The following is a 125,824-nucleotide window of genomic DNA, read 5'->3' on the forward strand; positions in this document are numbered from 1 at the left end:
CCATCCTCACAGCAAGCCTCCACCGTACTTGCACCACGCAAGCCGCCACACTCCACTAGGTTGACACCGCACAAAACAGCCACTCCCAACGTTTTTCGACCAACCGCTACATACCTTTTGCACCAACCACCGTATACCACCACCACACCCAGACCACCACGAGCCCCCCACTGCCGGAAGCAACCACCCAACACCGCAAATCAAGAGCAATGGAAGCAACCATGGATGAGCCTCGTTGTTTCACGGCCAAAGAAGCCCGCGTCCCAGCATGATTAATCACTGCACCACCCTCGCTCCTCCATTGCTGCACCGCCTCCTTGGCTTCGGACCAGCCCACGTTGCCCAGCAAGAGATCCAAGCCGATGCCACCGTAAACAGCCAACAGAAATGCCCCTGCTTTATAATTCTGAAACAAAGCACCTCCAAGCCACGTGAATCTGCACCGAACACCACCATGTCGAGCATCTACCACCTAGTTGAGCACCCCTTGAACCACCGTGTACTGCCCATCGGTCGCGCCACCCATATTCCACTATGAACGCTACACCAGTGCGTATGCCTCGACCACGCACCATTCAAACGTGAAGCCCACCAGCACCATCGGCTCGACCCCCTTGGACCACCAGCCATTGCTCCACGCCAGAAAACAGCCACCCTCCACCACCACACCGCTGCTCCGTGTAAGAGAAAATAGCCCTGCCCAATTAGTGTTGAATATTATATGGTTTTATTATTTATGATGAATTCCCATAATTAAATTATGGGAAACATGGGTTATTTAAGGTATTTAGGGTTTAATGAAGATAGGACGGACCATTGGGACAGTGAAATTACGAGGATTTTAGGTTTTAAATAAATATAAGTTATTTAAGTGTTTCGAGTTTTAATTACAAAGTACCTATTTAATTAGAAATTGGTATAAGTTGCGTGCCTATTTTATAGGTAATTGCCTTTGCTCCAGAAATATTGGATTAGCAATACGAGGTAAATAATATGATCTTATCCTTACACGTATGTACAGTAAATAACATGTCTTTTATAAAAGTATTACATACGTATTCCGCTAATTAGAAGTCCCTTTTTACGTATCAAGTTATGATGAAAGTGATTTTTTAATGTCGTGTTAATATGTGTGACATGCATCATGATATGTTTTCATTTATGATTATGATAAACTATGTCATTATGTATTCTAGATACATCTTGGTAACAAAGATAAAAAACAAGTTATGAAAGAAGCTTTAAGAATGGGCATAAGAGATGTTTGGTACCAATGTAATTATAGGTGGATGTGCAAGCCACAGACCTACGCATAATCCACCATAGTATGTTATGATAAGTTAAGACATTCCCCTTGTGGCCACAGGCAGTGAAACCTGTGCACAACCTTAAACAAGGGGGTTCAGGTGTGTTGGCCATTTAAGAAAGAAAGACAAGTTTAATGAGTTATGGATAATACATGTTACATGTTTATGTTAGTATAAGTGTAAGTATTAAGTATGCACGTCTTTCAAGAAAACCTTATTGAGTAATCGACTCTTTTTTTGTGTATATGTTTATGTTTTAACCACTCCAGGTGATGATCTTTGTGAGGATAGAGTTGCAAAACAAACTTGATTCAGAATGACGAAACAGAGGCCTAGGTCATGTATAGAGTTTTTAAATTATGATTTTTACAGTACAAAATTTTGAGAAATTTTAATAAGTTCTTCTGCATACGCTCTTTTATATTTTCAGTATTTTAATCAAGAATGACTACTTATTATATGGAATCTTTTATACCTACTGCTTCATTAAAAAAAAAAAAAAATACTAACCCCTAAGAGTTGGCTCAAGTGGTAAAGGCCTTGGTCTTGGTGATATGCTCCCTCCAGATCTAAGATTCGAATCTTCTTGGGTGCAAACAATTTTTAGGGCCATAGGACTGGAGGTATTTCCCCTTGAACTAATCGAGATGCACTTATAGGAAACTCCTTGTCGAGAGCATGTGGACCCCTGAGATTAGTTGTGACTAAGTTCTTGGACACACGGTGCCCAAAAAAAAAAAACTATAGACAATGTTAGTAGCACTCTGGTTCCCTTAGATTTCTAAAAGTGACGTTATTCTTAACTCTAGGGAGACGAGATGTTACAGGCATTCTAATACAACCACCATGGACATGAAGCACTCCATTTTATTTGACACAATCCATTAACGATTTCAAATAGAACATTTTAAGAAAACTGGTTGAATCCTTGGATCTATGAAACTAAAGAATGTCGAAAACATGTTATATTTGTCAACATCTTATTCTTCTTCTTCTTTTTTAAATGCAAGTTGTATCTCCCATTAAAAAAAAAAAAAAAAAAAAAGCAAGTTACGTCTTACATTGCTCTTATTGGGGGGGAGGGGGGGCATTGTTTGTAACAAGTTAGACGTCCATGATTTTCTATTTTTTGTTGTAAACTGTAGTTAGGTACTTCTCATGTATACTCTATGTGTACTTGAGCTTTGTCTACTTTTTTTTTTATTGGTATTGGATGTCCAGGAACAACGTTCCGACTAATTCTGGAAGTGCACAGACTTTGCTTACTTTTATGAATAAGACTTCTTGATTACCTATCAAAAAAAAAATGTGAGTTGCATCGTGTGCATTAATCTTAGTTACAGTCTATGTCTATAAAAGATCACAAATATAGCACTGTTCATACGGGCCAGGTTTTTTCCTGGCCTGTCCGAAACCCGAAAAATCGGATTCTGGTTCCGGGTTCCAGCCAGGATCAAAACGGATCCGAAACCCAGATTGTAATACCCGGACCAACAAGGTCCGGGTACGGATTATTTCAACCCACTTATCTCTCTCTCTACTCTCTCACTCTCTCGTTGCGCTGCGGTAGATGCAGAAACTCTAGCCGCTGCCATCGAATCACCGCATCTCCTTTGCCGTCGCCGCATCTCCTTCGCCGTCAACCTTTGCTCTAGGTCATTATTCAGGTAAACCCCCCCCCCCCCCCCCCCGGCGCGACAACTTCGACTCACCTCTCTCTCTCTGTCTCTCGCTCTCTCTCTCTCTCGTTGCGCTGCGGCAAAAGTAGAAACCCTACGTCCCTAGCTGCGGCCATCGTGATCCCGTTGCCGTATCTCCTTCGCCGTCGCCGCATCTGTTTGCCGTTGAGATGGGTCGTGCAGTGGTGGATGGATGCTTTGACCATCTGTTTGCTGGTGGCCATGTGGTTTTTGGAATGTTTGGAAACTTTTTTTTTTTTTTTTAAATTTGTATTGGGTATCGACTTGTTTATGGATTCGTTGATTATCTATTTTAATGAATCTATTTGGTTGTCAGGAAAGTTGAAGGAAAAATGCCCAAATTTGTTTACTTCGCCCTTTTCACTCTCTGTATGTATTGTTTGGTTGTTGGGAAAGTTGAAGCTCTCTGTATGTACTGTTTGGTTGTTGGGAAAGTTGAAGGAAAAAAGTCCAAATTTGTTAACTTCGTCCTTTTCACTCTCTGTATGTACTCATCCATGCTCTGATTGAGTCCAAGAGAAATTTCCAAACACCACAGTTTGAGTCCAATGCATCTAGAATTCTTGATGGTCAAGTCGATGGCTTTTGAGCTTAAAAGGCCTTGTTTGCATGAATAATTAGGGGATGAAAAAAAAAATTTCCCGGGTACAACCCGGAACTAGGATTTCCGGGTTTTAAAAATCCGGATCCATCCGGGTTTCGGCCCGGTTATGACCCGGAATAACCCGGTCCGGGTTCCGGTCCGGGTATACCCGGAATGTTCAAGTTTTGCACATTTTTTTTTAAATTATTATTAAAAAAAATATTTTTTTTATATGAATATCATGTTTATCCACCTTTTTCTAAATAAAAAAACACGAAACTTACCGTCTGCAAGTATATTTCTCATACATACTACCCTTTTGTCTTTTGCCATCCTAGATCGATGCAATTATTTACTTTGACTTGATCTATTGTTGAAGATTCTGAAATTTAAAATTTCAAAAAAAATTGATAAAATTGAGTCCTATACATAAAACACAAAGTTTTAATACACAAAGACACACACACACATATATATATAAATAGATCAATCTAAAAATGTGTTAGCATAGAAAATAAAACAGTAGGTATTATAAATTAAAAACCAATAATAAATTAATGAATAGATTGAAACCTAAAAATAAAAATTGCATTTCTTAAAATGAAAACAATATTAATCCAACAACTATTATTTATTTTTATGAATTTTTGGACAAAATAAGATCAAGATAATGGCTATTTTCTCAAATAATATTATTTAGGTATAATCATAATATTTTTAAACCTAAAAATAAATCGAAAAAACATTTAACATTTTTATGAATTATTGTAATTAAAGGGCTTTTATCGAGGTGAGTAACAACATCTCGCGTGTTGGACAAGCAAATAGTGCTCACTCACATGAGAGAAAAAAATCAAACTTAAGACGAGTATAAGTGCTAGCATCCAAAGCGAGCAAAGAGTGTTCACCCTAAATCAAGAAACAACATTTCGCATTGGGTGAGCAAAGAGCAACAATGCTCACGCAAATGACCATCGCGTATGGGTGAACCATTTCTTCAAAAGTGAAATTAAGAGATAGACCCTAAAGGCGAGCACCAAGTGGGCAGAGAGGAAAGGGAGATTGCTCACCTTCAGGAGAAAAGAAATTCTGCAAGTATAAATGCTGGCACTCGAAGTGAGCAAAGAGTGCTCGTTTTGGTCGAGAGAATAATGCTCGCAACTTGGGTTGAGCACCTTAAAAAGCAACATTGCTTTCCCCAAGGTGAGCACATGTCAAACACACACGTCAATCCAACCACAACAACTTAATGATAGCTATTTTAATGGGTTTTTTTTTATCACTATATTCGTTTTTCTTGTACTATCTCAAGTTTCGAAACTTGAGAAGCAAGAGATGCAGCTAGACTTGGTGGTATTCATGTTAGAGAGGTGGTTTGTCATCATCCATATGGACTAAGAAATTCGCACATGTAGAGAGGGAGAGGGGGAGAGAGAGAGAGAGAGAGAGAGATGAGATGAGATGAGATGAGGGGAAAAGTAAACAATGGCTTTATTTCGAACAATTTGGAATATTGTGGAGAGAAAATATCTCATAATTGAGAAAGTTGATAATTTTATGGAACGAAAAAAGAAAAAGAAGAATACAAAGAGAAGCATCATAAATATAATAGTAGAATAGACGATTTTGAAAGGAACAATAAAAAAGCAATATAAAGGTTCAAGAAATAAGGAAACGAGGTCCTCGAATGTAGGACAAGCAAAATGACCTAAAAATGTCTCTAATGCATATCTTTCGTTGCACAACTAGGGTTATTTTATGCAATCACTACATGTTTTTTCATATTGGACAAAGATAATCATGCAATTTCAAGTTTGCTACCAACATTAGTCATAGGGATACCATAAGGCAAAACAAAACACACGACATTTATAGAGATACCAACGTTTCCCCTCAAAATACAATCCAACTCATCACAGACCTCAACGCTAAAAATGTAATATATTCATCAAATACAAATCAGCATTCATGAAAGGTAGCCACTTTTTATAATAAAGGTAGATGTGTATATATATATATATATATATACACACATGCACATTTTGTATAAGATGGTGATCACAAACAGTCTAATAAATAAAAGTCATGAAAAGTAGCGAGTACATATAACTAGAGGGATAACTGCGTATAGGGCTACAAATAAACTATAATATTCGACAAGCCACTCAAGATCTGCTCAGTCAAACTCAAGTTCGGTTTGATTCATTTATCAAATAAGTTGTTCGTGACCATAAAATTACGATCGATCATTAAATAATATAATTCGAATAAAACTCGGCTTGACTAGAATAAGTTTGTATAAAGTCAAATAATTTAGTATCTAACATTTCTTAGAGTATTGTCTCTATATTTATAATGAGAATATTTATAACATTTAAATAGATTAGAGAAAACGCCGAGAAAAAAAAAAAAAGATTAGAGAAACTATATTCCTAATACTAAATATGCTATTGAATCATTATAAAGTATATATAAATTTTATAAAAATATTAATAAAAATTTATTTATTTTTATTAAAATTTGTAGATAAAATTATAAAATAAAATATAAATAATTTATTTTATTTAAACGAGGCAGTTTAGAAGCTCGATGCTCATTGCTGATTGCTCAAAAAAAGCATGGGTAGACTTTGCCCACATTTCGTCAGAACTACTCTTTTCTACCCGTAACTACCCCTAACTACAGAGAGAAAAAGGAGATGATACGCCAGCCAGAGTACCCAACCCGAAACACGACCGTCGTCCACCACCGCATATGTACAACTGGCAATACCTTCGAGAGACAAAACGATTACTTCAGAAAACAAAAACAAAGTAAAAAGAAATCCTTAAATTTAAAATTAAAAACATAATCATAGCTGTAACAATCAATAATGCCACGACGATTAAGCAAAGCATTTGGGCAGTAAAAAAACTCATTAAGCAAAGCAAAACATTTTAATCATTTCAATTTATCACATCTAATTATTATAATTTTTTTAAATTTTTACATAAAATATAATAAATAATTTAATTTTTTTAATTTAAAAATAATAATAATATTAAAAAATAATATTATAATAATATTTTATTTAATTTTTATCTCATCTCAACTCGCTATCGAAACTTCACTTAAAGCATCCATTATCAGTTTCACCTCAGATTCTATGAAATGTTTTGCTACCATGTACGTACGCTCCCAGTAGTAAATTCAAATTAAGATTTATTTATTTATTTTACGTTCGACATTATTTAAGAAATAAAAAATTTTATATACTATATTACTATTTTATTTCATTTTTTATGTAAGATATAACATATTTATTACTATTAGATAATCTTTTATTGAATATTTTTTATCATCTAATGGTGATAAATGTATCAAATTTTTTATAATAAGATAAAAATAAAAAGAGAGTGTAGTGTATACTACTCTTATAAGAAAACACCATTATCATAGTTTGGTTTATAGTGCGGGTTAATGACTCACAAACCAATATTAGGCTAATTAGATTAAATTTTGTAAGGAGAATATTTTTTTTTTTTTTTACTAAATATGACCATTAAAAAATGTAATCGTTAAAAAAAATTGGAATTATAAATAGTAGGAAGAGAATAACTGTTAAGAACACTTTAAAAATTGAATTACCGAAAACAAAGAATATTTGCATACCGTCGTAATGGAAAATTATAGAGGGTGATGTAATGTGTCTTGAAATGGCACAGAGATATTGCACAAGTTTTTTCTTCTTTTACTTTTATTTGGTGAATAAGAGAAAGAGAAATAGAGTAATTTAAATTGTCTGATTCACATGACTAGTTAAGATAGAAACTCTTTGATGGAACTAAAGAGAGGTTATTAAAATATCCAAATTTATAAATGAAGAAAAGATGACATATGAGTTTGCTTGTTTGTAAACTTGAGATGTCAATTCATCACTTATTGACACATAGTAAGATTAATTATAATTATAAGACAATTAAAATAGTAATCTTTTTTAATCGTGAAACTGTGTTGATGTGTTAAAATATAAATTTATAATAAAACTTTTATTTATATATATTCATTTATTGAGAAGAAAAATAATTTTTAAAAAAAGAGCTAGGAGTTAGATAGGAAGGAGCATCCCAGGTTGGATTCCCCCAAAATTATATTGCTCTATGACCGATTCAATCGAATACGCAGGCTATCCCGGTATTTCCTTTATTTAGCCTGTGTGGTCAACTTGTCCAACTTCTCACCAGTCACGACCGGTTCTTCCGGTGGGAAGTAATACTACTCAATCCTTTCTTGCCCAAACAACCAATGGCATGGCGCCCATGTTCTTGTCAGTAACATATTGCACAAACGCTATTGCACCACCTTCTCGATTAAACCAAAACATATACTCGCTCCAAATCCACGTACTTTTTATATTATTTTTATTAGATCATAAGCATAATTAAATAAATACTATTATTTAAAAACTTTTATGTTATATAATTCAGGTGATATAATTTAATTTATAAAGTATAAATTTTAAAATTTAATTAAATTATATTAATGTGATGTGAATATTAAGCTCCATTTGTTTTTAGAAATGAAATTAAATGACATAAATTAAAATTAAAGTTAAAAGTTAAATAAAATATTGTTTGAATATTTTTTTTTAATATTATTTTTATTTTAAGATTTAAAAAAGTTGAATTATTTATTGTATTTAGTGTGAGAATTTAAAAAAATTATAACAATTAAATGAGATGAGATGATATGAATTAAGATGAATTGTAAAAACAAATGAGATCAAGATGAAGTTTAGATAGTAAGTTGAGATGAATTAAAATAAAAGTTAAAAGTGAAATAAAATATTGCTAATATATTATATTTTCATATTATTATTATTTTAAGATTTATATAAATAATATTATTTATTATATTTTATATAAAATTTTAAAAAAATTATAATAATTAACTAAGATAATATAAGATGAATTAAGATAAACTCCAATCGGAATCTAAACATTTCTCAAGCCTAAAAAATTAAAAAACAGGGGTTTATCAATCGAATGAAGCGCGTACATTTTCTGGTCAATTTCTAAGATAATAAATATATTTTTTCCAATATAATAATTCTTATTTGTTCAACAATCAGTCAATTTACCTGAATGTGTTCTGGAATTTCATAGAGGTAAACATTCCCCGTTGTAATATTTTTTTTCATTAAGACTTTATATTCTTCTATATTATGCACAAGATTGATTAAAAATAAAAAAACAGTCAGTTAATTTATACAATCGATAAATTTAGAAAATATAAAATATCATTTACATATATATTCTTAAGTAATGATATATCCATAACATTTTGTACAATATATTATATAATAATATGTTAAATAAATGATATTTTTATAAAACATCTTATAAAAATAACATAATTTTATAAAAATATCTTTCATTTAATATATTATTGTACAATATATTGAACAAAATGTTATGGATAAATCATTTTCCTATATTCTTACGCTGTTTGCTATCTCGACTCTCGTCCTAGAAGTTTAGAAGTACCATAACATTTTGTAAAAAAAAAAAGAGTAATAATATACTTATAACATTTTGTATAATATATTGTATAACAATATATTAAATGAAAAATATTTTTATAAAATATCTTATAAAAATATCATTCATTTAATAGAAATCATTTTCTCAAAAAATAAACAAAAAAAAGAGAAGTACGATAGCACCCTGAACTTCCCTCGTAGCCTCCTCTCTCTCTCTTTCTAGTTCCAATCTATCTGGCCGTCCTTTAACGCGTTCACTCACGCGTATACTTTGTCGTTTCTCTGCAGGGGTTCCCATATATATACACACCTCTCACCTCCCCTCAAATGGCAGATGCAGGAAAGTCTCAGCAAATTCTCACTCCTTCCCTCCCTGCTTCTTTCTCTGCATCTCTACCTTCCTTCCTCTACAATCCGAATCTTGTATTTTCTTTTTCTTTTAAAATAAAACAACTTCTAATATTCTTTTAGAAGAAAATACATAATACTTCCTTCATACGATCAAAATGCCTTCCTTGGAGGACGAACTGTTCCCATCAACGCCGGGAAAGTTCAAGATCGAGCGCGCCCACACCATGAACCGTCAGTTCCACCGGTGTTTCGCCTCCACCAGCACTATGTTCTTGTGGGCCCTCTTCTTGATTGCCCTCACCGCCTCCTATTTGAGTTTCCAGAGTTTCGTCGATTCTGGTAGTCGATACTTGTCCGCCTCCTGGGGCGGTATCCAGTGGGAGAAGCAGGTCCGTAATTCCGCCCAGATCCATCGATCTGGCGGCATGTCCGTCCTCGTTACCGGCGCCGCTGGTTTCGTCGGTTCCCACGTCTCCCTCGCCTTAAAGAGACGCGGAGACGGCGTCGTTGGACTCGATAACTTCAACAACTACTACGACCCCTCGTTAAAGAAGGCCCGGAATTCCCTCCTCAACACCCACGGTATCTTCGTAATCGACGGTGACGTGAACGACGCCAGACTCCTGGACAAGCTCTTGGACGTGGTGGCTTTCACGCACGTGATGCATTTAGCGGCTCAGGCCGGTGTAAGGTACGCCATGGAAAACCCTCAATCCTACGTCCACAGCAACATCGCGGGGCTCGTTACGCTTCTCGAGGCGTGCAAGTCCGCGAATCCCCAGCCAGCGATCGTCTGGGCCTCCTCGAGCTCCGTGTACGGACTCAACGAGAAGGTGCCGTTCTCGGAGTCGGATCGGACAGACCGGCCAGCGAGTCTCTACGCTGCCACGAAGAAAGCGGGCGAGGAAATCACCCATACTTACAACCACATTTACGGCCTCTCCATTACCGGAGTGAGGTTTTTCACGGTGTACGGACCATGGGGGAGACCCGATATGGCTTACTTCTCGTTTACGCGGAATATTCTTCAGGGAAAACCGATTACTATATACCGTGGCAAGAACAGGGTGGACTTGGCCCGAGACTTCACTTACATTGACGATATCGTGAAGGGTTGTTTGGGATCGTTGGATACGGCCGGGAAGAGCACCGGGTCGGGCGGGAAGAAGCGGGGGGCTGCTCCTTACCGGATTTACAATCTGGGAAACACATCGCCGGTGACGGTGCCGACACTGGTGAGCATCCTGGAGAGGCATTTGAAGAGGAAGGCGAAGAGGAACGTAGTGGACATGCCCGGTAACGGAGACGTACCGTACACTCACGCGAACATAAGCTCGGCTCGAAGTGAGATCGGGTACAAGCCGACAACCGATTTGCAAACGGGGTTGAAGAAGTTCGTTAGGTGGTACCTTTCGTATTACGGATACAATCACGGAAAACCTGTAAATTGAAATTTTGTTTTCTTTTATTTTTGAATCGAGAAAAATAAAAATATAAAAAAAAAGGAAAATAGAAGAGCATATCCGGTAAAGGGGAAAAAAAAGACAGACGAAGAAAATTCATAATTTACTTTTCTTTAACTATGTTGTTGGGGGTGGCCAGGAGTTGTTGTATTTTTTCTTTAAAGAAAGTTTGTATAAAGAAATTATTTATTGCTTATCTTTTTATTTTCATAATATATGAAATAAATAAATAGCCCCTAGGACGACGGTGATAATAGACAGGTAACCGATGCATGTAGTTACAGCAGGCATTGAATCCGGCTGAATCTCGGGGTCAGAGTCCTATCATCCTATCAGATCCTGTACAGATCCAGCTGTAAAAGACACTGAAATACGGTTGCTGGCCGACAATGAATTGAGTGAGATTTTTCACTTGAAAGAAAAAAATAAAAAAAAGAAAGATGATTGCTGTAAAATAATATTATTGATTGATAAATCTATTTAAGATGATATTGGATTAGTTATAAGTTAAATTTAATAAAAATTTAATTATTAAATTATAAAATATATTATATTAGAATAATTATATTTCATACAGTTATAGTAATTTATATAGTAATTTTTAAATTTAAAATATTATTTATTTATTAAATCTATTTTATATCATTTATTTTTTATTAACGTTTTTTTAATTTTTATTTTTAATCTATAATTTAATTAGAATATAATTATTAATTAATATATAATATTATGAATAATAAAATATGATAAATCAAAAAATTTCATAATTAAAAAAATTAAAATATTTTTAAAATTATTAATTACTCGTAAATAAATAGATAATTCAATATAGAGATATAATGTGAATAGTCAAAGTTAAATTTATTTTTTATTATTTTATTGTCATATAATAAAAAAATGACTATTTCAATGTAGAGACTTTTCCGATTAGTAGGGTATGAGATTTTGTTACTTGGTTACGGTTAACTTTGTCATCTGTCGTGGACAGAGTTGTGCTATCTCTTAGACTTAAGTTTTTAGAGATATGAAGTTTGGAGTAGACCATGTCAATCACGAAAGTATGCTAGCAAGCTATTAATATTTGTAATTGATTTATTTTTAAGCTAACTTTGTATGTTCTCTATTAATTAATGAAATGTGGTATGTTATTATATATAAAAAAATCGTAACTGTATCTGATTAAGGTTGCGTTTGGATGTTGAATTGAATTGAGTTGAGATTATAAAATATTGTTAGAATATTATTTTTTTAAATTAAATTATTTATTATATTTTATATTAAAATTTAAAAAAAATGTAATTATAAATTGAGATGCGTTTAGAACCAAACGAAATCTAAATTTATTTATTTGTTTAGTTTCAGCTAACAAACAATGATTAAAATTGGCAGCTTTCTCTATTTGCAGCAAAGCAAATTAGTAAAGTGGGACAAGAATCCAATGAATTTTAACGCCTATTGTTCCACCGACATAATCTGCGATGGAATTGTCTCCCGTTACTTAAATAAATATATTAAGAATAAAGTGGTAAATGAGAGATATTTTTATAAAATTATGTTATTTTTATAAGATGTTTTATAAAAATATTTTTTATTTAATATATTATTATTATATATTATATTGTATAAAATATTGTGGATAAATCATTTTCTATATATTAATATCACCAATCTGTTCACTTTTTTTGCTGAATATTTTTTTCGGCTGAATCACGACTCTGTTAACTACAAATGGAACATGGATGGACATTTTAGAGCCGAACAATCAAATCTTTTGTTTCTGATTAATACTTTAAATTGCACCGGTCGCCAACCGATTTTCACCCAAGGAGATAGGTTTGGTGTAAGATGAGTATTTTGTATTTGATTTAAAAGTTTAAAATATTATATTTTAATATTATTATTATTTTAAAATTTAAAAAAGTTGAATTGAAATTTAAAAAAATTAAATTCTTTATTATATTTTAGGTATGAATTTGAAAAAAATGTAGCATTTCTCTCTTGTTTTTCTTTATGAAACCTTTTCTCGTTAGTCTATGAATCTTCACGATTGTTTTAATTATCAAAACCAAAATATATTTAATTTGACTTTGAAAAGTCAATTGTTTTTCTTAAAGTTTTAGAATTTTCTATCAATAGTTTGTTTAAACATTAATAGTAATATTAGTTTATTAATACGATATTACTTATCTTTATATATTAAATTATATATTTAAATAAGATATTGTTTATCTTTATATATTAAATCATATATTTACATATATAAAATGGTATAAGGATATTTTTACTCATTTCATAAGGATATTTTTACACATTTTGATATAATTTGTTCATTTGATTTGGGTTAGAAAAATAAACTAGCCAAGCCGAAAAGCTCAAAACCGAATCACACATGTGAAATCGGACTGAAATAAAATAAAAAAAAAAAATCAAAAGTTTCAAATTTCTAAATAAATTGGTATGTATTGATTTTCAAAACTTGAAAATCAATTTAGATCAATTTAATTCTAAAATATGTCTAAAGCCAACGAGCATTTTCAATGGATTAGTCAAAACTAAATGACACTATTGATGAATGTGAATAATTTAACTTTTTGATATTTCATTCATATAAGTTTTTACATTGAAATGACTATTTTTTTATTATATAACAATAAAATAATATAAGATGAATTTAATTTTGACTATTCACATCAAATCCTCACATTGAATTATCTATTTATTCATTATATAGTAATGTGTAACTAATAATTAAAAAATATTTAATTTTTTTAATTATTAATTTATTTAATTTTATCATATTTTGCTAAATTTTTAGCTACTATATGTTAATTAGTAATCATATTTTAATTAAATTTTGAATTAAAAAATTATATTTTTTCAATTATCATTTAATGCTAGTTATCATTCCAAAAAATAAAAAGTAATTAAATAACAAAAAAGCCAAATCTAGAAAGCCCCAAAAAGAAAAAAGAAAAAAATTCCAAAGTCTCGATCTCTTCAATTCGGGAGCTCCAAATGATGGGCGATTTCAATTTGGCTCTCGTAATCTTTGCCATAGTCGTGTGCCTCATCTTCATCTTCATCTTCAATGTCTACCTTATCGTCAACTACCAGCATCCCGATGACGCAAATCAGGCATATTTTCTCAAATTCGTCGTTGTTTTGAGTACCTATAGGGCTTCAAATGCTCAAATTATATTATAAAATTTTTCGAGGAAATCTCTTTAATTATTTTTTTGTCTTTTTTGGTGCGATGTTGGTATATGCACGCGGAGTATTGGTAAGGGTTTCTGGTTTTTTTAAGAGGGAATGAAGAAGTAGTTGATGAGAGAAATAAGAAAGATAAATAAATAATAAAATATATATTTAATATATCTACAGTAACTAATAAATTTAGAAATGATTTTTGTGTTCAACTAAAGTCTAAATATTTAACTTTTAACCAATCTATTGTAATGATATTTTAGTGTCTAATAGTTAAATATGTGATCGACTTAACTTTTGACTAATCTATTGATAATGCTCTAAACCGAATCGTCACTCCTAATTACTTTACATTTGACTTCAAAATTTATTTGTATAGCTAGTATACCGAATGGAACCTTTGACTTCAACGCCTAATACAAATTTACAAATTTTTTAACGTCTAATTTGGACAGTGTTCGAGAAGAGATGAAATTTAAAAATTAAATAAAATATTATTTTTATTTTAAATTTAAAAAAATTAAATTATTTATTAAAAAAAAGAGATAAATAAAACAGAAAAAAGAAAAGAAAAAAAAGGAAGCAGCAGCAGTAGCATAATGGTAAGCGGAGGGAGGGTGTCATCGCTATTCGCTGCTCTTCCCGATGCTTTCTCTCTCTTTGCTAATTAGATTCAAATCCCTCACACTTCACTACTCTCCCTCACCTTCTACCTCTTTTACGCTTTTTCGCATGGCCACTACCAGGGCTTCCTTCTCCTCCTCTTCCTCGTCTTCTTCATCCTGTTCCGTCCCCGCCGGTGATGGTGTCAGCCCTCCCTCGACTGGCGTCACAGCTCCTTCCTCTGCCATCGATTTTCTCTCTCTCTGCCACTGCCTCAAGGTAAATCCTGCGATTGTAAAAATTAGTATTTTTTCTTTTCTGTTTAGTTATTCCTCTATTTTTTAATCGGACTGTTTGGTGGCTGAGAACATGTTGGAGAAAACGATTTAAACAAAGTTACGCTCTGTTTGGGCTCTGGCAAACCCCTAACCAAAGGACAGAAGGGAATATTAACTTTGAATCTCGTCTCCGATAAACTCACCTTAGGTCATTGGCAATGGCCTAGTCCAAATTTTGGCTAGAATTTCAAGTTTTGGCTAGCATTACCATTTGTTCAGGTGAATCCACGTTGGACTAGTTACGTTAAAGTTAAAATAATAATATAATATTATATATTTTAATAATATTTTACAAAATATTTTGTAATATTTTGCAAATACACTTTATATATTAATTAATAATTTAAAATTTTTACTTCAAATAAGGTAGAAAATAGAATTATATATTAACTAATAATTTAATTTTAATTTCATAATTTAATTTTGATTAATGAAATAGAATAATGTAGAAAATAACGGACTATTTATCAAAATTGAAATGGATAATATAGACTTTAAAATAATTGTATAATATAATGGTTATTGAAAATGATTAAAATATTACTTTGGTGAGTGAATAGTGTCTAGCCAAATACGACTATAAGGAGCTTAATTTACTGTAGCTCATATGTTGAGCTTTAGTTTACTTATAAAAAAAAAAAAATGTTGAGCTTTAGTAGTTTGGCTAGTCCAATATAGAGGATTTTACTCGGCCTTGGCCAAAGTATGAAGATGCATTGGTATTTGGTATTTGGCTAGCATTGGATTAGCTATCTCAAAGTCAAAATTGAGCTAATATGTGACTTTTTGGCTTTTGACTAATTATTCAAAACTTGAACTCCACGTTCGATTAGCCATCTCATTCTCTGTAATAATAAAATAATTATTATTTTTTAAATATATTTTTAATACAATTTTTAATTTGTTTAAATACTTTTTTATTTTTATTTTCATAATCTCCAACACTTCCAAACAAACTCCAACAATTATTTTCACAACTATCCCCAACAAGCATTTCTAGTTGAGTAACAAATTGTGCTACTACTACTATCATTTCAGCACTACCACATATTGTTCACAATCCAATAATCTATACTTTCAGCAGTACCACTATTGTTGCCCAAAATTTACAAATCAAATAAAATCACATGTACAAATAGACTACTCAAGACAACTACAAATCAAATCACAAGCTTTACGAAGAGAGAAAAAGAACATGCAAGGACATAGTTGCTGTCCAAACTTTATACAAATTATCACAAAATGTTGTTGCCCACTTATAACAGCAGCTCATAGTTGCTGCCCATGTATTATCACAAAATACACTGAAGCATATAGTTGCTGCCCAAAATTTACACAAAAACAAGAAGCTCCTTTCACATATAGTTGTTGCCCGCATTATCACAAAATATAACAACAGCAGTACCCATACTTACAACCCAAAATATAACAACAGCAGTACATGTATTTACAGCCCAAAATACAACTCTTCCTCTGCACATAGTGGCTGCCGAGCCACATGTATTTCCAGCACATGTTGGATGCAAATAGGCTAATGTAACTAGTTGCTGCTGTAAATAGGCTAGTGTAACTTGCTGCTGAAAACCAAAAACAGTTTCACTCCCAAACGTTGGATGCAAACTCATGCACATCAGACTGTTAGATTAACCAAAATATATATATATTTTTTTGATAAGTAAGAAATTTTATTGATTGAATGAAACTAGGCAATGCCCATGTACACAGGAAGTATACAAAAGAGACTCCTAATTACATTCTAGAAAGCTGAAAAGAAAACAAGAACTCATGAACATTCCCTCCCTTTAGTACAATTGCAGCCAACCATTGAACTAAAGAAAACACAAAAAAATTCCATAATTCCCCCACACTCCTCTCCTTGTTGTTGAAGCATTCTAGATTAACCAAAATATAAAGACCTTGCATGCTGTCAGATTCACTTTTGTACGGACGTGTGATGGATGTAAGCAGGAAGTGAAGATATTAGTGCAGAAAATTGAAGGTGTGCACAGATTCTATCTAAATTGCTCAGTAATGGAAACAAAGACAGTAATGACATTTACATTGGGTTTTCAAACACATTGGGGCTATAAACAAAACCAAAAACTCATTAGTTGCTGCTGAAATAGGCTAATGTAACTAGGTTCTTTGAATGAAAACTAAAAACCAAAAACTTGCTGCTGTAAATAGGCTAACATAAAGTCATGCAAAGTGGAGAATGGGTCGGGGTCTTTTGACGTTTGGTATTATCTTTCCTTACTGATACCGTTGGAATCTTTTAACTTTCCTTTATTTTTCTTGAATTTTTTTGTAACAAACAAGCCTAATTTTGTTTTGTCCATACTATAGAGTATTATATCTAACACTTTCCTGGGTGTTATAGAGGGTCAACTTGTTCGTACTTCTCTCCCAACAAATTTCCCACCAACACAAACCTCAGGTCCATTACTCTGTTTCAGCCATGGACCATGACCCTTCTTTAATTCCCACCAACCCACTAACTCCAAATTTCACCAAATACTGCCGTCAAGCTCAACCTAGACCTAGATTCACCCAAATTTCACTCACGAATTTCATTCAAATTTCACACATGGACAGGGGATGAGCTGGAGAGAAAAAGCACATTTTTTAAAGAAGAAATGTGTGAGGAAGAAGAAATGTAAAGACCCATTTTTTAATAGCAAATACCTGATCCAACTGGGAGAGAGAGAAAAGGTGGGATCAGAGAGAGAGAGTGGAGATGGTGGTGTGGTGGCGCCTTCAAGACCAAACGAAACCGTCGTGTGTGGGCAGTGGTGATGTTCAATCTGATCTGTTGCTTGAAATGAGGGCAGAGAAAGGGCTCCGTTGAAGGAATGCCGGTGACAGAGGTGATACTGGTTTAGTTGGAGTTGAACCGGCAATGATGGATGAGGATACTGCCGGGGGAGCTAATGGTGGCGACCGGTGTGGGGGAAGAAAAGGGAAAGATGAAATTTCTGATGCGTGGGAAAGAAACTGAATTGGAGAGAGAGACAGAGAGAGGAGAAATGCATGGGAAAGAAACAAAGTGGAGAGAGGAGAAGTGGGTTTGGTGAGAAATATTCATTAAAAAATAAGAGGACCAAGCTACAGTTTACTTGATATTTTTTGAAGAATGACTATAGATAAAAATTTGGATGAAGTTGTTATGGCTAATCCAATGCCAGCGGATTTACCCACAAATTCGTCATATTTGACTGAGCACTGGCATTTGGCTAAGCCAATGCCGGTGCTCTTACTAAGAGATTCGTATATTTTCTTGCATTTTACTGGCAGCGAAAAAGAGGATAGCTGTCACGTTTACTTCCTTCCACTTGATTGAACAAGATTGAAACAAGAAAATGCAAGAAAGAAAACTTCAAGAAAGAGAAACCAAGAATGTAATTGTCATTTCTTGGAAGAGATTTTCGAGTAATCTCTGAACTCTATTTAGTTCATCATCCACCAGAATGAATCTCATTTACATGGATTTCGAGCTTTATACACATCAGAGACTACTATCAGAAAAATGCAACTTTTTATTACAACTAATCAATATGCCTAGTTTCATTAAACCAAACTATTGCTTCTCAGCCTTATCAAAACGCACCACTTCATTAAAGTCGCAACATATTGTTTTATTCCCCTGCAAAACGCCCCGCTTCATTAAAGACATAACACACCATTTTACCCTTATCATCAGTCCTCCCTTTTTCATAACATCAACCCAGACCTCTCCCTTCTCAGAATAGCCCTTACATTCCCTTCCCCTTTAAGGCCCTTGACCCCAAGGCCCTTACAATTCCCCCTTTAAAGGATCTTGCCCATAAGGTGTGGGTAAAGATTCCTCAGCTTCCACCAAGACTCCCAAGAGCTGTCCTCTATTGGTGCCCCCACCCTTTTGATCAACACTTCAGTAGATGCATGATTCCCAACCTTTCTCATCTTTCTTTCCAAAATCGATTCTGGCTCAGGTTGAATCTGTCTTTGTGCATCAAGTGGAGGTAATGTTGGTAATGGAGTAATGTTTCGTCCTAATTTCTTCTTCAAACAAGACACTTGAAAAACTGTGTATTTTGGAGCTGGTTGGTAAATTCAGTTTATAGACCACTTACCCTATTCTTGCCACTACTTGAAAGGGACCATAGAATCTTGGGGCTATCTTCATGTTATGGTGCATAGAAGCTGTTTCTGCCTGTAAAGTTGAAGCCTAAAAAAGACCCCTCTCCCACCTCAAAACTTCTTTCTGTTATCTTCCTCTAAGCAAACATTTTCATTCTTTGCTGGGCCTTATGCAAATTCTCTTTTAATAGTGATAGAAGCTGCTCCCTCGACCTCAGCTGCTGATCCACTGCAACATTAGCAGTTGTCCCTGGGATGTAAGTTAGCAGCTTGGGTGGGGTACCCATAAAGTGCCTCAAAGGGGGACAGTCCTATGGAAGTGTGACATGTGGTGTTATAGTACCATTTTTTCATAGGAATCTACATACTCCACTCCTTTGGTTTATCACTATTGTAGCACCTCAAATAGCCCTCAAGATACTTGTTCAATGCTTCAGTTTGGCCATCAGATTGAGGGTGATATGCTGAAGTGAAATCCAATGGGGTACCTTGTAAGCGAACCTGCAGCATCTTGATACCACAAACTGTGGGCCCAAACCTCACCTGCAAGGCCTTCACTAATAAATCCCATCTTGTGAATTCCACAATCAATAGCATCTTAATACCACACAAGAGCCTTCCATATGGTAAGAAGCCATCAAAAGCCTCCAACTCACTAATGTTTGATGGAATTCAAAGTATTGAGTGGCTTTGAAAATACACCTAGTAGGATTATTTCCATCAAAGTGGGGAAATTCAAGCCTAACTCCCCTTGGCAAGAATCCCCTCTCCTCGTTATTCATTACTCTAGGCCCACGAGACCTCTCCTTGGAAGGAGAAATTTGCTGACTTTCAATTAATGTTCGTTCTAATCATGTTAGCGAGTTGATCTAACATGTTGGTAATTCCATGAATTCCATGATGATGCTCATCCAACTGCTTCAACTGCTTCTTGCTGCCTTTGTCATCCTTCTTGGTGTAGCTTCAAATCTGCTGCACTCCCGCCTTCTGCCATGAGAGAATGGGCCTCTCCGATACCAATTGTCACGGGTTTACTTCCTTCCATTTGATTGAACAAGATTGAAACAAGAAAATGCAAGAAAGAAAACTTAAGAAAGAGAAACCAAGAATGTATTTGTCATTTCTTGGAAGAGATTTTCGAGTAATCTCCGAACTCCATTTAGTTCATCATCCACCAGAATGAATCTCATTTACATGGATTTCAAGCTTTATACACACCAAAGACTACCATCAGTAAAATGCAATGTTTTATTACAACTAATCAATACATGTTGTTTCATTAAACCAAACCATTGCTTCTCAGCCTTATGAAAATGCATCGCTTCATTAAAGCTGCAACGTATCGTTTTATCCCACCGCTACTGTCGTTCATTCCTCTGCAAAACGCACTGCTTCATTAAAGACGTAACACACCGTTTTGCCCTCCTGTTAATGCCGTTATTCTTCCCTTTTTCATAACATCAACCCAGACCTCTCCCTTCTCAGAATACCCCTTACAATAGCGTTAATTTCATATCTGTCGAAAATTTATTCTTCTTTTCTCAGATTACCAGCAACGAAACAGATGGTTGATTTTGTTTTGTTTTTGTTTTTTTTTTTTTTGTTTGTTTGGTTTTGTTTTTTTTGTTTTGTTTGGTTTTGTTTTTTCGAATCGTTTGCTATATGACGTCTTTAAAATCTGAATTAGAAAACTAAAAGAACTGGATGGGTACGGAGGGAAATTAAGGATCCAGAGTCCATAGCTGATCACATGTATCGAATGGGATTGATGGCTCTCATTGCCTCGGATATTCCTGGTGTTGATCGCGACAAGTTACGTTCTCTCCTACTTTAACCTGTTGAGCTTTTCATGTATTTGTCGTTCATTTTTGTCATTGTAATGCGGTGATCGCCTTTTATTTTATTTTTTCCCTTTTTCTGAGAGTGCTTCAATCTTAATTTCTAGGTGTATAAAAATGGCAATTGTTCATGATATTGCAGAAGGTTAGCTATTTTCCTTAATTAATTTCATGTTCTATCATACATGTTTTGTCACGGAAAAGTTATAGTTTCTCTTCAATAGAAATATATATTCACGTGTGGCAATGCAATTAATTGAATGGAAATTGGCGATAATTTTAAAGGGGAATGTGTTACAAATAGGGTTAATTGCAATATCATAACCTGTGTTTTCACATTTCTGCAATTTGAGGCCTTGATTTTCAACTTTCGCAAAATTGATACCTGAACTTCAAGAAACTTGCTATTAGATACCTCCGTCAATTTGTCGCTTAGAATTAAAAGTGATGAAGATTACCATTTTGTTGTTTCCAGAAAAATAAAAGCAAAATTACAAATGAAGCACCCCGCCCGCCCCCCCACCCCGACGGGCGGCTGGAAAGAAAAACAAAAGATGAGTAGCTCCAGCTCTCACTGAGCCACCTACAAAAATCTTAGTGATAATTTTTTATGTGATTTACTATCTGGTGTACTTCTGTTTTCCATTTCTTGTCTTGTAATTTAGTTACCTTGTAACTAAAGAAAATTGGAATCATCAATGAATTACTTTTTCTTTTCATATTTTTTGGTGGGGTACCACTTTCGACTCCTTACATATACTTCATGCATGTTATTTAGTCCCTTCCATGTGCTCATAAACACACTCCCCCCCCCCCCCCCCCCCCCCCCCCCCCCCCCCCCCCCCCCCCCCCCAAAAAAAAAAAAAAAAAAGATCGATGATTTCGAAGTATTATAAAGATTCTTCTTTAGCTACTTGGAACACGTACCCAACTCTTGAAGAAATAATGCAAACTCGAAATATTTTAGTGGAAGATGCAGTTTGGGTAGCTTAAAAATTTCAGAGTTGAGTATTGAATGAACTTTGCTTGAGCTTGAGTTAAGCTCACCATGTATGTTTCAAACTCTGAGCTTGTTCAAAATTCAATTAGTTTAAATGCAAAGTGAATTTTATAGGCTTTGTAGCTCATGATATAGATCTTGTGCTGTTCTTTAATACATTGTCTCAGTTAATAGCTACCGGTTGTTTTTACCTTATATTTCTTTTTTTCTTTTTATCAGTAAAATGAAACAAAACCTTATATTTCTAAAAACAAAAGTTGTTTCTGCCTTGTACAAATTGTGTGGATAGCCATTGTTGGGGACATTACCCCTTCAGATGGGATTTCGAAGGCAGAGAAGAGTCGACGAGAACGGGAAGCATTAGACCACATGTGCAAATTACTTGGTGGAGGATCAAGAGGTACCTGACTTTACACAGTAATTTACTGTGTGTACCGTGTTGTTGTAAATGCTACAAAATTGAATTTGGTATTCCTCCACATCAAACGATTAAACGTTTGACAAATCTTGCTTGCTTAATATATTCTATAAACTGCAGCCCAGGAAATAGGTGAGTTGTGGTCGGAATATGAGGAGAATTCTTCACCAGAAGCTAAAGTTGTTAAGGACCTTGACAAGGTATATGTGTCTTTTATCTAATAGTTTATCGTTGGAACTACTTTATTTGACTTTTAGTTCTAATTCCCTTTTTCTTTAAGTTATTCAGTTTCAGTTTGTTTTGTTTTCTATTAAACTGGTTTGTGGAATTGGGAAATTCTGTGCTCCACTATGAGAAGTTGCTTCCATAATGTAGCAGTCGGACCATTTTTTTTTCCTGTACTGCATTCTAGGTTTCAGTTGAAGCCCATTATAAATGTAATTACTGATATTTCGTTTTGGAATAGTGGTCCTATAGTAAGATATAAACTAAATGGAGATGTATTATTGGACTTGCCAAAAATAGACGAGAGAGAGAAAAAGAAAGCGGCCAATAAGCCCATATAGTAATGACAGCACACTTTAAAGGTAGCTTCGAAATTGGTGTTGATTGAAGTATGCACTGACAGATGATGAATCATGTTTTTACTTGAAAATGTGTTTCTTTCTGATTGGTTAATCCATACACCAGATAAACTGATTATGTAAATTCATTGTTCCATCCAGGTGGAGATGGTACTTCAAGCCTTGGAATATGAAAATGGTAGGAATTTCTCACGTTTATATTCTCTTTAAAAATTTTTAAAATTGCATGCTTGCAGTATTATTAATTCTTTTGTTTAGTTAAAGCATCTTAAGTATGGAAAATTAGTATTTTAAATGATGTTTGGGAGTTGGCCTGAAAAATAGGCTGCTGGCCGCTTCCTCTTTAAGGAGGGTACATTTTGGAAATTTAAGAGTAGTCATCCTATGTGGGTGATGATCAAATTAAATTGTGTTTTTCTTTCCAACTTAGCAGACAATATTTTAAGCGAATAACAGTTTTGAAACTTAACATGGCAACTGAAACTGTTTTGGGCTTTATGCAGAGCAAGGGAAGGATTTGGAGGAGTTTTTCCAGTCTACCGCTGGTACAAATGTCTATTACATAATTCTTTTTGGAAAATTCTATACACCATACAACTATCTCACTTTCATCCTACTAAATATGATGTGACACATTTATCACCATTAAATGATCATTTATTGCATGCTTCTTTATCATGTAATAGTGATGAATGTGCTACATACTACTTAGTACGATTAAAATAGGATGAGAGTGTGGTGTATAGTATTACTCATTTCCTTTTCTCTGTTGCTAACTGAAGAGCAAAAAATATCTAGAATTGGTTAATTGTTACTCAAACCCACCGAGAAGATAATAGAAAACCAGCTTTCCAGGTGTCTTTTAAATCTCATTGTCTTTCTTCGCTAAATGAAATAATAAGCCACGCACGTGGTTACTCTGTAAAAAGTGAGGGCCCTGTTAAAAAAAGAGGGGAGAGAGGATAGCTAAATGCACCCTTGATTGAAGAATGTGTGATTTTTATATTTCTCACTTGTGTGTATATATTTTCTTATGCTTTCTAGGCAATGGAAGTTATATTTCAAAATGTTCTTCTATATTGCTCTAATACCAAGCATAACGGTTGCTGGTTAACCTATCCGTAGGAAAGTTTCAGACTGAAATGGGCAAAGCCTGGGCGTTGGAAATAACATCGAGAAGGAGTAAACGAGGTTGATTTCAATCTGAAGTCTTGAATATGATTTTGTGACTTGTCATGTCCAAGCTTTGGCAGACTTCACAGGGTTAGTTCTGAAATCTCATGACTGTAATATCCTGATTTTTCTGACTACTTTCAATAAAAACTTCGAACTCAAGTACAGATTTTGTATTTTGTATTTGAGTCTTTGCTAGAGCCACCGAAAAAGTGGCCCGAAGAAGTGTCCGAATGGTGTATTTTACTTTGTTATTTATTTATTTTTTTTCATTTAATTTTTTAATCATCATAAACATTTTTAAAAAAAATAAAAAATGAGAAATGCTTGGGATCCTGAAAGTGGGTCCTGAACATTTCTTCCGAAAGGTTTTTATTTTTATTTTTTTTACTTAATGATTAAAGAAATGTTTTTTAATGATGTGAATTTTTTATATTTTTTGAAAATGTTTATGATGATTAAAAAAATACATGAAAGAAAAGAAAAAAGAAAAACTGAAATGCACTATTAGGGACATCTTTCAGGACAATTTTTCAGTGGCTGTAGTGCCAATCATAAAAAATTCATAACATCATTAAAGCACACTTCCTTAATCAAGAGTCATTAGGGACCCAAAGCATTTTTCTTTGTATTTTCAATATCATCTGTTATCTGCTTAGATAATGAGTAGAGTAGAGAGAGAGAGAGAGAGAACAGTTCAAATGATAAATGAGAAGGCAACAAAAGGGAGGAAAGAAAAATAATGAATAAGATATTAGGATTAATTCAATCGGTCAAAAGGGAAGGACAAAATGGTGTATAGCTCCGCTTTTGATAGACATTGTCATCGGGAAATCATGTGCCTAAGCCATTCACAAATTTTGAACAAATTAACTTCCACTAAACTCGAAAACCTGATAAAACTTCATTCAAATCCAATTCCCAACGGAGTCACAATAATTGTCTACAATCCACTGATGACAAGAAAAAGATGAAATGGAAAAAAAGCCCGCCTTTTCCAACAAATAATCCTGGTCTTACTAGCGGGTGGTGATGCCCTCAAATAGCTTGTTTAACTTCTTGGTCCTCAACCTCTCAGCATAAACCTCACGTCCTTGGCATTCGTACCTGTACACACACGCACACAAGGAAAAGGATAAAAAAGAAAAAGAAAAAGAAAAAATAGGCACTAAAATCAGCTAATCATTCATTAGCTCCCAACTACATACACCACAAGAACCTGTAAATGTTCACCTAGGTGGCAAGGATATTAAAGGGCTTAAGCTTTGGGCGAGTTTAATAGCTTCAATCTCCGAGTTAGCTATCCCACTGAAGTAGAAATACCGACCACATGTGGAACGATCTTCAAAAGCTCGAATATGAACGTCGACAAGAAACTTCACGTCAACGAATGGCAGAACTCTAAGCCGCTTCTGTTTGAAAATTTGTTACTTTTCTCATATAACCTTATCCAAGTTTATTCTTTTCATGCAACTGAAAAAATATTGGAACATACATCATTAACTTGAAGATATGACATTGTTGACTCGGGAATAATCGGGATTCTGTTGAGTGACCCGATGTCCAAGAATCAGTCCTGCATTTATGGTAACCGTGTTGGGCATGCGATCCATGGCGGAGCCCAAGCAGCCTGCTCTAAGTAGTGGTGAATTCGGTCCGATTCGGTTGGTTCCAAGGGAATTTTGTAGACCGGGTCAATGATTTTCCCACCTTGGACCTTACCGAAATGGCATACGGACCAGATCAGACCGTTGCCAGTCAGTCTAGTCTGGTTCATTCGGTCTGACCCTTACCCCATTGGGTCACCTTTCCAATTTTGGCCAAATTGACTTTACTAGTAAAGTTTTGGCCTAAGTCCTGATTTTGAGACTATTTTCAACCTAAATTATTATTACCATACAAAAAATAGAAAAAAAAAAGTAGAAGAAGATGCAAAATGTCAATAAGCAATAACATCCAAAATATAAATAAAAGAAAAAAAATAGAAAAAGGAAAAAAATACTAATAAAACTAAAAATCCCAAATCATTCAAACTCCAAATGAAAGGAGAAAAAAAAGTTACAAAACCAAAAAAAGTAAAGAAAATATATAATAAAATTTACAAATTACAATCCATGCATCTAAGTCGAAATTACAAATTATAAATGACTGAAAGGTAATAAAAAAAAACTTGAACTCCAAGTCTTCAGTCCAAAACTCCAAGTCTTCACAACTTTACTGCAAAAACATAGCAAACAAATATTAAAATGTCTTAATTTAATAATAAAAATAGCTAGTATAGTAGTACAAAAGTATATATATGTCTCGCCTTATTCATCTGCATTGGGTGTAGGCATTGTATTCGACGCCTCTATGGAATTTTCAACTTCTCCAACAAGTTCTATACATGAAAGATAAAATAAAATAAATTATATAAATTTACATAGCATATAAATCATAAAAGATATCGAATGAAGTAAATTTGTAATTGTTACATACTCATATCCAGCTGCTTCTCAAAATCCTCAACCTTATCCATTAAAGTCTTAAGGCTGATTGGAGTAAAAGAAGAACGAAGCCAATTCTGTGCACAAATGAGACCATCAACCATCATCGGAGATAAACTACTTCGGGAAAGATCAAGTACACGACCCACCGTACTAAATGTAGATTTAGAGGCCAGTGTAGATACTGGTATTGCAAGTACATTGCATGCAACTTTTGAAAATACCTAATATCTAACTGAATTAAGCTTCCACTAATTTAAAATGTCAAAACTTGCATCTTGTTCCTCACAGTTTTCGGCTAAGTATATATCAACTTCTGACTTGTTTTCCAAAGAGTTTTCCAACTATAATCATTGCTTAAATAGGGTCAATATATGTGCCTTCCTATCATCAAGTCTACTAACTATAGCACTTACATCTTCACATAGGGGACTTCTGCGCTGCTGCTGTTGACCAAAACTGTTCCCTTCTTCATTTCCAACATATTCATCATACATGCGGGTTAAAGCATCTTTCACATTCCAACTCAAATCAACTGCTTTTATTGGCTCATGGACATACATTGATTCTAACAAAAATTCAAGATATCTCATCTTGTATCGAAAATCAAGAACAAACTCAACATACAACAACAAATTCATATTTTCAATGTTATCCCAATATTTATCATTTTTTTTTTCCTCATATTCACCGCCATTAATCCCACCACAGGGCTTCTTTCTTCACACTCCATGTTAATCGCATTTTGAATTGTAAGAGCACTCACAATGGTTCATTTATCCTATCATTCAAAATATATTACCAAAACTCATTTTTTTTATTTTACAGATTGACTTTTACAATAGATCGTACATCAGCTTATCTATTTTTCTCTATATCATTTAATATTCTTTTTTTAATATTTTTTATTCATTTCAAATATTTTCTCTAACTACCATTAAATTTGCAATATCTTCATATCTTTTGATATTTGCAATATCTATCTATATACAAAACTACACCGTTTAATTGTTAAAACATAAACCCAAAACTACACCGTTTATTGAATATTAAGTTACGTTGTTTTCCAGTCACTACTAATGCATTACGAGCCCTATTTCTCTTCACTTTGCGTTCGTCTCTTTCTTTTACCTGGTATCTTGCCTTTGCTGCATGTCAAGCTTCCACATTTAATCTTCTCTGATCTCCCTTCATGAACCTCATAATACCAAACAACTATTTGGTGGCTGAAAGTATGATGAAAAAAAGTTTTTAATTTTGGAATATTTTTTATAATTTTTCAAAGTTACCCAACAACGATTTATAAAAGTTTGAGCAATATACAAATTCTTACTTTTTCTTGTTTTATTGGCATGTTCACCTACAATGGAGAAGTCCTCGTTCTTGTCCTTGAGTATTTGATTGAAAACACACGTAATTTACTCAAACTCTCTTCTTGGCCCCTCAAGATAAAGGCTACTTAAACTAAATGATGCTTTTAGATATGTTCCTGGAACCAAGGTTTTCATTTAATGATGTGGAAGCACCTCTTAAAGAAGAGCTTGAAGTGCTTTCGGTGATGTAATTGACGATGAACAGCTTCACTTCAAGGAAGATAGGGGCTGAAATGAGAGAAAATACAAGTAAACAAAAGTAGCGAGGAAAAAACGATCAAAGAAGAGAGAAAATAATTAAAAATATTTTAGAGGTGTGAATAGTATTCTCTACATGTAGAGGATTATTGTTGTAAAATGTAAAATAATGATGAAAATACAAAACCCATTGGAAGCTACTTTTGACCAATTTTCTTTATATTATACAAAAAACTGTATTTTACAAGAGCTATTGGGAGTGCTCTAACTACTCCGTAAAAAACGAGTTGTAAGTTACATATTCACCCCCTGTAAAGTTGCATCATGAAAAGTTTGAAAAAAAATCTCACAACAACTGTACCTTATCCCAGTCATCATTCTTGGGAGACCCTAACTTCTTTAACATTCTCCTCATCCAGGAATTATCATTGTTATCATTGTCGTCATCATCATTTTCAATACTAGTAAGGAAGTTTGAATCTTCTTCCGCTAACCTTTTAAAACTTTTCTAAATTTTTTCGCCCTTTCCAACATAAGATAGGTGGAGTTCCACCTAGTTTACACATCCATGCAAACATGACCTTTGCATGTAATGTCTTCTAATTGTACACACGACTTAAATGTACTCCACCTTTGAGGAGAGGATTTCACGTATTTCACAACACTTCTCACCCTTGAAATACAGTCGTCATGCTCTTTCAACCCTTCACGGATAATTAAATTCAATATGTGGGCACAACACTGAACGTGCAAGAATTGATGTCCCAAGATAGTGTCCTTCTTATGCTTGGTTTTCTTTTTCAAATAAGATATTGCTCAATTATTAGAACTTGCATTATCAACAGTGATTGCAAGTATTTTCGGTCGCCCCTAATCATGCAAGCACACCTCTATGGCCTTACCAAGTGTATCATCCTTGTGATTTTCAACCAAGGAAAAAGAAATAATCATCTTATGTAGATTCCAAATCATCATCAATCAAGTGTGCAGTGATACACATATAATTGAGGTTTTGCACAGATGTCCATGTATCCGTGGTAAGGAAAATTCGTTTCCCTTGAAGAGTAGTTTTCAACTTACTTTTTTCCCTTAAATACACATTAAAAGAATCTTTCGCAATCGTGACACGAGATGAGATCCTAACCAGCTCAGGACAAACAACAAGCATAAATCTTTTGAAATCCTCCCCTTCAACGAACCTAAATGACAACTTATCAAGAATCAACATCTCTGCTAAGACTTGTCTGCAAGCCTCAGAACTAAATGATATGGAAACAAGTCTCCTACTACCACTTCCTCCATTCTTCGCCTTCTAACCTAAAGTAGTTTGAGACTTGTCCATCTTATTAAACAGACATTTCTTACACTATTTCTCAATGTGGTACTTCATGGACTTTGTACCGTTGGTCTTCGTATCACACGCATACGAAGTACCACAATAATTACATGCAGCCATAGGTTTAGTGGGATCACTTTTTGGTATTTTTGTTAAGTGATACAAAACCATTGATCTAGCTCTACCACCACTAGGTCCACTACCACTCGTTTTAGTACTTACATTGGGTTTGGGTGGGAGTGGAGGCATTCCACTAAACCCTTGTGTTGACTCATTAAAATCATCGATGGTAGAGTCTCTCGGAATTGTTTCTTTTGTAGGGTCCATCTAAAAAAATAATCAAACGAAAATTAACTTAACAAGCTAACTTAACTAGTCCAAATCTGAATTTTTTCTAAACTTAAGCATTTATGCCATTCAAATGATAAATCTGAAATCACTATGCCAGTAACAAATAATCAGATTACCAACTTAACAATTAACATATTAGTAACAAACAAGTATCCATAGACTTTGTCATAACCAATAATCAAACACATGTAATTATGTAAACATAAAAAAATTACAAAGATCAAATCACAAAATCATGCTAAATGCAAAAACCCCAACTACCCATAAAAAATTACATCACCAGAAGCAAAACAGGCAAGAACATGGCAAAATATACGTGATTAAAAATCAATTGATATGGTCCTATGGATCTTTTCGGTTTCCTAAACAATTTCATTTTTTTCCATTTTTTTTCAATGTAAATAGGAATTCACGGGTTACATAAGATAAAAATTATCAAGAATGATTATGTACCTTAGAACAATAGCAATGTGCGAATGAGTGGTTCGAAGCTGCGGTGGAGGCGATGGGAGTTCCAAGATTTCTTAACTTTCTTCGCCGTTTGAGAGAGTGACTTGGGAGGGAGAATGAGAGAGTGAGAGAGAATTGAGAGGGAATGGGTGATACATGAGAGAACCTGGGTTAAAACAATGATGTTTGACTTGAAAATAAAGCTAAATGACGTAGTTTCAACACAGGTAATTTTTTTAAAAAAATTCTAAGTTGTGTGAAACGGCGTCGTTTCGCGCAACTCAACAAGTGTTCATAGCAACCCACGAGTTCGCTCGACTTTCGCTTGATTTGGAGCTCGAGCGAAGATTAATTCGTGAGTTCACTCGACTTTTGTTGGATATAGTGCTCGAGCTAAGATCAACCAGTGAGTTTGCTCATCTTACGCTCGATCTGGAGCTTGAGCCAATATCAACCCGCGAGGTTCGGTCGATTGGCGCTCGACATACCGATCAAGCTAATATCAACCCTTAAGTCTGCTCGATAGGCACTCGACACACTGCTCGAGCGAAGCACTAACCCTAGTGTTCATAAGTATGAGTGTATATTATGAGTCTATGCGAAGAAAATAAAAATTAGCAGTGAATAATATTGAGTTCCTAAAGAGCCAATTTTATCTTGTACATTTCACTATCTCTCTTTAGTTTCACAAAAATATATCATATATGATTAATTGATAGCATATATTACTAATGCTTGTTTGCAATTTAGTTATCTTAAAAAAATTATCTCATTACTTTAAGTCATTAATTAAGTGTAAATAATAGAGTATGTATGAATCTATGACGTATAATTTATTTACTATTTACTATTTTAATGTAGTATCATTCATTTACCAAAAAACATACAAGAATTCTTCCAACCAAAAGTCTTTTAAGTTTTAATGATGCATGCACACAGAAATTGAAAATCTTTGTTGGTGGTTTTATATATATAATTATTTGTTGTGCTATGATATTCTTTGTACATATACAAGTCATTGATTTTGTATTATATTGTTTTTTCAAGAAAAATTGCATGAATTGGTCAATATAAGAAATAAATATTTTTATGAGATCGATGATGGTTGGCACTTGGCTGGCCTGATTAGTAGTACTGTATTTTTCACACACTGTATATTTTTTCATATGAATATCCAAATAGAATAAAAAATAATTATAAAACTAATATTTCTTCATGAATCATTGATTCATTACTATTGTCTATTTAGTATTTACATATAATGATTAATGGCATAAATTATCACATGATTTATGATATGGATTATTAATTGATAGCATATATTATTTAATATTTTATATGTTTAATGATAATAAATTATATAAAAATTACATCATTAACTTATATAATTACTATATAAAAATAATATATTAAATTATTAAAAATATTTTAAATATATATATAGTTTGATCAAGTCCGGTCTGGTCTGGTCTGGTCCAAAATTTATAAACTTCAAGACCGGACCAAATTTTTCGGTCCACAATGAGTGGGACCAAAACCGACCGGTACAGGTTTTAGTCCAGTCGGTTTCTCTGGTCTAGACCGAAATCTGTACACCCCTAACTCTGAGTGTTTTTGCCAGGGCATGCCACAACTGTAATTTATCAACAATGTCTTAGGATAAATGACAACTTTATAAAAATTAAAAAAAGTGGAGAGAGAGAGAGAGAGAGAGAGAGAGGATATAAGGTGACTGGCATTGAGTTTGAATCTTCAAGTAACTGGAACACCATTAGCAAAAGCTCATATAAGCTTTCCCTAAAGAAAAATGATAAACATACATCACTTTTCACAATACATTACGCAACTATGTTTTAAAATGAAGAGTAGTTTAGTAAAATACTTTATAAAAGTAACATCATTTTACAAAAATATCTTCACTTTAAAGCACATATTGTAAAATATATTGTGAAATGTATTGTGTAGGTATTGGTGTGCTTAATTTCTATACAAGTTTTGTCATATTTTTACTCTTAATTTTATGCTAGTTTGTGTTTAATTTATTATTTATTAGAGTTTTTATGTATTTTATTTATTTTTGTTTAGGAATAAATAAATTGAAGAAGTCATGGAATAGGAAACATTCATTTCTCGAAATTCCTGAAATACTCTTCGATATTTTGAGCATAACTTTGGCTAGAGAACTCCAATAAGAGCAGTCTCGGTGCTTACAGAAAGTCAGGAGAAAACCCTAGAACTTTCGTGTTAAAGCTTTGGTTGAAAATGAACATCTAGAAGGAGGAAACAACGCATCAAGTCAAAGTAAAAAAACTACTGAATTCCTGAAATACCCTTCAATATTTGGAGCATAACTTTTGCTAGACAACTCCAATAAGGGCAATCTCGAAAATCTAGGAGAAAACCCTTAACTTTCATGTTAAAGCCTTTGCCGAAAACAAACATCTTTAGAGAGGACATGGCGCATCAAATGGGAGGTCGAAAATATGCCAAATTGGAGCTTGTCAACAATTGAGATTCTTGATTTACATACAGTTTCTTTCTTAACTCTTTCATCTTCTCTTTGTATAATTTTCATTATGAATTCCATAATTATTATGATTTGTTTTGATTCTATTATGAATTAATTTCTATTGCTAAGGCTACGATGTAGCCTCTCCATGACAATCCCGAATCTTATTTTTATATGATCACAATTTTACCATTCCTTTTAAGTATACATTATTGAGTTTCATGCTTTCAATTATCTGGCCAATAGTTGAATGATTTGTTATGCTTATTAATTCGAGAGATGATGTAGCTTCATATGATGTATGCCATGAATTGAATGAAAGACAGGAATGTAACAACATGATTTGTGCAGCTTTTATATGAAATATTATTAATATGAATGTGCTCAAATGGTTTTAAATTTGCATAGCCATATCGTGGATTATCATATATTGGGTAATTCAGATTCTACTCGAGATAGGGTCTTAGATAAGTTAGAATATTTCACTGTCACATAGGATGATAATTGATTGATTGTATGGTTAGGATTTTGGATTGGATTGGTTAGGTGAGTCGGATGCCAAAAACTTGTTGTGAATTTTCGCAAGTGCACAAAATCATAATAAGTAATATAGTGATAAAGAATGATGTTGAACCCACGAGGACAATTTACCTATAAACTATTGAAATTATTCTAATTATAAGTTATTTGAAACTCAAGAAAAGTTGTGGATTTTGAATTTGAAAAATAAAAACAAATTAAATTAAATCAACAAATGAAAAATTGATCAAACACTTAAAAAGAAGAAGATTTCACCCAATAAGAAAATACTAAGGCATCCGACTCACCTAACTAATCCAATCACAAATCCTAACCATACAATCAATCAATTATCTCCTATTTGATGTCGAAATATTCTAACTTATCTAAGACCCTCTCTAGAGTAGAATTTGAATTACCCAACATACGATAACCAGTGATATGTCTATGCGAATTTAAAAACATTTGAGCACATTAAGATTAATAACATTTCACATAAAAGTCGTACAAATCACGTTGGCACATTCCTGTCTTTTGTTCAATTCATGGCATACATCATACGAAGCTAAACTACATGCATCATCTCTCAAATTAACATGCACAACAAATCATTTAACTATTGATCGGATAATTGAAAGTATTAAACTTAATAATGTATACTCAAAAGGAATGATAAAATTGTGATCACATAGAAATAAGATTCGGGATTGTCATGAAGAGGCTACATTGTAACCTTAGCAATAGAAATTAGTTCATAATAGAATCAAAACACACTAACAATTCTGAAATTCATAATAAAAATTATACAAAGAGATGATGAAAGAGTTAAGAAGGAAACTGTATGTAGATAGAATCTCAATTGTTGACAAGCTCTAATTCGGTAGATTTTCGACCTCCCATTTGATGCGCCATGTCCTCTCTGAAGATGTTTGTTTTCGGCAAAGACTTTAACACGAAAGTTCTAGGGTTTTCTCCTAGCTTTCCGTAGACACCGAGATTGCCCTTATGGGAGTTGTCTAGCAAAAGTTATGATTCAAATACCGAAGGGTATTTTAGGAATTCAGCAATTTTTTGACTTTTGACTTGATGCGCCGTTTTCTCCTTTTAGATGTTCGTTTTCGGCCAAGACTTTAACACGAAAGTTCTAGGGTTTTCTTTTGGCTTTTCATAGACACTGAGATTGCCTTTATTGGAGTTCTCTAGCCAAAGTTATGCTCTAAATATCAAAGAGTATTTCAAAAATTTCGAGAAAACAATATTTCTTATTCTCTTGATGACTCTTCAGGTATCATTGTTCTTCCGTTGGTTGTTTACTCAAGTTTAGCCAACCCATTTTGTCCACAGATGCGGCCTGAAGAATAATAAATGTGGGAAATAAACAAAAAGTAACAAAGAACTGTAAATAAAGTGTTGATGAGCTCAGCTTAGAAAAGAAAAAAAAAAAAAAAGTGTTGATAAGCTCTGTAGTCTAGATTACGAGGCACCGCCCCTTTTTTTTTTTTTTAAATGTCCCGGTTTTGTCATCGGCCTAGCACCGCGCCTCTTGGATTTAATGATGGACCCCGGGGGGGGGGGGGGGGGGGGGGGGGGGGGGGGGGGGGGGGGGGGGGCGGGGGCGGGTTAAGCCTACTCTGCCATGTGAGGGTAAAATCAACATTTCACATATGATGACATGGAGGGTATGCTTCATTAAAATGGACTTCTCGCTAACATTTTTCATTTAGAGTAGAAGGTTTTCCACCGTGGGCAATATTTATTTATTTGAGAAAAGAAATTATCATTAGTTGGAAAACCCAAAAGAAACCAAACGGCTTACCAGAAAACGATTCTCTGGGGTGTCCTGCTTACCAGAAACCAAACGGCTTTCGGGGAGCATTCTATGGACTTTGTGGCTGTTCTTAATCATACGTTTTTTTTTTTTTTTAAATGGAATCATACGTATTTGTTAAAAAGAAGGTAGAGTCTACCATTTGATGAATTTAAAAAGACATTCGGCCCTTACCATGACTCTCAACAGGTCCCTTACCAATTCCCTTCACATTTGTGAGGGAATAAAGACTCAAGTGTACATGTAACCCACCCGGATTAAGGGTTGGGAGCAAATTAGGTTGATATTGACCGCAACAAAAATGCTCTCAATTTAGGAGTGATTTGAATTCAGAGATGAATTAAAATATTTTGTGAATAATAAAATAAAAGTTGAATTGTTATTATATTTTATTCTGAAATTTGGGAAAGTTATTTTAAAATTTGAAAAAGTTAAATTGTTTATTATATTTTGTGTGAGAATTTAAAAAAATTGTAATGATAAGATAAGATGAGTTGAGATGAGATTAGGTGGATTTTGAATTCAAACAGGACCAGTTGCCAATTTAAAAATTCGCTTGCAACTCAAAAGACTCCATATTAGCTGTAGAAATTTCTTTTTCATTCAATGTATTTACCTGCTTACTCGGTGTCCGCACTCTGCTCAACCACTAGCATTTCATGGTACAATGAGATGACCTTTGTAATGGAACCCGCATATGACCAGTCAAGCCATCGTCAATTGTTTCTTTTGGTAAAAAAGTCATAGCGATCAGCTATATCTCATGGTTTGGGCAATGAAACTTAACCCATTCTTCAGCTTGCTCATTCACTTATCGGCAACGTGAGCTCAGGTGGGAGAGATCAGTTCATTATAAACCTATTGCCAAATCGAGAAGAACCAGCAGCTCATAAAACTGACCACGACGGTAATATGGAAAATTCATTTGTTTCTCTTTCCCCCCCCCCCCCCCCCCCAAAAAAATACTAATGTTGGTACACAAGTAATATTGTTTGTGGCGACTAAAATGATTGAAACACTAGAAGACATGAATGTGATACAAAATTCACATGCCTATTTTTGGTACCCTTCGGATCCCATCCAAATCATGGAAAAATTAACATACCGGCAATCTCCCTTTTTACTACTGGCAAATCCTCAATGAATGAACAACCATCATCTGCCATGTCTGGTGACAAATACTATCCCAAGTATCAGTGAACCAGCCCATCCACATTTGTCTTGAGGAATACTATTGATTTTTGAACAAGGTTGATGGAACCTGGAATAAGGAACGTGTAAGAGAAGCATTGACAGAATGCAGGAGGAAACATGACATTGACCATCGTAACAACTACTACAATCTCCAGAGTCCAGATATGACGCTCCATGGAAACCATAACTAAAACCCAGCACATGGACCAATAACGGATAAGCCAGGTAAGGAGAGGACGGAAGTATAATCTAAAGCATCCTTTGGCATATTTAAAACCACCCACTAGTTACATCTCTTAGATTACCTGAAACTGGAACTTCAAGTTTGTATAATAAATAGTGCGGCCAGATCACATTCTGTAACAAGACTAAATAGTGCGGCCAGATCACATTCTGTAACAAGACTATAGAGCAACTTAAGGTCCAATCCGTAAACCCCACGTTAAAAATCACAGATTACAGATGCTTACTAAAGAAGCTTAAAATGCAACAACCCTGTGAATGATTCAAGCATAACTATGCACTATAATAGTGAGAATAAGGAGCTCAAACAGTGTAAATAAAGACTACCCATCCATTATTCTACAAACTTGATAAGATGATCTCCCATTTTTATTTTGGGTCGATTAATCCCATGAATAATTGACTACAAAGGCTGCTCATAGGAACCAGATCTACTCATTCTAACTAAAGGCAACCAACAACATGAAGCATAAAACATGAATACGTAATGTACTTCAGTTTTATAATGATTAAAATATAACTTGTATAAATAAATGTCGAGACATACCTTCACATGATGCGGCATGATCTTGATATCAAAGGGTACATGAAGCCATGCTTCAGGAGGATAGAATAAGAAGTTCTCCGGCTTGCTGGTGTACACATCTGCATATTGATGAATGTGATAGGCAAAAGCAGATTCTTGACCCGTGTCAGTGAGGAATGTAGCTCCAAAAGATCTATTGAACATTCTCTTCATCATGCTGCATGCCTTCTGCCGTTCTTCATTAAGCTCCTCCAAAAGTGACTTGTACTTTGCATTTCTCTGGCTGGTACCTAAAGTTGAATGCAATTTACCCAGCAGTTCCTGTATGATGTGAAATTTTGCCTGTCCATAGTGGAGGCACAGAATTAAGCATAATATATTAAAGCTTTGAAAAGCAGAGGAAAAAAATGTGCCACAGCTCATCATCAACCAAGAGCAAGAGAATTCATTTAACCAATTTAAAAGAAAACGCTATATCAAAGTTACACCAACCTAATCAACAACCATATAATATCAATAATTTGCATTGATTAACTAGTTGGCAAGCTAAAAACCAAAGCCCACAAACTCCTATGAGAAACAAACTAGTTGACAGCATGAAGTGAGCCAAATCTGGCAAAAGCACTCCAAATTCTCTAAGTGGCGTGTCAACAACCAAACAAGGTAATTTTTTGGAAGATTTTATTTATGCGGCCCATTGTTTTAGAGTTAAATGGTCTCAGCTTCCATGACTTTCTTGTAACAGTTTCTAGTTCTTAATTTGGTGTACTCTATGTTTACCTCCGCTGTACTTGGGCTATGCCTATCTTTATCAATATAATTACTTCTTACTTACAAAAAAAAAACAACCAAACAAGGTGGCCTGTGGGTTGCCCTGCCAAAATAGTGGGGGCAGATCAAGGGGTCCAACAGTCCTTGTTAACAAAATGTTAGTTTTATACTAAAGCAGTGGTATCACTAGAAAAAAAAAAAAAAGCCAAAACCCAAAAAAGAAAAATAATAATAATAATAAAATAAAAAAATGGATAGATGTCCAACAACGGATCACTCCAGACAAGAAAATTATATAATTCGTTAGCCTACTCATCAATTCATTTAATTTGCTTGTTAGAATGTAGGCCAAATGTCGTATGTCATTTAAAATACCCATCTGACAGTTACTTGTTGGAATATTTGATTAAGCTATAAAGCAAATTAAATCCTCTCATGGCATCCATGTCAACCAATTTTGGTTGGTGGCATCATGAGATTTAATTGTCTACTTACTGATATAATTCAAATACAAGGCCGAACAAAGTAAACATTCTGGGCCGACTCATAGAGAACCAAGGTAAATCATTGTCATTAATTTTTTATCGGTAAACAAGATTTTATTGACCATAAGAATAGGCAAGAGCCAAAGTAAATGGGACATATACAAGAGCAATGCCTAAGTGTGCTAGATTAATGATAGAAGGAATTCATGAAAAGTCATGCCATGAAAATCAATTACAATTGATCAATGGAGTAAAGTATTGAAAAAGAAATTTCTAAGCTCATCCATTGACCGCTCTTGATCTGCAAAACTTCTTTCATTCCATTAATAACATTTACTAAAACCCAACTTAATTATTGCATTTAATTTGCCTCCTTTTTTCTTTAAAAAATTCTTGGACTTCACCGATTTGGATCAGTTGATACTTTTTCCTATCACTAAATTTCCCCCTACTTATCCCAAGTTGCAATTCTATCTCGGATGCTTTGAAATTGGCCAATCTCGAAAAACTATTTAGATGATTTATCCATAATCCATGCAAAATTAATAAAAAGTAATATATATATATATAGTTTCTACCAATTTAGCCACATGATAGAACACTTTTCACAAGTACAATGAAAATTTTGATTTATTTTTTGCAGTCGGGGTAAGAAGATATGGCTTAATAACAAGTCTTCACTGAATCTTGCCTCAGAAAACCTCAACAGATGTTATCCCTCTACAGGAAACTCTGTTCGACAAAACAAATATTCAACCAGGCAAATTATATTCACTTACGCATCTTATCAACAATGTGAAGAGAAAACAAAAGTATAAGATTACCAAAAAGATTTCAAGAAATACGAAATAAAGTGCAGAATACCTGTTCAAAACGGTAGCTATCCTCATTTTGTGTATGTATTTCGCTCTGCATTAATTAGCAACACACCCTTTTAGAGAGGAAGGAGGATGGATGGGAGAGTAGGGAGAATAACATGATAGCCGGTGGTAACTACAAGCTGCCCAAGTTCTGATCTCAGTTCTACCAATATTCCATGAGTACAATAGGATATATAGCGGCATTTCCAAATGACCACTCTGAAAATCAATAGACATTACCCAAACATGGTAGTAATCCTTTACTTTTTCTCTCACAAAAATGCATTCAGAATTGGCTAATCCTATATATTTTGGCATTTAAGAGTTTGTATTACAATGTCACTGCAGGAGTCAGATTCATAAACAATCTATATTTGCTGTATTTTTTTCCTAATTCATGCAATCTCATTCACCTTCAAAATTTGTTGAATTCTGAATGGAGCTTCTTCAAAGAATATCTTCCACAATCAAAATGCCAAATGCAAGCAGTGTAAGAAAGACGCTCCTTTTGTTTTTTTTTTTTTTTTGGTTTCCATTTTTCTCATCTAGGCACCTCATATCAGTGAACATCTTACACTTGTAATCAAATTGAGGGATGAATTCATATAATGGACCACCTACCTCCTCACTCAGAGACAAACTAAAGGGGAAAATAACTTCTTGAAATATTAGCTGGCCTTTATGACCGAATCCTTAAGGCATGAAATAAAAAAAGGCATGGAATCTTTAGGACGTGATTCAAATAAAGGGCTAGGTACACCACTACCCTGTAGATTCCAGTCAGTTTCAACAAACCCCTTACACTTCCATGTTAAGAGATCAAGTCTACGTTTTCTAAATTATGTTGATGTCCTTGATTATACATAAAATTGAACTTCTGGAAAAGCCTGCCACAAGCAATTCAGAAACAAGTTGGAAAACCTAGCAAAAATACATACTTCAAGTTCATGGATGATGGCTGCAGTGCGCCAACCAGCCTTTGAGGGTCCTCTCAGGTCACTAAATAGATGATCCCCAAAATATATTACCTAACAAAGGGAACAAAAAAAGCAAAGGTTGGGGGGGATTTAGTGACATATCAGTTTCACATAAAAGCATAATAATTTCTAGAGCATAGATTTGCACAAGCAATCAAAGCTCTTCAACTAAGTTTTTTGAACAAGCAACGAGAACTGAAAAAAAAAAAAGAAAGTGGATTGGCATGAAATATAGATCATAATAGTTCATTTACCTCTGGGCCATTCCACTTGGTTATTTGGAGAAAAGATTTGAGGCATCCATGGTAGTATATTTTATTTGGGAGAAAAGAATCCACCTTGGTGAAAGCTAAAGTGTCCTTCTCTGTGTCATAACAACTACATTGAAAATCCAAAGGACAAAGTGAATGGACACCAGACAAAATATTAGAATGGTAATCAGTGCCTTCTTAGAAAGATGAAAATAACACTCAGGTAGTCAAGTCAGAGAGAACATGAGAGGAAAGTAACTAATAGCAGACATAGGAAAAGAAAATGGTTCAGATAACCTAAGAAATCATAAAAAATAAGAAAAAGAAAAACCAGTCAGTTTGTTTATATCTATGTCAAAGTCTTGAGTCTGGAAACAAAAACCATAGCTGAGAACATAAAGTAAATGAGTTCAAACTCTTGCAGAAACGACATATCAACTCCTCACACTTGTCAGGTACAAAACTCCAGTTTTTTTATGGAAAAGGCACTTTTTTATTCTTTTGTTTGTCAACCATGCTCTCTTCAGAACAACAGCAAAGCAGAAACCTCAACAATAAAGGTTCATTGTGACTGTCCAATCTCCATGTGTGGCTATTTTCAAAATGAAAGGGAAATCCAAATGCCCTCATTAATCATGTTGATTTTATGTCAAGGCATTAATTTTAATTTTTTTAAAAAAAAGTTTTAAAAAAGGAACAAGTAGAAGAAGAAAAAGAAGCAAAAACAATGACGACAAGCACAGATTTTATAACTTATGCTCAAGACTCTAAAAACAGACTAAAAAATGGTTTAGCAGATTGAAGATACAAACCGGAATGGATGCTCAGAGGTGTAGAACTCTGGCTTGTTGGCCTTAGCGATCACAACATCAAAAATTTCCCTCCAGGAGTCTCTGTAACCCGTAGAATCCTAATTAAATAAAAATAACACTAATTATACTTAAACAAATAGGCAACACGTTGTTTAGCCATCCAAAAAACAAACAAACAAACAGCCAACACATGCACAACACAGATTATGCTTTAACTTCCTGTCCTCTCAAACAATATCAATCGCCTTCCTTTGAACTCATATTTGTCAGTGGATAAGGTAATTATTTAATGCCATCTGTAAAATTTGAACTTTTAGCTCATTTACCCAACTTTCAACTAATAAATGATATAACTATTTTAGCATTCTCTGAGTAGTTTGCACATGATCTATTGAAAGACAACAAGGAAAAAAAACTTCATAACAGAATTCAGAACAGAAACATTATATGAGAAAGCAAATAACTATGTATATGCATGTTTGAATGCCGAAACTAAAGAAGACCAAGTTGACATTAAACTTATTTTTTTTCACCAGCAAAATGTAGAAAATTTATAAAGTTTAATAAGCTCTTCATATCCAGTAAACCCACTTGAACAAGCATAAAACCCTTGATTTTCTAACGCAAAAAGCGTTATAATGTTATATTCTTGTGAGAGAATTACCTCCAACATAAAACTCATTCCTCCATCCACGAAGTAAAATGGAGAATTTGTCAGCAAGAAAAGTTTCTTTCCCTTGTCCCTTAGCATCCTGAGAAACCGTAGCAGTTCCCCCTAAATTATCCACATAAATACAAGTCCAAAGTCTCAACAGAAAGATGAAAAATCCTTTTTTTATGAGTAAAATGAAAAGGAAGACAAAAAATAAAATGTGATTAAGACCAGGTACATGGCTAGGCTTTTACTTGTATCATGAAATCACAAATATCAGACAGATGGGTTTTAACTTATGTCATGAAACCACTAACATCATGAAATAAGCACGGTGCATAAATCAGAATACATGAAATTTAAAAAGTAAAAATGTTTAGACCTACATTTTTAACTAGGTATCTAGGAGGATCAGCAAGAATTCCCCTGTGAACCAAGCCACTATGGTGGACATGCTGAATTGCACGATTTACGTCTTCATAGATGTAGCAAGCATCAAATTCCAGCTTTGCATCAACAAAATGTTGCACAATATCTGCAATAAGGCAGGCCTACAAAGCCACAGTGAAAACAATACATTCAGGGTGTTTAAAGAGAACAAAAGATACCCTGTAATTCAATATGTAAGCAGGACACATGTCCAATATAACTCCTCTAAATCAACCACAAAGAAGAAAGAGAAAAATTACTCCACCTACATCACGGCCTGATTGATTAATTGTCATACAATTCACTGAAAGTTTCACAGAATCGAAATTGGGTATAACATTAATTTCCACTTAAGTGTCTGTTTGCTACAAAAAGACACAAATCTTAAATATTTAGGATGCATGGATAAAGCTGAAATCCATTCCAGTTTCTGTCTTTGACATGGACATGGACGATATATAGGATGAAGAAGTAGAAATGAACGAAAGAAACAATTTTTTCTACAATCATAGTATATCAATTTGGGCACTAAACAAATCAAAATATTTCAGGTTCTGAGAGTTCATTTCGCTAATCAATATCTCAATATGAAGGGCTGTCTCCCAATTCCTAATGTATCTTTTGAAAAGAGTTCATGCATAACCTATGTAGTATGAACGCAAAGATGGATACGACACAAGCACGGCCGGAAAGAAAATTATACAAGAGATTTAATCTCTTTCTCTCTGTGGGCACTGAACAAATCGAAATGCTCCAGTTTCTGAGAGTTCGCTTCACTAGTCAATATCAATATGAAGGACCTCCCAATTCCTAATGCAACCCATTTATAGAGTTATATGCATAACCTATGTATCATGAACGCAAAAATGGATAAGACACAAACACAACCGAAAATAAATCTAAACAATCGATGTAATCTCTCTCTCTCTCTCTCTCTCTCTCTCTCTCTCTCTCTTTGTGTGTGTGTGTGTGTGTGTCTGTGTGCGCACATGTGAGCACAATTTCTTCCTTAAAACCTACACATATGATGTACAATGTTTACTGGCATGTTTCATACATGTCCACAGCAGGAAAGAAAAATATGAACATGAATAGAATGAATCTGTTACAAGTTCATTGTCTACAGTTATCATTTCTGTCTCCCAGCCCAACATGTGCCAGAAACTACCACATCTCATCTGGCTCTAGCCAAATAATGTAATTTATACAACTAACCTCACTAAAGCAGAAGAAATCCATCAAACCCACAAGCCCACGGGCTTGATCACGGCCAATGTGCCGTGTCCCGTATATCTCTTTTATTTCCTTCCTGCTGAGCTGTATATTCATATTGAAACAAAGATATGTAAGAAAAGTTTATCTATTTGAAATATATCTATGCCTTTTAACTGACCAAACTCAGCAATAACAATCTAGTCAAATAGAGCCAGGAAAAAGGCTCGAACAATATGTCAAGTATAGGAGTTATTAACCAACAAAGTAGAGATGGGTAGGTCAGACAGAGATGTGAAGTACATTTGTCACTATAAAAGATGAAAAAAGAGTCTCATCATTATTAAATGAGAAATACCTTGTGACGACCAAAGTAGCACCCATCTGGCTCAATAGACCCAAAGAAATCCAACTTCAAAAGACATCCTTTTAGTCTATCATAGTATAGGCCTCTAATAGGAAAAGTCGGGTCATATTCAAATTCCATGCATATGTCAGGATACCTAAGCTGAAAGGATCAAAATACACAAGCAATAAAATAACAGTCGCATATACAGCACGCCCTAATTGCATCATCTTGACAGAATAAAGCTAACCTCGTTAACCATATGCTCCTTTGCAAGATCATAAATCAAACTCTGCAAATCGGCAGAGTAATGTGCTAAAGTGTAATCATAGTCGAAGCCATAAACTTGTATGTTGTCCAACCGTAAGTTCTTATTTACATAAATGCCTAGTTCCAAAATAAACGACAGTAGCGATCAATACCACATTGATCCTGGATCTAATCAAATTCAGCTGAAACAAAAGTAAGCATAACAGACCCTTCGGATTCATCTTGGGCATTGCCTTCAGCGCCTTGGGAATCTTGTGAAAGCCCTGTCTTGCAGCATCAAAGGCATGCTGGATCTTCGCAATTTCATCATCAACTACCACAGTATTCGACTGAGCTTCATCATTCGACTTCAATTCAATTTGCCTGGATGAAGCAATCACACTATAACCTCGAAGCTTGCTTCCTCCAAACCCTTAATTTTTTTTATTATACAACTCCAGTCAGGCTTAGTTGAAGAAATAAAAAGCGTGTCTACAGTGAAATGAATACTTTTCATGTTAACATCATATCGTGGTGTTGTAGGAGTCTCATTGAAGCAATGAGACTTGAACGAAGCGAAACAAGCACGTGAACTTGATAATTGCTCGCATTAAAACCTTAAGTCTAATACCAAATGAAGAGCGATCACCTATCCATTTGTAACATAGGCAAACGAATATATGCAATTTAAAACTTATTCGTTTCTTTTTTTTTTTTTCAAAATTTACGATATGCTTATATTTATATGTGGTGGAGAGAGACAGAGAAAGAGAGAACCTTCTCCAACTCCAGAAGCCGAGCATGCAGTCCTCTGCGACAGAAAAAGGAAGGTAATTGTAAGACTGCCGCACAAAAACACACGAGATATGAGGCCAGAGCGAGAGATGTACTTTAATGGAGGAAGAACAGAGGGAGACAAGCCTGCGAAAGGAGGCCATGGGAGGAGAAATGAGGTTGGTTCAGCTGTTTAAAGTCGCGCAATTCATTCACGTTAGGGCCTTTTTTTGGGGGGGTCCTGACTCCTGAAAGCTCAGCGAATGAACGACTTGTGTGAGAAAGTCAGAGACGATAATGAATAGTGCTTGGTGTGTTTGGTATGGACAGATGGTTTGGTATACAAACACAAATTCAAATGCATCTCATCTCAGCCCACTCGGTTTTCACCATCTCAACACTGTTCATCGAAGTGACCATGTACTGACACAAGCACATAGACACCTCCCGCACCACAAGCACTCTTCTCTCACCGTCAGCCCCACAACTCAGTCGATCCCCCAATGTTTCCGGCCCGCCGCCATTACCGTTCCTCACCGCCAGCCCCCCACAACTCAGTCCATCCAAGAAAATCCAAAACCATCCAAAACAATTCACAAATCCAAACCAAACCAAACCAACTCAGTCCATTCAAAAAAAAAATGTAAGTCCCAGAAAAATCCAAACAAAATAAATCCACAACAAGATCGAGAGAGAGAGAGAGAGAGAGCGAGAGCGAGAGCGAGAGAGAGATAGGGATAGAGATAGAGAAAGAGATACCTGGAGATGCGGCGACGTGGACGTCAACGGAGGGTAGCGGCGGCGCTGGGCTGCATGGAGGGGGTCTGGGGGGCTTGGGTCGCGGGGGTTTGGGAGGGTGGGGCGGGGGCGGGGGGGAAAAAGGACCGAAAAAATAAAAATGAAACCTCGGCAGCACGTGGCCCATTTTTATATTTTCGAAAAAATATAACAATTGTCATTTTCGATTTAAATACGTTGTTAAGATTTTCATTTAATTAGTGATATTAGTTTGTGTAAAATATACTCATCATTAAAAAATGTTTTGACTCGTTCTTTTATCAAATTTTTATAAAAAATTAAAATTATCTCATTTCATTTTTATATTTAAATTTCATTAATATTCATAAATTTTCTGTCTCATCTTATAAAAAAAAAAAAGGCAAATTACGCCTAAGTTATGATTTCGATTAAAGCCATTTGATTATTATAAAATATTAAAATATTAAATATCTCTTGTTCAAACGATGTGAGATCTTATTGGCTTCTTATACAAAACAGTACGGACTCATTCAATGGGTCTTTGTCACATTAGTATTTTCATAGAGTGAAACAGATTCATACTTAATCAAAAATTCAAGTTTTAAAAAATAGAAATAATTTGTACACGCTTTAAATAGAAAAAATTTAAATAAATTTTTATAAAAAAAGAAGTAGATCTCACTTAAAATATGTATAAAAAAATTATTTTTTATTAATAAGACTCTTTTTTTTTATAAATGTTAGTATAAAATTTATCTATTTAAAATTTGTACATGATATTACTCTTTAAAAAATCAAAAATACAAATTAAAAAAATAAAAGTAACGGCAGTCTGGAGAAAGGTGGTCTAGTAACGCCAATAAATTATTTTAAATAAATAATATTTATAGTCGTGGAGTGTATAAGTATTGTATAATTTTTTTAAAAAAATAAATAAATATAGAATTTAAATGAAAAAAAATTTAATATTTTAATAATAGGCTCTACTCTTTTAAAATAATTATACAATATTTACACACTTCACGATTATACGTAATATTAGTCATTATTTTATATGCATCATTCCGTTAAGTAACTGCAGGTATCTAAATTTCAAAAGAGAAAGTAAGCATCATGTATTTAAAAATAAACAAATATAAAATTTATATAAAAAAAAATTAATTTTTAATTATCCACTTACTCTTTAAAATAAAAAATAGTTTTAGTGAATCAAGGAAAGACACAGGATGGAGAGGATAATACCTCAAAGTCACGTGCACAAATGTGAAATACAATAATACACAAATGAGCGTGTGAGCACTCCCAAGCTTATGGCTCGATTGGGAGCGACATGAGAAGAAAATTTTATGAATAATAAGATAGTTTATAAATAGATAGTTTAAGTTGAATATTTTTTGAATTTTATAAAATGAAAAAAAGAATTGAAAAAAAATATTATAAAATTAAAATATTGTTAAAATATAGTTTTATAATATTATTTTTGTTTAGAAATTTTAAAAAGTTGAATTATTTTTTATTTTTTGTTTAAAAGTTTGAAAAAGTTATAATGATCAGCTTGAAAAAATTATAATGATTAATTTGAAAATGTTTGTATTTGAATTATATTTAGAAAGAAAATGAGATGAGAATTTTAGGATGAGATCTATTTCTAAACAAGCCTTTACAGCATCTTCGTTAGATTATGTAAATATAAAGTCATAATTTACATAATATTACATGATTTTACATTTAACTAGTATACTCAAAACCTAATCTCATATTAGATTATCTATTTATTAGTTAAAATAATAATAAAATATTAGTAATTTAATAATAATATTTTTTTTCTAATTTATTTTTTTCATATGTTACAATTATACCATGCATATGTTAATTAATAATCAAATTATAATTAACATATGATTGATAGACACAAATTATAATTAAGTACTAGAATCTTATGAGCTTCAATTTTTTTTTTTAAGTATGGGTGAATAAAATTAATTAATAGCAGAACAATAATTTAATGTAAAATAAATTGAATGTAAGAAGTTTAACGAGGGATAGCAACACAACACGCAAAGTGACAAAAAGAGACTGGAGCAGCTTATAATTATAAAAGTCATTTATATAGTTTTGGTCTAGCTATCATAAACATCAAATTTAAGGAGTTAATTTACTCTAACTAAAAGTCATTTTTCTTTTTCAAAAAAAAAAAAGGTCAATTTGCATAATCCAATGCAGTAAATTTTATGCTTTATTAGCCAAACTCGACCTTTTATTTGCATTAGCCACTCAAACTATAAAGGAAATTGAGAGAAAACAAGGAGACATCGAAGATCGGAACAATTGGTAGAAGAAGAAAGATCCAGTCAGTAAGCCCCCTCACTTGGGTTTCTTTGCTTCTCTACCCTTCGAATCCATCTTTATTGCGGTCCATATCTTTCTGATCTTTTATTTCAGTGGGAATCGCGCGATCAAGCCCTCTAGATTGAGGTACAATTCGTCGCAATATGTTATATTCGAAGCTCGCAGTTGTTGAACCTAATGGGTTCTAGGTGTTCTATTTGAATGGGATTGCTTCAATTTTTTTATTTTTTATTGTTTTTGAAAGAGGGATTGCTTCATTTTATTGTATTTTGTGAAAAGGAAAATGATTTACACACAATATTTTTCATAATATTTTATATAATTATGTTTTAAATGAGAGGTATTTTTGTAGAACATCTTATAAAAAAGTAACATTATTTTACAAAATATTCTCATTTTATAATATTGTTGTACAATATATTGTGCAATGTATTGTTTATATATTATTACTCTTTAGCGGGGATAATGAAGATTCTGGTGGAAAATAAATTTTCTCTTTGGGTAAATAGATAGAGCGATGTAGAATTGAGTTTAGTGATTTGTTCGAGGCGGTAATCACAATGAAACAGAGATATTGAATGGCACTGGAATAACCTTTGTTGGGACCCAACAATCGGTGAGAGTAGATTTGTTAGAAACTGAGATGAGATACATGAGATGAGATAGGATTGTTTCAGATAAAAATTAAATAAAATATTATTAGAATATTATTTGTTAATAATATTATTATTTTAAAATTTAAAAAAATTAAATTATTTATTATATTATGTATAGAAATTTAGAAAATTTATAATGATAAGATAAGATGAAGAGGTTTATGTATCCTAACAGGGCCTCTTCATCTTGTTCTTAGTATAGATTTTATTCAATATCTACTACACGTGATCTGCATGTCTCGCACGTGTATTTTTGTTTTAATTTTTAATCCTTAGATCTGGAAAAGATTTAACTCTATTGCTATGCATCGATGGTTGGTATGACATTTCTTGCTCACCAAACCTGACACCCTTGCCAATTCTTTATCTATTTGAAACTGAACTTTTTACTCTGGGGCAACTTGAATGCAAATTTCCTTATCTGGCAATGCAGGGAGATGATCCAGCACAGGCCTTACACACAAAAAGTAGATGTGTACAATTTCGGGATTGTTCTCTGGGAACTAATCACAGGAATGCTTCCGTTCCAGAACATGACGGCAGTGCAGGCAGCATTTGCGGTTATTAACAAGGGTGTTCGTCTGATTGTTTCCCATGATTGCCAACCTGTTCTCAGTGAGATAATGGCCAGATGCTGGGATGCCAACCCTAATGTCAATCCTCCCTTCATTGGCGTTGTCTGAATGCTCGAGAACGCATAGATAGAGATAATGACAAATGTCTGCAAGGCCCGTTTCAGGTGTTGCATGACCGAACCAATGACAGTGGACTGATTAGAAAAGAAATAAAAGTGTTGCAGCAACAAAAAGATTTCACAAATATAAACTAACAAATTGGTATGGCTTCATATCATACGTACGTTATATCTACTTTACAATCTAACATACCATATTAAGTTGTATTAACTTGCGAGTTTATTTTTATCAAATATCTTTACGACTAAAGCATTTTTTGAAAAGAAAATATCAAACGAGAAAATATTCACGAGAAGGAAGAAGCTAAAGAGAAGAAAAAGAGGTAAAGGTGGTGATTCCATAATAGCCTTGTATATTTTTTGGTTTAATTTATTTCTACTGATAGGGATAAAAAATGGAAAGTCATGATCAAACATTTGGTTTTGGTGTTTCTCCTTGAAGGGATTACCATTGATGAATTAGTAATAGAATATGAAATTGATATTTATGACATATGTATAATTCTCACTTTGGTATGTAATAACCTATCTTGTTTAGCTGTTGGCCTCTTTCACACTACACCTGGTACATTTTACCTGCAAGCACACCGGTCATAATAAAAAAATTGAAAAAAGAAACCATAAATTAGAGAGAAAAACAAATTAAAGATTTCAATCGGAGAAGTTAAGGATAACTAGAGTATGGTACTATGGTGGCCACACTCACACGTCTGACTTGACGAGCTAGGGATGAGGTGTGTTTGTGCGACATGAGTTTGAAAGTTACGGCAGATTGCAATTTGTTAAAAGTAAGTTGAAGCCTTCCAAACAAAGGAATTATCCGAATTCCCTTGGTTATACCCTATGGCTAGTAGGGTCTTATCTTTTACTGATTCGAAACTCCAACGAATGCATATTATTATTATTATTATTATTATTATTTTAAAATAAAATACCTCTTGTATTCAACCTGAAGGATCATTCATTACAAAGTTTGTATTTCTCTAGACAACTACTCACAAATTATGGGGCCTTTTCTATCCACACTCTCAGAATCAAAGTATAGAGCTGCTTTTGCTAATGTAGTGCTGCTATGTTTTTCTCTCTACGTACAAAACTCACATGCCAATTGGTTCTATCATGAAGGTATTTCTTTATTTCTTGTATAATGTTCCCATAGTAGGAATAGTCTTCATTCTCATTGTTTACTACATTGATAATAGCGTGTGCATCCCCTTCTAAAATCACTTTTGTAAAACTCAACTCTTTGCATAATTCTGTTGTTCTCCATAAGGCAAGACTTTCTGCTATGGCTGGTTGATGCACATATCTTCTTTGATCACATGCTGCTGCCAATACTTCCCCTTTCTCATCTCTGATAATGATGCCAATTCTCATCTTCCTATTATTTTGATCCACTGCTGCATTCCAGTTGGCTTTCACAAAGTTCTCCTATGGCTTTCTCCATTGCTGATCATTCATCTCTGAGTTTGTTGTACTTTTGGAGCTCTTCAACAACTGTTGGGCTGACTGAAATTCTTGAAGTCCTTCCTTTGCACCAACCACACTAATGAGGCTTTTAAGCTTTTGATCATAAATGAACTCATTCATTCTCATCCACAAACCCTTCATTGTTGTTGTTGTCTCTTCCAGTTCTGCATTGGTTAATTTTACCCTCAACTTCTCCCAAAGATTGAGAAAATCTTCTTCTGCAGTTTTCCATTTCTGGATTGGATTGATAATCAATGCCCATACATCATTTGCAGAGGGCACTACCATAATAAGTGCATCCCAGACTCGTCTTCTTGGAGGCAAATAGGACAGAGGGGATTTTCCACAATTGTTTTGTTGAGTAAATTCCTTCTTGTGGCAAGCAGATTGTTATCTGCTTTTCATAAAAAAATCTTCACTTTCCCAGGGACATTTAGGTCCCAAATGTTCTTTCATCTACTATCCATCTCGCACTCCTCTGATGATTCTCCACAAATGATTTGTTTCCTCTCAATCTCCATATAATATGCACTTTTGACTATGAATAAGCCCTTCTTTGATGGATCCCATATCAATTTGTCTTCTGCACTCAAGTTACTTAAAGGAATACTGTAGATTTGCTATACCTCCTCTTGTTTAAAAATGCTCATTATCAGTTCTTCATTCCATTATCTTTATGCGGAATGATAAGCTCATTCACTCTTGCATCTTCATTCATAATCGATATTGGAGATTGTACTTTAAAGGAGACTGTGGTGGATAACCATTTACAACCCCAAATCTTGATTTTATTGCCATTACCAACCTTTCATCTCAGATCCTCTTTTAGCAAACCCAAAGCACCCCACACACTTCTCCAAATTAGTGATGGTTTATTACCTAATTTGGTTTACAACAGAGAAGTTCTTTTAAAGTACTTCTCTTTGAAAATCACTGCCACCAAGCTTCTGGGATTCTTGATAAATCTCTAGCCTTGCTTGGCAAGCAAAGTCGAATTGAAACTCTCTAAGTCCCTGAATCCTTAACCTCCATTCCCTTTCTGTTTTCCCATCTTCTCCCAGCTTTTTCACTGCACAATCCTGTTATTCTGTTGATTTTCCCACCAAAACTCTGCACACATCACATTTAATTCCTGATATAGTTTTTTGGAAATCTTGAATACACTCATAGTATAAGTGGGTATTACCTAGAGCACAACATTTATCATAATTTCCTTGCCTACTGCAAATAGAAAGGTGTTCTTCCAATTATTAATTCTTTGTCATACTCTTTCCTTAATGTCTCTGAAAGTGTTATATTTCGATTTGCTTACCATGGTTGGTAATCCATAGTATTTCTCAAAGCTTTCACTCACTGCTGCTAGTATCTCCCTTTTATCTTCATTACTAGTATTTGAACTAAAGAAGATGGCTGTCTTTTCTCTATTCAAATACTGTCTCGAAACTTTTTCGTATCTAAGGAGCATCTCTTGTATTTTTAACCATTCATCCACTCTGGCCCTTCCAAACAACATGCAATCATCCGTAAAAAGTAGATGGTTTATTCATGTACCTCCCCTTACTACTGCTACTCCTCTTATATTCCCTTGAAGTCAGAATTATTAAGCAATGAACTTAATCCTGCTGCACAAAGAATGAACAAGTATGGAGACTAGGGATCTCCTTGTCTTGAACCCCTTGAAGGAAAAATTCTCTTGCCTGGCTTTCCATTGACCATCACAGAATAGGTTACTGAAGAAACACATAACATGATCATTTCTACCCACTTATTACAGAAACCCAGTTTTCTCATTATTGCCTCCAAGAATGGCAACTTTATTCTGTCATAGGTTTTTGACATATCGAACTTAATGGCCATACTTATCATATTTCCTTTCTTTCTAACCTTCATTGAGTGCATAACCTCATAGGCCACCACAATATTGTCACTTATCAATCTCCCTGGGATGAAATCACTTTGATTGGGAGATATGATTTATGTCAACACTTTTTTGAGTCTATTAACCAACACTTTTGACATGATTTTGTAAAGAACATTACAAAGACTAATTGGCCTATACTCGATAGTAAACATGGGACACTTTGTTTCACGAATAAGCGCAATATGAGTAAAATTCACAGATGGATTTAGTATATTACCAGTCAGACAAGAAAGAACTGTTGTGCTCACCTCATCTCCAATTATGCTCCAATGATTTTGGAAGAAACAAGCTCCAAATCCATCAAGTCCAGGTGACTTGATGGAGCCATCTGGTTAATAGCTTCTTCTACCTCCCTTCTGGTGCAAGTCTTTGACAGACTCTTATTCATCTCTCTTGATACTCTAATGTCCAGGTGCTTAAGACAATCTTCAATCTCAACTGCACTTGGCTGAGAAGTGGTGAATAACTTTTCAAAATAGGACTTAAAAGCCCCTTCAATCTCCTCTGGCCTAGAGAACCGTCTGTTTTGATCATCAACAATTTGCTTTATCATATTCTTCTTTCTCCTCTGGTTAGCACATGCATGAAAACATTTTGTGTTTCTATCCCCATGTTGATACTAATTCCTCTTGGCCCTTTGTTTCCATTTCATATTCTCCTTATCAAGGATAACACCAATCTCCTTTCGAATCCTTTTGACATTCTTTGAGTTATACCTATCCTCTTTTGATTGTAGCTTGTTCAAGGCTTCTATTTTTTCTTTTAATTATTTCCCCCTTGCTACTCCTAGATGATTACTCCACTTGACTAGAGCCCCTCTGCATCCCTCCATCAGATTTTGTAAATTGTACATGGGTTCTCTTCTCTCTATTTGATATTTCCATACTCCCTTCAACACCTTTTCACATTCTTCCCCAAGAGCCCAACTTACTTCATATCTGAAAGATTTCCTCACTCTCCAATCTTTATCACCATTCTGACCTACAAATAACAAAATAGGCCTATGGTTAGAATTCCTTGCTACTAGCACTTCCACACATTTCTCATTAAAAAATTCATACCACTTTGAATTAGCAACTGTCTTGTCCAGCCTTTCTTTTGTGAAGGTTTCATCTTCATGCTGGTTACTCTATGTAAGTTTATCTCCTCTCCAACCGAGATCAAACAATTCCCCTTTCTCTAAAACTTCTCTAAATCTGACCATACGTCTTTCCTAATCTCCAATAGGTTTTAATGTTGCTAACAAATTTCAGGCCTCTTCCCTCTTGTTTGTATCAGGCTCTCCATAAAACCCCGTCAGCATCCACTTCATATTCCCTTCCTCATTAGTGATCCAAGCACTAATATGTCTCTATCAATAATTCAACACTTCTACCTTCATCATATGATCCTGCATCAATTCTAGTCCTCCCCTTCTTCTAGTTGGTTCACCAACAAAGCACCCCCTTACAATTAATCCTTCTCTTCAATCAGATACACTTCACAGAGTTTAACTTTGTCTCCATCAAGAATACTACATTGGGTTTCTTATCCTTTGCTATATGGCAAAAGTCTTGAAATTTCTGAGGGTTCACAAGCCCTCGACAGTTTCAACTTAGTGTTTGCATTGGGATTGGCAGGGCCATTCAACAGCCTTCGCCAATTCATCTATTGGGTCTCTTCATTCACAACACAAATCTTTTTAGCTTTTTTACTACCCTTTATCTCTTCATCCTTACCCTCCTTAACACTCAAATTTATTTTCACTGGTGTATATGCTTTTGGAGTTGAATCTCCCTTACCCTTACCCTTACCTCGGGCTCTCCTTTTCCAAGCTCCCTTTAACTGACCCTTTTTGTTTGTGTCACCATTTTTTGAAAGAGATACAACTTCTGCTTCCTTTTCAACCGCAATTGTCTCTTCACTCTCTGTACTCCTGCAAAACCTTTTACATCATTCCCTTTGCCCTCCAGCTTACTTGCCTTTTTTAATACTTTTCATCTTGCTTTCTTTTTCTGTCCTTTTCAACCCCTTCACTACCTTCTCCCCCCACCTCCTGATTATCCATTACTACCTCTATGTTGCTCACCCGTACTCCACCAGTCTTCTCTCCCCTATTCACTCATTTAAAAAAATATTTTTGTATCTCCCCTCTGTCCACCCCATTCCCCCCCCCCCCCCCCCCACTAATCCCCCATCTCTCTCCTCTACCTTTTTCTTTGTTTATTACTTGTCCCCATATTGATTTTCTTGGTGACTCAATCTTTTTAACTCTAGTCCCCACTCTCAACCACACCCCAAACTGAGCATCTTGTCCCTCCTCTCCCTTACAACCTTGAGATCCATGTACAATACAGCCACAAGTAAAACACAGTCACGGTAGCTTTTCATGCCTAAGGGGAATTCATATCTTTTCCTCTTTCACGTTGATAGTTCTTCCTCTCGCTAGAGGCTTTGTTAGGTCTAGATCGATGCAAACCCTCAAAAATTTTCCCATTCGCTGCCATCCTCTTGCATATCTACCTCTTTCACTCTACCAATGGATTCTCCTATCTTTTTGCCACATACTTCATTCATGCAAGCTAATGGTAAGTTGTGCAGTTGAACCCAGAAATGTTCCTGATTGAATTTCATCCTCCAGGTGGCATAAACCCATCGAAAAGCCTTAAAACAAATAGATGGTTGTCAAACAACCATGACCTCTCCTCCCATATTCGATTCGTATTAGCTTGGTTATCAAATGTGACGATGAAGGTGTTTGATCTTACTTCCAGAAACTTTGTTCTCTTGCTTATCCTTCATACTTTCGCCAGTGTTGATTCTATCACTTCCAGATTAATACAACTTTCGATGCAAACCTTCCCTACCAGACTTATCTTTGCTTTATAATTCGGTTCATACGATACCTCGTCCCCTACCTCTATACTCAGACCCTCCTCCTCTGTTAGACGTTATTTTTCCCATTCTTCTTCTAACTCATTCATCTTATGAATGGATGCGCAGTCATCTAAAAAAAAATCTCACCAATTATAGTAGTTTCTTTTAAGTGAGATCCAAACAAACACTCAGTTACAAAAAAACACAATGCATGTAAAGAAAACAAAAATTAAAATAAAAAGAGAGATCAAGAGAGAGAAATCTAAAAAATTGGTTTCAAACTATCCCACTTTCTTTGGTCAAACTATTATTTTAAAAAGAGGTGTTGTTGTGATGATAAATCATCACTTCAACGTTCTAATTTTGTAATAAGGTCAATGATGTCATATTAAATGTTCAAATGAAAATTCTAAAAACTTAAAATAAAATATATACTTAGATTTTAAAGACCCTAATAATGATCACAAAAAAAATTAATTCTGTCATTTCTCGGAACATCGATCAGTGGTTGTTGAAAAAATCTCTAGTGACAAATACGGCATTAGTGGAGTCAGATTTAGTTAAGTTGGCACTAGATTTGATGAATCTAAACAAATCTACCAAATCTGATGCTACTCAAAGCATCCTCATTGGCTTGGCCGAATGAGAATGTTGGCTAAAATTTACATAATTGATGTAAGGAACACCTCACATTGAATTGGCCAAATCTAAAATAATTTAGACTTCTGCTACAGTGGTTGGCTAAAGATGGAGAGCCACAATTAATTTACCAAATATTAAAATACTAATTTCTTACTCCTACTACACACGCGGGAACGACAACAAAAACGTGGGAATATTTATTCACCTGTAACTTTCTCTCCACTTTCTCTCTGTCTCTCTCTCACTCCCACTCCCACTCCCGATTCGCAGTCCCTCCACGACCTATGGTTGTGCCCCTCCATGACTTCTCTCTCTCTCTCACTCCCACTTCTGATCTGTAAGTATTTTTTTGATGTTCTGGATTTTTTCCTTATAAAATTTCTTCTCGATTTCTCTCTCTCCTCTCTCTCTTTCTCTCACTCTCACTCCCACTTCCGATCTGTAATTTCATTGTTGCATTTTTTTTAAGCTCTTGGTTTTACTTACAAATGTGGAAGTGGGATTGACAATTAGGGATTTGATTTTGTTGAAGTGATTTTGGGATTGAAATCCTAGTGTGTTTTTGTAATGGAGTCTGTTTTGCTTGTAATGAATCCTTGTGATTCTCCCGTGTTGTAAGTGGGCTGGTGTAAAATGGAAATGGTGATGCATGGAATGAATAATAGAATGCACGGGTAGCGTTTGTAGAAATGGGCAAGTAAGCTAGTTGGGTTCATAACAGTTTTAAGGAAGATTGAGAGGGAAGACAAAAAGTTTCAGACCACACACCATGGAACTAAAAATGTCCTACTCGGGTTATAAAAATATCATTTTAATGAGATGAGTCTACTTATTTATTAAATAAAGTAGTTCTTACTTGGGTAAAAAACATATAATTGGTTGCTCTTATGGCGATGATTACCAATTTGTGATAACACCTCCATTTATATTACAACATACGTGGATAATGGAGCTCAGCTCTAAAATCATTTTTGAGTCATAACGGTTTTATGAAAATATGCCACACATATGAAAATATGGAACTTGCTGACTGTTTATTACACAAGCATATAGATGGCAATAATTTCCTATTTTTTTGCTGATTGTTTATGGAACTTGCTGCATCTCAATATGTAATATGTAATTTCTTGTGTCATCTCATTCTTGCTTAATGTTTTGACTGTCTCCCCTACTTAAATTGTTGTGTTAACTTTATTACTTGCTGACTGTTTTATAAATGATGGATTCACACTTATTGGACGATCATTTTTTCACCACACTCTTGCAAAGTGATGGAGAAGGTATTAATAACCCTCCATGGCTAGTGTCTTGCATGATTATATTGAGGCTGAGGTTGAAGTGACACAACCTGAAGGGGAAGTAAGGGCACAAACTAAACTATCCCAACGGGGTGTGCCTTTCATCGTGGAGGAAGACATTCTCCTTGTATCAGGATGTCTCAACATCAGCATAGATGTTATTAGGGGGATTGATCAAAAGTCCACCCAAATGTGGATAAGAATCCATGATTACTTCAATACTTATAAAAAAAAACCTAATTGGCCTAAACGTTTTGTGGGGTCGTTGACTAATCGATTGTCAACTATCCAAAAAGAACAAATTTTGTGGTTGCTTGGCCCAAGTTGAATCAATGCATCCAAGCGGTACCAATGAACAAGACAATGTATGTTTCTAATTATCATAAATTTGGATTGTAATATGTATTAATATTTTTATGATTGTTGTTTAGATGGAGAAGATAAAGTTAATGTACCGATCGACACAAAAAGGCAACTATAATTTGGACCATTGTTGGAACCTATCAAGGCACCAACTAAAGTGGCAAGTGCATGTGGATAATTTGCCAACACAGAGAAAGAAATGCTACTCTACCGTTACAGTTGCCAATGGTGTTTGTGCACACCTGGTAATATATTGTTCATTTTGTAGTTGTTGTTTTTGGTTAATCTAATGAAGAGTTGCTGTTTTTGCACACTTGGAAATCCTAGTAGTTGCTATTTTTGTCAATTTTGAGATTAATATTTGCTTAATTCTGAGCTTAATTTTGTGTTTTTTGCAGGTACTATCAGTGTTTTGAATTTCGTACCGTACCGGCTGGTACAGTCAAAATTTTCCGTACCGACCATTGGGCCGGTACAGGTACCTTATATGTTTCGTACCGGCCGGTACCGGTCGTTCCGGTCTCAATTTCGGCCTGTACCGGCCTATATTTTGGCCTTCAAATTTTTTTTTCATTTTTTTAAACTACAAGCTTATTTTTGGACCCCCAATTCAGACTAGGCTATTTATAATTTATATATATATATGTGTATTTATATATAGTTTATTCATATATAGACTATTATTTTAGAATTTAATTTATATATATTTATATATATAATTTATTCATATATCGACTATCCCGAAATGGTATACGAAATGGTACCGGTATCGAAATATTTCGTTCCAGTGCCTTAATCGATACGACTTTCGATACGGTATTTAAAACATTGGGTACTACTCATTTTGGATTTTGCTGCTGAATTTTATTGAAAACTCATAAATTTTATGTGGATAGTTTTTGTAACTCATCATGTGGATGTTTTTTAGAACTTCATGACATATGCATGTTTTTTGGGTTTAGTATAGCAGATGTATGTAACAATTTATGTGGATGTATTTGGTTTTTTTATAACTGCTGTTAATCTAGGGGTTTCTTTTTGTGCTGTCGTCCATGGTATGTTGTTAGTCATGAATACTAGTATGTTGCTAGACATGGTAAGTGCAGATTTATCAAATGTTGGAAGTGCTAACATACTAATTGATCAAATGTTGGAAGTGCAGATTTATATATCTGTTTTTTGTAATTAAGATGGCGTTGGATCTTAAAATGTCTTGTAGGTGTTTATGTATGTGCAGATGTTTTATTGACATTGAAATGAGTATGTTGCTAGATATTTGATTAGTGAATAGGAAATTTAGATAGAAATTTAAAAGTTTAATATCAATTTTTGGTTATTAGCATTAAATGACATTTGAAAATATGATTTTTTTAATATTAGTTTAATTAAAATATAATTATTATTAATATTAAATTGGTAGAATTATAAAATGTGATACAAATAAATTAAATAAAAAATTATTAATTTAATAATATTTTATTATTATATAAAGAGTGAATGGCTAATCCAATGTGAGGATTGAATTTAAATGTAATAGGCAAATGTAAAGAAGTGTGATATTGGTTAAATTTTGAAGATGCATTTGGCCAAACCAATGAAGATGCTCTCAGGTGTTAGATTCGGCCACTCAATTCAACGTCACCAAGCACTTAATTTTGAAGATGCATTTGGCCAAACCAATGAAGATGCTCTCAGGTGTTAGATTCGGCCACTCAATTCAATGTCACCAAGCGCTTAATTTTGGCCAATTCAATGCCATATGGCGGTAACCTAGTGTCGTAATTGCCACCTCCATGTTCGAGGTGGTTGCAGACCCCTCCGATGGTAGCTGTCTGTGCTGGACCACCCCACTATTTTTTTGGTAATGTTAAATACAATCATGATTTGTGTAAGTGTCACGCACTCATTTGAAAAAAGAATAAGATTTACTATTAAAAAATTAATTTTTCCATGTGAGTCTCAAACTTATATGTTTTTTTCAAAATGAGTGCGCATCACTTGCGCACTCTATGACTACAAATATTATTTTTTCTATTTTTTAATTTTAATTTAATTATTGTAAATTAATAGGACTTTTTCCTATGTTATGGTCATCTTACCATCCAATATCAGCTTTCTAATTATTAACCCAACTGATAAATCGTATTTTAAATATAATTATGATGACATTTTAACTGTTAACCCAACTTGAGTTTGACGAAGCAATCTAATTTTTTTAAACTGATATCCAAATTTCAGGAGTTCCCGGACTCACCATGTTTTTTTTTTGAAGTCAACCCATTGCATCTCCCTTGCCAATGAGATATGCAGATAGAATCTCTTTTCTTTTATTATTATTATTATTATTGGTATTGGGTGTTCCGAATAAAGTCTCAACAAATTTAAGGATGCACAAACCCATCACCCATGAGTTTTTCATAATTCCAGCCCAAATATAATTAGAATCTTATTGATATATTTTCAAGTTTCATTTAGACTAAGTTTCTATATTGACTTGATTTCAGATGATTTATGAATAATAATAAATAATAATAAAAAATTATTAATATTAATGAAAAATTTATGATTAGTAATGAAGTAATCCGAGACTACTTCACTTTATCATACACAATTTTATTCAATTAAAAATATAAATGAGTTGAGTTCAAATAAGCAGTGGTTGTCAAGATTTATTCATTTATTTTTTTTATTTTATTACGATTCAAATTCAAATTCAAATTTACTACCGAATTATATCTTATGATCTTTTAATTTGTTTCCTTAGTCGAAAATTCAATATGCTCCTACGAAGAGAACTTCTTTCCTCACCATGATTGGGTGGAAAGATGGGAAAAAATGATGTAAATCTATTAATGGAGGCTTTGGTGCTTGCAGTTGTACTCTATTGTTGATGCCGATGGTACTATATTTATGACCAAGTTGTAGCTAAGGATTTTTTAATTTGTTTAATTATAAAAGTCTAGTTTATTTTTATTATTTTTTTAATTTCATATCATCTAATCATTATAATTTTTTTAAATTTTTTATACAAAATAAAATAAATAATTTAAAACTTTTAAATCTCAAAATAAAAATAATATTAAAAAATATATTCTAATAATATTTTATTTAATTTTTCAACTTTCAACTCACTCTAAAAACAAACAATAAGCTTATTTAAAATTCAATTTTTTCTTAAGTTTTTTTTTTATATTTAATATTAACGTGACGTCTAAGACACGTGCGCATGACATGTCATCCCAAAACGAAATAATCTTTCTCAAGTTTTCAGCGTCTTACATTTATATTATTTTAAAGAATAATGTTATATGTAGTTGCAGATACATAATTTTTTTTAAAAAAAATAAAGTCTATTATTAAAAAATTAGTTTTGTTTTTTATGTGAGTCCTGTATTTATCTATTTTTTAAGATAATTACATAATATTTACGCATTTCACGATTATAAATATCATTTCTCTATTTTAAAATATACCTAAATAGTAAAATAATTTAAGAATAGTAATGAAATAGTTTGAGTTAACATGTTTTACTAGATTTTGAGAAGGGTGGCTCTACAGCAACTGCTAGGAGCTACCATTAGTGTAATTGTCGTTTTTTTTTTCTTTTTTTTTTATATGTATTTTTTAACACTTTTAAATATTATTTTTAAATAAAAAAATCATAATATCATTAAAAAATACTTACTTAATCACTAAGTAAACAAAATTTAGAAAAATGCAGCGGGAGTTTAGGTATTATTTGTTTAAGTATTATTTTTATTATTTGTTTAAGTATTATTTGCAAAGTTAAAAAATTTGTTTAAGTATTATTTTTATTTTGAAATTTGAAAAAATTGTATTATTTTTTGTGTTTTGTTTAGGAGTTTGGAAATGTTGTAATAATTAAATAATGATTAGATGAAAAAGTTAACAATTTGAAATTAAAAAATATTTTATATTTAAATGATGTTTAAAAAGTAAATATATGAAAATATCTAAAGTATTTGAAAATATCTTAAAATACTTGTATATCCAAACAAAGTCATTCCGTTCGTTTCATCTCATCAAAGTTAATTATTTCGAGTGAAGTTCGACAGTAGTGGCTATATCTCAACACTACTGTGTTATGCAACGATTTTCCAAGACATAACAAAAACCTTTGTAAGCAATATTTCCACTGACATACTTTGTTGTTGAGTTTCGACAAATGATTATAAGCATCCGGTAAATGAGCAACTTGCCTAAGAAAGATTGATAAACAAGACTATGGCTAATAAATATATTAAGTCCTCGTTTTATACAAATAGGATGAGTTGATATGAAAAATCTATGAATAATAGTGAGATAGTTTATGACTAGTAATGAAATAGTTTGAATTAAGATGTTTTATGAAATTTTGAAAAATAAAAGAAAAAAGGTTGAATAAAAATATTATAAAGTTATAATATTGTTATAATATAATTTTTATTTTGAGATTTGAAAAAGTTAATTTTTTTTTTTTATGTTTTATTTAAAAATTTAAAAAATTATAATAATTAGATAATAATTAGAGCACTGTCATTGACCTAACCAAATGCCAATGAATTGCAAAATATACCTAGTTTTACATTAAAGGTCCTGCATTGAGCTAGTTAAAACTCAAAAAGTGGGAGTTTGAGCTACAGTGAATGTATTGCAAAAGTTATATTTGACGTTCTACTGTTTGGGAGCCAAATGAATATTTTATTCAATTAAAATAATTAACTGTTCTTTAGGCAACCCCGCATAATTCATTTTGATCCTTTTCATACTTTATCTTCCCACTTTCACTTTTTTTTTGTTACGTAAAATACACACACAAACGATAACAAATAAAGTAAAAGTAAGCACGATCAAGTATACGACGTACAATATACGTGGTTCAGTAAATTATCTATGTCTACAGAACTGCAGAAATCTTATTAACCAGAAGAGATTACAATCACTCAATCTCAACTCACAATCTCTATGATTTTTTACTCTTTCAGACAATATGCACTCACTTTACAATTGTTATCTCTCAAAATATACTGAAAGTCATGCCAAACAAGTCAAATATAATATATTTATAGTAAACGACACTGGAAACTCTAATCTGGCAAAAATATGTTTTTCGCTCTAGCGGCTTGTTGAGTGCGCATCAAGCAAACAACCAATCAACATTGGCTTGAGTGGGGCTCTAACGAATACTAGGATTTGTGTCTCGCTTGAGCCCACTATCACGCGAGACTCGAGCGAACTCATGGGTTGAGCTTCACTTCGCTCGAGTCCACTGTCGAGCGCACATCGAGCAAACTCTCTGTTTCTCATTTTTCAGCTCCACTTCACCCCAACAATCTCTAACTTGGAGACTGGGTCTCCATATGATAGCCATTGTTCCCAATCAAACCCTATCGTCTCTGCAGCTCACAACTCCTGTCTTTAAGTCAGAAGATGCACTGAAGTCAAACCCGACTTCAGTCTTCTACGTACATCGCCCTTAGTTAGCACATCCATTGGGCGACTCACAACTCCCACTGCACTAGGAGTCTAGGAGTATCTGGTCTTGAACCGATCCTGGCAACCTCAACCAACTTTCTCAAGCTTACACGAGGAACGACAAAACTGACTCTTTTGGGCTTCCTCATATCTTTCGCATGATCAAGTTTGTCTTTTTGTACTCTTGTATTTCCCTGCACATTAATGGACCTTGATGTTAAATACAAAAAGTTAGATATCTTACCATGCACTAAGATCAACACACCCTTAGTGATCTTTCAAGCTCCTCTAAAGAATGCTACTATATAACCGCTGTCATCAAGCTATCCCACAAAGATCAGGTTTTTCATCAGATTCGGAACGTGTCTGACTTGTTGTAAAGTTCACACACCCATATTTGGAAGTATGATGTGCACATCACCCACTCCCACTACATCTAATGTCTCTTCATCAACCGCATACATCTTCCCAAAATCACCAGCAACATAATTCTGCATGATTGTCGATGTGAGGTGCTATGGAACGAAGTTCTTGAATCCAACACCCAATCATCAAACCGATTGTGCACTGCAAGAAGTAAGACATCTTGAATTTCTTTTGCCACTACATTCACCTCATCATCCTCAACACTTTCTTGATTCTTGCAATTTTTCCTAATGTGGTTCAGCTTTCCATAACTCCAGCACGTAATCTGCTACCTAGATCTCGTCTTGCTCTTCACCCTACATTTGGAGCTTGACATATCATGTCCTCTGCCCAGATTATCAACATTCAGGGTCAATCCAATACCCGAGAACTCACCTGAGTCTCTTCTACGTACCTCTTTAGCAAGAATCATCTCACGTATGTCGTCATAGTTAAATTTCATCTTGCTGGCTGAACTACTCACAACAATCATCATGGTCTCCCAACTATTTGGCAGCAACGCCAACAGAATAAACGCTCTAATCTCATCATCAAACTCAATCTCTACATAAGACAGTTGATTTGTGATCGTATTGAGTTCATTCAAATGTTGGGCCACAGACATACCTTCTGAAATATTCAAATTTAACAATTTATTCATCAAGTGCACTTTGTTATTTGCCGACGACTTTTCATACATACCTAACAAAGTTGCCATGAGATTTGTCGTGGTTCTCTCCTTACTGACATTGTGTACCACTGTTCTGGACGATGTCAGTCGAACAATCCCTAGAATCTGTCGATCTAATAGGGTTCACTCAGCATCATTTATGATTCTTTCCCAACAATGGAAGGTAGAGTCTCTTCCCATAAAAATAGTTTTCAATCTGCATCTTCCAGTATCCAAAATCAGTGTCGTTGAACTTCTCTATCTCGGGTGCTTTCACTTTATCTCCAGCCATCGTTCTCCTTCAGATCTTTCCTTGGCTCTTGATACCAGTTATTGTGCAAAACACACACATCAATGATGAAAAATAATGTAAAAGCAAGCACGATCAAGTACACGACGTACAATATACGTGGTTCGGCAAATTGTCTATGTCCATAGAGCTACAAAAATCTTATTAATCAGAGGAGATTACAATAACTCAATCTCAATTCACAATCTCTAGGGCTTTTTGCTCTCTCACACAATATGCACTCATTTGACAATTATTCTATCTCAAAATATGCTAAAAGTCAAGCCAAACAAGTCAAATATAACATATTTATAGTAAACGACGCTGGAAACCCTAATATGACAAAAATACGTTCTTTGCTCGAGCGGCGTGTCGAGCGTGCATTGAGTGAACATCCAATCAATATTAGCTCGAGCGGGATGTCGAGCAGAGCTCGAGCGAACACTAGGATTTGTGTCTCGCTCGAGCCCACTGTCGCGCGAGACTTGAGCAAACTGACGGGTTGAGCTTCGCTCGAGCGCATGTCGAGCAAACGCTCTGTTTCTCTATTTTCAGCTCCAAACCCAGTCTCCACCCCAACACATCTCTCTCCCTCTCTCTCTCCCTCTCTCTCTCTCTCTCTCTTCTCGAACCGCTCTATTGAGGAGAATAAATATTTTTGGTTCTATTTCTTAGAAGAAGATTCTCTGATATGAAACTCACTTTCTCTTAATTTCTTTCCATTTTCTCCCTTGAATCGCCATTGTCCCTATGTTTGAGTGAAGAATTTTTTTTTTTCTTCGTTTCCTGGAGCGATTCTATCCCTTGCCCTCCATTTCTCTCAATTTTCTCTCTTCCCTCGCATCGTTGTCTGTCCATTTTATTCCAGAAAATGTTTTTCATCCATTTCATGATTATCTCTCTTCCCTTTCTGCGATTATTGGACATCTTGAGGCTGGTTTTTCAATCGCTCAACTATTAATCTCGTGTGGATGTTAGGTAAAAATTCATTTTCTTGTTAATCTTGTAGTTAGTTGTTAATCCTTGTTGTTGGTGATTTTGTATGGATTTAGATTAATTTAGGGTTTGTTCAAGTTATTATAATTAAATTAATTTTTTACTGGTTTCATTAGATTAATTTTGTATATTGGTTTGATTAGATTAAGTTATTATCATTAGATTAATTTTGTATACTGGTTTCATTAGATTAATAATTTGTTTACTGGTTCCATTAGATTAATTTTGTATAGTATATAATCGAGTCATTTGCATGTTGCTGCGAGAGATTTATTTTGTATGGTTTTTGATTAATTTTGTATGCTGGTACTGGTTTCAAGAGTAAAGATGAAAATATCAACCCTGTTTGTTATCTAGAAATGAGCATTTTTCTGTTTACTGACCTGAAGAAAAATATTAAAAACATATATATCCCATTTGATTTTCATGTGTGAATTTATGTGAGAAAATATGTAAAGAAACTGTGTGAAAGGAAACAAAAAGGCCTTGGTAGAGTAGTAAAGCAGTCTATAGATTTTATATTTTTTATCTTTTTGTTTCTTCTGGTTTTAATTTCTTTGTTTGGATGCTTGGTTAGACATTTTTTCAAGGATTAATAGAATGCATTAACTTTAACCATTACAGAAAACATACAAGGGCTCTAAATTATGACCAAAACATCATACAAACAAAACCCGGCCAATATAGTTTGTTGGTGCAAATATGGTTTGGTAGTCTAGATTTTGATTTATCACCAGGGATTTTTTTTTTTTTTTTTTTTTTTTTTTTTTTTAATATGGTTGAATACCATGCTTCTTCCTTAAAACAAGCCCATAAACCCTTCCAAGAAATCAAATGGTGAACTACATTAGGATTTTACACCTATTTCTTATACCTAGGACAACTACAACATTATAAACTTCACAGCAAAACTAAATTGCTGATTCTAACAGTAGCCATGTCAATCATTGACTCATTGATGAATAAAACTGAACTGGAAAATAACACTTCAATTTCAAGAAATTGTCCCCTGAGATGGACACACCTATTCGTATTGCATCCAACACACGCCAGCCATTCTTGAAAAGGGTAAGTGAAGTTCCACCAGTCCTATTCCTATTTTTTTCAAATGATGCCACTTCATAATAAGTGTTCGGGCTGGATTGACACCTTTGTTTTCTTGATTTTCATTACCTATCAAAACAAAAAGTTTTTCATGATTGGAAATGTATGTTTTTCACTTTCTAGATGGATGTTTTTCTTGTATACATTTTGCGTGTAAAGTCCATTGAATACTATGCTTCTTCCTTGAACTTTCAGCATGCTAGTCATAAATTTTGGAATGTGGTTAACTTATGTACAAAAAGATAGAGAAGACGAAATTCACAATGAGCACGGTTGGATTGTTTGTGTATGGTTTGGATTTAATTTCCAAACTTGAACTTGTGTCTGATTTTGTGTAGGGTCAACTTGCATGTACCAGGAAATACTAAGTTCAGATTCTTCTAGATTTTACTCATGGCTATATTAAGTTCTGATTTTGTGCATGTCACAAAATTCTCATGTTGCTAATGCTAATGCAAGTGGAAACACACATGGACATGCTACCTAGCTACCTACTCTGTGTTTGTCTTTCAATGTGATGATGTCCCACTGCAATGAAGATTGATTCCTAAAATTGTTGGAAATAACGTTTAAAAAAAATATGAATTTTTTTAAATATTATTATTAAAAAATAATATTCTATTATTATTTTGGTTAATATATGAATAATTTAATGTGGGGTTATATCTTGAATGAGTTTGACTTTAGGCAAAACATGTAGTTTTAGGCAAATTTTGGCTTTGGCTAGATCATTGTCAATGTTTTTTGATGAAAAAGTTGAAAATTTGAAATTAAAAAATATTTATGTTTAAATGGTGTTTGAATATTGAGAAGAGATAAGATAAGACAATATACGAAATCAAACAAGACCTAAAAGAGCTCCAACCTAGATTTTTCAAATATGACAGGTTTTCCACCAAGATATACAATTTCATTGCTTTCACTAACCAGAAAATATTGAGCACGATAAACAAGTTTACAAGCCACTGCAAGGGCCAAGGGGGAGAAAGAGAGAGGGCAGTGGGAGAGAGATTACTAGGAGATGGACGACGGCTAGATGGGAAAGAGTTGTCATTGGTGGTCGATCAACGAGAGATGGCAGCTATCACTATCAGGAGGTAAGAATTGATGGTGGCTTGATGGGAAGGTGAGAATGCGATGTTGGAGGGAATGGGATTCCTGGGACTTCTATATTGAGGGTTAACTGTTCGATTTCAAGTAACCCTTTCATTGAATTAAGAGAATTGTTACTATATTCTCTAATTTATATTATTCACTTTATCTTTTGATGCGGTACAATAATGTGCGCTTATAAAAAAATTCAAAACATAAACAAAAAAAGAGTAGAATGAATCAAGATTTTAGTTTTTATTTTGTATGTTCAGACGATATTTTTTGTTTTGAAAATCAATTTTTTAAATTGTTTTAATAAATCATATATTGACGTGACATATAAAAAAAATGAATGGTATAATTTTTTTTTTTTTTTTTTTTGAAATATGAGTAGTATAAATTAAAAGTATGATAGCAGGACTCTTGGATTAAAATTTAGAAAAATCTGTCAAGAACATCAATTGGCAATATCTTGATTTTTCACTAAGGGAACTAAGAATCGAATCCCCCTCCCATGTATATAAAAAAAAATAGAAAAATCCAATTTAGAGGTCTTATTGACAAAATTATTAAAGATGGAACAAATAATAAAATAAAAAAGATAACTTAACTAGAAAGAACGGCGTCGCGTTGCCGAAAATCCTGCTTCCTTTGCAGGCTTGTAGCCCAATATGCACAGCCCAATTAACGTTAGAGGGTGAGGCTTGAGAGTCTGAGACCCTCGTTAAGAACAGTAGGGTTTGAAGTCTAGCAAAAACGAGAGAGAAAAGGGGATTGTGAATTGTGAGTTGGTGAATTCAGGGGAAGGAAAACGGATATCGCTCAAACCATAAATTTGAACTTTGACGAAGGAGAAGCTTTCACAACAAACCAATTATAAAATGGAAGAAGGTACAGAAACGACGAAGGAGAAGATGAGGATATTTGTGGGAGGATTGGGGGAAAGCGTGACGGGCGATGATCTGCAGAGGTTGTTCGCGTCTTCGGGAATGGCAGAGGAAGTGGTCATTGTGAGGACCAAAGGCCGCAGCTTTGCCTACGTCGACTTCTCCCCCGCTTCCATTAACTCCCTTTCCAAGCTCTTCAGCACTGTATTAATTCTTTGTTTACTCTCTCCTACTTTACAAATTACATTGAGTTTTACCTAGAAAAAAAATACATATTACTTGGATTTTTTCTGCTTCTGTTTCTTGGTGGGAGTATTGTTTTACGAGAAAAAACCATTTCTTTCTTTTAAGCTACTAGATTAGCCTGGATTAGTGAATACCCGTTCGTGGATGCTTCTTTTCCCTCTTTCTTTTCACTACGATTTCTAAGCATGTCTCCAGTTGTAAATGATTTTATATGTACAGGCATTTTTACCTTTTTTAAAAGACAGTTTTTTCTTTGTCAAATTACATGTGGTTGGCACTTTACCGGGACAGCTTTGGCTTGGGCACACACAAATCTTTATTAAGAATGGTATATTTTGAGGCTTAAACTCTACAATTTCAAATAAGGCTTTGTTGAATGCGCTAAAATTTGTAAATAATCCACGTGCATATTCGGCCACCTCTCATGTGATGCTCTATTGGGATTATTTATTAAGAAGTCAGATACAGTGTATTTTGATGCTCAAATTCTTTTAGTTTTGAATATGGCCTTGTTAAGGTTACTTGAAGTGCTTATAGAAGAAAAATCTGTAAAATACACCAACAACACAGCCAAAATGGATTTGTTGAGTAAATCCCTAGGGATTGGCTTAAGTGGTAAGGGCCTTGGTCTTGGTGGTATGCTTCATCTAAGTCTAAGGTTTGAATCCTCTTGGGTGCAAAAAATTTCTTGGGGCCATCAACCGGGGGAACTTCCTCTTGAATTATTTGATGTGCACTTATACGAAACTCTTTGCCGAGGGCCTGTGCACTCCCAGGATTAGTCAGAACGTTGTTCTCGGACACCCGGTGCCAATAAACAAAAAGGGTTTGTTGAGTATTGAAGAAAGCTCTCCATTTACACCCACAGGCAAAAGGCCATACCCTGTGTGTAAATAAAATACTGTCTCTGCCACCTATTTCCTTGTCAGATCAGGGATCGGGTATTTCCATTGTATAGCCCAAAGGATTTATTAAGGAGAGAGAAAAGCACAAGCAGGAGATTTTTGTGCATGAGTGCTTTATTGGATTAAGTAAAATTCGTAAAACCTAATAGTAGTCGGTGAAATACTTTTGGGTGGACAAAATAGAAAGTTGCACAAGCTGGGGAGAGTCGATGGCTCCATGAAGAAAACATTATTCACCACAAACCCCATAATGCTTCTAATTGAGACTATCAAATACTATTCTTAGTTTCGAAAATGTAGATATGTTTCTGTGAGTATTTTGCTAATGGAGGGAAAGAAAAACTAGCAACACTGTTAGAAAACTTGAAGTATAATGTACCACAAGAGGGCTATTGTCCTGCTATATGGACATGAATGATATCAGGTTGTGTTGCAGCTACCTGCTATGTATTGTCTTTCAAAAATTCTGGATGCCATCATTTTTTATAACACACTGCCACACCAATCCGACGGGGCACAACCCACCCAATTTCAATTTTAAAATGAAGCTGACTGTAGCTCATCCCTTTTCCCTCTTTCTGGATGCACTTCGCACAGCCAGGGTATATATTCATCTTTGTTTGAGCAAGAAACCAAGCAAGATAGGCCCCAATAAACTGAGCAAGAAAGGCCCTAAGAAACCTACCCTTTTATCCAAAAAGTTTGATAGTACAGCACAAGTGCCAAAATCCCTTAAATGGAGATGAAAATAGAAGTTATGCAAGTTTTGCCGAATAGTTCCTGGGTATTGGAGCTTTAGGGCTTGAGAAGAAATTGCTGGTTTGGTCTGAAATTGGTTTTTTTGCCAAATAATTCCTGGCTATCCATTTGTGATTTATTTCTTGTATGGACTTGTAGCATTTATTTGTATCTCTTATTTCTCTTCTTCCTTTGCATTTTTTGGATTTTTTAATTGCAGTTTAACATTGTTCTCTGTTGGGTTTTCAAGAAAGTTCTTCATTTGCCCCTTTTTCTCTGCTGCCAAACAACAATCCCAGCAAAAAGAAAAAAAAAAAAGAAGAGGATTTCCAAAAAGACAACGATTGGATCTTTGAATGGTCTTTTTCTAAATCATATCTTTGTGTGGTTCCCACGAACTGATACTACAAACCCCCCCAAATAGATTTCCACTTCCAGCAATTTGGCCATCAATTTCCAACATTTCTTTTTTTCTTACTTATCCAAAAAAAAAATTCCAACATTTCTTTTTATATCTGCTTTCTCTGTTTTATTTGCATTTTCTGGAATTTTAATCACAGTCTAACATGGTTCCTTGTTGAGTTGTTAAGTAAGTTCTCCATCTCCTAGCTGGTTGTTTTCAGCTACCAAACAACAATTATTTGCTTCTCTGCCAAGTACCAAAAAATTCGAATTTGCGAGATGGGCTGAAATCACCTCAACTTTGTCCCTCTTTTGCCTATTTTTTTTTTTTTTAAAGCAATGTAAGTGCTATGTCGGCAAGTGTGGTGGTGTGTTAAAATTTGGGGCTTGTATGTAGAACTAATTATCTTTGCATACAGTATCCTTGCACCCCTTATGTTATCTTGGGAGAATAATTTTGTGTGCACAGCTTAGCATGCCCTTATAACTCTAAATAAGCTCCTTCGTTATTTTTTTTTAATTACCCAATGATCTTAGGACCGAATGGCATCTCCTACCCTTTTAACAAGGGAATAAGGGTCAGATCACAGGTTTAACTTTGTATTGGGTGCATCATGAGAAGCTGGAACTTCTTTTTTCCTTTTCTCTTTAATATGTACTGGATATTATTGCCTACGCTCATCTCTTGCTTTGTAACTTTACAGTATAATGGGTGTGTCTGGAAGGGAGGGAGGCTGAGGCTTGAGAAAGCTAAAGAACATTATCTTGTTAGTTTGAAACGAGAGTGGGCAGAAAAAGCTGAACTTGCAAGTAGGGGACTTACTAACAGTTATAATTCAGATGAAGACATGGTCTCCTACGACAAGCCTAAGAAAGTCATCAATTCTGAAAGAAAGCAACTTCGGATTTACTTCCCCAACTTAAGAAAGGTGGGTTATAGGGGTCTTGAAAATTCTCTTTTTTAATCATTCGCCACCCTGCCCCCCTGCCCCGGGTGTTGGTTGTGATCTGATAGATATATTTTGACTCAAATTGTTACAATTATTTGTTTCATTTGCACTTAGTAAATTTTCATCTGTCACTTGATCAAAACAAATTGGAGCAAACATGTTCATTTACACTTGCTTGAAACTGTGGCTTTGTATTGTTATATGTGATTTGTTTCGGTGCAGGTGAAATTAATGCCATTAAGTGGAACTGGCAAACACAAATACAGTTTCCAACGTGTTGAAGTAGTTCCTTCTCTCCCTATCCATTTTTGCGATTGTGAAGAGCATTCCATTCATCATCCCACTGCAAAGGAAAAACAAACTTGTGATCTGGAAACCCTAAGTGATGGGATAAGTGAGGAAGAGCTTAACGTAATGAATTCAGTGATGAACAAGCTCTTTGAAAGAGAAAACCTATTAGATGCTGTAGGCAGTGGAAAGGGACTGACCAAGGGAAGAGATGATTCCATCAAATCTGTTCAAATGTTGCAAGTCAATGAGAATGAAGAAGCTTCTGTAACAGATGAGGATAACCTCATAATTAATGTGATGACTAGGAGAAACAACAGGATGGGCAGCAACAACATGATGGCTTTTATAGGTGGCCAGGGAAAGAAAAGAATTTCTGAAAATAAGGTAGAGCTTTCGTTCAATTGGTAGAGGGCATTTCTTTTCTCTGTTTACTTGCACCAAATATGCCTGTACTTTCTGGCTTCATTATTTTTCTTGGAACCCCAGGAATCAGGATTCATACGAACTCAAACCTCTATGGAAGGGCAAAATCTGAACGTGCTCAAAGTGCAGAAAAATAATGTTGTACCTCCTTACAAAAAGAGGAAATCACTTTTCAATCAAGAAAGTATTGGAAATGGACCTCGGCCTGCTATCCCCAAAGGCAATGGGGAGTTGAAAACCCCTTCTGATGAGTCGGCAATACTCTTGGGAGCTCAACTGGTTGACCCAGAATCTGGTATCCAACAATCAGCAACACTTCCATCATTGTCCCGGAAGTCTTCCTGGAGAAAACTTCTCCGTGATAGGGGCAACACTTTCAGCATCTCACATATATTGCCAGGCATTAGTTCTAGCGAGGAAGAGCAACTAAAATCAAATTCCTTTGTGCCCGACTCCACTGTCAGCAAAAATGACGACTGGGTAAGTCATGGAGATCACTTGGAGAGCAAGTTGGGTGAAACAACTAAAGAGGAGCTCGTGGAAACTCAGCCTTCCAGCCATACTGCACCTTCAACTAAATCCAGTAGAGGTGCTTCATGGCTCCAGAAATCCTCGTGGACACAGTTGGTTGGCGAGAATAAGAGTAGCTTATTCAGCATTGCACAAATTTTGCCTGATATTTCTAATGGAAAGCAAGTCATAATGGAGCTCAATAATGTGGTCATTGTTGATTCCAACGACAGCAAGCATAAGGATCTGGGGAAACATCATGATGGTAAATCTACTGGAGATGATTCTTTATCTTTGGAAATGAGAGAGGATGAGAGTGTCATTAGGAGTACTCTAGAGAAGAATCGACAGACTGTTTTGGGCAATGGTGAGCCTCCTGGTCGAATATCTGAGAAGAAACATGATTCAGCATCGAAGTTGGCATCTGCTGGGAATATTAGTATAGGAGAAACATGTTCTTTTATGAGAAGTGCCACTTCGTTGAAAGAGTGGGCAAAAACTAAGGCTACCATAAGTGGATCACTCAAGAGAAAAAGAGGGAGAAGTAGATGTTTTAATGTTTGAAGGGGACGTTTTTTGACTTCTTGGTAATCTTGAGAGAAGAATTGTTCCCAGACAACATTAAGATCAGTGCCTTTTTAAATGTTTGCTTGATTGGGGTTTTACTTCGGATCCGGCCTAGTCCCCCCTGTTGCTGTCGGCAATGTTGTTTTAACTTTGTATGCACTTTTGTTTCATTCTTACTCTGTTGAAGAAAAAAGTTTTATAGTTTTAGAGAGAGAGGCCGCCACCCAAGATTTAGGACATACTGCACGTGGAAGGGGCTCTCTGTGAACAAAAGATGAGAGTATTCTCTCAATCATATGGAAATTATGGCTTCTTCACAACAGTTTGGGCACTTAGATGTAGGGGTGCTACCTGGTGCGGGGCAGGGGCCCAGGGTTTCATACCCTGCCCTGCTACCGGGAGGTGGAGTTGAAACCGCACCCTGCCCACCCCTACCTATCTCATCTCAAATTTTTTTTTTTTTTATAATTTTCTTCTCAAATTTTCTTCTCAAAACAAAAAACATTAAACGTAATTTTTTTCAATTTCAAATCTTTCAACTTCTTCATCTAATTATTATAATTTTTTTAAACTTCTAAATAAAATCTAAACTTCTAAACAAAATACAAAAAATAATAAATTTTTTTAAAATTTTAAAATAAAAATTATATTAAAAAAATTATACCTAATTATTACAACTTTTCTAAATTTTCAACTAAATTAAAAAAAAATACAATTTTTTCTAATTTTAAAATAAAAATAATATTAAAAATTATATTCAAATAATATTAAAAATTATATTCAAATAATATTTTATTATTATTTGTTTTAGAAAGAGGACAATACTCTAATTTTATTGATAACCCTCACTTGTAGCAAAGAAAAATCGTAGTTACAACCAAATACCTGTAGGATACAAATAAAGATAAAACCAAAACCCAGGTATCAAAAAAACCTAAACAATAATATTTTAATTTTATAATATTTTTATTTAACTTTTTTTCTCTTCTTTTTCAAAATCTAATAAAACGTTTTAACTCAAATTATTTCAATATTATTCACAAATCATTTCATTACCATTCACAAAATTTCATCTTATCTCATTATCTAAACATATCCTTAATGGCAGACAATGAAAATAAGAATGTGACTTAAACGAGGGTAAAATCATAGTATTTGGTGCAAGGAAAATAATGAAAACAAGAATTTTCGGACGAAGAAGCTGCATGATCAAACTAAAACGTGTCTGATGCAATCGATTTAGTTGCAATACAAACATTTTCGCAGCAGAATTATGCAAGTCCACGTTGTCAACCACAATCCATACGATTATGCCATGCGTGTGACTCAACAACAGTCTTGACTTCAGAAATGAATACATAAGATAAAATGTTTGCCCTCTAGATACTACGAGTTATGCCGTTTATCAGCTGCTGATCTTAGCTTCCACTACACTAGGCTACAAAGCACATGAGAATAATTGAGGAAAAATAATGCCTCGGGAACATGAGGCCTAATTCACAGAAGTGTTAGCAAAAAGAGACCAAGGCCAGAAACCAAACTCAGTGGCATTTGGAGACACCCACGTGTCCTTTCTGCACCTCCATAATATGGTTCGATCATTATCTCAAATCTACAATCTCCAACTGTGGGGTCTGTTTTAGTGATCATTGAAAGGTTGGGAAACTTGCAGGCAGCATCAAGTTGATTATTCCTCTGGTAGTAACTGTTAAATGCATAAGAGATGTTCCCCCGAGCATCCAAATTTCCACAAGATGTCCCATAGCCAAGGCTGGTGCAATCAGCACGTCCACAGGCATAACTCACGCTTGGTTGCACTTGTGGGTCATCAAGTTTAGCCGATGGCTTCATCACACACCACTTGCGATCCAAGTAGTCCACATTTCTAGCCTGAACCAAGGATCCTGAATTTGTGGTACCAAGGTTAAGTGGGTATTTTGGTACCCCGTAATAAGTAAATACCCCCCAGTGGCGTTCAAAATTTCCTGGATCAATACTCTTAGCATCCTCATCAATCAAACTAAATAGATATGCATCAACTGTCACAGGTCTCATAGGGGTCCCTCTTCCACCGGATATATGGGACATAAAACCTTGGTTGAACCTCTGAGCATACATTCGGTTAGCATTCCGATCTCCATCAGTTGGCCACCCAATCTCACCAACTATGATTGGCAAGTTTCCAAACCCATTTTTTTGTAGGGCCCACACAAGTGTGTCATAATTTGCATCAAACATATTGTAATAGGACGTCCCACCATCATTTAGAGGTGTTGCATTGCCATCAAAGAAGGCATACTCAACAGGGAAGTCGGGGTCAATGTAGAGGCTTATAAATGGGTAGATGTTAACAGTAAAGGGGCCACTATTGTCACTCAAGAACTTGACAATGGCTAGCATTAGGTCGTGGATATCAGCTCTGAAGTCACCACCGGAAGGAAGGCCAGTTGAGCTTGCATATACATCAGCATTAAGGGGGACTGTTACCTTGACTTGGTTGCTAAGACCGGCCTTTATCAGCGCAGATTGTACATTCTGCAGGGCAGGGAAAGTTGTTTTGAGGAAGCTTCCGTTGTATGTTTCCAAGAACGGTTCATTTCCAACTGCAACATACCTGTAGATTCATTTCTTTTGAATGTTGGTAAGATGGGAAGTTGTTGACATTTTGCAATATAAGCCAGAAGTGAAACTCCTTTATATCGGTACAGAGATTTTATTAAGCATCATTGTGAAGTAAGAGTAAAAAACCAAATGAGTTCAATATGGTCTTAGAGACTTCATAGGAGATATATCATTACTTTTGAAACAATCTTATTGGAAGAATAAGTTTCCATTCAGCAGCCCCAACTCCAGGCTTCTCTTCTCCTAGGAGTTTGTTACTATTATTATTTTTTCAAACTAACAAGAAGTATTGCTAAAACTTGTACTTCAGAAAGATCGATGTTAACTTTCTTTTTTTAGATATGTGATCGATGTTAACTCACAATGAGTCAGCACATAAATGAGCATAAGAGAAAACAAGATGTTTAGCAATATGGTTGTGGGTTGGGCATAATTTGGTTATCAAATGCTGGGGAGACACGACCATGCTTTGCTGCAAAGTACAATGCTTGCAAACAAATCTAAAACCTCTCATGCCGGGTTCCTTTTTCTTCTCATATTGACCAACAAAATTGTACACTAAATTTCCAACTAGCCAAAGATATCCCCTTTAGTTTTTGGTTGGCATAGAAAATTTATAATTTATAAACAGTACGACTTGAGGCATATAAATCTGAAAGGCCTCGAGATGTGAAAAAAAACTGCTTGGACTACAAACAGGCCTAATAAATAGTTAAATTGAGTATTTGGGAGGCAAGACACTCATGCACACAAGGAATCATTCTAGATTGAAGAGAAAGCATCATGGCACTGATGCCAGTCTTTTCCTTTGTTCTTACTCATTTCATAAAATAAATGTTTCATAAACTTTCAACTGAATATGAAAAACAATGATCAATTTTGCTCAAAATCACAGCAATTCTTAAAGAAGTTCCATCCTATGCAGTTTTCCATAAAAAGAGCAATGGCTGCACTAGTATGTAATGCGATTTATTAAAGCTTAATGGAAAGGCCAAAAAGAAGTATGAGATATATATATATATATATATTTTTTGATAAGTATGAGATATTTTATGATGGTTTATATATGGAGGAGTATATGGCGGATTCATTGTCATATTGTTTTACCAAGTTCTAACGAGCCCTGGAAAGACCATGTTCCCATGGAAGAGTATATGGCAGATGCCAGACAAAAACTCCTTCAAAAGCAACGTTTTTCGTCTGGACAACATCATTGGACAAGATTCTCACCAGAGATAATTTAAGAAAATGCCAGGTAATAGTGTTGGACTGGTGTTGCATGTGTAAGAAGAATGGTGAATTAGTAGATCATCTACTTTTACATTGTGAGATGGCCAGGACCACGTGGGATGCTTTTTTTGTGAAAATTGGATTATCATGGTCATGCATCTTCGATTGATGGATTTCCTAACAAGCTGGAGAGGCCTCCGAGGTAATTCACAAGTGGTAGCAATCTAGAGAATGGTTCCTATATGTATGTGTTGGGGTATTTGGCAGGAGAGAAATGATAGAAGCTTCAAAGATTGCGAGAGAACAAAGGAGGTATCAAATTGACCGAATGCCTCTCACCATTGTGAGAATTCCATTAAATAGAAAAGTCTGGTAGCTATACATGGAAACTCTATATATGGAAAACTAGCTATACACAACTACACAGTTACAACTATACATGGCAAGGCTAAGAAAGGAAAACTAATCTGTACAGCTGATGTAAATAAGGTAAGAAAGATATTAATAGAATCTCCAATCATAGAATCTGCCGATCTTATTGACATCCCCCCTCAAATTGATGCAGTCTGATCAAGAAGCATCAATTTGCCAACTAGAAATTGATGTTGTGGTTGTGGCAAAGCTTTGGTGAAGGCATCAACTGTCTGAAGATCCGTATATATATGAGGAAGAGTAAGTATTTTCTCATCATAGTCCTCACGAATGTAGTGACAATCAACCTCTATGTGCTTGGTGTGTTTATGGAAGATTGGATTGGCAGCAATCTGAATAGCACTAGTGTTGTCGGCATAAAGAGGAGTAGGCTTGTTCTGAGAGAAACCAAGCTCTCCCAACAACCCACGAAGCCAAACAATCTCAGAGGAAGCAAAAGACATGACACGATATTTGAACTCGGTGGAGGACTTGGAGACCCGAGTTTGTTTCTTACTTTTCCACGAAATAAGTGCATTGCCAAGAAACATGCACCAACCAGTGATGAACGGCGATTATTCACACAACCCGCCCAATCAGCATCACTATAAACCACCAACTAAATTGGTGATGCAGTAGGAAAGTAAAGACCACAATCAGAAGTACTCCTTAGGTACCAGACAATGTGACTGACAGTAGCCAAGTGTGGAAGACAGGGAGTCTGCATAAACTGACTAACCTTCGATAGAGAGAAGGATCAGGTAAATACTCGACCCCTTCCTAAAGACCTACCAATGCAATCAACTCTTGAGTATACTTGTACTGATGTAAGAAAGTACCGAAAGGAATAGATTTCACTTCAAAACCTAAGAAATATTGCAGAGGACCTAAATCCTTCATGTGAAAAGAGGCTTTGAAGACCAAATGCAGAAAAAGCTGAGACGATCATCTGCTGGACCATCTCAGGAGTGAGGACAGCCTAACTAGTACTTGTTGTAGTGACTATCGGAGCTACAATAGGTGAAGATTGTGTCACAGGTGTAGCTTGGACAGCAGCTTGAAAGGCCTTTGCTTGCCGATTTTGAGGACGAATTGGACACTCTTTAATGATGTGCCCCGGTTTCTTGCAATAATTACAATATATAATTACAATATGGCTTTGTGCAGTTGGTAGCAATATGGCCAAATTCTTTGCAACTGTAGCACTAGATTTGACCTTTTCCTCTTCCTCTTCCTCTTCCCTGAGCTGCATAGGCGACATTCACCATCTCTGAATGCAGGCTCTCTTGTCCCATTCCTGCTTGAGTAGCCAATCTCTGTTCTTCCCGCAGCAACTCTCCAAGACAAACATATAATGTAGGAACTGGATTTCAGTTTAATAACTCAGCCCGTGTAGCCTCATATTTTGGCCTTAATTTCATCACAAATTGATCACGTCTACTCTCCTCATGAACTTTTTGAAGTGCGGACAGTGCCCCCTTGGTAGGAGTGAACAAAAACGGATAGAACCAGCCAGCACCAACTAAAACCGGTTGCCGGAGTCAGGAATCGACCGGAACTGGTGGAGAATTGGTCAGGATGCGGTTGGAATTTGAAGAAACTGACATCGGTCCGGTTTGGTCCCCGTTTGAACCTGTCAAACCGGTGAACCAACCAATATAATTATATATCTATTTTTATATATATTTAAGTGAAACGATGTCGTTTCAGACTTAGGTTTAATCCCCCCGCCCTGCGTCTTCTCTTATTCTCTCTCTCTCTCTCTCTACGACAGCAACGACGCATCTTTGAGCCCTCCAAGTCTAGCCTCCAACGGCAGCAAGCCCAACCTCCAGCCATCCCTCTCCACCGTTCCCAGTTCCAGCAAACGGCATCGTTCTCTCTCCCTCTCTCTCTTTCTCTCACAGATTCGCCTATTGTTTTGTATTTTGTTGATTTTGTTGTGAATCAATGATATTTGTTGTAAGTTTTCTAGTTTTTTGTTGTGAATCACTGTGTTTTTCTCTCCCTCATTGCCACCGACGACGCCGGCAAACCGACCGGAAGAAAACCAAGACCAACGTCGACAGTTTTCTTCCCTTTCATCAGCCTGTTTCGGTCAAGATGATCCCAGTTTCAGCAAGTCAGTGCGGTTTCAGTTTTGGACCCAAACCGCACCAACACCTTCGGTTTTCACCCCTACTCCTTGGGTACCTTAGCATGTATAATACCTGAATATTCGCTCCAATAGAAAGGTTACCTTGACTGAAATTTGCTCTCCCATTCCGACTGAAGATGTCCCAGCAGCCAAGAGAATGCGTGCATCCTTTGCCTCCCATGGACCGAGTTCCTTGGGGTCTTTAGAGGCTGAAGATGTCCCATCAATATGTCCCCACAACTCCTTTCTTTCACAAACATCAACTGAAACTCCCAACTAAGATAGTTCTTGCCGTTGAAATGAATAATAGAGTTTTCTCCAGACATTGTGAAGATAGAAATAACCCAGAAAAAAACACCATAAAAGAGCCTAAAAGCTGAGAACAAACCTTCAAATAACTTGAGAATATCGATAATCAAAGATCTCCAAGAGCCCAGCAGTGAAGAAACCCAAAGAAAATTCCAAGATAGCACCACAGATGTGCTGCCGCAACCACCAGAAAAACAAGAACACAAAAAAAAACTAGGCTAGAGTCCGAGAGCCCCTAGGGCTAAATCCGAGAAAACCAAAAGAAAAAAAAACTAGGAAGTGTGTATACTCTAAGTTCAGAACACAAGCTTTGATATCATATCAGATTGACCGAATGCCTCTCACCTTTGTGAGAATTCCATTAAATAGAAAAGTCTGGTAGTTATACATGGAAACTCTATATATGGAAAACTAGCTATACACAACTATACAGTTACAGCTATACACAACAAAGCTAAGAAAGGAAAACTAATATGTACACCTGATGTAAATAAGGTAAAAAAGATATAGATAGAATCTTCCAATCATAGAATCTGTCAATCCTATTGACAGGAGGAGCTTACAGTTTTCTTTTTTAAATCATTGTTCTTATGGGCAAGAGCAATTGTTTGTAATGGGCTAAATGCCCATGATATTCTAATTTCAGTTGTAAACTCTAGCTAGGTACTTCTCATGTATACTCCCTGTGTATTTGGGTTTTGCCTACTTTTAATGAATAAAACTTCTTGAAAAAAAAATGAATAAAACTTCTTGATTACCTATAAAAAAAAAATATATATATATATATATATATATATATGATGGAGGATGTTGTTGCATATAATAAAGCTTAATGGACAGAAAAAGTCATTAGCAGACTGAAAATAGCTGGGATGCTACTTAAGTTTAGATTATTGAACAAGATTAGAGCTTTTAAGTTCAAGTTCAAGTTCAGGTGTCATTTGTTTTTCAATTTAATACACTTCATTATTTATCATATTGATAAAAAAAAATACACCAAAAAGGTCATCCCGAAGGTATTCTCAAGAAAGAAAACTCTTTTTCATGATGCAAGATCCATAGAGTACGCAGCACAAGACAGAATGAACAATAAAACAAGTGGAGTGTGTTCCATAGATTGAGATTCTCCACAAATCAATCGCTATCTACTTTGATGATGGTTAGTACTATGATACAAATTAAGAAAGTCATTCAAGAGAATGATGCATAGTGCTCAAGCACCATACGACCTTATTAGGTTGGCTCTGATACCATTTGTTACAACCTAGAGAAACGTTAGTCATATCTGCACTATACTTCAAAAGAACTAATCAAAGTTACAATTGAAACTCCCTAAAATCACTAGTTCGCCTAGTTTCACAACCCATTTTATAATGAAGATAACTTTAACTTAATAGCATGGGGATGATGGTATTTGAATGAAGTGAGTGGGCCACGTGGGGTGGGGCTTTGGAAGCACATAAAAAGAGGAAGGGATACATATTCTAGCTATACCCGATTTGACGTTGGTGATGGGCCTCTCTAAAGGTAGTCTTCTTTGTTTGAACGGCTTCATTGGAAAATATCCTCACATTAGACAACCTAAGGAAATGCCGAATCATTATCATGGATTGATGTTGTATGTGCAAAAAGAATAGGGAGTCTGTTATCATCTACTACTCTATTATGAGATTACCATGAGCTCGTGGAATGAATACTTTGCTGGGGTGGGATCAGCTTGGGTGATGCCAAGAAGGGTAATCGATCTCCTAGCATCTTGGAGAGGCCTTCAAGACAATTCACAAATTGCAACAATATGGAAGATTGTTCCGATATGCCTATGGCGGGTTCTGAGTCAAGAGAGGAACGAGATAAATTTTAAAGATTGAGAGCGGCCAATCGATGAGCTTAGAACCTTCTTCTTTAATACTTTACTCGTTTAAATGTAATTGATTTAATGGCATGAACTTTCATGAATTTCTTGTATCACAAGATTATTAGGAATAGCGATTCTTCTTTAATACTTTACTCCATCGTTTAAATGTAATTGATTTAATGGCATGGACTTTCATGAATTTCTTGTATCACAAGATTATTAAGAATAGCGATTATGTCCCGTGTTCTTGGGCATTTACCTATTCTTATGATTAATAAAATTTTGTTTACCAATCAGAAGAAATATTTGGACAGATGAGATGCTGTCAAGGGTAGCATTCTTTGTCTGGTTGGCATCATTAAGGAAGCTCTTAATGACAGATAAGTTGTAGAAGATAATTGTTTTGGCAATGGACTAGTGTTGTATGTGTAAATAGGGTGGAGAAACAAATGATCATCATCTACTTCACGGCAAGGCGGCTTGAGACTTATGAGCATTGTCGTGTCATACATTTGGGCTTGCATGGGTCATGCCCCCAATTGGTGTGGATTTGATGGCTTGCTAGTGAAGTCCCCCTCAAGAAACACAACTTAGATGTTTGGAGGATGGTTCTGTTATGTCTGATCTGGTGCATTTGGTAGGAATATAATGCTTGAAAATTTGAAAATCATGCGAAGATGGTGTTAGATTTAAGAGTCAACATGTTCAATACTCTATTTTTGGATGGCATCACACGATAGCTTTTGCTCCTCTAGATTTGTAGAGTTATTGGAATTGTGTTCCTTTTCTTCATCTCACTAGTTTTTAGATTTGTTTCCTCTGAATAAATCACTTTACCTATAAAAAAGACTGACCCAAAAAAGGGGAAAAAGGAAGAAGAAAAAAGTTGTAAGAGACGGTTTAACAACTCATTATGGTCAAAAGACTCAACAAATTAGAGATTTAAGGTGTGTTTGGGTAGTGAGAGTACTTGAGATACTCTCACTACTATTCTTTACTTTATTATTACTTTTCACCTACTTTTATACTATTCATTACTTTTCACCTACTTTTTACTACTATTCAATATTTTATTATTACTTTTTCATTACTTTTTCACTACTACTCACAAACATTCTCAATACTTCTCAGGTATTCTCACTACCCAAACCAAGAGTATTATGATAAAACAAGAACTCAAGTAAATCTTGAATTAGAATGTTGTTAACGATACTGTCCAAGTAAAACAGATCAACCTCAAGTTCAACAATTTAAGGAAAATAAGAACTAAAGCCTAGCCCATGGAAAGTGCCTTGTTGCGAAGCTGAGGTGCCAATCAATATCTTCTGAAAATGAATAAACATCAAAAAGTAATCTTTCAAATAAAAGGTAGGAGCTAAGAATGTTAGAAGGCCTAGTTAATTCAAATTGGAAACAAAAACCGCATGAAATCAAAGAAACAGCAATATTTTCTACGTTAAATCAATTTAACTTTGAGAAAATTTAGTGAACAAAGCAAACGTAGCCTCTAAAAATAGTCAGCGACAAAGATTCATGAAATGCCGGCAGTCAAACCAATCACTAATTATTCCAATGCATGATATTTGACTAGCAGATAACAAATGCCATACCTACTATTGCTTTATCCTTCGTCGATGGATCGTTTTACAGATACCGATTTCCGTCAAACCACTAGCTGATTTACTTCCCAGACCCATTGAACAACTATAGCCATACTACTTACAAGAAGTCTCAGGTTATAAAATCGCTTAGCCGTTAATTAATTAATTAATTAAGTAGTAATGAGGCATTGGTACGGAGTTGCGTCAGCTGTAGAACCACATCTACAACAAGATGATATGAACAAGAAGTTCATTTACCGAGATATGGAGTTGGAAGTGGGGAAAGTTACCTTTTCAATCAATTCAATCAACGAAAATGCAGGAAAAAAATATTGCAGCAGAGGCAGTTAGCATAATACTAAAGCAATTACTGAAGTTAACATCTTTGGCAGAAATAATTAGGACAATAAAAAAGGTGAAGAGAAGGGAGCAGTAAGCACACCTGATGTTAACATTATTAGTCGTGATGTGCGTGGAGACATTTTTGGCAACCCATTTCTCAGCAGCCTTCACGCTGCTGGCCAGAGACTGAAGCATATCATTAGGAATCCCGACCATGACCTCAATCCCAGATTTACCTAGAGCTCTCAATGCCCCATAATCCGCATCGAAAAGCTTAACCTTTTGAAATCCGTTATCTCTCAGCAGCCTCACCACTGTGTCTGGAGGCAGAGGGTGGCTTGCCTGCGTTCCCCAGTTGGCACCAATACCACTCACCGTGCATACCATTAAGCACAATGAAACCAACCCGATAGCCAACGAAAACCAACCCATGATCTTTTTCAAGTCTGCGAACCAGCTTCTACGCAAAAGACCCACGAAACCAAGGGAGTGGGAGCTCAAATTTACTGGCTATATGAATACCTAAATGGTGCCGGAAAAGGAAGTGTGGGGAGCTGATCTAAGAAACATAACCAGTACACGAGAAAAACAAGAGCTTTTACGGTTGAATCCCACATCAAAACACAAACGTAATGGTACCCATGATTGTCACGTTGCTACATAGAACTTCACATCGAGATAACCCCACAAGGTAAAGTGGAAAATGCACAGAATCCGGTTTTACAGCTCAACAGCTAGCTAAGCTCGGGTGAGATTATTGAAAACAAATGTTAAAAATTTTAGAATATAAAAGAAAATATATTTGGAAGTATTCAAGCTTGGGGGATAAGGTAGTGAAGTAAAATAATACAAATCTGATACGAGATTGATAATACTAGAAATCAATGGAGAGATGGACTCGAAAAAATACAAGAAAGGAAAATAGACATAAAGATCAAACTGAAACTTGTGAAAATGAAAGACATGACACGAACGGGTTAAGGACCTTGTGCTGGAGGAAAACGTGAGCTCGAGAATACTCGATCCTCGAAAAGGGAAACCACTCCGAGACGGAGAGGGAGAGCAGTGAAAAAGGTGAGCGAGTACAGAGCGAGCGAAGATGCCAGAGAACTAGACACACACTGACACTCTACAGTCTACACTTGAAGACGAAACTTTAAAAAAGGTAGGCGCACAGCGGGTGTGTCTCTGGGCCGAGTAACGCTGGATATAAATTTTCATCACGTAATGTTACGTAAAATTGTGAAGGGTACAAATATTATATAATTATTTTAAAAGTTAATGAGATTTATTATTTAAAAATTAATTTTTTTTATATTAATTTCGTATTTATTTATTTTTTAAAAAATATTATGCGACACTTACATACTCACGACTGTAACAATCATTTTTCTTTGACCACGCTTACTTTACTAAAATTTTCTAAAATTTTTTAAAAATTTTCAAATCAAACCAAATATTTTTAAATGTTTTAAAAAAAAATCTATTTCAAATTTTTATCTAATTATTTTTAAATATAAAAATTAATACAAATTTTATAACAGATTAATCTGACAAAATTATATCAGAATAAAGTTTTATTTTTATTTATTTATTTATTTTTACAAACTTCAATATAATATTTATTTTAAAAAGTATTTGTATTTAAAATCTTTTCCCATTTCTCGTAACCGAATCTCAAATATTTCTAAACTGTTTTATAACTAAGCATGGCCTTAATACATACAACACTCAAGAGGTAAGGGCAAACTTATGTGCGAGCCCAACGTCACAGGTTTGATTTCTCTTGAGGTTAAGACCTCGTTTATTTTTAGAAAATATATCATTTCATCTCACTTCATAATTAAAATTTTTTCAAATCTCCACATAAAATAAAAATAAATAATTTAACTTTTTCAAATCTCAAAATAAAAGTAATATTAAAAATATATTATAACAATATTTTATTCAATTTTTTAATTTTAATCTCAACTCATCTCATCTCATCTCTAAAAACAAACGAGTCCTCATCTCATCTCAAACATAAATTGCGAAGTGCAAGTTATGGCGGTGGATTGCTATTCTACCCCAGGGGCCTGATCAACTTACCCTGGCTGTTCTACCCCTCCAGTGATGAGGTTATCCAGGACGGCACCTCCAGGAGGGTGTAGGTCATGCACCGCTTGGAAAGCCCCGACAGGCTTTAGTCTGTGACTCACCCTGTCGGGCTCAAGGGGGAGCGAGAAGGTGCATGGTCCCAAAGGCAGACACTGAACGGACGAAAGTTCCCCAGATGAAGGCTCTATTTCCCTTTTTTTTTTGTAATGCGTTATTTAACTATTGTAAACTTATTATTTAATGAAATGCATGATATTCATGGACAATGCAATATATCTACTTTGAACTTTCACGTTATCCACAAAACATCGACAAGACGATCTACAATTAACATAATCTACAACGATAAAATATCGTCAAATCAACTTATACCTTCCATGCGATATCAACAGGCGGAAAAGGGTCCAGTCCCAAACTGCTCAAACAGCGTACCTCCCGCGGGATCGAAATGAGAGCTAGGCTTAAGGTTGCTCTACCCTTCATGCGATGGAGAGCGGGTCCTGCCCTCCCGCGGCCCTAGCAATTTACCCCGACCCCCATCGTAGCAAAGAGCGGACCAATCATATCGATGTCCGAAAAAGTTCCCTCCCCTGCAGGGTACCAAAAGGAGGAGTACGCCAAAGGCTGCTTCATCCTTCTCGCGGCGGAGTGTGGGCCAGCTCTTAGCAACTTGAAGACAAAGACTTACCTTCCTTGCGAGCGTCAACAGACAGGAACGGGTCCAGTCTCAAATTGCCCATACCTTCTGCGGGATCAAAGGGAGAGTTAGGCCGCTCTACTCCTCCTGCGATGGAAAGCGGGACCATAGGCCAAAGGGCCCAGGTTTGCAAAGTCTAACTCCTACAAAGTTAAGTATAAAATTATGATGACATTCTTATCTGCCAACAAGGAATTAAATGCACAACACCAATGGACGAGAGCGGGTCCAGTTCTAAACTGTTCAGACAACTTACCTCCTCGTGGACCAAGGAGATGGGTCGAGCCAAATGACGCCTTGTCTCCCAGCAATTGAGAGCGGGATCAGCCGCACAGCTATCCGAATAACCTACACCGGCCTCCAGTGCAGCAAAAAGTAGTATATTCAAACTCTACGTCCACGAAGCCCCTTGGGGGGTATAGAGGCGGGTTGGCAAAACGCTTCCTAACCTCTCCCCCCAAGGAGGCAACCAAAGTCTCCCTGACACGACTTAACTCTAAGAGGGGGGTTTCCTTCCCCTCTAAGTCGACGACAACGAGCAAGGGCCAACACACGCTAATGGCACTTCTCTCTTCTTTCAATTACATACCAGAATAAAGCGCAACAATGCATAAAGGAAGAACGAAAAGGACTAGGCGAGGTAAAGCAAATCTAAGAGATGAATGATAAAAAAGCAAAAATCGGAGTAAGGAAAAAGCAGAGAGACATTGGTCTCGTCAAACAAAATCGCTAAAGGCCCCAAGGGGACAACTACCTAATAAGGGCAAACGAAGGCAGCGCAAGGGGGTGGACCGTAAGCTTTGTATGATGACAATTCCCTTGCCTAACGTCAAACCCATAATTTCCTGCGACAAAGCCCCTCAGGACGACCATATAAAAGAAGAAGAAGAAGAATAAGGGAAAACATGGAAGGAAATGTCGGGAAGAGCAAAATGACAAAAAGAAAATATCGTAAAGACAAGCAGCCTAGCACAACAAAAATACGAAACAATTTCATTAACGATCAAAAGTTACACACAAGCCGCATGGCGACGACGCACAGGTATATACATTTACAAAAGGTAAATAAGAGCAAAATGAAAGAACAACAGCGGCACCAAGAAGCTAGGATGTAGCGACGTCAGACACTATGAGCGGAGACCTCGACATCGGGAGCGCCAGCCTCAAGGACGTCAGGATTAGGATCCCCGGGCTCGGAAGCAACAGGCTCGAACATGGCAGGGAAGACAGGACCTGTAAAAGCATTGAGGATCTCTTTTATCCTCAACTTGCGACTGAACGCGAAAACTTTTTCGTCAACGACAACCTGGGTAAGGTCAAGGTCCTGCAAATATTTCTCGAGAGTCTGTGAACATAGCTTCAGTCTCTCCATAATGTGGTCCCGCTTCGACCTAAGGCCCTCAGCACACTCGTGCCCCCATGCGGTATCGCGGACGCTCACGATCAATTTTATCTGGCTATCCAAGTGGGAGGCGACCTTTTGCACCCTGGATAGGTTGCCTCGAAGATCTGTAATAAGTTGATCCATCCGCTAGGCGTCTTCCTTTACTTTCTTCTTTAGCCTCTTCCAACGACGGTTAAGCTTCTTGGTTTTCCTATGCTCCTCCTCCAAGGCAAGTCGTATCATCCTCAGCTCTTGCTCTAGCCACTCCCTCTCTTCACTCTCGCCGTGAGCGCACTGAAGAGAAGTCTAGGTCATCACGCGAAGGTCCTGATTTTTCTACTCAACGACCTCCTGGCCATCCACAATGAAAGTCGTTTGATGAGAGGAACTCTGACAACAAGAGAGGTCGACTTGGAACGGTCAGAAAAGGGAATTTAGAAAACAACAAAATAAATGAAAAAGAAGGGAAAAAAAAGTCACTGAACCTTAGAGAAAAAGCCAAACAAACACTTGGCGATCTGACTGATATCTTCTGCACCACACCCCCTGGTTTCCAATTGGGCCAAATGGGGGATGACTTCCATTGAGCATCAGAGGCTTGTGCGGCCACCTCGGCCCGATGAGTCATGTCGGCAATCTCTTTGGCACGCATGCCTGCCTGGGCAGGCGGATCTCCACACGAACCCCTCAAACCTGTGCCGACTACAACATCTAGAAGGAGACCACCTTCCGCTTGGTGCTCTGCCTCCGTGACACGATTACTAGAAGTAGTGGTTGCTGCCCTCTCAATAATGAGGTCCAAGCCTCCAAGCGACTCAAGCTCCTCCCCACCTACCGCAAACATTGGATAATCCCCTCCCACGACAGCAAGTGAAGGCATTGTCTCAACCTCACCTTCTAAGGAGTGACTGCTGGCAGTTGAACGACCACGACAGCCAGCTGAGGAATCCTGACAGCTAACACTCCTCGAAGTAGGGTGCCAAGGTCATCGGTTTTCGAAAACACGTCATAGACATCAGTTGGCGGGGATGACATCACAGGAACCTCAGTCGAGGGGCCTCTCATCGATGGGTCCAAGGGCTTCAAAGGGAAAGATTCCGCCTGCACCTCCACGTCAACAGCACAATGGGACGCTTCCACCGATGTCACCAGGACGACGGGACAATGGGTCTTAGGCGTAGCTGACGCCCGCCCTTTAGAAATTGGGGCTCTATAAAGGGGCCCACTGTTGACCCAACCCCCTCCAAGCGAGGTTTTTTCCCCTTGCCCGATTGAGAAAGATCCAGGGAGTGCTTTCGGGTAGGAGTGACCTAAGGCTAGGCAACAGTCACCAGACATTGTTGGAGTTCTTCTTCACCCACTCACGAACATTAGCGATACGTCGCAACTCAGCAGGGGTAGCTGTCGGACGCACTACCTTATTTTCCGGAACCTTTCCCCAATCAGTTCGAATCAAGAACTCACAACGATTCACTTGACCCATCGAGAACTCTCATCTGCAGCCAGACATGAAAAATAACTTTGGAGATCAATCATTCACCTTGTTGTATCGCGACTCCAGTTTGACAAGGGCATGCATCGCCCTAAAGCTGCAAACGTTCCTTTTCTGCCGCAACACCTTGTGAGTAAGGAGGAACTCATGGCCGGTAAGGTTAACTTGCTCCGAGTCCGACTCCAGCAAAACACATCGCTAGATGATACTGCGGCAAATCAGGAGCCTCCAAGCATTTGGGTGAAGCTGGGACGGGGCTAGACCAAGGCGCTCTAGCAAATCGGAGACTAGGCTAGGGAAAAGAAGCCTCAAGCCACACGAAAACATAGAAGGAAATAGGGCAACTCGGGAAGAGTGGTGGCCCTCACCATTGACGGCACCATCATGTGGACCAGAGACCTCGAAGATCACTGATTTCGGCACCTGGTATGTAAGGGCCAAATATGCCAACGTCACCGCTTGGAAGTTTGAACACCAAGAGCTGCCCCAGAAAGATGGCCCGACATCACCAACATCTGGAGCGTCTCCCCCATTGGAAGCCATGGGTTGGGTAAATTTCTCAGAGGCCGTTGACGAAGAAGTAGAATGTAGCAGAGACATGAGAAATGAGTATAAGTGAAAAGGAGGGGGAGTTAAGAGAATAAGGAGGACAAAAGGATTACAGTGCAGTGAATGAGGTAAGACCATAATCCAATCGCATTTATATAGGAGGAAGACATCAGTTAATCTCCCATACCTCGTGGTAGAAGGAAGAGGTGCGAGATGTTTCGAATCCCCAAAAATACCTACCACGAAGCGACGTGAAGGCGAAGAGCCGCTTAACGCCCTCGATACTGATACAACTGAAAAGACGCCATCAAATTTATCGAGAATTGTGCCAACAAAGGTGGGAAGGGAAACGATATTGGGATAGCCAAGCGACGAGGAACCATTTCAAACTTCGGAGCTATGCGTGCGTCAGCAAAGGGACCCTAACCTCGACATCGAGGTGGATTTAAGATTTAAAATAATTTCCACCGTACGAGTCTGATGAGAATTAGCGGGATAACTATAAGAGATCTTTCCACTCTTTGTCTTAACATGCCTGAGAAGGGCAATTGAGAGAACAAAAAGCGAAGGCGTAGCCCATAACTAGTAGACTCTTCAGCTTGGCCCACAGGTAGGCCCCCCTGGACGCAACCTCCATGAAGGAGCGTACTGCAGGGAGATGAGACTCCTCGACTTGAAAACCTTTGAACAGAGCCCAGCCTTTGAGTGCCTATCCACGTAAACAGGTGGGAAGTAAGAGGGACCCTCAATCATCTGACACAGAGACATCGTTGGACCACGAAGAACGCCAGCAAAATAAGGCAAATCGAGAAACCATACCTCATTAATATCACCACTACTTGAGATACACGCTGCATCATCAAAACTGTCGCAGTAGCACGCTGCATTAAAATATTCTAACAAAAGGAACAGTAAAAAGACACGGACTCTATGGGGGCATACACGATTTGTCTCCCTAGACTCTCGATATAAATAACAACTCCATGTACGAGAAATCTCTCTGATCCCTAGATTCTTTCACTTATTTACAAATTTTTAAAAGACGATACTAACTTTGGCATCAGAGACAGCCCCAAGGTCACCCTCTCCCAGTTGTCTTCTTCTCTATTTTCACATGCCCAATTCGAAAGACCTGAGTTGCTGGAACTTGACTTAAAAATGTACGAAATACGATGTTGACAGCTAGTTTAAGAAAAAAAATTTGTTAAAAAATAAGTTAAACTTAAAAACAGAAAGCTAAGAAAATCAGTTTAACTAAAAAAAATTAAACACTTGCATTTAACTAACTTAAAAAAATATAGTTTAAAAATATCTTTATATAAAAAAGACGTAAAGTTGAATAAAAATATAATAAAATTTAAATTGAATATAATTTTTGTTATGAGATTTGAAAAAATAATATTATTTTTTGTGAATTGTCAAGAAATTTGGAGAAGTTATTATGATTAGATAAAAAAGTTAAAAGTTTGAAATTGAAATATATTTTTGTGTTTAAATGATATTTGAAAATGAAATATCTAAAAATAACTAAAACTGTTGCTTTGCCAAATAAACCATGGGTCACCCATAATTGGATGGAGTTTAAAGAAAATATTTATATCATTATTGATAATACATCCTCCATTACTAGGTCCCTGATTATTTGAGGGGAAAAAAACTAAAGATGGAAATTGTATGGCATTATACAATGAGTTTATCCCCATAACATGCTGTGCAAATATCTTCAGTCTCACTCATTTTTAAATTGATGGATCGGTTGTGAAAATCTGAAATGCAGTGAAGTATACGAAACATTTTCTTACAGTAGTCAATAAGTTTAAATTATGTGCGGATATATAATATATCTTGAGTGATGGGCTTATTTTTCTTAACGTTCTAAATAGGTGGAACTTAAAATATATGATTAAGTGTGGTCTTGAAGTATTGCATTACGTTTGACCTGATGCAAAATAAAGAGGATTAATATGTGTAATAATCCTAAAAGGTTGGAGAAAGGCCACCAACCTTTGGTGATTGGAAAATTGTCGAGGCTCTTGTACTATTTTTGAATATATTTCCACGATATCACTTTGCGAATTTCAAGTTCAACTTACGTAACTTTAAATATGTTTATTAAAGAAGCTGCTACAATCTATAATTATTTGAACAAATTTATAAAAATGACGACGATAAGTTGAAAAGCATGATATTTAAATATAACAAAATTTGAGAGGATTTTGAGAAAATAAACAAAATATTATTTATTGTGGTTATACTTGATTTGTGTAATGTTTGCGCACTATATAATTGCAACAATAAAGATATAAATAACTAACACATTTCCTTGTTAACGTCGTATTTTGCATGCATTTGGACCGAGTTCTAGCAACTCGGATCTTCGAGTTTTCACCTGCACACTTAAACAAACATTAAGAATGAGGCTTTGGTGGTGGCTAGGGAGTCTCTGATGCCAAAGTCAATATATCTCTTTAGTATTTTGTGCATAAGCTTAGTGGGATTAGGAAGAGTTTTTCGTACTTAAGGATCGACTTTTATACTAGATTTCTGGTGGGAACAGCTCATTTCTGACTTTGAGGGGACCGTGTTATTTCCACTGTTCATTTGCTTAGAATCCTCTAATACAGCGTGGCTTTTGGGGCGGTGTCATTAATGTGGTATGGAGCCAAGAGAGTGGCACCGTTAATGAGGCATGGCTTATTGACTCACTTTACCCAGAAGCGTTTCTTGCCAAGCCTTTTCATGCTTGCTGTCAAAAGGTCACGGGTTCTCCAAATTTTCCGTCCACCTATCTGTTGCAAGTTCTTGAAGGTAGATGTCATCGGGATGGTGTCAGGAAGCAAGTCTCATCTGTCCCTACCGTCCACTTTCTTTACGCGGGGTTGCTTCGTAGATGGGTTTTGTTCGTAAGCTGAGTACTCTACAAAGGCTCACCAACTTTTTTTGATTCGAGATTTGAAAAAGTTGAATTGTTTATTTTATTTTGTATAAAAATTTAAAAAATATATAATAATGAGATGAGATGAGATGGGATAAATTGAAAAGAATTATAAAAACAACAAGAGGTCTAACAATTGCAATAAGGGTTGCGTTGAATCAATTGATTCAATTCTCCGGGTTGGAAAACCCGTCACTGGAATAGAATTTGGGTTGGAAATTCGGCCAAGGGCCAAACCGGATCGGAATTTTATTCCCGACAAAAAGATTGAGAGGACAAATTGTTCTGTTCAGTCCCGTAAAAGAAACAAGGAGTAGTAGAAGAAGGCGAAGATGGGTTGTGACGATGGATCTACCTTCTCTCGTACGTCGGCGTTCATCTGTACAATTTTACTGGTAAAATTCCGAAGCCTCACTCACTCTTTCTCTGTCTGTCTGTCTGTCTGTCTGTCTCTCTCTCTCTCACACACACACACACACACTTAACCAGCTCCGGAGGCACAATATATATCGATACTACCGATTTGTTCGGTTGAGCGTAATCAATCATAGGGTTCTTTTGTTTGCGACCTTTGGCTGATTGATTGGTTGATTCTAGTTTTAATTTTATTTTTATAGTTTTGAGGGGTTAGAGTAGAGAAAGAATGCGCTGGCTTGGAGACTATGGATGTCAGGAGAAATAAATCTTCATTCTCTTCGACGCGCGTCCCTTAAACACGCTGTCCCTCCTTCGCTACGCTCGTCCTCCCCGAGGAGGAACTAGTTTCTCACTCTGTATGAGCTGCCTACGAATTACGGCCTCCTCGCTACTTTTAAGGGCGACGAGGGGCCTCGTAAGCTCTAGAGATGTGAGTGCGTATCTTGGAATACGCACTCACCGAAAGAGAACTCCTTTCTCTTCGTTAGTTTCAATGTTAATTTCTTAGCTTTTGACGAGCGTTCACACTGTCCTGCATTGGAGGAATATTAAATCTGCAATGCTCAAGTCCTCGGTCTAGAAATTTTACATTATTTGAGAAATTATTTTCGAATTAATCTGGATGCCCAACTTATTTGTCTCTATCATGATATGCTGATCTATGTGGTGTACTAGTTCTTAGCAGCCGGGGCACTTGGATCCACCCCTGAAACTCATAGAAGTGGCATGTCATCTTTGTTCTCTTTATTTAATCTTAAGGAGAAGAGTCGTTTCTGGAGTGAGGCCGTTATACATGGAGGTATGTCCACACTCCAGATCTTGTTTATTTGAATTTGTGTATTCCTTTTTACTTTTTTTCATATGACTGAGGAATGGCCGTGTTTGTTGTTTCTGATAAAAAACTATCTGCCATTGTTAGATTTGAATGACTTAGAATCTTTAAGCCCTGGCAAAATGGGTGCGCTCAATTACACCAAGGCAGGTAGTTTCATGTCTCTTTCATCAATATATTTCTGAACTTTTTTATTAGCCTTTGTTTGAGTTTGTGATGCATGTAATAATTTACCTATCATTCTCTGTCAACCTACATTATAGAATCAATGTTAGATCATGCCTCTAGCAAGATGGTTCTGTAGTTAGCTTATCCTACTCATTAGGCCTGAGAGTTTTTCAAGGGTCAAAGCAGATAGCCAGTTTGCCGGTACCATGGTAGAACTAACAAATGTAGGAACTACCTGCCCCTGTCCCCCCTCCTACCACAACAGAAGAGGAAATATGAAAATAGAAAGAACATAAATAAGAAGGGTGCAGGGGGATTTCTGTTTGTTTGGTGTCCTAGGTGTGCTCAGCTAAGATTCAATATATCTAGTGGTGGATATATAGTGACACCTGAAATCCTGTCGTACTTGTGTCCTCTTGTCTAGAGTGTGATGCTCTTTAACGTGTTTGTGCTTAATGGAAAGGATGTCAAATTCCTTCTTTGCCTTCACCTTGTGGCAATCTCCACCCTTTCCAACCCAAAAAAAAGAAAGAAGGAAATACAAAAGATCACTTTATAAAACCAACAGAGAGATCAACGTAGTTCGAGAGTTTTTTTAATCAAACAATAGTTTTTCGATAAGTAAAGGTACTAAAATTCTAATAATAAAAAGCACTGAGGGTGCAACCCCAACACCCAAGATATATACAAAGGAGAACACCTATGAGGAAAGGTAGCAAGACTTAATGAAATCTACAAAGGACGAGAAATGGGTGTTGTGTGATATTGTCCAATCATGTAAAAATTTGAGCATAGAGGTATTTAACTATACCAAAGTTGTTTTTTTTTTTTTGAAATATTCAAAATTTTGGGCAACAACATATGGAGAACCATGAAATCTTTATATGATTGGACAACACTCTAGCGAAGTTGTTTGGGTATCCAAAATTTGAAGATTTTTAACAAGGCTTTATTGGGGAAATGGCTATGGAGATATTACCTAGAACAGGAGGCCTTGTTGAGAATCGTTAGAGATTCAAAGTATGGTAGAGCATGGGGAGGTTGGTGCTCAAATGACATGAGTGACCATATGGGGTGGGGCTTTGGATGCTCATTGTAAGAAGATGGACTACATACTTTAGTTATACCCGCTTTGAGGTGGGGGGTCCAGAATTAGATTCTAGTATGACATATGGTGTGGCGAAAGGGCACTCAATGAAGCTTATTTAGAATTCTATGGTATAGTGAGAATGAAGGAAGCCATGCGGACCTCCCAGATCAATCCAACATCACTCCCCAATGAAATGTTACATTTTTTAGAGTCGCCTAAGATTTGGAAGTCGGCTTATTATCTGAATTCTATAACCTATAATTCTTTATTCCTATGAGGGTGGAGTTGAAGATAAGCTTTTTTGGCGCCCTTCTACGAAAGGGAAGTTCACTGTCTGCTCCTTCTACCAATCCTTGAATACGTAAAATGCAAATCCATTCCCGTGGAAGAGTATTTGGAAGACAAAGGCCTATAAAAACAACCTTTTTGTATGGACGACTTCCTTGGGTAAGATTTTCACAATAGACAACTTAAGGAAACTCAGAATCATAGTCATGGAGGGGAGTCCGTTGACCATCTACTAATAGATTGTGAGATTGCCATGACCGTGAATGACTTGCTAGGGTGGGTCTAGCTTGGGTGATGCCAAGAAGGGTGATCGATCTCCTAGCTTCATGGGGAGGCCTTCAAGGCACTTCACAAATTGCTGCAATTTGGAAGATGGTTCCAATCTGCCTATGGTGGTGTATTTGAAGGGAGAGGAACGGGAAAAGCTTTGAAGATTATGAGCGGTCGATGGATGATCTTAGAACTTTCTTTTTTAACACCTTGTTCCATTGGTTATTGTAATTGATTTTAGTGGCATGAACATTCATGAATTTTTTGTATCACTAGAACATCACACTTAGACATTGCTCTTACATCTGCTCCACATAAAGCACAAAGAAACTGTCCGTAAGACGTTGATCATAAGACATTGAATTTACCACCTGGTTTACCTCCCCAAGCAGCCAACAACTTCACCTCTCGTTAGGCATCATCCATATAGTTTCAACAAGAGTAATCTGTGACTTGTAAGGCCCTAGCCACTTCACAGTGAAGTAACAAGTGATTGCTAGCTCTCTCTCACCTCTTATACATACTACACCAATCCATCACCATTAGTGCCGTTTCCCCAAAACTTCCATAGTTAAAGCCTTCCCTAGTGCTGCTTTCCGTTAGAAACAAGTGATCAATAGTTTCCTCGCTCCTCTTACACATACAACACAATCCATTCTATGCCAGTTATGAAAAAATTTGATGAAAATCCCTCCAACCTCTGCAAAGATTTTTCCACACCCCCACACCATAAGGTCCTTTAAATTTTCACCCACAAAACCCCACGTGAACATTTCTAAATGAGCAGAATACAATGAATTCCCCTGCACACTCCTCTCTTTTTTCCACCACCCTCCCATTCAACATTAGCAAAATACTTCCAAAATCTCCCATTGATCCCTTATTACACCAATCCATGCACCAGCATTCCCATAGACTCCTCACAATAGCCCTTTTTACAAGTTCCAATTTAGTTTCTTGAAGGCACACAATATCAATCTTCCACACCAAGTAAATTCCTCACTTCGATTTTTTATCTCGCTTGTTCAGACTCTGACATTCCATGATAGTATTCTTGGCTTCATATAGAGCAGTTTGAGCGCTCTTCATTTCTTTACACCTTCCTGACCTTCTCCCTCTAGTGTCATAATTAATGCAACAAGTTAAGAGCTTCAACTCACAATGCCTTTTAGAGGACAAAATTGTCATTTTCTGTAAATCATTGTTTAAGGTCCCTGTGTCAATTTCAGAGGTAGTTAGAAATGCTTTATTGATGGGAAGGTACCATAACTTGGGATAGTTAGAAATATAACATGTCCTCTAGAGGATATTAATTTGCTGTGCCCATTGTTGAATAAGTCTTTGTACCCTTAGATTGTAGTTTTCTAATTATGTCTACTTTATTTCTATAAAGCTATGTCGCTTGCATTAATTGGAAAGTGATAAGTACTGAACTATTACTATATCTTTTTTACCTGTATTTCAGGTAACATTGCGAATTATCTAAAGCTTTTTGAAGTTGATTCCATATATCTTCCAGTCCCTGTGAATTTCATTTTTATTGGATTTGAAGGGAAGGGCAACCAAGGTACATAAATTTACTCTTTTTTTTTTTTTTTTTTTTTTTTTTTTTTTTCATGCGCTGAAATTTATGTTCTTTGGAATTATTGTGTGATGGGTTCAATAATTGTGTCTATATGTCGTTGTTCTTTAGAATTCAAGCTTCACTCTGAAGAACTTGAGCGGTGGTTCACGAAAATTGATCACATCTTTGAACATACACGAGTTCCGCAAACTGGAGAAGTTCTGACCCCATTCTACAAAATTAATGTAGATAAAGTGCAACGTCACCATCTTCCTATTGTCAGCCACATAAATTACAAGTAATGCTTTTTTATATTTTTGTCTATATTTTCATCATTTAATGTGAACTTAGGACTATTTCAAGTTAATAGTGTCCTGCTTCATAGGACGTTATAAAACAACCAATATTACCACTATTATGATGATGATTTTATCTGTGCAGTTTTTCTGTTCATGCGATACAAATGGGCGAAAAGGTCACCTCTATTTTTGAGCATGCTATCAATTTGTTTGCCCGTGAAGATGATGTTTCTAGTAACAGGTAATCATTTTGGTAGGTATCATCACTAATATTAGAAAATCATTGAGACATGTGGGCCAGATTCTTGTTATCTTCACTTTGTTGGAAATTGTGGCTTCACTTTTAGGTGTGCCATTAGATGTACCGATGTTGTCACTCCTGACAGTTCTATAACTCCAATATTCTCATTTCTAATAGGAATAATTTGAAGCATATTTGTATCGAGTTAAGGTGATCTCCCATGGTAATGGTCTTCTAGTTTCTGCAGTAAAGTAAATTTTACTAGGTGAATATTGAAAGACCATTGATTTTAATGTTGGTTTTTTTTTTTTAATTTTTAATTTATTATTATTATTATTATTATTTTATTATTATTATTATTATTTTTTTTTATTATTTATAAGTAGATCGTTTGAAACCCCTACCCGTTGGCTCAAGTGGTAAAAGCCTTGGGCTTGGGGTATGCTCCCCCTAGGTCTAAGGTCCAAATCCCCTTGGGTGCAAACAATCTCTAAGGGTCATCGGATTGAGAGATTTTCTCCTTGAATCACCCGAGGTGCACTTGTGGGAAACTCCTTGCTGAGGGCCTGTGCACCCCCTGGATTAGTCGGGATCCTGTTCCCAGATACCGTGTGCCAATAAAAAATAAAAAGTAGATCATTTGAGGTTATTGGAATTCCTTTGTTTGGATGGCCATGCTTTCATGTACAATATATATTTTTTTTTTGATAAGTAAAAATATTGTATATATCAAAAGGAGAAACTAAGTACACTGAATGTATACAAAACACCTTGCCCAAAATGACCCAACAAGCCCCTAATTTCCCAAAAAGCCCATAAAAAAACCAACCCAAAGTACATCAGACCCGACCCCAATCCTTGTTTTCTGTATAACTAAAACTCTACCCGAACACCAACCCCAACACCTTGATTCCCGTATTCACAATATCCTCCCTTTAGACTTCCCTCTAGTTGAACTATCACCCTTAGCGTCGTAGTTGATTGTCGAAAAGAGACGCTGTAACTCCCTGCTTTTCTTGAAGCTTGATTTGGTTTCAAGTGTGCGGCTTGCCTCGATCGTAGTAATTAGTTCGTTAAATTGGTCTTCACCTCCTCCATGTGAAATTCCCACGAACTGCTGAATCTCGTTAACTTTAGGCAGAATCCAATCCGCTATTGGAGGAAGAGAGACTAGGGGAGCCACAATATCCCCATCAACCTGCACTCCTGACACTAGACATTCCTCTACACAAGGCACCAACGCCAAACCCATTGGTTCTCCAGTAACTCCATTGGTTCTCTCCAATGGTATTGGAGTCCCCATTGGAGATTCTGGGGTGACAAGAAGTCCCTTTACCTCTGGGGTGATAGTGGATCCTACATCTCCTTCAGACCTCGGCAATACACATTTTTCCTTCAACTTTGACGAGGGAGCCATAGTTTCTTAAGGGACCAAGGGTGTAATACCGACTATCGATCTATCCTGTGTTACACGAGGCGAATGACATTCCATTACTGATGTCTCTACGCCAATACCCGATGTAGACCCCATTTCAAATAACCCAGATTTCCTTTTGACCTGCCATACTCTCCTGGATCTGGTTATAAGGACAGGGCCGAATCCGATCTTCCGTTTTCCTTTTTTTAAGTTTAAAGGATTCGGGCCTATCATGTTTCTTACCACCTTGTTGCCTCCAGCTGAAAGCCGATCTATTTTCGTAGACAAGAAAGTTATCGCTGTCTTCAACTCGACAAGTTGGGTTTCCATCTCCTTTAGAGAATTGTGCATCTCGACAAGCTGGTCTTGAGGCGTGATTGACAGACCCCCCACACTCTGAACCCCTGAAGCATGTCCCGTCTTTAGAGTTGCCCGCATAGGATTGCCTCGCCATAGAGGATGTACTTGGGTCTTTCTCCATGTTCTCCCTCCCTGCCACACCACCTTGTCCTTCCAAGCCGTCACTCCCTCTCTTGCCGAAGGAAAAATGACGCAGCACCTCGCCCATCCTTCTCCAACCACTGCCCCCTTCTTCAGGATTGAACATAAAATTCCTCCTCCCCCCACCACCATACTCCTCCACCGCCATATACCGTCCGCGAGCATTCGAGCAGCGATGCGCTGTGAAACTGCGTCGACCTTCCCGGACAGTGGAGAAAAAATCTTGTTTCCCTTAGTACACGCTTCTATGGCCTTGGCCAGCCATTGCACTGTTGTCGAACCCAGAACCAACTTAAATATCACCCTTCGACTCCTTTCAATAATGGCCAACATGCTCCCCTCCTTTACCAATGTAAAGGGATTTAGATTCTATGGCCAACTCCATAGAAGAACCCATACTGACCCACTCCCCTTCTTCAACAACCATTCATCATCTCAGAGAAGCACTGCGAAGTTGTGGACTCCAGGTCGTGCTCACTGCAAGCACTGCAGAGTTGTTTCCAGCTGCAAATCGTGCTCACAGAAGATGCCGGAGCACTCGCCGGAGCCTTCAGGGTTGACGGCACGACCAAATGGAGCCTTCGGGAGGATCGCCGGAGTACTCTGAGAGGAAAATCTAAGACGCCGGAGGTTGAACCGACGCCGGAAGGCCCTCAGCAAAGTCGCCGAGGTCCGTTGGCTTTATCTGTGCTGAAGGTGCGGTGTGTCTCGCCGGCGAAGGGTGGGTGGCGGCAGATCTGGTTCCTTAGGGTTTTCACGCTTCGTATTGTTTTCTCTCTCCTCTGGACCGACGCCAGACGGCCCTCAGGGAAGTCGCCGGGGCCCGTCGGCTTTGTCTGTGATGACGGTGAGAGGTCACTCGCCGGCAAGGGTGGCGGCGGCTTCCTTAGGGTTTTATGGATGAGAGAGTTTTCCTTACGTATGGAGAGAGTTTTCACGTTTGACACCTTCTGTAGACCATGTACAGTATATTTGGTGAATTAAGTTTAGTACCTTGCTCTTTTTATTCTATGGGCTTTGCTCTAACATTTTCTCCTAGATTGTGTTTACATGTTCTGTTTCGCTGGTCCCGTGGTAACCTTATTGCTTTAGGTCTGGACATTCCATTCCTGCTGTTTTATATTATAACTTTTCCAGAGATTTTGGAAGCTCATAGTGTCTTCATATTATAAGTTTCTGGTGCTTCATATTAGAAATTTAGAAGTTTCATATCTGCTGTTTCAACCTTAGTTGTTTTGAGTTTGGACACAATGCGAAGTGTGGCTAGTTTTTGTAAACTTATTTTCTAGGATTATATGGAATAATTTATTTATTTTTGATCAGTAAACAAATTTATATTGATCAAAAGAGTAGGCAATAGCCCAAGTATACGAGACATGTACAAGAACAACACCTAAGCGTGCTAGTTTAGTGATACAAGGAATTCATGAAAGGTCATGCCATGAAAATCAATTACAATAGACCAATGTAGTAAAGTAGTGAAAAGTTTCTAAGCTCATCCATTGACCGCTCTCGATCTTCAAAATTTCTTGCATTCCTCTCCCTCCAAATACACCACCATTGGCATGTTGGGACCATCTTCCATATTGATGCAATGTGAGAGTTGCCCTGAATGCCTCTCTGAGAAGCTAGGAGGTCGCTTACCCTTCTTGGCAGCACCCAATCTAGTCCCAATCGAGCAAAGACTTCATTCCACAAAGTCATGACAATCTCACACTGAAATTGTAGATGGTCAATGGACTCTCTACTCTTCTTGCATATACAACACCAATCCATGACTATGATTCGATGTTTTCTCAAATTGTCTAGAGTGAGGATCTTCCCCAAAGAAGCCGCCCATATAAAAAATGTTGCCTTTAGAGGTGCCTTTGTCTTCTCAATGCTTTTCCATGGGAATGAATTTGTGTTGTGCGTGGTCATGGTTTGGTAGAAAGAGCGTAATGTGAATATTCCTTTCTTAGAGCACTCTCAATGGATTAGCTAAAACTAAAGTACATTTTTGATGAATGTAAGATGAATTTAGTTTTTAGCTATTCCATTCACATAAATCTCCACATTGGAATAGCTATTTTTTCATTATATAATAATAAAATAATATAAAATGAATTTGGCTTTGGATATTCACATCAAATTTTCACATTAGATTATCTATTTATTCATTATATAGCAATGAGTAATTAATAATTAAAAAAATACTTAATTTATTTTATTTTATCATATTTTACTAATTTCTATCATTCCCATCCAACTATATTTTTTTTTATCAAATTTGGACAGAGTATCCATGAACCCGTGCACTTGAAGAGAGCATCCATTCAACAAACATTTCTAAAAATTGGACATGTTGGTTTGCTGGAGAGAGAAATAATTCATAAAATATGAATTTGGCCTATGAACAGGAACATTCAAATTTGGAAATTATTTTGAATGTAACTGTAGCTAAATTCCAATTATTTAGAATTTGGCTAATCCATTGTGATCCTTTTTTGTTCTTTAATGGCTAAATACTCAATGGATTTAGCTTTTAGCTAATCCATTGAGGATGCTCTTAGAGGGGCACAAAAAAATCTTGTTTCAACTTTCCCGATAGATGAGTGGAATACACAAGGTCAAAGAACGCCGAAAAAACATCAATTTCCCAATCTTGCACATCTCTGAGAAATGTGACATATTATTGGGGAATACGATTGGAGATGATTAATTGGTCTACAATCGATGCTTCTTTCATTCTTGCTAAACCATAAACTTGTGGATAAGTTGTCTTGAGTGCCATATCGCCACACCATACATCATGCCAAAATTTGACCTTGGTTCCATTATCCACAGTAAAGTGGATATTACTTGCATCTGCATCCCGACCTCTTCTTATATGCTTCCACAACCCCACTCCATAAAGCCCACTCACCTCATTAGAACACCATCCTCCCCATGGTTCCCCATGATTCAATTCGATGATGATTCTCCACCAAACCCCCTTTTCATAGTGATATCTCCATAATCATTTACCAAGCAAGGCTTTGTTGAAGGACTTCAAGTTTCGGATACCCAAACCTCCTTTGATGGGGCAGCATATCGTGGCCCATTTCACCAAGTGAAATTTAAACTCGTCATTAATCCCCCCGGTAAGAAGTCTCATTGGAGTTTCTCCATGCGATGAGCCACCTTGGAGGGAAGCGAGAATAATGAGAGGAGATAAGTTGGCAAATTGGAAAGATTACTTTTGATTAAGGTGACCCTACCACCTTTGGATTAAATATATCCTCTTCCAACTAACCAATTTCCTTTCCATTTTTTTCTAGAACATCATCTCAAATAGATTTTGATTTGAATGTAGCGCCCAACGGGAGGCCAAGATATTTCATAGGTACTTGAGATATTTTGCATCCCAAAATGGAAGCCATACTCTCCACATTAAGAACATCCCCCATTGACACTACTTTTGATTTGGCCAAGTTCACTTTCAATCTTGATACAACTTCAAAGCATAATAGGAGAGCTCTCAAAGCTCGAATTTGATCATGGCTCTCAGAGCTTGAATTTGATCATGGCTGACCCCACAAAAAATTAAGGTATCATTGGCGAATAATAGATGAGATATGTTGAGCGAGCCAATAGTTGCCTCCCCCAATAAGAATCCAGATATGGACCCACTCTCCATGACACCTGAAATTATCTTACTAAATGCTTCCATCACAAAACCAAAGAGTATCGGAGATAGAGGGTCACCTTGTCTCAATCCTCGTGAGCTTTTATAGAAGCCTTTTGGCATGCCATTCACTAATATAGAGAAACATGCCGTAGAGATACAATGATGGATCCAAGTACACCATTTCGAACCAAAGCCACATCTCTCGAGTATTTAAAGTAAGAAATTCCACTTGGAATAATTTATTATGAGTAAATTCTTCCTTTTGTTCGCTATTTCTTCTACACTAAAAGATGAACTTACATGATTTATATTGACCTTGTTTATCGGTCTTTTATTTTTTTTGGATGTGTTTAGTAATTGTGTTCACTCTTGCTTACAGGGATGACGGGGGTGCTCTTTGGCAAGTTGATGTGGACATGATGGATGTTCTTTTCACTAGCCTTGTTGAATATCTCCAACTTGAAAATGCATATAACATTTTCATTTTGAATCCTAAGCGCAATGTGAAAAGGGCTAAATATGGATATAGGTGAGTATCTTACTGTGATTCTGTCCTTTCTTTTTATTTAGGCTCCTTTTGTTTCAGTAAAATATTCCATGGATTTTTTTTTTCCTGTGGTTGTAGTAAAATTATGTCAAAGAGGTGGAAGAGAGTTGACATGATTTCCAGACCAAGTTTATGCCCTCTCCCTGCCTCTCGTTGTCTCCCCAACTCTGCATGACCACCATAATTTCCCAGATCACCCGAAACTACTACGCTATAAACTGTAAATCCCTTGCACCCTAATAACGTAATAAAAGATAATTCACCAATGACCATCTATTTTGCAAACTCCACCCAGTTGGTATATTGTCTGATTGTATGTAACATGTTGATGTTAAATTTGTAAGGTCCTGGCATTATCTTACGTTCCTACATTCTTTCCATCTTAATGTGTATGGTAATGGGACCTGTTTATGTTGTTATGACAATCTGGCAGTTTCTGTATCAATGTTTCCTGTTTTGGTTACTGCCTCATTCTTTCTTTATTTAGTTCTTAATTGTTATCGTCCATTTGTTTTTTTAATTTCCCCCTTTTTTCTTTAATATGTTGCAGGAGAGGTTTATCTCAGTCAGAAATAGACTTTCTTAAAGCGGTACTTTCTTTTTTTTTTTTAGTTTCTTTGTTGGCATTTTATTTTCGTTTTGATTCCTTAAATATGTATATTAATCTGGATCGGATCAAATGTGTTTATTAATTTTCAGGTTTTACTTATCAAAATATTAATTTTCAGGTTTTCTGTTGTTCATTCAACATATAAATGTTGTCTTTAGTTAGAATGATAGGTTTAAGGTATTTTGTGGCCACATAATTTTTGCCAAAAAATTTTCTGCTGCACTTATCTTATTGACAAAATCGGCACTGACATTTTTTGTTGTGCAGAACAAGAGTTTGCAAACAAAAGTTCTCCAGTCAGGAAATGTTCCAGAAACTGTTCTCGGTATGCAAACTTTCTTATTTTCATTTTACTTGTCAGGAAACACCTGAAATTCCTATTCATTTACAGATGCATAGGAATAGGTAGCTTCATCTTCTTGAAATGGCTAAATATCAATTGATTCACAGCTCTCGATAAGATTAAGAGACCTTTGTATGAGAAGCATCCAATGGCAAAGTTTGCCTGGACAATAACTGAAGATGCAGACACGGTTAGTCTACTTTGTGCTTAAATTACTTGAAAATATTGAATGCTAATGTAGGTCGTTCTGGGGATTAAGTTATAACCGGGTAAAAGATATGTTGCGTTTGCACAGTCTTTGTCCTTGTCTTAAAAAAGTTGAAACTATTGAATGCTAATGTAGTTCGTTTTCCTGAGTAGTTCTATCCTATGATATATTTGTGTTCTATGAAATAGGAAATTAGGATTTAATGTGAGGTGCAAAGAAAATTGCATCTTTTTAAAAGGAAGGAAACTTCCATGCTTACAATTTTAGGTTTTTGTTTAGAAGAATGATATTTTGGGCCCATATGGTTATATTTGTAATTGTCAAATGTTTGCCTCCATAGCTGATAATTTATAAAATTCAATTTCCTACGAATGCCCCAATATGTTAAAATTGCCTGTTAAAATTATTATCAGTAATATGCTTCTTTTTAAAATTTTTTAACCACAAGCTTGCAGTTTTTTGTTGAGATTTTAGAGCCTTCCTTACAATTTAGATAATACTGTAGCTCAATAATAATTTCCAGGGGGAATGGTACAACACTTGCCTAGATGCGCTGACTAATGTTGAGAGGTTGTACCAAGGGAAAAATACTGCAGATATTATTCAGAGCAAAGTTTTACAGGTATATGGTCCTCTCTCTCTCTCTCTCTCTCTGTGTATGTGTGTGCGGATGTTATGTGTATACCAATGAAGTGCTCAAGAAGAAAGCTTTTTAGAGGTTAATTGTTTTCTTAATCATTTTCAATTTCTCTTTATTTCAAGTTATTGAAAGGGAAGAATGAAGACATGAGGCTTCTTTTTGAAAAGGAATTAAAATCCAGGGATTTTGGTGATTTTCATGTCGAATGTCTCACAGATACATGGATTGGAAAAGACAGGTTCATTCTCTCTTCCCCCCTTTCTCTCCTCCCCTCTCTCCCACAAGCTAATAAAGACAAAAATATCTACTGCATCAGGTGGGCATTTATTGATTTAAGTGCAGGCCCTTTCTCATGGGGACCTGCTGTTGGTGGAGAAGGTGTGCGCACAGAATTAAGTTTACCAAATGTGGAAAAAACAATCGGTGCAGTTTCAGGTACTACTGTAATTCTTATTAGTGCTTTGTCATTTGTATGTGCTGATGTGTGCACGATTCCTTTTTTTTTTGTTCGCATTTCCCATTTTTTGATTAATATGCTGCCCATTTGTAGAGATGATATTATTCGTTTGATGTTATAATATTCTGAGAAAAATGGAAAAATGCTCTTTGACTGTCTTAGACACTGTAATGTATGTTGGCTTATATGGTTTGTTTGGCTGTAATGGTTATGGGTTGTTTTCTTGTATGTATATTCTTCATAAAACAAATTCTTTTTCTCCATGTTGTGGAAACCTTATGGAGCCTTGTTATGTGAATGAAGTGCTTTAATGCTACTCTGTTGGGTATGATGTTATACTGTCAGAGTGGTGGTTAAGTACCTAAAGAATAAGGTGCAATAGATGTTGTTGTGGATAATGCATGTTTGAGCTCTTTAAACGAGTGTTTAGTTTTCCTTGATAATTAATTTTGACTTTTTGTGGCATGCAGAACTTTCTGAAGATGAGGCTGAAGATAGGTTGCAAGATGCTATTCAGGAGAAGTTTGCTGTATTTGGTGATGTATGTTCTTTGTGGTGAATATAAGAATTGAATACTATGTGAGATTTTTCAGTTCTTATATTTCACGTTAGTAATTTACCTGATTGTGAGGCTCCCATGTATCATGCTTTAATCATACTCATGAAAAAAATGTCTCATGTTTTAATCATTGTGCATTCAATTGTTGCAGAAAGAACATCAGGCCATTGATATTCTTCTGGCGGAGATTGATATATATGAGCTTTTTGCTTTTAAACATTGCAAGGGAAGGAAGGTTAAGCTTGCTCTTTGTGAAGGTGATCTTCTTTGTGATGGCAAAGTTTGGAAAGTTTGTTCTTTTTTTTCTTTTAAATAAATTTGTTTGGGGGTGGGGGGAGATGAGATATGGGTTGGGTGAGGGGATACTTTATTAACTTGCTTATAGTGAACTTCTTTGCTGTTTGGTAAGTCAAAATTGTTCCAGTTCGTTTTACATGCAATTTTGGTTATTCTTACAAGTAGAGATAAAATCATAATCATGCTTGGTTTTCATATCTCTGCTATGTAGCATATGGGAATGACAAAATCATGTTATTTCATTTGTCAAAACATTTCAGGTTTAACAGCCAGGTGATTATTAAAGCAATCTTTACATTAGATATTGAATATGAAAAACAAATGGTAAATTAAATAGGATAGGCATATAAAAAATAGCCTTGCTTTTTGATCCCTTTTCCAAATTCCATCTGAATAGATTTTATTTTATTTTTTTCACCAACAAAAACCCCCCTGCTCTTGTTTCCACTTTTCTGGTCAGTCTAGATACACTTTTAAAATAGTTGATCTTCCACTATTTAAGTCGTGTATCTTGTTTCATATCCTTCTTCATGCAGTATTTCTGTTGTATGATATAATAAATCTGGTGTGACTTGATTGTTTTCTCACAAATATTTTCTTTCACATCAAATGTGGCTTGTGAATCATGCATCTTTTGCAATTTATGAATTCAGAACTTGACGAGAGAATGAGGGATTTGAAAAATGAGCTCCAGTCTTTTGAAGGTGAAGAATATGATGAAAGTCACAAGAGAAAGGCCATAGAGGCATTAAAGAGAATGGAGAGTTGGAATTTGTTCAGTGATACTTATGAGGTATGCCTATTGGCCTGTCTCTGACAACATTTGTTATTTTCCTTGTGATTAGAAAGCTTATCAATTATGTGCACATTTTTCTAGTTTTGAGGATTGTGCCTTTCCAACCTGAGAAGTCTTTATCTATCTGAATTAATAATTTACAACTTTGCAGGAGCTACAAAATTACACAGTTGCACGCGATACTTTTCTTGCGCATTTAGGTGCGACATTGTGGGGATCTATGCGACATGTTATATCACCCTCCATTGCTGATGGGGCTTTCCATCATTATGAGAAGATATCCTTTCAATTGTTTTTCATCACACAGGAGGTATGGCTAATGTTGATAAATTCAAAGAAGCTTTAATGAAACCAAATTTTGTCCTTACTCTTATATATTTGTTGCAGAAAGTAAGAAATATAAAAAAATTGCCTGTGGATCGCAATGCCATTATGGATGGACTTTCTTCTTTGTTATTATCTTCTCAGAAACCTATGTTCAGCGAGCACGTGTATGCATCAGTCATTGTTGTTTGATTTCTTTGAATTTGTGCTTTTGGAATTTCTTTTGCATTAGTTATATATTTATGCCTTTTGGAACTAATATGGTGATAAGATGCTAGATTTGCTGCCCCTTTAAACTTTTCTGTGTCTGCTTTATTGATGTGGATGAGGTTCGTAGGCTAACTCTGTCAGAGGATCCTGCTTTGGCAATGGCCTTTTCGGTGGCACGAAGAGCAGCAGCTGTCCCATTATTGCTTGTTAATGGAACTTACAGGAAAACCATTCATACGTATCTTGACTCTTCCATTCTCCAGTTTCAGTTGCAGAGGCTGAATGAGCATGGTTCTCTCAAAGGTTCTCTCTGCTGCCTTAAAATGCTCATCTGCTCTTGAAGCTCATTTAACATGATTTTTGGCATTTGTCTCAGCGATACAATTTCTTTATTAGTTTTATCACCAAACCATCCTGTTAATTTTGTGCAACCTGGAGTATCTTGTCAACTTTATATGTAATTTTACTGATGCGTGGGAAATGTGAGCCAAACATTTTCCTCTTTTGATGAAATTCATTTTATTAAGAGCTTAGAGGGGTGCAACCTGAGTACACGGAAATGTGGACCCTTTAACATGTAACTCTTGCATGTTTTTGTTAAAAAAGTTGATCCATTGAAAAAAAGGCGTGGTGAGTTACATGTAACTTGATCCTCTGATGTGTGTGTTTGATTTCTGGTACTAATGCTACAATTTGAAAAAACTGCAGGGTCACATGCCAACAGTAGATCCACGCTTGAAGTTCCAATCTTTTGGTTCATTCATGGCGAGCCATTGTTGGTTGACAAGCATTATCAGGCAAAGGCACTCTCTGACATGATTATTGTCGTTCAATCGGAGGATTCATCTTTGGAGGGTCATCTTCATTGTAACGGGCACTCACTTTTGTGGAATTTGAGGTTAGTATTTAGACATGTATTTCTTTTATTTTTAAGTCATAAAACTTCATTAAAAAACACAAAAGGTGCAACTCAAGTACACAGAATAGGGACACCTACCTAGATGGAGAAAAAGATACAAGAAAAACATTGAAGTTCAAGGCCATTAAAGTTTATAGAAGCTATCCAAATGATTTTTGGTTCCTGTTTTAAAAACAGTTTTCTAAGCTATATATCTCTTTCACACGCTCCCTCTCTCGATGGCTTCTTCCAGCATTTCATGGCAGAAATAGCTCCTCTCACTGTCTCTTCTTCCATTAATTCTTCTCAATGTTCTAAGCTCTTAATTTTTAAGGGTTTCCTTAGTTGGTTTTCCCATGGTACAGATCTTCAAAGTCTTAACTATACATGTTTTTTTTTTTGATAAGTACTTACTATACATGAATTAATTTTTAGTGACTGTTAGACCTGGAATATTAATGAAATGGCAAGAATATCTCAACTATCTACTATGATAATTGAGTGAGTTCCAAAAATCTACAATTGTTGAAAATTGAAAACCTTTAAATTGTTTATAATCCCTTGACTTTTATATTGTAAGAAATATTAGATTTGAAAATCTTCCAAAATCGAAATTCAAAAAATTAAAATTCTAAAAAATCGTAGAACCTCCATCTCGATGTTATGTAATTTACTACTGTGAGATAGTCAAAATTTACTCAGGTGTGTATCACCTCTATCAATAAGGACCTCAAGTGCCGTAATATACTATGTTTCCTTTTTGAGTTTGTAGAAATTTGTTGGTTTTTCAAATTTAGAAAATAACTGACTTATTTTTAGTACCTAATATATATTCAAATTCGTGAAAAGTCAAATATTTTGAATCTATCATATATTCTTAATCCTAACCCGACCTGAACATGGGTGACCCAACATGACTGACATCCCTGTCGCCCCCCGGATGGGATGCCAAGGGAGGCCAGGTGGAAAGAGAGATGAACAGTTACCTCGATGGGTCGAGAAACCTGTTGCTGGACATATGTGACAAAGTGATGATTTTATTGAAGGGGTTGAATTGGGCTTGGATAGAAGGGGGCTAGTTCAGGTTAAAGACCAGCTTGAAAAGAAACGACCCACTCAAAAGGGCTCGTTAGCTTGAAGGGAAACAATGGGCTTAAGGAGGCAATAGTGCTGCTTGGTGATAAGGACCCAAGAAAAGGGATCATGTTTTTCAATATTATGGACACTTGCTCTACAAACAGTGTTCTTTGAGGCCTAAGTTGTAGCATTTGAGACTATATATCAAGAGAGAGCCATGTGGCTAGAGACCTTTTGAAGAGAACGGGGTTCACAATGGTGAGAACTAAAGTATGGCTAGTGACAAAGCACAGAGTCTAGATGGATTTACTATGGAATTTTTTAAAATTTTGCTGGGATGTCATTAAGGAAGGCATTTTGAGAGTACTCTAGGAGTCGCATACTTAAGATAAGTTTGTAAAAAGTTTCAAGGCCACCTTTGTTGCACTCATTCCACAATTGTTGGGGCAGTCAATTATAAAGCTTATTGTCCTATAAGCTTTGCTAATCATTTATACAAGATTCTAGCTAAAGTACTTGCCAATTGATTGAGGTTGCGTTTGGATGTTGAACTGAGTTGAGTTGAGTTTAGATGATAAAATATTGTTAGAATATTATTTTTTAATATTATTATTATTTTAGAATTTAAAAAAGTTGAATTGTTTATTATATTTTGTATTGAAATTTAAAAAAGTTGTAATGATGAGTTAAGATGAGTTGAGAGGAGTTTAAGAAGCAAACGAAGCTTGAGTATGCTAATGGAGAACATCATTCCAAAGCCCCAAAATGCCTTCGTCAGAGGTAGACATATTGTAGATTCGGTGCTTATAACCAATGAATGCCTTGATAGTAGGCTCAACTTAGGGGAACTAGGGCTACTTTGCAAATTAGATATGAATAAGGCCTATGACCATGTCAATTGGGAAATCTTGTATTATATGCTAGGAAGATGTGGCTTCGGGGATAACATTGTATATCTTGGCATGCTTCTTGCTATTTTTGAATGGTTTCCTAGAAGGATTCTTTAGTAGCTTGTTACTTTTTGTCATAATTATGGAAGCTCGTACCAAGATGATGTCAACTATAGAGGACAAACAGTTTTCTTACTGCATCTTCCGTGGGATCTAGCAACATGGACACACTAAATATTTCTCATCTTTTTTTTCTTTTGCGTATGAGACTCTAATATTTTTTCGGGCAAATCCGGATAATATTCAGTATCTATGGCCATTGTTCTTTTGCTTTGAAGTTGTTTTTGTCAATGTTGGTCTGAATACCCTTTCCATAGGGATTGCTCTCATTATATAGAAGGAATTGTACACAATATATGCCAGATTTCCAGCGCCTACTATCTATACAAGGTAAGTATTTACACGGTTATGTGTATATCTAGCTAGAAAGGAAAGTATCTAACTATAAAGGAAAATGTTACTAAAATACAATAATCATATCAAATTCATATCTCCGTGACATCCCCCCTCAAATTGATGATGGGAGATCAAGAAGCATCAATTTGTCAACCAAGAACTGATGTCGGTGCCGGGAAAGAGCTTTAGTGAATACGTCTGTAGTTTGATGTTCGGTGGAAATGTGAAGAAGAGTAATCACATGTTTGTCAAAGGCTTCACGTATGGAATGACAATCGACTTTAATATGTTTCGTACGCTCATGGAAGACAAGATTAGCGGCGATCTAAATAGCACTTGTATTATCAGCATGAAGAGGAGTGGAATGAAGCTGAGGAAAACCAATTTTACCAAATAACCCACTAAGCCATGTGATCTCAGAGCATGCGGAAGACATAGCACGATACTCAGACTCAGTGGAGGACTTGGAAACTCTGTCTTGCTTCTTACTCTTCCAAGAAATGAGTGCATTGCCTAAAAACATGCACCAGCCAGTAACAGAGCGACGAGTATCCGCACATCCGGCCCAATCAACGTCACTATACCCCACCAACTGTAAGGAAATTCCTTAGGAAAGAACAACCTGCGTGTAGAGGTGCCCTTCAAATATTGGATAATGCGGCGGACAACGACTAAGTGAAGGTGTTGAGGGCCTGCATAAATTGACTGACCTGCTGCACAACAAAAAAATTGTCAGGACGAGTAATTGTCAAGTAGTTCAAACGCCCAACGAGTTGCCGATACAAAGATGGATTTGATAGAAGCTCGCCTTCCTCCTGACGAAGCTTAAGATTTACCTCCTAGGGAGTAAGGACATAATTACCCGACTGGAGATGAGCCAATGAAATCACTTCTTGCGTGTAATTGTGCTGATGTAACAATGTACCAATCGGAGTAATCTGCACCTCAAGGCCAAGAAAGTACTGCAGGAGACCGAGATCTTTCATGTGAAAAGAGGCCTTGAGATGCTGTTGTAATTGCTTAATTAACTCAATATCAGAGCCAGTAATTACAATGTCGTCAACATATACTAGAAGCAATACAATTCCTGCAGAAGTCTTGCGAAGAAATCGAGAGGAATTAAGCTGACTCTGAGTAAAGTGAAAAGCAAGCAGAGTAGAGCGAAATTTATCAAACCTTGCATGCGGAGCCTGTTTCAGTCCATACAAGGATCTGCTGGAGAGACCACCCCTGCGACGCAGCAAGTGCCAAGATAGTTCGTACAGTAGTCATTTTGGCAACATGTGCAAATGTCTCTTCATAATCAACACCATACTCCTGCCGGTTTCCAAGAGCCACCAGACGGGCCTTATATCTATCCAGTGAGCCATCAGACCGAAATTTGACTGAGTACACTCATTTACAACCAATAGGTTTGACACCAGAGGGTATTTTAGTGATTCCTAAAGGGCAGAAAGGGAGTGGATGGGCTGGTTTTGTGAGGAATATGAGAGAGATCGTTGGTTCACCTCCCTCTGTTTCTGCTCACAATAACTTAGTTGTTTTTAACAAGGTGTTGCTTCATGGGATCCTAGAGGTAAAGAGGTGCTTACATCGACTTCTCACAGAGGTGCAACCTCTTTTGGTGAAGCTTCTTATGTGTCGGCATTGTTGAAGCTAGTGCGTGGGCATTCTAGTTCACACTAGGAGGGTGGTAATGGATATCAAAGGAAGGAGGAGATTGCGTCGGAAGGAAGAAATTGGAAGGATGGTTTGATCGTAGAGTCCTGGGAATTAAATTGATGGCGGAACTGTTGGTTGGCCTTCCAAGGTGTTGTAGAGACTTGGAGAAGTGGAAGGGTCTCTATGGCATATACAGGCAGAGATAATTGGCTGGAAGGAGAAGTTCGATTCTTTGCTGACAAAGGTAGATGGAGGCTTGGGCTTGCTCATGGGCTTGGGCCAGGTTTCTAAAGAAAATAAGAAGGCATCAAAGGCGTTGTTTGGGCCTATGGTTGCTAAGAAAGGAGTTGGGTTGGATACAGGCCTTGTTACCAAGTTTGTCCATTGGAGGCCTAAAATTCTTCGTATGCAGTAGAAATCTTCAAGCCCTTTAGGTGTGGTGGAGGCTCAGCCCAAGCGGATGGTGGTTCCAATGGAAGCTTAGTCTTCACAGAATGGATTGACGGTGGCGGGCAAATCTTCTGAGGTCATTCTGACGTTGAGTTTCACGGAGGTGACACTTTGTTGACAGAGATCCAAGAGGCCGTCATGTGTAGAGGTTCAGCACAGTCCAAAGACGACTCAGATGGATGGGCTTACAACTCAGAAAGGGTAGACGGCGGAAGGAGATTATTTTGGGGGCTCTCTGATGGTGATTTTTTCTTCGGCAAGAGGGAGGAAGTGGTTTTCTCCTGTTCCTGGGGTTGCGTAGATTGATTTTATCTTAGAGAAGGGCAGTGAGCAATGTTTTGAATACCGTACCGGACGCCGTACGGTCAAGGCACTGGAACGAAATATTTCGGTACCGGTACCGTTTCGGGATAGCGTTTCAGGATAACGTTTCGGGATAGTCGATATATAAATAAATTATATATATAAATATATATAAAAATTATATTCCAAATAATAGTCTATATATAAATAAATTATATATAAATACATATATATATATAAATTATAAATAGTCCAGTCTGAATTGGGGATTAAAAAATAAGCTTGTAGTTCGAAAAAAAAAAAAAAAAAAACACAGGCCGAAATATCGGCCGGTACCGGCCAAAATAGAAGCCGGTACAGGCCGAAATTTAGGCCGGTACGGCCGGTATTTTGGCTGGTACGGAACAGGTATAGTACCTGTACCGGCCGGACGGCCGAAACGAAAAATTTCGGCCGTACCGGCCGGTACGGTACGAAATTTAAAACACTGGCAGTGAGGAGTCAATGCAGTCATTATCGTCTGTTCAGTTATGTAATGGTGGTGTTGAGCAGATGGTAGGGGGTGTGATATTGGAGGAGGTAGATAGTGGGAAGGGGCTAAGGGTGAATGCTCTTGGGTCTGTCGAGATACATGATTCAGGGGTCCCCTGCACCCAGTTTAATAATATAGATATGCAGTTGGCTCTTTGTGGAGGTGAAGATTTTGAGGCAGGTGAATTTGGTGAAATATTTGAATTAGATGAGGATTATGCTCCTGATCCATTGTGTTCAATTTCTCCAAGGATTGATTGGAATAATAAATCTTCTGATTTTGGAGGAAGGTGGATGAAATTAAGGATTGTGTGAGAGTTTCTTGTGATGGCTTTGAGGAAAAATTTAGAGCCCTCCTTATTGCTATTGAGGCTGGTCAACTTTCTTTGTCTAGATCTGCTTTAAAAAAAGAGAGGGAATCAAAGAGATTGTCGTGCTGTGTTAATTATAATGGTAGGGGAGGAAGTGCCTTTAGAAATAAAGGCAAGGAGAGGGCTGCTAATGGTTATCAATGAAACTAAGATAATTTCTTGGAATGTTTGGGGGCTTAATGATTTTAGAAAACGTCTCCGGGTGAAGAATTTGATTTGTAAGTGGAGGGTTGGTGTTATTTGCTTATAGGAAACCAAACTGAAGTTTGTTAATCAATATTGTTAATAGTTTGTGGAGTTGTTATTGTGTGGGATGGGTTGAGTTAGTATCGAAAGGGGCAACAAGGGGTATAATTGTTATGTGGGATAAGAGGGTGGTGTAGTTGATTGATCATTATGTGGGAGAATATTTGGCGGCCTGCCATTTTAAGAGTGTGGACAATGGTTTCAAATGGGCCTTTGCAAGTGTTTATGGTCCGAATTTGGATAGTAGTAGGAGTATTTTATGAAATGAAATGACGGGTCCTTGCTATTGGTGGGATCTCCCTTGGTGTTTTGGATGAGATTTTAATATTACTTGATTTTCTAGCGATCTAGTGGGGATTCTCATTTTTCTCATCCTATGACAATCTTTTCAGATATGATTTTCGAGTTAGATTTGATTGACTTACCGATGGTGGGAGGGGATTTTACGTGGTCCAATGGTAGAGCATGGCCTAGGCTGGACAGATTCTTGGTTTCGGCTTCTTGGGAAGCTCATTTTTCAGATTTGAGTCAGAAAAGACTACCGAGAATTTGTTCTGATCATTATCCCATTATGCTGGATTGTGGGGGTATTCTCAGAGGGCGTAGGTATTTCAAATTTGAAAATATGTGGCTGGAGGATGAGGGCTTTGTGGATAGGGTGAGGATGTGGTGGTCTTCGTACACTTTTTCTGGTCCTCAGAGTTATGTTCTGGCTGGAAAACTCAAAGCGTTTAAACAAGATTTGAGGAAATGGAATGAAGAGGTGTTTGGGAACTTGGATGGTAAGAGGAAGCTTCTTCTGGATCAGTTGCAGTGTTTGGAGGATAGGGAGTTGTTGGGGGATTTATCCGGGGAGGTAATGTAGAGAAAAAAGGGGTGGTTGCTGAATTAGAGTCGATCTCTTTAATGGAGGAAATTTCTTGGAGGCAAAAATCTTGGGTTTTGTGATTGAAGAAAGGTGATAAGTGTACCAAATATTTTCACCAAATGGCAAACTCTCATCGAAGAAATAATGCTACAGAAATCCTTCATGAAGGTGATAACATTCTTTCGGATCAAGAGGCTATCAAGGAACATATTGTGAATTTTTATGAGCAGTTGTTTAGGGAAGATTTCTCTTGGAGACCCAAGTTAGACGGGCTGTTTTTTGACTCTATTGACCAGGTATGTGCAGAGAGGTTGGAGAGTTTTTGAAGAAGTTCTTGATGTGGTTAGCGAATGGCAAGGGAAAAGGCTTTGGGTCTGGATGGTTATTCAATGGTTTTTTTTTTCAAGCTTGTTGGGATATAGTGCAGAATAGTTTATGAAGGTTTTTCTTGAATTTCATTCATTTATGAAATTTGAGAAAAGTTTCAATGCTACTTTTATTGCACTCATTCCTAGAAAGGTGGGGTTTTTTTTCTAGAAAAAAACCCCACCAAAGCAGTTCCATAGTTTTCAGTTTTTGATTCTCTATGGTTTCACCATCCTGATGTATAATGTTAGCTGAAATGTTTTTGGAAATTTTCGGAATATGTATATTTCCAATGCTTTAGGTGACATGTTACAGATTCAGGAGAAATAAAGAGAAAATTTAGTAATAAAGAGAAAATGGCAAAGCCCTTGTATTTCATAACTCTAAACAGTTATGGAAATATTACTAAATCTACCGTGGCATTCTCTTTCTTTTTTCTTTTTCCATATATGTTAGCTCTGTTATTATGTTCAACTTATTAATGCTTCAGGAAGTGACCAATGAAATTGAAACCTTTTTACTAGGTGTACTCCGTGTATACTTCCTGTGTATTTGGGCTACGCATATTTTTCAATCAATAAAATTTTATCTTATAAAAAGTGAAAGTAAAACCCTTTCCTAGTACTACTTATAAAAAAAAAAAAATATACTTTTCCTACTACTGGCAAGGTCTAGTTTGGCACTATTGTTACAACATTATTATTATTTTTTTTAATGTCCTTTGAATCCTACAATCCCCACTGTTTTAGGCTCAGGTGGTGGACTCCCAAGGTTTTTTGCAATGGTAGCTTGTGAGCTATTAAGTCAATCAATCTGCTTCCAAGGACTCAGTTTTATAATTTGAATGGAAAAGACAGTATAAGTAACTGCTAATTTTGGATTTTATTTTTTCCTTCATCATTATTCTATGAAAGATGACTCAGTTTGTAGTTAAATGCATGCCTTTTCTATCTGATATATATTTTTTGTTATGTCCTTTTTTGGCTATTTATTTTTCATTTGTTGTTTTTTTTGAAAGATCGACATTGGAATTAGAAACTGATATGAGATATCTGATTTAACCTAGAGATAATTGGTGTACAATTATATTACCAATAGCTAACTTTTGCCCAGTACAATTAGCATAGACAGATGTTATTTATGTACAAGAGGCATCAACAGTCATGATATTTATTTATGCCCCCAAAATCAGGAGGCCCATAAAAGCTGCATTGGCTGCTGCCTCAGAGCATCTTGCTGGTTTGCTTCCTCTTCATCTTGTCTACAGTCAAGCTCATGGAACTGCTATTGAGGTATGTCATATGTCACTATGAGAAAGCTATACTGATGCATTGTGTTTTATAATGATTTAATAATCAAAGTAGCACTGACAGGTCTAGTTAGTTTTCCCTCTGACTGTAATGATGAGGTTATATGATGATCCTATTGTGCTGGCATTGATCTTCCATGTTCTAAGGCCTGCACTCACTGCAGTTAGCAACATGCAGCTCCAGTTATTTCGTTTCATATGCTTCTATGGGTGAGTATGTGTGTGTAGAACACCTTAAGAAAAAATGCCGTTCCTCTGATGAATTATCAAGAGATGAATGAATCTGCCCGGGGGAGGGGGGGGGGGGGGTTTGTGTTTCTCACTGCATTGATAGTAAGATTCATATGGAATAAAGTAAAAGATATGGTCCCATTTTTTAAAATATTTCGGCTAGATGCAGATATCTGCGATTCCTCTCGATTTGTAATTCAATTTGTACAGGTTTTCCTTACCGAGGGTTTGAATCCCTCTCTTTCCGCTTTTGTCAATGAACATGACATGTATAGGAACCACTAAAGGTACTAAAGAAACAAGAATAAAAACTACTAATTCATCAGCTAATCATGACTTCCTATACACACATATTTTGGGAGTATATTTATGCACTTGCTCATGATCATGGTTTGAATATATCTATTTTTTTGGAAAATGTAGTTTATGATAATAAATCTAGTTTACTGATTGTAAAATTTTAATTACGCAAATGTATCAACAGAATCATTTGATGATTTTCACAATGACTCCAAATCCTTCTGATATAATTTGAGAATACAAATTCTTGTTGTATCCTAAAAATGGATTTTGGTTATAGGCCCTGGGGGGTGGGGGTGTTGCTCACTGCATCAATAGAAACACTCATATGGAATAAAGTAAAAGGTTAGGTTTAATATTGTTTTGATAAGTAAAAGATTGGATTTAATATGTAAATGCCATACATGCGTTTGTACAGCCTTCTCATTAGGGGCTGGTGCTTGAATTACTAATAGCTTTAATATCTGTGTGGCATTCTTGTATGCTTACCATTTTAAATTTTGATTATTACCCCTCTCTCTCTCTCTCTCTCTCTAGTATGTGCTTTTGTCTTTGTATGTGTGGGAGTGCATGTGTACACTCATTTATGCTGAGGCTTTTGGAAGTGTTTGTCTGTGGAAGTTTGCATTTCCTGTCGTAATTTGGTTGAACTGCTATTTTTTAGAAAATTAATGTCTGCAATTTGGCAGGATTGGATATGGTCAGTAGGATGCAACCCTTTTTCCGTTACTTCTCAAGGCTGGCATATATCACAGTTTCAGTCTGATACAATTGCCCGGAGCTATATCATCACAACGCTTGAAGAGTCTATTCAACTGGTTAATTCAGCCATTCATCTTCTAGTCATGGAGCATACAAGTATCCTTTCAATTAGCTGTATACGCCATACGTATTTGGATAGTGCCTTTGTGCTCATTAATATTATCTTATGAAAAAAAGTATTGCAACAACTGAACAGTACGAAGTTTTCTTTCTGAAAAAAGTCAGAATTCTAGGTAGAATGGTGAGATGAGGAAGGGAAACCTAGTTTACCAATCCATATAAGATTTCCTTGTCAGAGGTGAATGATGTTATTGGATCTGGTCTGGCAGTAGCTTTATGTATTTAGTACTCAACTGCATTACCTTAAGTTATGGCCTCTCTCTCCCTCTCTTTTTTTTTTGTGTTTTGGGGGGAGTAAATATGATTATGGCCTAGTGTTTAACAAATAATTGTTTCCACTTATATGAGTATATAACGATGTATTTAAAAGTTGTTAAAGTTTTCTTCTGCTGTGCAATAAAATTTTTCTTCTAGTTTCAATTGATGGAAACTTAACCAAAAACCAGTGGAAAATACCTTTAGACTCTTTCAGGGTCAGGAGCGTGAGCTAGTGAACAAATATAATTACATTGTAAGCTTGTGGAGAAGGGTGAGTAGCTTATTCTTATTCTGCTCAGTAATTACTGTGCCCTTTAGCATTTCTCTGGTTTCTTCTTTTGTTGTCATATATTTATTTAATTTTTGTTGAATCTGTTCACTATTACAATCGTATAGAAAAATGTGTCTTTTCAGGTTTCAACTGTTACTGGAGAATTGCGTTATGTGGATGCCCTAAGACTGCTATATATTCTAGAGGAAGCATCGAAAGGGTAGGCACTTGAACCTGAAACTTAATTTGTTGTTACCGTTGATCATCAATAGTGGGTTAATGAAAATCTCCTTGAGCGAAAAATAAAGAAGAAAAAACTGTTATGTGCCTGTGTGGTTTAAGCTTTGTGTAATTAAACCTTCCTGCCGTCCATGGAAAGTAGTCAATCACTGTTTGTGGAGCAGTGTAAGTTAAGTGCATGACGACAGTATATAGTGCTTGTTTATTTTGTCTCTAGACATGCCATTATTAGGACCTGGACTTCAGAAAGCAAGCCATATAATATATGGAAAAAACTACTTTGCCTCCCAATTGTACTGCTCAATTTGACCGCTTGACAATTTTTTTTTTTTTTTAAAGAAGTGATTTTAAGTGTGTAGTCGAACATAGACAGAGAGAATGAATTCAAAATTTTCATTAACATTCAACATCCTATACATACTACATGCAAATGACCATTGTATACTCATAAACTATACTGATTACAACCATGTCCTCTAACACTCCCCCTCAAGCTGGGGCATATATATCATATAAACCTAGTTTGGAACAAATAAGCTTTAACCGACTACTACACAATGGTTTGGTAAACATATCTGCAAGTTGATCAGCAGACTTCACAAAGGGTGTAGAAATGTTACCACTTAGTATCTTATCCCGAATGAAGTGACAATCAATCTCAATGTGTTTAGTCCTCTCATGGAATATAGGATTAGACGCAATATGCACTGCAGCTTGGTTATCACAAAGTAACTGAAGAGGGACAGGAGCTGGAAACCCAATCTTTTGAAGAAAGTGTTGCAACCATGTCAGTTCACTAGTAGTGTGAGCCATTGCTCTGTATTCGGCTTCTGCACTAGACTGAGCTACTACTGTTTGCTTCTTACTTTTCCATGTAACCAAGTTACCTCCCACAAAGGTACAATATCCAGTAGTCGATCTTCTATCTGAAGGAGATCCAGCCCAATCAACATCTGAAAAAGCTTCAATTCTAAGGTGTCCATTTGATCTATACAATAGTCCAAGGCCAGGAGCTCGCTTTAGATAACAAAGAATATGGATTACAACATCCCAATGTGAGACCCTGGGCGTTTGTAGAAATTGGCTCACTACACTCACTGCATAAGAGATATCAAGTCTAGTGATAGTAAGATAATTCAATTTTCCAACAAGTCTTTGATACCGACCTAGATCTCCAAACAACTCACCTTCATCTTTCAAGAGTTTACGATTTGGGTCCATAGGAGTGTCAATAGGTCGTGCACCTAACATGCCAGTTTCTTCCAGAAGATCAAGTACATATTTTCTCTGAGATAGGTTAATGCATTTTTTAGATCTACCGACTTCAATTCCAAGAAAGTACCTAAGTTTGCCCAAGTCCTAGCAATTCCAACCGAGTCACTCCCAGTAATTACAATGTCATCAACATATACAACCAAGAAGATATGACCTGCGTCACTGTGTAGGTGAAATACCGAGTGGTTTGTTTGGCATCTATGAAGACCAAATGCTAATACAGCATCAGAGAACCTCCCAAACCATGCTCGAGGAGATTGTTTCAAACCATGTAATGCCTTTTTTAACTTGCACACAGTACCTCGATACTCCCCCTGAGCAACAAACCTAGGTGGTTGCTCCATATACACTTCCTCATTTAAGTCGCCATGTAGGAATGCATTTTTAACATCCAACTGAAATAAAGGCCAATCCAAGTTAGCAGCAAGAGAGATCAATACCCAAATAGAAGAAATTTTGGCAACTGGGGAAAAAGTCTCATTATAATCAATGCCATAAGTTTGAGTGTAACCCTTAGCAACCAAGCGGGCTTTCAGGCGTTCAACAGACCCATCAAGATGAAATTTGATTGTATATACCCATCTACAACTAGCAAGGTGTTTACCAGGTGGTAGAGGAACAAGATCCCATGTCCCATTATGGTGAAGAGCATCCATTTCATTTTTCATAGCTGTCCTCCATTCCAAATCAGATAAAGCATCATGAATTGTCTTAGGAACATAAAGTTTTGAAAGTTGAGAAGTAAAACATGAAAAAGATGGAGATAAGGCATGACAGGAGACATATTGGGCAATCGGATGTTGAGTAACACAAGAACGAGTACCTTTTCGGAGAGCAATAGGTGGAGAGTTTGAAGCACTAGGTAACTCAGGATCTGAAGATAGAGACAAGTTTGGTGGAGGCATGGGAGTCGGGGGCCGCACGCGACGCGAGTACACCTGTAAAGGAACAAGGGAAGGAACTGAGGAGGATTGGGTAAAAGTGGGTGGTGTGCAGGAGAAAGGGTAAGAGTAGGTAATGGTAGAGGATCACACTCAACAACTGAAGATGTTGTCGAGAAATAGGGTATGGACTCAAAGAAGGTGATATCAGTACTAGTGAATTAACGTCTAAGAGCAGGACTATAGCAGCGATATCCTTTTTGAGTTCGAGAATAACCAACAAAGAAACACTTGGTAGCACGTGGGGCAAGCTTATCAAAACTTGGGCCAAGGTTATGAACATAGCAAACACACCTAAAGATTTTTGGAGGGAGAGAAAAAGGTGGAGACGAAGGGAACAAGATGGAGAATGGAGAGAAACCATCGAGGACTGATGAAGGCATACGGTTAATAAGGTGACACGCAGTAAGAACACCATCACTCCAAAACGTTTAGGAACATGCATGTGCAATAAAAGTGCTCTGGTTACATCTAACAAATGGCGATTTTTGCGTTCAGCGACCCCATTTTGTTAGGGTGTATAAGAGCATGAAGTTTGATGAACAATTCCTTTATTACTTAAGTAAGTAGCAAAGGCACTAGATTTGTATTCTCTAGCATTGTTAGAACGCAAAATTTGAACTTTTTGTCTAAATTTTGTTTTAATTTCTTTTCGAAAGACTTTGAATATGGAAAGAAGTTCATATCGTGCCTTCGTTAGAAACAATCATGTCATACGAGAATAGTCATCAACAAATGTAACAAAATACTGAAACTTGTTTGATACAATGTTGATTGGTCCCCATATATCAGAGTGAACCAATTCAAAAGAACTAGATGCTCGATTATCAACTCGAGGTACAAAAGACACACGATGGTATTGGCTAAGTTGACATGCTTCACAAGGAAAGGAAGATGCATTTTCAAGATTCCTAACTTGACGTTTCAAAAGAGAAAGAGATGGGTGTCCAAGGCGACAATGCCATTCAAAAGCAGATGATGAGGATGTGAGGGCTCGAGTGGGTGACTGTTTGACATCAAGGTAATATAGACCACTAGCTTCACTGTTTGACATCAAGGTAATATAGACCACTAGCTTCATGCCCCGTACCAATCTTCTTCCCCGTCTTGAGATCCTGAAAGATACATACGGAGGGATAAAAGGTCACAGAACATTGAAGAGTTTGAGTAATTTGACTAATGGACAACAAACTAAAGGGAAAACTAGGAGCATATAGAACAGATGACAAAGATATAGAATCGGTGAGCTTAGTGGATCCAATGCCTATAACTTTAACAAGAGAACCATTAGCAAGAGTAACACTCTTTGGAGATGTCAAAGTATCTAACTTAGATAAGGAATAAGACAAACCGGTCAAATGTTCATTAGTTCCTGAATCGATGATCCATGGATCTTGAGTAGATGAGACAAGACAGGCGGACGCTGTACCTGAATGGGCATGAGTAGCTATGGAAGATGAAGTCGCTCGTGTGCGAGCCAAAAACTGATCATACTCATCCTTTGATATGCTAATCATCTCTGGAGTCGGGTCAGAACTCGTTGACGGTGATGTAGCATTTTGGTAAATAGCTTGATTAGTAGATCCAAATGGTCTACCATGGAGATCCCAACAATAGTCCACCGAGTGGTTAGTGCGACCAGAATGAGTGCACTTACGAGATTCACGACCTCGAGTGCGATTACCTCTGGCATCACGCCCCCCATGTGCACCTCTACCACTCCGGCCTCCACGCCCACCAGGAGCAACATAGGAGGCAGCTAAAGCGGATCTCTCATTACTCTGATCTGAAGAAAACTGAGATCCTTATCTAGATAATGTGGCTCGCTGAAGTCGGGAGAACACATCAGGAAATAAGGGAAGTTGTGGACTTGCCAGAATTTGAGAACGCACTGACTCATACTCAGGTTTTAAGCCAACAAGAAACCGAACAACATTAAAATCTTCCCATTGTTTTAGCATACTTGAAACATTAGAAGTGATAGGTTGATACATTCTGAGCTCTTCACATATGTTTATCACTTGAGAATAATATTCTTCCAGGCCCAAAGCACCCTGTTCCAACCCAAAGAATTGCTGACACAACTCATAAATACGGGTTATGTTCCCAACACCCGAATACATCTGTTTGAGATGCTTCCACACCTCTTGAGCAGTGTCAAAATGTATTAAGCTGGTGCAAATATTAGGCTCAATACTAGTCAACATTAGGGACAATATTTGAGCATCTTCTTGCTCCCATTGAGCAAATGTAGAACTAGCTGAGTCAGGCATTGGATCAATCAAGTGAGTACGACGAAGGTCCTTGCCTTTCAAAAACATTTCAACAGATTTTGATCACAATATATAATTTTTTTTCATTCAACTTTACCGAAGTCATAGGCATACTAATGTTTGGTGCAAGAGACATTGACTCAAATTTAGTTGTCATGGAGAAAAGTATCACAACAATTCAACTTGGAGTCAAGAATACACACAAAATATGAAATATGGATGAAAAACTGGGAGACACAATCTGGAAAAGTAGAAACCCAAATTAAAAACCCAAATTTCGGATCTGTATTGGTCGAAACAAGCCTGTACCGGCCGAAATAAGCAAGGATCGGGTTTGAACCGGCCTG

At 36.2% G+C, this 125,824-nt stretch overlaps 8 protein-coding genes and 1 long non-coding RNA gene across 14 annotated transcripts; 6 read left to right on the top strand and 3 right to left on the bottom strand.

The window, feature by feature from the left end:
* Nucleotides 1-9,427: 9,427 nt before the first annotated feature.
* Nucleotides 9,428-10,954, top strand: LOC121260375 (UDP-glucuronate 4-epimerase 1). Its single transcript, XM_041162227.1, has one exon. It carries the CDS (start codon nucleotides 9,618-9,620, stop codon nucleotides 10,911-10,913), a length of 1,296 nt encoding a protein of 431 aa, XP_041018161.1. The 5' UTR covers nucleotides 9,428-9,617; the 3' UTR covers nucleotides 10,914-10,954.
* A 3,742-nt stretch (nucleotides 10,955-14,696) lies between these two features.
* On the top strand, nucleotides 14,697-24,364 carry LOC121260767 (5'-deoxynucleotidase HDDC2). 3 transcript variants are annotated; one of them, XM_041162782.1, is made up of 8 exons: nucleotides 14,697-15,011; nucleotides 20,877-21,001; nucleotides 21,135-21,172; nucleotides 22,317-22,427; nucleotides 22,566-22,645; nucleotides 23,171-23,207; nucleotides 23,533-23,574; nucleotides 24,074-24,191. In XM_041162782.1, exons 1-8 carry the CDS (start codon nucleotides 14,775-14,777, stop codon nucleotides 24,115-24,117), a joined length of 714 nt encoding a protein of 237 aa, XP_041018716.1. In that variant the 5' UTR covers nucleotides 14,697-14,774; the 3' UTR covers nucleotides 24,118-24,191. The 3 variants fall into 3 exon arrangements, with proteins under 3 accessions (XP_041018716.1, XP_041018715.1, XP_041018717.1); XM_041162781.1 differs by having other exon boundaries at nucleotides 14,698-15,011; nucleotides 24,155-24,364; XM_041162783.1 differs by having other exon boundaries at nucleotides 14,698-15,011; nucleotides 24,166-24,364.
* Nucleotides 24,365-24,960: 596 nt separating this feature from the next.
* On the bottom strand, nucleotides 24,961-25,877 carry LOC121261343. Its single transcript, XM_041163666.1, has 3 exons — nucleotides 25,707-25,877; nucleotides 25,436-25,601; nucleotides 24,961-25,309 (listed from the first exon to the last, which is right to left on the bottom strand). Exons 1-3 carry the CDS (start codon nucleotides 25,813-25,815, stop codon nucleotides 25,222-25,224), a joined length of 363 nt encoding a protein of 120 aa, XP_041019600.1. The 5' UTR covers nucleotides 25,816-25,877; the 3' UTR covers nucleotides 24,961-25,221.
* A 10,278-nt stretch (nucleotides 25,878-36,155) lies between these two features.
* LOC121259711 (5'-nucleotidase domain-containing protein DDB_G0275467) lies at nucleotides 36,156-45,596 on the bottom strand. Of its 3 annotated transcripts, none has more exons than XM_041161430.1 (14): nucleotides 45,150-45,594; nucleotides 45,037-45,070; nucleotides 44,489-44,692; nucleotides 44,261-44,397; nucleotides 44,023-44,172; nucleotides 43,668-43,769; nucleotides 42,410-42,574; nucleotides 42,036-42,146; nucleotides 41,372-41,469; nucleotides 40,563-40,686; nucleotides 40,270-40,359; nucleotides 39,336-39,380; nucleotides 37,237-37,557; nucleotides 36,156-36,513 (listed from the first exon to the last, which is right to left on the bottom strand). In XM_041161430.1, exons 1-14 carry the CDS (start codon nucleotides 45,195-45,197, stop codon nucleotides 36,484-36,486), a joined length of 1,659 nt encoding a protein of 552 aa, XP_041017364.1. In that variant the 5' UTR covers nucleotides 45,198-45,594; the 3' UTR covers nucleotides 36,156-36,483. The 3 variants fall into 3 exon arrangements, with proteins under 3 accessions (XP_041017364.1, XP_041017366.1, XP_041017365.1); XM_041161432.1 differs by having other exon boundaries at nucleotides 44,489-44,908; XM_041161431.1 differs by lacking the exon at nucleotides 40,270-40,359 and having other exon boundaries at nucleotides 45,150-45,596.
* Nucleotides 45,597-48,089: 2,493 nt separating this feature from the next.
* Nucleotides 48,090-49,616, top strand: LOC121260821 (serine/threonine-protein kinase STY13-like). Its single transcript, XM_041162856.1, has 3 exons — nucleotides 48,090-48,146; nucleotides 48,235-48,267; nucleotides 49,231-49,616. Exon 3 carries the CDS (start codon nucleotides 49,235-49,237, stop codon nucleotides 49,478-49,480), a length of 246 nt encoding a protein of 81 aa, XP_041018790.1. The 5' UTR covers nucleotides 48,090-48,146; nucleotides 48,235-48,267; nucleotides 49,231-49,234; the 3' UTR covers nucleotides 49,481-49,616.
* Nucleotides 49,617-56,780: 7,164 nt separating this feature from the next.
* Nucleotides 56,781-58,229, top strand: LOC121260390. Its single transcript, XR_005939712.1, has 2 exons — nucleotides 56,781-56,821; nucleotides 58,110-58,229. It is a non-coding gene; the product is annotated as an uncharacterized LOC121260390 (long non-coding RNA).
* Nucleotides 58,230-68,788: 10,559 nt separating this feature from the next.
* Nucleotides 68,789-74,311, top strand: LOC121259866 (protein REPRESSOR OF SILENCING 3). Of its 2 annotated transcripts, none has more exons than XM_041161662.1 (4): nucleotides 68,789-69,163; nucleotides 71,955-72,179; nucleotides 72,423-72,875; nucleotides 72,978-74,311. In XM_041161662.1, exons 1-4 carry the CDS (start codon nucleotides 68,954-68,956, stop codon nucleotides 73,986-73,988), a joined length of 1,899 nt encoding a protein of 632 aa, XP_041017596.1. In that variant the 5' UTR covers nucleotides 68,789-68,953; the 3' UTR covers nucleotides 73,989-74,311. The 2 variants fall into 2 exon arrangements, with proteins under 2 accessions (XP_041017596.1, XP_041017597.1); XM_041161663.1 differs by lacking the exon at nucleotides 68,789-69,163 and adding an exon at nucleotides 69,189-71,857.
* An 886-nt stretch (nucleotides 74,312-75,197) lies between these two features.
* On the bottom strand, nucleotides 75,198-85,673 carry LOC121259782 (glucan endo-1,3-beta-glucosidase 6). The gene is made up of 3 exons (XM_041161522.1): nucleotides 85,484-85,673; nucleotides 84,599-85,020; nucleotides 75,198-76,605 (listed from the first exon to the last, which is right to left on the bottom strand). The coding sequence occupies exons 2-3, from the start codon at nucleotides 84,928-84,930 to the stop codon at nucleotides 75,489-75,491; spliced, it is 1,449 nt and encodes a 482-aa protein (XP_041017456.1). The 5' UTR covers nucleotides 84,931-85,020; nucleotides 85,484-85,673; the 3' UTR covers nucleotides 75,198-75,488.
* An 8,121-nt stretch (nucleotides 85,674-93,794) lies between these two features.
* Nucleotides 93,795-121,052, top strand: LOC121259709. Its single transcript, XM_041161427.1, has 24 exons — nucleotides 93,795-94,047; nucleotides 94,745-94,868; nucleotides 94,989-95,051; nucleotides 98,183-98,284; nucleotides 98,411-98,579; nucleotides 98,723-98,821; nucleotides 104,768-104,917; nucleotides 105,486-105,525; nucleotides 105,813-105,870; nucleotides 105,996-106,078; nucleotides 106,620-106,718; nucleotides 106,859-106,974; nucleotides 107,053-107,171; nucleotides 107,664-107,734; nucleotides 107,904-108,009; nucleotides 108,703-108,842; nucleotides 108,997-109,155; nucleotides 109,233-109,336; nucleotides 109,507-109,682; nucleotides 110,088-110,277; nucleotides 118,690-118,789; nucleotides 120,027-120,195; nucleotides 120,666-120,748; nucleotides 120,892-121,052. Exons 1-24 carry the CDS (start codon nucleotides 93,985-93,987, stop codon nucleotides 120,970-120,972), a joined length of 2,664 nt encoding a protein of 887 aa, XP_041017361.1. The 5' UTR covers nucleotides 93,795-93,984; the 3' UTR covers nucleotides 120,973-121,052.
* Nucleotides 121,053-125,824: the final 4,772 nt, after the last annotated feature.

Source organism: Juglans microcarpa x Juglans regia, chromosome 4D (genome assembly GCF_004785595.1).
Source record: "Juglans microcarpa x Juglans regia isolate MS1-56 chromosome 4D, Jm3101_v1.0, whole genome shotgun sequence".
Taxonomy (NCBI): domain Eukaryota; kingdom Viridiplantae; phylum Streptophyta; class Magnoliopsida; order Fagales; family Juglandaceae; genus Juglans; species Juglans microcarpa x Juglans regia.

Bases quoted from the DNA above. Each gene is read 5' to 3' on its own strand.
- LOC121260375 (XM_041162227.1), top strand. From the start codon at position 9,618: ATGCCTTCCTTGGAGGACGAACTGTTCCCATCAACGCCGGGAAAGTTC.
- LOC121260767 (XM_041162781.1), top strand. From the start codon at position 14,775: ATGCTTTCTCTCTCTTTGCTAATTAGATTCAAATCCCTCACACTTCAC. The intron at 23,208-23,532 runs GTAGGAATTTCT...GGCTTTATGCAG, and splicing joins AGCCTTGGAATATGAAAATG to AGCAAGGGAAGGATTTGGAG. The intron at 23,575-24,154 runs GTACAAATGTCT...ACCTATCCGTAG, and splicing joins GTTTTTCCAGTCTACCGCTG to GAAAGTTTCAGACTGAAATG.
- LOC121261343 (XM_041163666.1), bottom strand. From the start codon at position 25,815: ATGGATCGCATGCCCAACACGGTTACCATAAATGCAGGACTGATTCTT. The intron at 25,602-25,706 runs GTTAATGATGTA...AGCGGCTTAGAG, and splicing joins CAACAATGTCATATCTTCAA to TTCTGCCATTCGTTGACGTG. The intron at 25,310-25,435 runs GTGAACATTTAC...GTGTGTGTACAG, and splicing joins TTAATATCCTTGCCACCTAG to GTACGAATGCCAAGGACGTG.
- LOC121259711 (XM_041161430.1), bottom strand. From the start codon at position 45,197: ATGGCCTCCTTTCGCAGGCTTGTCTCCCTCTGTTCTTCCTCCATTAAA. The intron at 45,071-45,149 runs GTACATCTCTCG...TTTCTGTCGCAG, and splicing joins TCTGTTCTTCCTCCATTAAA to AGGACTGCATGCTCGGCTTC. The intron at 36,514-37,236 runs GTATGTCTCGAC...TCCTTATTCCAG, and splicing joins TCATGCCGCATCATGTGAAG to GTTCCATCAACCTTGTTCAA.
- LOC121260821 (XM_041162856.1), top strand. From the start codon at position 49,235: ATGATCCAGCACAGGCCTTACACACAAAAAGTAGATGTGTACAATTTC.
- LOC121259866 (XM_041161662.1), top strand. From the start codon at position 68,954: ATGGAAGAAGGTACAGAAACGACGAAGGAGAAGATGAGGATATTTGTG. The intron at 69,164-71,954 runs GTATTAATTCTT...GTAACTTTACAG, and splicing joins TTTCCAAGCTCTTCAGCACT to TATAATGGGTGTGTCTGGAA. The intron at 72,180-72,422 runs GTGGGTTATAGG...GTTTCGGTGCAG, and splicing joins ACTTCCCCAACTTAAGAAAG to GTGAAATTAATGCCATTAAG.
- LOC121259782 (XM_041161522.1), bottom strand. From the start codon at position 84,930: ATGGGTTGGTTTTCGTTGGCTATCGGGTTGGTTTCATTGTGCTTAATG. The intron at 76,606-84,598 runs GTGTGCTTACTG...ATGAATCTACAG, and splicing joins ACTAATAATGTTAACATCAG to GTATGTTGCAGTTGGAAATG.
- LOC121259709 (XM_041161427.1), top strand. From the start codon at position 93,985: ATGGGTTGTGACGATGGATCTACCTTCTCTCGTACGTCGGCGTTCATC. The intron at 109,337-109,506 runs GTATGCATCAGT...TGAGGTTCGTAG, and splicing joins CCTATGTTCAGCGAGCACGT to GCTAACTCTGTCAGAGGATC. The intron at 120,196-120,665 runs GTATCCTTTCAA...ACCAAAAACCAG, and splicing joins TCTAGTCATGGAGCATACAA to TGGAAAATACCTTTAGACTC.